General features: G+C 39.5%; 1 protein-coding gene across 3 annotated transcripts; it reads right to left on the bottom strand.

Annotated features, from left to right (window-relative positions):
* Positions 1 to 50970: 50970 nt before the first annotated feature.
* Positions 50971 to 105553, bottom strand: LOC108435653 (myocardial zonula adherens protein-like). Of its 3 annotated transcripts, XM_017711646.2 has the most exons (15): positions 105117 to 105553; positions 98902 to 98985; positions 84699 to 84791; positions 79816 to 79956; positions 77575 to 77667; positions 74815 to 74928; positions 72910 to 73062; positions 68187 to 68312; positions 67293 to 67421; positions 66317 to 66402; positions 66009 to 66120; positions 64692 to 64775; positions 62532 to 62638; positions 53219 to 53426; positions 50971 to 51718 (listed from the first exon to the last, which is right to left on the bottom strand). In XM_017711646.2, exons 1-15 carry the CDS (start codon positions 105177 to 105179, stop codon positions 51581 to 51583), a joined length of 1731 nt encoding a protein of 576 aa, XP_017567135.1. In that variant the 5' UTR covers positions 105180 to 105553; the 3' UTR covers positions 50971 to 51580. The 3 variants fall into 3 exon arrangements, with proteins under 3 accessions (XP_017567135.1, XP_017567134.1, XP_017567133.1); XM_017711645.1 differs by lacking the exons at positions 50971 to 51718; positions 53219 to 53426 and adding an exon at positions 60470 to 61874 and having other exon boundaries at positions 62532 to 62593; XM_017711644.2 differs by lacking the exons at positions 50971 to 51718; positions 53219 to 53426 and adding an exon at positions 60470 to 61874 and having other exon boundaries at positions 105117 to 105552.
* Between the last annotated feature and the right edge of the window lie 9467 nt (positions 105554 to 115020).

Genomic DNA, 115020 nt, shown 5'->3' with positions numbered 1-115020 from the left:
CTCGTTTAAATGGCGGGGTTCTAAATGAGATTGCGACATTAGAGCCTTGAATGAGCTCGTTTGTCTTCATCAAGATAAGCAGCGGGCTGAGATAACTCAGACAGGCCCAGTGTGGAGTGACAGGAGGCCTCCAGGCCCCCAGCGGCAGCACCTTTACACCGTCCCCCTCCAGAGGGAGACACTTACACCCCCAACCACCCAATCCAACAGCCACCACTCCACATAGACTGCAGAACCAGCTGAACAACAGCGTTAAACTAGATACGGAAAAACAGTGTTGTGTATTTCTGAAAGGGTAAGTGTACAGATGAAGGAAAAAAACATTAACATCTGTGAATTCTCTGTTCAGCAGAATGTTCTAACATCCATCAAACACTTAGACCACTAACCACCTCAGCCAGCAGCTCCAGGCACAGCACAGAAACAGCCAAACAACAGTTAATTTATGAACCCTAATGGCACACATAGTTGCTGTTGTTATGAAATACTACAAAATCTCCAAAAATATTTACAACATCTGTTTATTTAAGAAATTACACTTGAAATGTTAGTCTTCCAAGAGTGCTAATGGTCCATTAGTCCTGAAATGGAAAAAAAGAAAAAAAATTGTTTCTGAAATGTATTTATTTCAAGAAATAATGCACATAATCAGATAATTGCTTTTTTTTTTTCAAAAATAATGCTTGAAACAAAAATGCGTGAAACTTTCACTGGTTAAAATTACTTAAGATGAATTAACTTATTTGCAGACATTATAATATTTGTACTTTTGACTAGATTTCACTTATTTATCATATTTATCACTTTTTATTTTTCTCTCTCGTCATCCTCTGACCTACTGTAGCTATTATTTATCTCTAAATAATGAAAACCAAATTTTCTGTTAAAGAAAAAGCATCCTTCAGTTAAAATTCATCAAACACATTACACAACCAACCACCCTATCCAATGGCTACTACTCCACCACACTGTACAAGACAGCTGAACATCAATGTTAAACTAAGAACTCCAATGTTGCAAATCACTGCTGTCATAAGAAACCCTGCCTCTCCTAAATGGCAACTATATAGGACAAGGTAAAAGGGTAAAAGGGTCTCAACTCTCTTAAAGAAATAAATTACATCCAATAGGTTCAGTTTTCAAAATTTGTATTGGTCCAAGTCCGTGTGCCATGTAAAGTGCTTGTACTGGAAAACTGGAAAAACAATGATATGAAAAACTAGAGCAGTTTATCCTTGTGGACTTTTTTACATGAGAGATATGAAAATATAGTTTCTTTAACTCTTTGTCTCCTGATCTACAGTAGCTATTATTTATCTCTCAATCATGAAATCAGAGAATTCCCTGTTAAAGAGAGCATTCTAAACAGCTCATGAAGCTGTCAGCACATCACATGCTCGACTACTAACAGTTGCAAAGGTTCTGATCTGTTATCTCAGCCACAATTGCCATTGCGAACCGTAAATCATCACTAATAATCGGCTCATATCCGAGGACGCTTGTGTCTTCTCCTCGGGGCGTGACAAATTTCTGAGGCAAAATGAAAAAGAAAACACTTGAAGCAGACTGGGCCGAGGCCAACTCCTCCTCGACCTCTGCCCCCCTGGTTGGGAGTTAGCTAGTTTCCTCTTTCCTCTGACATCACTGGCTGAGGAACAATAACACGGCCCCAACTGCATGCCATTAGGGCTTTCTTACGGGCGCAAGGGAGAACTGGATGTGAAATCCCTGTCCAGCACAGACGCTCCGCAGCGTTCCCAGCTCAGAGCAGCTGCACAGCTGCCCTGCATGAGAGAAATAGAAACAGCAGTGGACACACACATCCCGGTCTGTTACTGAAAGAAGCGAAAACATTTCCGAAAGCAAGACTTTCCCAAACGCAGGGTATCTCGCTGTCCTGAACATGGAGTCATCCTACTGGCATGTTTTCAGAATGATGGTGCTTTGTCAGATATGAGCACCTGTTGTGCTTCTGATGTCATTAAAGTTATTGAGGAAGTAGATGTCTGGAGATTCATGTGATGACCCAAAGTCTCTTTGTTGGGGGGCGTCCGTGGAACTTTCCTGAATTACCCACAGCTGGAGCTCAACTGTAATAAGCAAGATGAGAGTAATAACACAAAAGGCTTACATTAGTCAATCCAAATCCTTTCATTTCTTTAAACAGACAGTCACCATATGCTTCCAGCTAACTACTGAAACACAGCCTGCTAGTTGCATGTGATTATTGATGCTTCTGTTTGTAAACAATCCCAACAAACTAGCCATGGGCTCACAAGCTGGACGAATTCAGCAGCAGCCATGGCAGGCCTGTTCATCGGCAAATGATGCGAGCGATTTAGGCTCTGGGTCACACACACTCAAAAGCTGGTGTCTACTTTAGCAAAACCCCCAGGGAGTCTGGTTTTGAAAAATTTAAGCAAATTGCCGTTTGAAATCAGCGCTTTTCTCCAAGCTCTCGCAAGCTCTCAGATGTTAATTTGTTGTTTTAGACTATTTTAGAAACACGAGCCAAACGCTACATGGCGCACACACATATGGATAAACGAGAGAGAGAGAGAGAGCGAGAGAGAGAGAAAAAAAAGCAGCACCTTGTGTGATTTTTTTAATGCAGTCCAGATGTGCGAGAGGCCCAGGGAAACAGGTGATGATAGCATTAGGCCAGGATTGCACACAGATGGAAAAGGGCTTGAACCTATTTCTGCATCACCGCTGGTGCCATAACTCTTTTTCTTTCCCCTCTCAATGACAAAAACGATTTCAAAGTGAATCAAGCTTGACCGGCTTGCCTTGTTGTACAAACTTGCTGGGCCGTGGGTTTTTTCTCTTGTCTTGAAACATCTGTCAAGCAAAACAAATCATTACGTTTTTATTTTTCCCCCACTTGTCCTAATGCTCTTACACACAACCTACAGGATAATGTCCTTGCATGATGTTTAATTCACAGGTAGGAGGTATGCCTTATATGTATATATATATATATATATATATATATAAAAAACACTGACATGACTGAGATTAGGACTGGGCAAGTTATCAAGTTTGTGATAAAAATAAATACATATGTATGTAGTAAGTCTGGGATTGTAAGGGGTTAAAACTAGTGAGGCAACAAAATTCAGCTTACAATAAATAAAAAACAGTGCCATGAAACACAGCACCCAACAACCAATCATTGGACATCCAAGACAATGAAATCCAATATTGTTCAGTAATAAATTGCACAGTGGCACTGTTATTTATCAGCATGGACTGGCGATTGAGAGAAAGGTCTTGTTCTCAACTGGTAATAAACTTGTAATAGAGAAATTCTTGGTTATTGTACCCTCTCTCTTTATAGTTAACAGTGATCACAAATCGCTTGTCTACTGTTCCCTGTAGAAAATGTGAGATGGGTCGTCACCTCCTTACAGCCAACAGTTGATCTGATGCCACTCAGACTGTTTGAACATGTCTACGCAGTCCGACACAGGAAAACAAAGGAAACAAACAATATTTATTTTCACTACCGATGAAACTATTAATAAATAGTTGGTCAAAACTTTCCACTTACTTTTTTTCAAAACCGAAAGAGCCGTTTTTGACTACTTACAGCTGAAAATTGCTAGTGGTTAAATTTTCAGTGCATGTGGACAGTTTCCATTTATGCCAGAAGGGGAGGAAAAGTCTTAGTGAAGATGACCAAAATTATGAAATATGCTTAAACGTACAATGAGCAAAATATCTTATCAGCTGATCACTCAGAGAGAGTTTCAGCAGTAAGTCTTGGGCAAGGCCTTACTCAGAAACCTGTGGCTCAGACAGTAACATCAACTTCATCATTTTTGCCTATAACTCATGAAAGTAGCAAATTTAGCTGTACTTAAAGACAAAAAGAACAGAAAAGATTAGCGTTCATAATCATATCCATAAATGTAGATCGTTTGTTCTGACAAAGAATTGCAAAGAATTGCTTATTCATGAAAAATCTAACCTAATGTTTTTACAACACTTATCAACAATAAAACTACAACTTATTATTGTTGCCTAATGTGTGCCTGTAGCTGATTGATCCATTGCCCTCTTGAGTTGAAGAGGGAGCAAGCTGAAAAACACACTGAAAAACAGTAATACATTGAATTTACATGATTCAAATATGTCAATGGGCTGCACATGACTAAAATATATTACATCAACACAATTGCTGGCTCTCAGTTTACTTCTTTTGGCAAGAATTGTATTGATGTAATATATTTTATTCATAGGCAAGCGACCGACATATTTTAATCATGTAAATTCAAAGCACCATTTGTTTCAGTGTGGGGAAAATACAGCATAAAAATGCTATTCTGATTTTACTTCATTCATACATAAACACAATTTCCAGATGAATAAAATATATTACATCCCTGCCAAAAGGAAACCAGTAAACCAAATGATAGAAATGTATTGTTGTAATATATATATTTAATTTGAAAATTAGGTATGTATTTAAATCAAGTGAATTCACTGCACTTCTTTTGTTAAGCGCACAAAAAAAATTCCAGGACAGGGGCACTCCAGGACCAGGGTTAGATCCCCTGTTCTATTTCAATTCCCCACCACATGGAAAGATCATAACTTTATATGAATGTGTTTATTCCAGCGAGGAAATCTCCATGTGTGCCTATGTACGTGGCATCCATTCCTGGGAGGATATCATTGCTGTGCTTTTTAATTATGGTGATTATACGTTCACCGAGGGAGATGAGTTCAGCTGGGAAAGGCCTGTGTCCTGCTTCCTGTCAGGTGAGGGGCATGCTGGGTAATGTCAGTGATAATCAGCTGCGACTAGGCGGCTGTCGAGGAGCCACTGCACGTGTCAGAAATCCATGCTCACGACAGACCGAGGACGGACACTGAGCAGAGCTTGACCACACAAATGAATACAGGCTTTACAAAGGACACGGGGGAATTCCAGAGTGTGAGTGTCATGGTGAGGAACATGAAGACACTTCACAAGTGCAACGTTGGCGTTCGGGTCCCATCTGGTAATGACACAATTGACTGCAGTGAGCACTGCTGATTTTAGACTGAATGAAAGATGAGGGAACATTCAAAACCATGGATTATTAAATAAGTGTAAGTGTAATTCATTACATAATCAAGCATATAATTAAACCTTAACATCCCTAGAGCCTGTGTGTGGGCACACAGTTCCTCATTCTTATAACTTGCATATTAACACAATAGTAGTTACCTAATAATTCATAGTGGTTACTAGACAATAAGTCTGAAGATTACCTGAATAAATACTGTTCCATTTAAGAGGTCAGTTATGTAATTCTGTAACATAATATAACAAAACATATAGCAAAACATCATCTAAGCCCTCTCAGTGTAGTACACAGGTGACAGAGAGTTTTACCCTAAGTGCTTCACTGAAAGCCAGTTCATTCCAGCACTACCCTACCTCGTCTCACCCCAGCGCTAAGCCTCTCTCCTCTCACACAGGCCGGGTTACGCGAGCCTCCCCCACCCCCTTAAAGCACCCCAAATGGGGCTGCTCCAGCTCTCTGTGGCAGAGCCATTTGGGAAGAGGATCGTTCAGTGTGATGGATGCATAAGAAAGCGACACATTGTCCCAGCAAGGTGCCGGCGAGCTCTGCGCTGATTTGGCCGCCCTTAAATCACAGCGTCGCAGTGTGAAATGATTCATTCGCGTTAGCAGACAGCCGTATCCCCGGCGACCGAGGGCTCCCTGCTCCAGATCTCACGCCCTCGCTTACATGTTTATGCAGCTGGATTGTTTTATTGGGCCAATTAAATTAAGTTGTGATAATTGAACGTAAGCACCAGAGCTTTGGAGGGCTACCAGCAGGGCCTTCCACCTGTCAGACTCCGCTACGGCCTGCAAAAACCACAGTGAGTTACTCAGGCTTACACCTGTGATGTTTTACCATTTCAGCTGGGTGATTAACTACAGTAAATGGAATCACATTAAAGAGAATGAGACAGCAGAAGCAAGCTTTTATCCTTTAACCCCTTGAATTGCACACTTATTATTCAGTTATTCCCCTTAAGCTTAAGCAAATATTATGGATTATTTGGTGACTTCTATGTAACTAATATGCAGGTTATGCAAGTGTGTGGTTCATTCAGCTTATTGTTAAAGGACACCGTGCTACTTTGTTTTCTATCACTATATTACAGAAGCTCCATGCTGCCTTTATTGTTGGGCAGAGTACCAAAAACAGCCTGTTTAATTCTAATGGATGAAGAGAAGCTGGAAAATGGTCAAATAAAAATGAATTATGATTGTTTTTATGACATAAAGCTAAACAAATGTGAATGGAAATGAAATAATGTCAATAAAAAATGTAGGAGATGGGCCCTGTGAAAGGTTAAGGGCAACAAACACCAGAAGCAAGCGCTCTTTTAAAGGATAGGCAGTGGATGGCTGTGGGGCAGCAGCTTGTTCTGCCGTGTGTTTCCGGTCTTTGAACAGATGCTAAATGGAAATCTATGGTAATAAGCTTTCAGAAAGCATCGGCTCATTTCCTGTGTGCGTCTCCTTGAGATTGCGTCCCGGCAGCCCCCGTGACTCAGCCCGTAGTCACGAGAAGGAGAACATGGCGTGTGTGTTTGGAGCTCCGTGGGCCACCTGACCTCCCACCGGAGCTCGCTCACACGCTCAGCTGCCTGAAAAACCCACTAATTGTGTCTTTAATCCCCCTATGACAGCAACTGGAGTCGTAATAGGTGTTTTTATAATCCCCACCCTGTGTCACAAAAGAAGCACATAAAGGATTTTGCCTTTGGGTCCACATTCAATTGAAAACATACTCAGTCATTATGTGATGGCACACACAGAAAGCACATCTGGGTGTATTACACATTTGTTCATGAATTTATGATGATGATTATGATTAAAATGTGTGCTATATTGTGGTGGCTTGATTATTAGTACTTGCAAGAAGTCTTCTCTACAACTGAATGCATATTCATGAACCTGTATAACACATCTTGCACTGTATGTGCAGAGTGTGCCACGTTTTAGTGGACTGAAAGCAGCTATAGAGTGCATTCTCTTGGCGTTCATGGTCATAGGGATCTTACCTTACATGTTCAGCCTGCACAGCTGAGCTCATTCTTGGCAAAGGCCTCAGATCTTGTCAGTGATTGGTGATATGGTGGGTTCTCCTGATGAAACTGTAGTAGAAGAAGATAACGATTTTGGCAGCACAGTCAGGAGCTGGTGGGGAGAGAGAAAGATTGCATCAGGTAACTTGTTACAAAAATATCTGTAGCTTGTCATTTTCATGATCTATTAATTATTTTTTGTCCCAATTTAGACAGACGGTTTCCAGTGTAGATCCAGTGAGAAACAGCTACATAGAAGGGAAAAACTGGACATTTCCTTTTCTGGTCCATGAGCTGTGCAGTTGGCCATTCTCATAAGAATCAGCATCAGAATTACTTTACTGGCCAACTACAATTGCATGTGAAATATTAAACACAGATACACAAATAAATATACAAACCCCAATTCCAATGAAGTTGGGACGTTGTGTAAAACATAAATAAAAACAGAATACGATGATTTGCAAATCCTTTTCAACCCATATTTAATTGAATACACTACAAAGACAAGATATTTAATGTTCCAACAGATAAACTTTATTGTGTTTTGCAAATATTCACTCATTCTGAAGTTGATGCCTGCAACACGTTCCAATGAAGTTGGGATAGGGGCACCAAAAAAACTGGGAAAATTGAGGAATGCTCAAGAAACTCCTGTTTGGAACATTCCACAGGTGAACAGGTTAATTGGAAACAGGTGAGTGTCATGATTGGGTATAAAGGGAGCATCCCTGAAAGGCTCAGTCGTTCACAAGCAAGGACGGGACGAGGTTCACCACTTTGTGAACAACTGCGTGAGCAAATAGTCCAACAGTTTAAGAACAACGTTTCTCAATGTGCAATTGCAAAAAATTTAGGGATTTCATCATCTACAGTCCATAATTTCATCAAAATCTCTGCAAGTAAGCGGCAAAGCAGAAAACCAACACTGAATGCCCGTGACCTTCGACCCCTTAGGCGGCACTGCATCAAAAACTGACATCATTCTGTAACGGATATTCCCACATGGGCTCAGGAACACTTCAGAAAAGTTCGTCGCTCCATCTACAAGTGCAGGTTAAAACTCTGCCATGCAAAGTGAAAGCCACATATCAACACCACCCAGAAACGCCGCCGGCTTCTCTGGGCCCGAGCTCATCTGAGATGGACTGACGCAAAGTGGAAAACTGTCCTGTGGTCTGATGAGTCCACATTTCAAAATGTTTTTGGAAATCATGGACGTCGTGTCCTCCGGGCCAAAGAGGAAAAGGACTGTCTGGATTGTTATCAGCGCAAAGTTCAAAAGCCAGCATCTCTGATGGTGTGGGGGTGTGTTAGTGCCCATGGCAGGGGCACATCTGTGAAGGCACCATTAATGCTGAAAGGTACATACAGGTTTTGGAGCAACATCTGCTGCCATCCAAGCAGCGTCTTTTTCAGGGACGTCCTGCTTATTTCAGCAAGACAATGCGAAGCCACATTCTGCACGTGTTACAACAGCGTGGCTTTGTAGTAAAAGAGTGCGGGTACTAGACTGGCCTGCCTGCAGTCCAGACCCGTCTCCCATTGAAAATGTGTGGCGCATTATGAAGCACAAAATACGACAATGGAGACCCCGGAATGTTGAACAACTGAAGTTGTACATCAAGCAAGAATGGGAAAGAATTCCACCTACAAAGCTTCAACAATCAGTGTCATCAGTTCCCAAACACTTATTGAGTGTTGTTAAAAGGAAAGGTGATGTAACACAGTGGTAAACACGCCCCTGTCCCAACTTCTTTGGAAAATGAGTGAATATTTGCAAAAAAACAATAAAGTTTATCCATTTGAACATTAAATATCTTGTCTTTGTAGTGTATTCAATTGAATATAGGTTGAAAAGGATTTGCAAATCATCGTGTTCTGTTTTTATTTATGTTTTACACAACGTCCCAACTTCATTGGATTTGGGGTTGTAGTACACAGCTACCAATGGTATAACAAAATATACATGCCTCTTTGCCCTAACAAAACCATGTATATACAATATAGTAACTTTAAAGGTGAATGCTCCATGGAGTTCCATGGTTTTGAATGGCAGCAACAATATGCAGTATATTTACATGCAAACTACTTGGCAATAGGCCAAAAATATACAGGCCTAAGTTTGAAAACCTTGCTCAAACTGCATGCTCCTCTAAATGGAACCAACTTAAATCATGGCATTTTCTGGAACTTTTGGCACACATCCTTTGAACACAGCAGCTTCCATGAACATTTTATGATTAATGGATCAATAGAAATGGTCCAATAGAAACTGAACCATTGCAATAACTCATTTATTTAACTTTCCTGAGGTTTGGTAAGTGGGGATAGACCAAAAAAAGTTTTAATCTAAAACTTTGAATACTTTTTACCTTATTTGATTTCCCAAACTGCACTTCATACAATTAAACATGTCTATTAAAAAGCTGGGTGAACAGAAGTGGAATTCAACAAACTCTTTACCAATGGTTTTGTGTTTGTCAGACTGGACTGAATTCCATTCTTTTACCAATAATTCCTGCTCTCTCAGTTCAGACAGCTTGGAGAAGTCTCTGCAGGATGTAAACCTTCTGTTATCCATCAAGACCGCAAAACACATGTCCATCACACTCACAAAGCAAAGAAAAAAGATAGATAAACCCTCTCATCCTATAACAAATTATACCTTGGACTGGAATCAAGCTGATTTCATATGAATCCACTGGCAAAAGGCATGTAGATTTTTATTACTAAACAGTTTATGTTTTCAGCACTTATAATTCACAGCTGTGCTCTCCTTAGTGCTCTGCTGAATGTTACAGCTGTGAAACAATAAAAAAAATGGAGGAAATTGGATTTGACAGTGTTTTTCATTCTTTCATCCCCAAAATAACATTACCCTTGATTTCCCATCTCTGACAAGTGATGAAAACGGACGAGGGCAAAAGCTAAGTTTACGATGGGGAGGGGGGATCTTCATTTGAAGAAAGGGGGCAAAGTGTAGAGATAGAGAAGAAAAACAAATGTTAAGGGGGGTTGATGGTCAGTGTGGTGAGAGTTGGAGTGGCCTTTCAATCTGAGGGATGACACCTCTGATCTTTCTCCTCGTTCAAAGACTCATACTCAGCCAGAGAAATGCTGTACTACTGAACACTCACACTTAGGGTTACTTCAGTGTAAGCACACACCCTCTCACACGGTCTGGCCACTGTAGGCCATTTGTTTTGTGAACTATGTGCTAAATGCTACGAGGTGATAAGCAATAGGGGGTGATACTACTCCTCTGAACAAGAAAACACACTTGCTGTAGATTTGCTTATCCTCCTTGAACTTCAGAAGTGACACCTAAGGCTTACAAGGACCCATATCCTGCTTTTTTCTTGTATTTCCCCCCCCAGCAAGTAGGTTTGTGTGTCAAAAACAGTCATTTGTTTCAACATGACCATTTTCTGCTTTTCTTTATGCCTTAGATCGAAATAGACTGTGTTCGTTCCCGTGCCTTTAGGACTGATTTTGGGGAACACAGAGTTGGCTGTCACTTGGGTTGGATGTTCCAGTGCTATGTACTGCTACACCAGACAGGAATATATGGAAACACTTAGGGCAAAATGTTAGGCTTTCGGGACAGAGGTCCCTCTTTACCTTGCCTCTAACTTCAAGAGATTTCATCTGTGATGGTTTTTTAGATCACAATGTAAAATTGTGGAGATGTTTTATTACTGAGAGGGACGTGAGCACACCTGAACCTGAAAATCAACCTATTCATTCAAAAGAGAGTAAAGAGGAGTGTTGTATCAGTGTTTTTTGTTTGTCCCCTATATGAAGGTCATTAGCATATATCCTCCATATCAGGAGTGCTATCGCAGGTCCTTCCTTCCTGCTGCTGTTAGACTGTACAAACAGCACTGCTCCCAGTAGAACCCTCCTCCACCCATTAGACGTCACACACTTACAGAAGATTGTGAATTCATCACCATTTCCTGTGTGCAATATAATCAATACTCCGTGTGTAATATTTTAAAAATATCTCTTTAGTGTAAAGATTTCTTGCTCTTCTATTTATAATGTTTATATTTTAACTCCTCACCATCCCATGTGTAACAAAAATCAGTACGTCATGCACAATACTCTATGCGAAATCGGGTAAAATATCCTTAAAGTGTAAATATCTTAGCTTTCATTTATTTATAATTATAATAGAATATATTGTTAATTTTTGTGATGGACAGAGTGTATAATTTGATCTTTTTTTTTACTTTTAGTATTATATATACTGTCTATGAAGTAACAAGTAACAAACTGTAAAAACTTTGTTAAGTAATTAACAAGGTTAATTAGTAATTAACAAGGTTAATTACTTGCTTGTTAATTCTCTTCTTGTTATTTCTTTTCTTTTCTTGAGTGCCTTGCTATCATTCTGCTGCTTTAACACTGAGAACTTCCCTGTTGTGAGACTAATAAAGGATTATCTTATCATATGTCCTTTAATATAATAATAGCAACACAGTTACATTACACTGTCACATTCAGAATGAGGATGGTCGTCACATGTGACACTGGACTCAACTTAGGGCAGTTTTAACACTGTTTTAACTGCTCTTAAATATAAGCTTTATGGATTCCTGTGAATTGTCCGATTTCTTAAATTTAGCCTTTTTCAATTGACAAGAACATGAATTTGATGTAATGATCTTGAAAAAAAAATCTAATTAATTGACAAATTAGATCTCAGTTTCTATTCCATCCATACATTTACACTCAGTCACATACATACAGTCATTCATTATAGGTTTAAGTCAAGATACAATGCATAGTGGTGTTGGTTGTCACAAATGCACAGCAAGAACATAAAACCCAATATCTCATCACACCAAATGACATAACTGCATAACATTACGCTTATTTTATGCAGGATATCCTGAGTTTTAATTCCATCTTGGTTTGGCTCATGTCAATTATTTGCTTTCTGAGAGCTCAAGAGTGAAAAGAGTGCAAGAGTGAAGTGTGACGACCACCCCTGTGTTCCCCTATGTAAATGAACTCTGTTCTGATTAGGTTGTCCTGTATTGTGCCTCATTCAGAAAGCAGTCTGAGCTGAAGCACTTCATATAATTTTGGCATGAATGGGAGGGGCTGAACTGGTGAAGGCTGAATAGGTGGCTTTATGCAAATGTGCAAATATTTAAAATGGGCTGATTTGCAGCGTAGTTTACATATAGGGACTGTAAGTGAATGCAAGCTTCAACAACCTTTATATCGAGCTCTTACTTTAAAAAGGGTGAGGATAATTCAATTTTCCATTATATGGGCCCTTCGAGAAGATTTAGCTAGCATACACTTCAGCCAACAAAACCAGGCATACAACTCCAGATCAAACATGTTGGACACAGAGCAGCCATATCTCTGGAAGAAAGAGGGGAGCCGGCACTCGGTTGTTTCTTCTCCAAACATTGCTTCATTATAAATCACGCAACTGTTTACTGCTCGGGAAATAAAATTCATAGTATGATCCCCCGAGAATGACAAGTCTAATTTAGTCTGATTTATTCATATGCTTTTTGTTTCACAGGACGTGACGCTGAAAATCTATCCTGAGAACATTTCATAAAGAAACATCAACATCTACTGATTTGTGGTTGCTCATGCTTCAATGAAGACGAGAACAAAATGCTGCGATATGGGGGGAAAAAACACACGTCTTCAAAACAACCGTGCGCATGAATTTATTTTTGATGGCTGGCCATTTGAGGAACATCACGTCCAAACTCAACCACGTGTCAAAGCCACTCTGCATGTAGCACGGTGGTTTCTTTGATTCGGCCTGATCCTGCAGTTGGGTGGATTCAGCGTAAGCAGCAACACCTCTGAAGAATAGCTGATGGGGAAAGCAAATGAAGTGAAGTGAAGGGATATCAGCCAATACGCTGAAGAGGCCTTTATAGTGATGACAAGTCCTTCATTTTAATGAGAATGGTCTGCTCTCTCCCTTGAGATAAGATTGAGGCAGCCACTGGTGTGACACTTCAAACTCTCTTTGGGTTGAAGTGGCAGATAAAAAGGACGTTAGCCTGCTTTGCTAATGCCTGCTTGGCGGGTACGTGTGAGACTGCATTCGGGGAAGATCTAGCATGGACGGACGCTCGATCTGGACAGTGCCAAAGCGTGGCTGCCATTGGGCTCTATGAGTGCCAAAGGCTTTTCTTTCTCCTCTCCTGAAAGTCTCCAGGAGACGGGTTTTTACACTGTCCACATGCATTACTCCGTGCACCGGCTGACGGCTGCCGCTGCTGTCACCCGCCGCTTCTTCCCCAGCATGCGGGCCACCCAGCTCGGACGAAGCCTCACGCATGTCATCCGTCTGTGTGGTCCTTGCAGAAAGAGAAACAGATAGACGGATAGGAAAGCCAGGGCCGGTGCCAACGGAGAAAGAGATGTTTCAAAACTTGACAGTGTCATTTCTGGGAAAGGAAGGAAGCGAGGGAAGGAGAGAGAGAGGGGGCGAAGAGAGAAAGAGAAAGAGGGGAGGGGGAGTTTAGAGAAAGCCCAGTAAAACAAGCAGGGGAAAAAAAGCCTTGTGAGTGTGGGACGCCAGCCATCTGATGAAAGCAGAGCTGGAAGGAAGGAGCTATGAGGTGTACATGTGGATGTGGATGCATGTGAAGCAAAACATAAAAAAGAAAGGGAAACAGTGAAGGAGAGAATGAGAAGAATCTGTGTTCCTCTGTAAAACAAGCATGCTTATGCTTAGCTGGAGCAAGACAAAGGAATGAAACCCAGCCGCTGTGGATTTAACCCACACGACAACAGTCTGACACTCTTTAAACACAACGGTGCTTAAACACTCCTGAAAAATGAGTTATTTCAGTCCACAGGGCATCCAACTGTTCTGAGCGATCATTAGGGGCTAGTTAGTGGTCTTTACTGTCTCAGTCTCATCTAAGACATGGGATTCTGTTTCACTATAAAAGCCCCCAAAACGGGCCCAGTAAACACAACAATTCTTTCGAAAAAAGAAAGAGAGAAAGAAAGAAAAAAGTGGTCTATGTAAATCTATCTGTTAAGAGTGGGGGGAAAAAAACACAACAGAATCCCTTCCTCTCTCTAATGGGGTTTATTTGTGGTTTGGTGGATTAAAAGGGCTGTTTCCGGCCCACATGTCGGAGACGCTGGTTGCCCCTGAAGGTGTGTTGTGTGAGTGAGTGGAGCATTGCGTTGCAGGCAGCTGGGAGAGATTAATAAAAAGGAGCAGGGCTCGTAAATGCTGCTGCCCTGCAGTGATTAATGCCTCAGCGGACAGCAGGATGGGGAGATAAGGAGTAAAAAGACAAACGCTCTCTTCCAGCCAGGGACACGTTGCACCCAGCCAGGCCCCAGCCCGTGCAAGCCAGCTGGGCCAAAGGGTCTCCTAGTATGGAAGAAACCGGAACATAGCAGGACACAGAAATGCTGGACCCTGTCCACACAACTCAGCTCAGCACTATCCAGCTAGTGATTTACTCTCGCAAGAAGAGTAATAAAAAATGGTAAAGCAGGACAAGCATGAACCACAGAAGCTAAAAGCACCATGTCATGCATGCACATGTTCCATTAACTCCTGCATTCAGCAAGCTGGGAGGATCTGGAACCAGTGATGAATACCCAGATGAAGCACATAGAATCCACTAAAAAACTTTAATACGCATGCAGGAGGAAAAGAATGAAGGGGGTGTAATTATAGTGTGACAGATGGAAGGTGTTTATACACAAATATTTAAAATGCGTCTTATACCAGAGAGGACAAATGATGAAGTTTATGGAGGGAAAACTGCTGTGTGGAGAGATTAAATAAAAAGACTAAACAGTCATCCTCATAGGGAGAAGAGTAATGAAGAGTAGACATGAAAGAGTGGACATAACACAGCTTAAAACCGGAAGCCAGTCTGAAGCTCAAGACTTTTAAACTTTGTGGCATGTGGTGCATATAACAAAACAAGTGCACCTGCAAAGTCACGTTAAAAAACATTTAGGCTAAAAATAAACACCCACATTTAGTTGATCAGCCAAGACATGTTTAGTGTCTGAAGTTTGCAGATGTTCTTTAGTTTAGCAAATAAAAGGCTAATGGAGCTACAAGGCTAATGTGGCTCACAAGTAATGAAATCTTATATACACTAATTATATAATGGAAAACCAAACTTTGCCCACTGTTCTTTAAAATAAGAGTTCGATGTTCCATGTAAACAGTGTTCATGATGTCGTGAAAACTTCTTGCACGCATCCGCATATTCTGTCTACAGTTGTTCAGCTCTGCCCCTTTACACTGAAGTTATAAGGAGTGTTTCAACCCACATCCCTTTTAGAATGAGACAATACAGAGCAGCCAATCAGAAGAGTTATTTTACATACATCAATGTTTAAAAGCACAGCAATAAAAATTAAAGTAAATGTTGGAAAATGGCTGTAAAAAAAATGTATTGATGTTTTTAGCATATAAAATTGAAAAAAAAAATCACAAAGGAAATGTATGACATGGGCCTTTTAACACTACAAACTGCATGCCTAAATAACCACAACAAATATATGGAAATTGATATTTCAATGTGACTGTTACAATGATTTAAGTGGTTGACTGGTTTAAGTATATTTATAGATACCAGAATTTCATACAGCGTCAAAAACCCTATAACATCACTGCTGTAGGATATCGGTAAGAAAAAAGTCAAGAAAAAGACCAGGGTGTGTTTAAATTGTGGGGAAAAACTGCTCAAACTATAAGTGTGAGATAATTTAGGCACACAGTTTGCACAATGCTAGCAATCGTTACTTATTAACCACATGAGCCTCGTGACTCCAGTGCAAAACTATGGAAGCAGACTTCAGACAGCAAACATGTTTTTGTGTGATTGATGTGTTTGAAATAAGGGGAAAACTGAGTGTTTCTGTCTGAACTTCCCCTTTAAAAATCAACTTAAAAGCGGCCCGTATTTATGCGTAATGCTTCACCCTCTGCGTCTTTTTCCTGCCATACCTTCATCTTTCTCCTCGCGCCTTTTTTGCCTCCCCTCGCTTTATGTCACTATACTTCATTCATCTCTCTCATCTGTGCATCACTCAGCTCCTTCTCTTCCTTCTCTCTCCACCTCGCTCCTCATTTGGGCCTGCAGTCAAAGATAACAATGAGATAAAGCTGCACTCAGGCATGCTTTAATTGGAGATATTTACCATAATAGCTGCACAAAGTACACCGGCAAGTTATCTTAAGGAGCCCGTGGAGAATTCAGCCAGCATGTGTGCTTCATTTGCCATCGTGCATTCTGCACCATTCAGCCAAGCAGGAATGATTAATGACTCATATTTTCTTGTTTTTTGCGTGTCATCGTTGTCAGATAATTGGAGGGTGTGGGGCGGGAGCTGGCATGGAGGATCGAACAGAAAGGGGAATGAGGGAAAGAAAGAATCTGGAGAAAGAGAGAGTGAAAGGAGAAAGAAGAGAAGTGAAGGCCGAAGAGGAGGCCAAGGGCTGCCAGCTCTCCACCACAGTTTCCTCTGCATGTAAATGCTGACTGTTTGACAGTTCAGCCCGGTAAAACTGCAACCACAGCAATGAACACAACAAAATGAGTCCAAGCCATTCTGTAACGCACCCAGCATCCAGGGCTGGGTTCACATTAAAGGTGGAAGTGGTGCACGTCTGTTTGGCTTGGTTTGTTTTTTGACTAAGGCTACATTCAAATCATTGTGTTAAAGCGACACAAATCCAAGGTTTCACTGACGGCTGCGTTCATATTAAAATGATCTTTTCAAATCTGACTTCATTCACCACAAATGAGTTTATGTAACACATAATTTGAAACAGACGAAATGTGTCTTTTCTTCGCCAAAGGTTACGCTCACATTAGTCACCCAAAGGCTACTACCACATGAAGTTTTTCTCCTGAAGGCTGTGTTCACATTAAAGGTTGAAATCAGTTTGTTTGCATTCACATTACAAGATGTTAAGAGCACAAATGGCACAAATTAGCACGTGTTTGCCTAAACTTGCATTCACTTTAGGGCATTATACATTCACATTACAGACTCAAATTGGCCACAAATCTGATTTATTTTATTTATTTACTTTGCACAAAGTTAAAAAAACCAACACAAATGGGATTTTTTTGGATTGTCTAAGGTTATTTTCACATTACAGGGTTACACAGGCACAAAAACTGATTTACTGCCATGTCATGTTGTTTTGGGGTTTTTTGTCCAATGTTATGTTCACATTATAGTGATGAAGTGACACAAAACAGTTTTTTCCTAAGGCTACTTTCACACTACAGCATTAACTATGCACAAATCATTTTGTAAATGTAACATACAACTGACTTTTAGTTTTTGAATACAAAAATGTTCACGTTTCAAGGTTAAAACAGCATGAAAACTGATTTACTGCTGTGGCTTAAATCTATGTTGTCTTTTTTTGGCTCAAAGTTATGTTCACATTATAGCGATAAAACGGCATAAATCTGCTTTTTTTCCCTTAAGGCTATTTTCACACTACAGTATTGAACTGGCATCATTTTGTAAATTTGACACACAACTGATTTTCGAGGTGAATACAAAAATCTTTTTTTTGTTCATTTGTAGTCCACAATGGGACACATATCCCATCCCTAATGACAAAGGGTTAGACTGGAACTCATTCACAAAACATGCACAAGCTAGACTTTATAGGGCTGTGGTATAATTCGCACAAATGATATATGGCTCATTTACAAACAGGCATGTGATCTGTCAAGGCAGAAAGACAGAAAATTGGAACAGAGCAGAAAAGCTCACTCAACTAAAAGTCAAGCTCAAAACTCGGACCCGAAAGAACGGACAGACCATCGCTGGAGAGTCTCTAGGAAATTCTCATATAAAGATGCAGACCATGCACTGACCATGGCAAAGAAAATACACCTGCAGTAGCTGGTGACAGCCACTCTGTAACGAAACCCACAACGAGAGCTTACTGCCGAATATCTGTCACTGCGTTTTGGCCGCAGACTCAAATAATCTAACTGAAACTCTTTCCAAGAGACAAAAAAAACCCCTGAAAATCTGTAATTTATTTAAACCAACTGACAAATACTAGGCAGTTCATTCAAAGATTATACGCAGAGTTTACTAAAGCTGTCACACAGTATTAGCGCGTAAAATGACACAGAATCTAAAGGTCGATTAGGAGGCGTAGACACTGTCTACAGCTTCAAAAGAAACACACATCAAAGTGGGCAGTATTTCCACATAACAAGAAGACTCGTATGGACTTTGACACATCAGGAACGAGTTCTTAAACAGATTTTTAAAAATGTCTCTTACATCAACTGTTTTTCCCCCGGGTCCCTCACATATAGATCTATGCTCAGAGTTTCTGATGATATCACAGGGGTACTCAGTGGTGGGGTTTAGGTTTTGGGGGGGGCGGGGGGGGTCCGTGCAAAAACAGCCTTTACTCTGCCTTACTACTCAAAAAAGGTTCTCTGATGAACCTCCTTGCAGTTCTTTACAGACTGTACTAAAAATAAAAGCGCTAAGTGGAGACAAAAAAGGGTTATTTTGAGCAATTCTGTATAAGAACCACTTTTGGCTCCCTAGCTTTCAGCGGATGACTGTTTAAAACACATCTTTGAACTCCAACACAAACAACAACAACAAAAAAGCCTCCTTATGCTCGCTGAGATTCCTGCTAAGCCTCTTTACAGTTCTTTAATTACTGTACTCAAAAATACAGGCACTAAGTCAAAAAGAAAGGTGGTTATTTTTAGCATTTTCCAGCAATTCTATCAAAACCACTTTTTTCCCCTAGATAACGTTAAAACTTAGCTAGTTAGCAGCGCTAAGGTTCATTAAAGAATGGTCCCACACAAAAATGTCGTTTACGGCACCTTTTCAAAAAATGTTCTCTGCTAATCATAACTCCTTAAAATAGTTACTGTTTCATGTTATGATTCAAATGAGTACCTTTAGCTTCAATTAAACTCAAACACAAAAAAAACCCCGAAGCTAAGCTAAGCTAAGCTAGCTGCTACAATATTTACCTTACCGTTAGCCAACTTGGTGAGCTAGCTCAGTAGTCTGCGAAGCTAGCCACCGTTAGCTCGCTAATTAGCTGGTTAGCGCCCTGATTTTCTGAGACGAACGGGCAGGAAAGGAATAACGTTCAATAGTTTTTATCTTAAAGCAAAACAACTATACGCTGGAAAGCCACTGTGTTATTTACTTTAACATTATCTAACCAACCGCGTTAGCTCATTGGCTAGCTAGCACGCGTTAGTTGGCTGTGCTAGCTGGTTAGCTCGCTACACAGCCTTTAGCCTTTAGCCTTTTCTATGACTGTGCTCAGCAGGGCAGCTTCACCCCCCACGGCTGCCTTGATCTTCTGACACGGTTAATTAGTTAGTGCACAATTTTATCAGTGGCCTTAACCACAGTCCATTACAGTTTACATGTACAAAGTACACAACACTGGAACTGTCTCCACTGTTTTATTTCATAGATGAAAACATTGGCTGTTTTAATGACATACTGACCACCCAACTGGAAATGTGTCTGATTTCCATGGGAATCTGGGGCCGGAGCCGCAAAAGTGTCTTAAGAAAGAAAATCTTCTTAAACTGGTTGGTAAATTGCTATAGTGTAGTGGGTAACATCTGCCTTTAACGCTGTAGGCTTGGGTTCAATCCCTGCCTGGACAAGCACCCTACACTACACCAATAATAGTCCTTGGGCAAGACTCCTAACTCCACCTTCACCTCCCTGTGCAAACGGATCAAACTCGAAGTCGCTCTGGATGAGAGCGTCAGCCAAATGTTGTAAACGTGTACATTTTCCTACCTTCATTTTTATTAGAAAAGTTATGAAAAACTGCTGTTCTTCAAATAAATTCTGAAGAATTCTCTTATTTTATTTTCTTAACTATTATCCTAAGCAAGAATAAGTGGTTTTCTTGAAAACATTAGGTTTTTAAATGTGATTTTAATCTTACGGCAGCCTCACACTGTCTTAGACTGAGAGAGTTGACGGGGTGACACCCTGCCTCTGCTGCTCCTGCCCATCCTCGCCTCTTGCTTTCCAACATTTCCCCCCAATTATCGTATTTTCCAAGGAGGATGTTTTTTCCTGTTGGCTGTGTGTTCCACCATCACCTCTAGTCCCTGTTTGCTTAAATGCTTGGATTGATGCATTTCCTCCATTTTGCTTCTCTAAGTGGATTAAATAATGGAAATAATAGTCAATACAAGCTAAAGATGTATCTCACTGCTTTTGGGATAAGCTGTAAACTGAATACATAGGAAAACAATGAAGGTTTTCTAAGGAAAATCTTAAGGAACGGATTAGCTTAAAAGAATATTTAAGAGGTTTTACATTTTTTTGAGAATTGCATTTAAGAACATTCTTAGAGCTTCTTAGTGTTTGTCATAAGAAAGCGTTCATAAATCTGGCCCCTAGTCACCTTATATTTACAACTGGACCATCAGACCCTATTCCCACTTATCAGTTCACTGGTCTGATTGGTTATTCATCTCAGCTGTTACTCAGGTAAAGGTGGAAGCGTGTTCATGTGCCTGTTATCTTCTGTGTTGTGGTTTAATGTATTTAGCTGCTATGATGACTTAATTTCTGACTTTATTTATCTATCTGTCTGTTCTTTCTACACACGTAGGCCCAATTTTTAAGGCTGAAAGGACAAACGGATGGACATACATCAGCCAATTGAATAGATTACATCTAGCCAAGGGATCAATAATAAGGGAATAAGGAAAGTATTTTTGGTTTGGCCTTCTGTTTGTGCCTATGTTCAGCCTATTCGACTTCAGGCTACCTATTTACTGTAGATGTTACTGAAGAGGTTATGAAACCAAGCATTATTTGATCTTACCTGACACTTCATGCAAAATAGCTGCTGAATTTGACATAAATGAGGTGTGTGCGAGTAAAGAGCCTTTTTAAAGTTTAAAGAACTGCTTTTCCTCTACAAAAGAACCTGCTGCATAATGTAAACCCAATTTTCCTCTCCCTGGAACCCTACACCCAAGCCCAGAACCATTTAGGGGCACTTTTAAAGGTACGTGAGGACTTGCTGGATTACTGTTTAACAGCACACTAACACACATTCATCTCATTAACACACATACACACAACACAAGCTCCCAAGACAGAAAGGTGTTAATTTCATTTCTCAATGTGCTTTTTGTTCCAGCCCAATCTCCTCAGTGTTTTCTGGTCTGAATGGGCACCTCCACTGGTCAGCACCGCGTGTTCATGCCTCAGCATCTGTGGGAGTCTGCGTGGGCAATTATGTGGATGGAAAATGCAGCACAATAACCAAAATTGAGCAATCCTTATGTTTGTAAAATGGCATCCACTACCACACCCAGGGGAGTCGAGAAACGAGGGGTGAGGTTAGTTAACAATGACATAGAGCATGATGTTGAAATGTTCTATATTAACAGTGCAGTTAATGAGAGAGAGAGAGAGAGAGGGGGGGGGGTCTAGCAGAAAAGGAGAGGACAAACTCCAGCCAACACGAAGGGCCAGTTTAAGGGGCTTTAGCGGTGACCATAACAAATGCTTTATAGCCCAGATGAAGTCCAAACTGCTCTGTTTTGGCTGCAAATCGATCAGTTTTTCTCTCACTCCGCCTGGTGACGTGCAGGAGTGGAAAAAGCTCAAAGAAATGATACTTAAGTGAGGGGTACTGTGTCAAAATAAAGATGCCAGAAACATTTCTATGTAGAAATGCCAGAGTCACTTTCGGTTCCCCAAAGAACCTTTCAATAGATATGTCCTCATCTGATATATGAGATGTACATTTTGTTCCTAGAACCGTACATCAGCCAAGAACAATTTAGGAACCTCTGTCTAAAGGAAAATAGGTTTTTGTCGTGGAAACAAATCTTCAAAAATCTTAAATTAAAGGTGCAAAAAATGGTTCTTTTGTGCAACCCCGTAGAAGAACCACATTTGATTTCCTAAATAACCTTTTAGTGAAAGTTTCTTTAAAGATCTGTTCTTTTAAATGAGATCTGAATGTTGCTGTTGTTGGAACAAAACTTTCTCCATTTTTGTCGTTTTTCAGTTTTTGGCATAATTTGAAAATACCTGTTGGCCTTTACATTGGGTGTAAATTTTATGATAAATGGACCAACAGAAATGGCCCAAAACGACTTGGCAACACATCTGGTTCCATTGACTTACATTAAAAGTAAAGTAGGGTTTTTCCTTCCCCTGTTAAGTTACCATTTTGGAGATACAAGGTTTTAAAAACCCAACCTCCACACAACAAGTGTTCTTTACTATTTAAAGGTAAAAGTACAGGTGAAAAAACCTGTTCAAAGAACCATTAAGGAACCTTATTTTTTATAGTGTCTATAACTATGACTGTCAAAAAGTGTTTCATTACTTAGAAATGTAACTGAATACAAATGCAAGCATTCTATATCAATAACACTTGATTCAAATACAAATCTTCCAAAACACTTTTAAAATAAAAGTGCAAATAGTGTTAAAAGTGTTCTTTGGATTGATGCCATACAAGAACCCCTTCCTATGGTTCTCTAACAAGATTTTAATATATGGTTCTATAAAGAACTGTAAAGTTCTATCAGTTTTTTCCCCCAATACATCCAAGCGACAAACTGTTTAGGAATCTTTATTTTTCAGAGTGTAAATTAAAAAGAGTATAAAGTGTAAATTTCCCTAAAAAAGTACTTTTATAGTATTCTCCAATATGGTAAAGATAAGAGAATACTAAGAGAATACCAGTGAAAAATTTGCACACTTCTAACTGAAAATTGGCGCTGTCAGAAAAAAAACAAGCTTCTCAGTTTTTGTCAGTTTTCTTATATATATATATATATATATATATATATACATATAAATACAAATCTTTTCAGGACTCACTTTCAGTTTTTTAAAGATATGGATATTTTTCCACACCTCCAAAGTTCAGTCTCAGAAATTGGTTACATTTTCAGCTTCTCATGATCCAAATTATCCCAAACACATTCATTGATGTTGAGGTCTGGACTTTGGGGTGGTCAGTCCATTGCTTGTCTCCTTTTCTCACTGAGGCTTCTTGACTGCTACACATCCTTTCAGACCCATAATGTTAGTTGCCTTTTCACAGTGGAAGGATGGACAGAAACACCTGCGGATGGTTTCATATCTGAAAAAAACTAAAACTTAAGTGCTGTTTATCTGATGGGGACAGTATTGGTGGTCTACCAAGTCTTGCAACTTGGTTGTTGGGAGTCCCATTTTGGCCTATGACTTTTGCACAGTACTGTACTTATACACACGCATTCCTAGCAGATTCCCCCATAACCTCAGAGTATGATATATGAGTGGACAGGGACTGCTCTTTAGCCGAATGATTAGACAAATTGCTCTTCTGTCCTCGTGTCCATGGCCTGCACAGTTAATCCAGAATATTCATCATCACTTCACTTCAACGCATTGAATCAAACACTCCAGCGCATACAGGCGAAATGGATCATCTAAATTAGAGCCAAGAAACTGCAGTAATGACTCAAGCGGTGATTAACAAAACATGTTTTTTTTTTTCAGCCCGCGAGTGTACCATACATCTGAGGAGCGCGGTTAAGTGGACAGATGTTTGAAGGATGCTAATTTGTGCTGATGAGATCTTTCTCGTGGCCTCATTTCCTGTCTCAAGCTCTCAGAGCTATTTATTTTAAATACATACATTGTTGTCTGCATGCTTTTCTCTCTCTCTCTCTCACTCTTTCTCTCTCCTACTTTCTTGAAAACTGACCACTGTCCACTATAGTCATAAGCAACACACGCCTGGACACCCCTCCTCACTCCCCAACCCCCCACCCCCCGAGGTCCCTCCATGGCCGAGGCCTATGCTTTCTGTACTGTAAATCCTGATGCAATGGCTTGCAGGTGTCAGCATTAAAGAGTACTCACACAGGACCTCCCTCCAGCCGGGCCACAGCTGGGCTCTCCTTCTGCCAGTTCCTGCGTTGCTATTTGTTTTGCTTTTTTCAGTCTCTCTCTGTCTTTCTCTCTCCAGCCCTGATTCCTCCAGTGCTCCTTCTGTCCATTTCTCACTGCCTGCCTTTCCATCTGCAGTACCAGAGCAGTAAATGGGGAAAACTATACTCTGCCCTCAGTTGACCATTTGCAAAATTATCAACATGCCTCTTGGCCAATGACACAGTGCAAAAAATGATATCTCAGCAAAACGTCTTAAACTTAGTCAATAGCCATGTTTACATGCAACCTAATAATCCATTGATAATCCGACTAATAGCTCAATGTGGACACTTCAATCAGAAAAGACTAGTCTGATGGAGGCCATTTGTAATACAGTTCCTATCTGATTGAAATAGGTGGGTAATCCTGTAAATAATCCATTAAACAGAAGAATTAATAACCATGTAAATGTCTGCATCTGACTTTATTCCTAATCAGAATGTTTCAGTATTACAGTATATCTAATATTTCCCATTGTGAGAATATTATAAGATTATTCTACACATTTCTAGACATTTCTCTTATATTAAGTAATTGTATGTAATAAAAGTGTCTTATTGGCAGATTTTTTGGCAAATAATGTAACTTTGAAAAATAATTCACATAATTATGCCCATTTCAAGAAGTGCTGCTTGAAATAAGTAACATCTGCTAATGGAATAAGACACTTTATTAAAATAAAATGAATTAAAACAAGTAAAAGCATATCTAGAAATCAGTTCTTTAATTGATAAAATCTAATATTCTCACAACTATCTCAAATGACATAATACATATGAAGAGTTTTGTTGCAAAACACATTATAGACAAATTTCAAGAATCTTATGATATACATTGTTGGGGTTGGGCTTTATACATAAAGAAATGACCTTATATTATGATTAACACCAATTTTGTTACAGAAATAAAACTGTGTTCCATTAAAGTCAGCTATAAATTGTATAGAAAAACTCCAAAGTTGTTACAAACCAATATACAGCATTTTGAAATGGACTAGGTTGATCAGTCGATCTGCCCAAAAAACTGTGTTGGACTCAGGCCTTCCAGGCCCAGAACTGAGCACATCCGATTTTCAAAATTCCTGCATAATTACATCACGGAGAAATAAACAAAGTCATTCAGAGTGGTTTGATGTGAAATGGTTAATTGTAGAGAAACTCCTGCTGAAACTTTTTTACAGTGGTGGTGATAGGAACCAGAGGTCAAAGTATCTTCAATGCAAATATAATAGCCATTATTTACAATCTAAAAGACCAGTGAACCAATGCGTGTCACAAGTTTTTGTATGTAGTGTTGATAATGGTAAAATCTGACCAATCTGAAAAAGAAAAAGACAAAAAACAACCATTAAAAACCCAAACCTTCTCAAAGCAATCATAAAACAATCTCAGACATCAAGCGTATTCGTAAGGAGCTTTTAGAGGCAATGAATGCTTCAGGCATCTGGTTTCTCTACCATGGAGCATTTCGCATCAGACAATCAGGCCCAATCCCATTTCACCCTTTGCCCTACCACTTAGCCCTTCCGTTTTGAACATGAACGCCCAGGGGGTAGGGTGTCCCGATATTTGTTGGGATAGAGGGAAAGGGCGAAGTGTTAGGGTTACATGGCCCTCCAAACGGAGGCTTTTCAGATGCTCACTCCAAATAGTGTTATGAAAAAAAGACAAATCGGCAAGATGGCTATGCAAGTGACTGAAATTTGAGTATTTTCTGGACGGTAACCATTATATTATCTTAGTGTAATGTCATTTCAGTGTATTATGGTCCTTTTCTTCATAACAAGCATAAAAAATCTCTAGTATTTTGCTGATGTCTCAATAGCTAGCTATCTAAATTTCCCGTTCCACCTCAAATGATGCAGCAGTTACATCCTGGCACCAGAAATGCTGCACAATTTAAGGTGGACCAGGGAAATTCAAACCAGAAGCTGGTGAAAAGCTGACTTCACCTTCAAGTCACTGAAGTATTGGGGGGGGGGGTTTAAAAAAATTGAGGGTAAAGCTGAACTTTACTCTCCTCTGCCATCACTGCAGAGTTGCCTACAAAGCAGTGCTAGCAGCCTGATAACGAAGTAATGTTCTTCTTTATTTGAGGGTCCCATTTCGTAGGGAGAATTTCAACCAATACCCTTTGTAACTCATGCTCCAATCGGGAAGATGACACTCGAAAACAAGGGGTAGGGGTATAAATAAGAAATGGGACTGGGCCTCAGAATGACTGTTTATATTTTATCAATGCGGTTATGAAGAATTTTTTTCTGATATGCAGAAATCTGAAAATTGTAAGCATGTCTAATTGCCTGTTACAGTGGTCATGCAATCGATTCAAGAGCAAGAAGATGACATGAGGATCACATCCTTCTGTTGACTACTACATTCCTTATGTTGAAGGTAGTAGTTAAAGGTTTGTAGAGATGAATCCCTTCAAAAACATGAGGCTGAGGGATCTGATGCTGCACAACAGAATACTATACACCATGACAAATAACTCAAATGCTAGAATGGCCCTTTACCCACCATTATCTTCACATGGCCTGCATCAAGCCAGCGCTGAGTCGATAATGGCCTGATGCCAGGCACACAGTGAATGATAAATCCCCACTGTCACTTTCACACACACTTGCAGAAACACCGATCATGAAAAAATCAGAATGTGATATGTATGTGTCCTCTGAGAACAGCCCTGGATGTGCAAAAGGCTCAGAGTTAAGCACTAACTAGGCCCAATCCATTTTCTAGTTCTATCACTCCCCAATCACAGAGGACGAACTTGGGTCTAAATCATCCTAAAACTGTCCAAAATGCTGTAATACCTGTTTACTCAGGCATAAAAGAGACTGTGATAAAGGGGGGTAGGGTGAAAGATGGGGTTGTGAGCTAGAGCAAGTCAGGGAAAAAAATGCAGCATTAAAGTGAAGTTAATCAAAGCAAATGTAAAATGTTCACAATGTTCCTCTTATCCCAAATGTAGTCAGTCACCCAAGGCTTGTTTGGTGTCTCAAATTTTGTTTTAATAGTAAAGATATGCCACAGAAAAGTGTTTTACCAGTGTTAAAGTCATTTAATATATTAATGAATAAAATTGAATAGCCTGTTCAGAACTGTGTGTGGGCATGTCTAAACATATAATGACTGACAGTGGCATCTCCTGGGTAACGTAAACAACCCAACACCAGTGGCAGTGGTGAGCATCACCATCAATAGGGCTAGAGATGGCAGGGGCAGCAGGCAGTTTCAGTGTGGTTCACCCCTGATTTTAAAGAACAAGAAACCCCCCACCCCATCCCCCGAAGAGAAATAGACCACTTTCCTCTTCTCGACTGGTTTCTGAATGGTGAGAAAAATGGTGTGCAAAACATAGCACAAGTTGTCTAATGGTCATTTTATAGATCTAAACACGTTTTGCAGCTAGTGACAATTCAGGATTTAACCTTATAATATTGAAACACTCAGCACTTTACCCATAACCTATAGCTAGCTAGCTAACTGCTGAGCAGCGCCAAAGTCCGCATAGGAAAGTCTGTCCACGACACCCATCTTTGCAACTCGCCCATGCTGTTATTACAAGTCCAGGCTACATCTTTTTGAATAGGGAGCAACCTTTAAAACCAAAAATAAAAGCCACATATCGAAAACATATTTAAAATCACTGATTAAATCTGAGAAAACGTGATTTTCAACTTGTTCTGGCTACTGTGCAGGTGCATATCTCCACAGCCAGGATGTCTTTTCCCGCTAGTGGCTGGATCAGCTAGCTGATTGGCTCGTTTATCAAAGGGCGGGTCTTTCCTCATAAACAGACTCCATGTTGAGCATTATGAGCTTCCCATTCATTTTCCAGCCTCTGACCAGTCTCTGACCAGCAGAGAAATTGTGTTCCTCGTTGTACATCACACTTGTAAAGTATAATTGCAGTGAAACACTGAGTGTGTTTATATGCACTTAATAATCCAATAACTGCAGAGAATCTGATTTAGTCAATAATCTGATCAATGCATTTACATGCACTTGATTGCCTACATGATTCAGGCACTAATCAGATTTCTGCTTTGCAGCCAGACAATTAACTCAAAGATTAAGACGTGACATAAATATAATTTCTCAAACTTCATGCTGTGGCTTTTTTTCACACTGCACAACTTTTCCTGAAAATATGAACATACATAATCTAGATGATGAAGAATTTTTAAATCCTTCATTTCATCAAGCATGCTGTCGGCTTCAGCAACGCCCCAAAGGTGTTTTGCTGCAAACTCGCAGCAACGCTGCTTGCTTATTACCAGTACCACAGTCTGTTTTTGCACAGGCGCAGAAAGAGAAAGAAATCAGAGTAAGAGATTTCATGCAGGGGCAGCATGGTGGCGTGGTGGGTAGCGCTGTCGCCTCACAGCAAGGAGGGCATGGGTTCGATTCCCCGGCTGGGTGATCAGGGTCCTCTCTGTGTGAAGTTTGCATGTTCTCCCCGTGTCTGCGTGGGTTTCCTCCGGGTTCTCCAGTTTCCTCCCACAGTCCAAAGACATGCAGTCAGGCCAATTGGACATGCTAAGTTGCCCCGGGTGTGAGTGACTGTCTGTGTCTGTCTGTCTGCCCTGCAATTGACTGGCGACCTGTCCAGGTTGTGTTCTGCCTTCCGCCCGATGACTGCTGGGATAGGCTCCAGCACCCCCTGACGGAGAGCGGCTTAGAAAATGGATGGATGGATGGATGGATGGAGATTTCATGCAAATTTCTAGACCTTAATCCAATCTAATAAATCGTTTACAAGACCATTCGAATACTCAGACAGATAGCTGAATATGATCTATTTAAACGCACTCAGTAAAAGCAGGGGTGGAGTTACAGGTCTCATTACAGGAGTCATACTACCAGGGGATAGGTTGATTTGTATATGCACACAGTCTATTTGAATGTACCGCAATCTACAAATAGTGGATTTTTTTAAAAAAACTGCATCACTTTTCCAGCCACCCGTGTAGGACATGGCTTATGTTGATAGCAGCCATCTCTGTCTGTCCAGAACTGGAACTAGCCCAGGTGTGTGTTCGGGTCTTGTTAGTGGGATTCAGCCATGGGTCTCTTTTTCCATAGTTTCCCATAACCTCACTATGGTAGGCTACTGTATGGTTTTCTGACATGGTTTACAAAGTCACTTTGTTAGTACATAGAGTCGGCCTCACTACAGTCCATGTTCAAAATATATGAAACTGGAACCTGGAGTCATTTCATGAATTTCATGAATAAAAACATTGGATATTTTAATTAAATACTGACCACCAACTGAAAATGTCCCCGGTTTTCTTTTCTGAAATCTGGTCACTGTATGCTGAGACAGAAGAGACAGACAGAGAAGACCCCATGCTGGGAGACTCTGAAGTGCCTCTTTTGAGCTTCTCTTTCGTCACATCAGCGAAAGAGAGAGAGAAGCTCTAAGTGAGCATGAGGGAAAAAAAAGAGACAAGCAGATCTGACAGGGGATTTTTAGGTGCATGACTCAAAAACAACAAGAGAAAATTTGTGTCTCATTTCCAGTGAAGTGACAATCAGCAGTCATTCCAGCTTTAATGGCATCAAAGGCTGTCAAAACACAGGCCCGTCAGATCACAGGAGCCGTGGGATGAAGTGGCCTCTGGGGAAGCAACTGAAGACATCATCATCAATGGAGACAACACCAAGGAAAGCAGCTATATGATGTTTAAAGAAATTATACAAAAAAAACGTCTATCATGGGGCATCAAAACTGTGATTCTACACTGTAGAAGAGTGTTTTTCAACTCTAGCTGCAGTTCCATGTTCTTGCTCGCTTAAGTGGCTCATATCCTACATTTTATTATGTCCATTATTTATTAATATTATTTATGTCCATTTATGATGTTTATATGGTTTTAGGTACCAATAACAATTGTAATTAATTTGTACAAGACCATCCCTTAGAATTAAAGAGGAAATAAGGAATAAGGTTGTTGTTACTGTGCCTTTAAAACTCATATATGTTAATGAGCTCTATTCTGATTGGCTGGCATCTTCTTATTCATTGTCATTGTGTCTGTCACGATTGGCCCCTCCAAGTCTCCTCATGTGTTTTTGTTTACCTTTTAGTCTTGTCATGTGCTTTTGTTTTGATCCCCAGTCCGGCCCCTTGTTTTGTGACTCCACCCCTGATTGGTCCCACCTGTTTTCCACCTGTCCCTCATTATCCTTGTTTTGTATTAAAGCCCTGTGTTTGCCCCTTGTGTTGGCTGGTCTTTGTTTGATGTTTAATGTGTTGGATGTTTTGCTTGTTCTGTTGAAAGTGTTTTGTTAAGTATTTGGATTTCTGTGTTCTTTGTCATGCCTGTCCCTCCTGCTCTTCGTATTGGCTACCTGAACCTGGACTGTATCGACTACGACCCTGGATTTGCCCCGAATAAATCTTTCTCTGCATATGCATTCGCCTCCTCAATGCTCCACGTTACAGAAAGACCAGCACTAGACTAAGGAAAACACAGGGCTTAAATCCAAAACAAGGATAACGAGGGACAGGTGGAAAACAGGTGGGAACAATCAGGGGCGGAGTCACAAAACAAGGGGCCCAGACTGGGGATCAAAACAAAAGCACATGACAAGACTAAAAGGTAAACAAAAGCACATGAGGAGACTGGGAGGGGCCAATCGTGACAGTGTCTCATTCAAAACGCAGTCCCAGCTGAAACATTTCTTATAACCTGACTGTGAATGGGCCAAGTCTATACTGCTGTAGACGGAATAATCAGATATAATAAATGACCTTGTTTTGTGACATCACAAAAGCAGTGAATTTAAAACAGACTGTTTGTTTCTATATATAGACTGTATGGAACAGGGCATAAATAGTACATTTTGAGAACATGAGGAAAATTCAGATTTTCAAAACACCTTGAAGTCGACACATCAGTTACACAGAACTGTGCAGGACTGTTTTAAAGACTGCAATTTTAAAGACAGATAAATATTGTAATTTTCAAGTGCAATATTGAGAGAATTCCACAAATCTGGCTTTATCATTTCTGCTGGTCCAATCATCATAAAATGTTCATCCGATGTAAAAAAGAGAGATGTAAAATCATTTTTGATGTGAGACTCTCAATATATAACCTTGAGGAGAAAAAGTCCAGCAATTTTTCAAAATTTCTACATAATTCCAACATTAAATCGTTGAGATGTAAACAAAGTCATTCATAGTGGTTTAATTTGAAAGGGATCATTATAGACCAGATATTCAGATATTCTTTATAGTGGTTGTGATAGGAACCAGGGGTCACAGTGTTAAACAAAATAAAGTTTCTTTGTGGACCATTTTGCCCTGGATGCACTTCTCCAGCCAGCATGTTTTTTTTTTTTTTTTAAATAGAGGACAAAATCTTAAAAGTCTAAAATATCAAGCAGCATATTAATAACCATTTCACTTTCTGAGAGCTTTTAGAGGCAAGACGTCTGGTTCCTATCACCACCACTGTGAAAAATTCTGATTCAAAGTTTTTCTAGAGCAGAGAATTTCACATGAGAGCACTCTGAATGACATTGTGCACATTGAAGGTATAGTTACTCTAATAGTGAGGGTTAACTTTTCAGCCAAGTTTGATAGACAGTGCTGTCTTATTACACTGTAAGTATGGGCTGATTATATTTGGCAAGAGGAAAAGAATGAGCAGGGCGGGCCTATAGGACGTGATCAGCAGATCTACACTGCGGATGGGTGGCCCCCAATGAAGTGTGAATTCAGCAGGACTTGAGGATGCTGTTGTGTAATTAAAGAGGCTACTAAGGGTCAGTCAATCTGGGTTGGGTGTGAAGGCACAAGTTAAGATGGAAAAAAAAAATCTAAAGTCATGCTGAAGATGTTCCTCATCCTGTCTCTTGCGCCCAGTGTTCATCAAAGCACAATTATCCCTGTGATGAAGGTCACATGATGACCTGTGATAAATGCAGGATTGTTTTCTCTTTTGGAGAAAAAATGCTGAAAGTTTTTAAGAGGTGAAGTTGATTAACGCAGCAGATGGCAGATGGCTGCAGTGACAGGGGCCAGACTGCTTAGGGGTCTCATTCTGAATGTGATGAGAACATAAGAAAAGAAGAAAGAAGGAAATGAAAAGTTGAAATTATGGAAAGCAGATGAGAGAGGACGAAAAGACTGGTTGTTAAAAGAGAGGAGAGGAGAAAAGAAGGGAGTAAAATTGGAGATGTTGGATAAAAAAGAGAAGATAGATGTGTGAGGAGTAAAGAAGGTGAATCGGGAGAAGTTAAAGAGAAGAAAGGAGAAATAAGGAGTGGCAGAGTAGAGGAAAATGAGGCTCAAGAGAGGAGAGGAGTGGCAAGGATGACTCAGGAGAGGAGAGGGAGACAGAGGATAAATAGACTGAGGAGAGGACAGAAGAGGAGAAGGAAACTGAGGAGAAGAGAAAAGGGGAGGAAATGGGAGATGGATAGAAAATAGAAGAGAAAAAGATTAGAAGGCTAATATAACAAGAGAAGATGCGAGAGGAGTGAAGGAGGCAACTCTGGAGACATACAATAGAAGAAATGAGAAACAAGGAGTGGCAGATTAGAGAAAAATATGACTCAAAAGATGAGACAAAAGTACGGGAGAGAAAAGAAGAACAGGAGATGAGTGAAAAAGGAGACTTAGTGAAGGAAAGGAGAGGAGGAGAAGAAGACTCAGGAGAGGAGAAGAAGTCTCAGTAGAAGAGAGAAGAGGAGAGGACAGAGAGAATGTCAGGAGAGATAGAAGGAGACATACACTATATTTCCAAAATTATTCACTCACCTATTCAAATCATTGAATTGAGGTGTTCCAATCACTTCCATGGCCACAGGTTTATAGAACCAAGCCACTAGGCCTGCAGACTGCTTCTACAAACATTAGTGAAAGAGTGGGTCACTCTCAGTAGCTCAGTGAATTCCAGCGTGGTACCATGATCCAGTCGTGAAGTCCAGTCGTGAAATTTCCTCACTACTAAATATTCCACAGTCAAGTGTCAGTGGTATTATAACAAAGTGGAAATGAATGGGAACGACAGCAACTCAGCCACGAAGTGGTCGGCCACGTAAAATGACAGCAGAGTCAACGGATGCTGAGGCACATAGTATGCAGAGGTCGCCAACTTTCTGCAGAGTCAATAGCTATAAACCTTCACGCTTCATGTGGCCTTCAGATTAGCTCAAGAACTGTGTGTGGAGAGCTTCATGGAATGGGTTTCCATGGCCGAGCAGCTGTATCCAAGCCTTACATCACCAAGTGCAATGCAAAGTGTCGAATGCAGTGGTGTAAAGCACCACTGGACTCTACAGCAGTGGAGATGTGCTCTCTGGAGTGAGGAATCACGCTTCTCCGTCTGGCAATCCGATGGATGAGTCTGGGTTTGGCGGTTGCCAGGAGAACGGTACTTGTCTGACTGCATTGTGCCAAGTCTAAAGTTTGGTGGAGGGGGCATAATGGTATGGAGTTGTTTTTCAGGAGTTGGGCTCGGCCCATTAGTTCCAGTGAAATGAACTCTTAATGCTTCAACAGACCAAGAGATTTTGGACAATTTCGTGCTCCCAACTTTGTGGGACGGCCACAGTTTGGGGACGGCCCCTTCCTGTTCCAACATGACTGCGCACCAGTGCACAAAACAAGGTCCATAAAGAAATGCATGAGCGAGTTTGGTGTGGACGAACTTGACTGGCCTACACAGTCCTGACCTCATCCCAATAGAACACCTTTGGGATGAATTAGAGCGGAGATTGTGAGCCAGGCCTTTTCGTCCAACATCAGTGTCTGACTACACAAATGCTCTTCTGGAAGAACGTTCAAACGTTCCCATAAACACACTCCTAAACCTTGTGGAAAGCCTTCCCAGAAGAGATGAAGCTGTTATAGCTGCAAAGGGTGGGTCAACATCATATTAAACCCTATAGATTAAGAATGGGATCTCACTCAAGCTCACATGCATGTGAAGGCAGACAAGCAAATACTTTTGGAAATATAGTGCAGGAGAGAAGAAGAGTGAGCAAGGCAACCGAGGAGAGGAACAAAGAAGGAGACTCAAGAGTGAAGAAGGAGAATGAGGAGTGGAGAGAAAGGAAAGAGACTTGTGAAAGCACAGACAGAAAAAGAGAGAAAAATAAAAAGACTGAAAAGAGGAGATGAGGAGAGATGAGAGAAGACTGAAGAGGGGAAGCCAGCATGCTCTCTTTCAGGTCCTCCCTCCTTCTGCTGCTCTGCTTTCTATTACTGTAAACCGTGGCACCTGTAACGGCAAGTATTACCATCCGCAGGCTATGAGCGATTGCCAAACTGTGATGCATTCTTCATTTGTCATGGTCCTGTGTGTAATTTTATTTTGTTTCACATTGGCATTGAACAGAAAAGCACAGGAAGGCAAACATCCCGTATAAATTTGGTTAAAAGGCTAGACAAACACCCCACCCTCTGAGTCACTGCTTGCCCCCCATAACAAGGACAGCATCAGCTTCGTCATATACTTTCCTCTTTTGTGCTTTCTATATACAGAAATGATACTCAATGGACAACTGATGTTCTCTGAGGAAAGCATAGAGAACAGTGTCTATACTGTATTAAAGCAATAGTTTAGTGAAAAATAAACTGTATACAATTATCCCCTCACCCTGTTGTATTTCTCCCTGTGAAATCTATTTATGATATGTCTTGTGTTATGTACCAAAAACAGTCATAATTCCTGAAAGGGTTAACTCTGCTCTAACTCTGCTCTAAGCAGACTTTGCAGCAAGCATAGCTACTGTCCTTGGCAGTTTGCACAAACAACTTGCTCCTCTTATCGGGACAACATTCTGTCCAGAACCATTTGTTCTCTTTCGTAGGTAAGATTGTCGTACACAGAGCAGAAGCCCCCCTCCTTTGGGCAGTTCCGGTGGTCCGTGAGTGTCAGCTTAGCATTTCATGACTGTTAGACAACTTATTTGGGTCCACCCTGTTTGCTTGTACGCAACAGGGCAGGACGTGTTTGTATAAAAGAAGGAGTGCCCTTCTTTCTTTGTGCAGAAGACTTAATAAACTCTTTGATTGATTACGAGAGTGGTTCTGTCTTTCTGCACCGAGCGCTCTTGCTGCGACTGAGACTTTCCACAGGACAGGTGATCCACTCTCTGGTTCCTCTTCATGAACGGACCGAAAACAGCCGGTTCTTGCAATTCCTTTTTTAACCTCTCTTTTCATTCCTTAGAATTAAACAGGCTGTTTTATTTACTGCACCTTTAAGACTGATGTGCTGTATGTAAATGGTCTGATTGGTTGTTCTATTTCTATATTATGCCTCATTATGAAAGAAGTTGATTTAAAACATTGATTCAAATTGAACTGATTCAAGACAAGCTAATTTTGATGTTTCCTGTATACACATTATGGACAAAAGTATTGGGACACACCTCCTAATCATTGAATTAAAGTGTCTCACGCAGTTCCATTGCCATAGGTGTGTAAAATCAAGCACTTAGTCATGCAGGTCTGCCTTTACAGAAACTTGCGAAAGAATGGGTCGTGCTAAAGAGCTCACTGAATTCGAGCATGGTACTGTTATAGGATGCCACCGTTTGCAACATTTCTTCCATCCTAGATATTCCACGATCAACTGTGAGTGGTATTATTGAAAAGGGGAAGCGTTTAGGAACCACAGCAACCCAGCCACTGTCAGGTCATGTAAAATTACAGAGCGGGTTGCTGAGTGCTGAGGAGCATAGAGCATAAAGACATCAACGCTCTGATGATCAATAGCTGAGTTCCAAACCTCCTCTGGCATCAACATCAGGACTCTAGGGCAGTGGAAACATATTCTGAGGAGTGATGAATCCTGCTTCTCTATCTGCCAGTCTGATGGATGAGTCTGAGTTTAGCGAATGCCAGGAGAACGTTACCTGCTGGACTGCACTGTGCCAACTGTTAAGTTTGGTGGAGGAGGGATAATGATATGGGGCTGTTTTTCAGAGGCTGGCCTAGAACCCTTAGTTCCAGTGAAGGGAAATCTTAATGCTTCAGCATAACAAGACATTTTGGACACCTGTATGCTTCCAACTTTGTGGGAATAGTTTGGGGAAGAATCTTTTCTTATCAAACACCTTTGGGATGAACTAGAGCGGAGTTTGTGAGCCAGGCCCTTCTCGTCCATTATCAGTGTCTGACCTCACAAATGCTCTTCTGGAAGAATGGTTAAACGTTCCCAAAAACACACTCCTAAACCTTGTGGAAAGCCTTCCCAGAAGAGAAGAAGCTGTTATAGCTGCAAAGGTGGGTCAACATCATATTAAACCCTATAGATTAAGAATGGGATCTCACTCAAGCTTCACATGCATGTGAAGGCAGACAAGCAAATACTTTTGGAAATATAGTGTAGGAGAGAAGAAGAGTGAACAAGGCGACCGAGGAGAGGGACACTCTCCAACATCTTGTAGAAAGCTTCCCAGAAGAGTAGAAGCTGTTCTTCCTGCACAGGGGGACCAACTCCTTATTAATGCCTATGGATTTAGAACGGGATGTCATAAAAGCTCCTCTGGGTGTAATGTATAGTTGTCCCAATACTTTTTTCCCCTGATATGGTGTGTGAACTGTATAGACTGGGGAGTAAATGGTAGGTTTTATCAGTGTTTCCAAACTGCTTTAGTTTTACATGATATGAGAGCCCTTTAAGGCATGTATCATTTTATTAGGAAAAATTAGAATGGCATCTCTGGAATAACTTCGGAAAGCCGACTCGGTTTTCTTTTAGAAAGTTAATTTCCCTGTCTGTGTTTTTCATTAAGGGAAGCACAGAAGCGCACGCTGACTTTAGCTAAATCCTCACAAACTGAAGGTCAAACGACGTCAAAAACACTGAAAAACAGACGACACGAAAGCAGCCCTAAAACTGCACAGTAGGTTAAAACTTGCACGAAAGGAATCAGGAGAAATGTAAATTAAGCACCATTAGCAAATTTTAATCTTGACAGCTTTCAACAGCTTTAGATCATTGCGGCTTGGACAGCGTCTCCCTCCTTCATTGGAAAAAGATGGGAGCTTGGGCTCAGAGGAGGGGAAAAAAAGCAGAAAGTCACTTCCTGTTTTTATAACAGAGGTTTGGCGACAACATTTATGTAAACAAACAAATGACGGGATGCACACACACACATACGTGCACCATGCTGTCTCCTTTGACACCCGACTGAAGATATCAACCACCCAGAGGCAGAAACGTGTTTGTTTTTATACCGTGTCAGGACATTGTGTTATTTGCCATTTGTACTGCATACAAGTGCCTTAATATTTTATAATAATGCATTGCATCTGTATTATATAAAACACTGTGGAAAACTCAGAGACCACTCTTCATTTAATTTCCACCCAAAAAATCCTTTTAATGTCAACTCACTCGTTTTCCAGAAGATCTTTCTGAGGAGATTAGATACAACATAATCCCTTTACATACAGAAGGGTACAGCCAAAAGAAAATCAGTGAAAAAAGCTAGAGTTTCCAAAACTGGTGTCCAAAATGAAAAACTACAGAGAAATTGGGACCACCAACAACCATGCAAGACCTGGTAGACCACCAAAACTGTCCCAATCAGATAAACAGCATCTTTGAGAGAGAAGAGAAAATCAAGCTGCTTCAGATCTGAAACATCCACAGGTGTTTCTGTCCATCGTTCCACTGTGAGAAGACAATTCAGCGCTATGGGTCTGAAAGGATGTGTAGCTGTCAAGAAGCCTCACTGAGAAAAGGAAGCAAAAAGTACCAATGGACCTGCCACCCCAGAGTCCAGATTTTGCTGTTCAATGCACTTTATAAACCTAGGAGTACTTTGTTGGTTGGTCCTGATTTTCTTATACAAATGCATGAAAACTACCGCATACATACAGCCAAGAACACCAGGGCCTCCAGCAGGGCCTCCAGCAGGGCCTCCAGTTTTGGCATTAAAACAACACTATAGCATATAAACAAGCTCTCCTTTCCATATCGAGGCCCCCTAATCACTCTGAGCTGCATTTTTACTGTACACTTTTACTGCTCAAGGCCTAAATAGTGACGCTTTACAGGCCTAGACTGTATTTATATGTTGCAAGCTAATTCTGAACACTTCCACATAGTTTTAACCCTTAAAAAACAGTTATCATTGACAGTTAACAAGTGTGGTATAATTTGACATTATTTATCACTCGTTGCTCATTGAAAAAAGCAGAGAAAATCTGTGACTCTAAACTTTCAAATATTTGTGTTTGTAAACAGAAGATACTTTATTATGGTTTGAATTAGATGAACAGTTGTGGACAGAAAATATGGAAACAGAAATCAAACCCATGGATACAGAATGTAAATCAAATATACATGTAAACAATTACATAACCATGCAAGTTATGTAATTATGTGATTGTGGCAAAATCATGTAAACTTCTAAGGGTTATTTATGGACAGCATCAAGCTTGAACAGATTGAATCTGACCTTCTGCATGTCCCTCAAACTGACGCCGGCTCCTCGCAAGTCCTCCTCTCTCACACCTGGAACACAGTAAAGTGAGCAGGCTGTAATGATATTTGACATTTCGGTGGTTGTATTTCATGACCCTTTAAATGAAGTTAGCACTCTCCATTTGTAATGGCTGGCACTATTCCCCGAGTAGCTGCTAATTCACACTCCTGGTGCTTGTCAGTTGGTGCATTCACTAATGAGGAAGCATGATTTCACTTGAATAGCACGAAAATAATTAAAACCAGCATTTACATTGTATTCGTCAAGCCTCACTCGGTGACAGCTTTGGACTGACCTCATGTACACACGCAGCAGGCTGAGCAGCCCATTGCCTGGAAGTGCCAATCGGAGCCTTGGAAACCGGAGCGGGTCCCTCTTGGGCGTGAGGCGGAGGGCTTTTCTAAAATTATGCATGGATCTTCTCTTTCTATTGTATGAACTATGGTCTAACCCACCTACTGGGGTGAACTTAAAGCGATAGTTTGGTCAAATTTCTAATTAACATGATTTACCCCTTAGCCAAATGTATTCGATTAGCCAAGACATGCTCGCTTCACTGGAGTTGATTTAATGCATCCTCTGCAGAAAAGACATTTTTGCACATTTTAATGCACAGTTAAAGTTTATTTCCTGTGTTTAGCACATTGGGGAAAACAAAACATAAAATATTGAAATGTGCAAAAGTTATGGCACATTTTGTCCATGTATGTACGAGTTTTTCCAGTGTATTAAAAATGCTATATTTATATTATCAGCAGAGGATGTGTTAACATATTTTTAATTACAAGCTCATTTCCAAAAAAAGTTGGGACAGGGTTAGGTTTACCACTATGTTTCATCACTTCTTTTAAAAACACTCTGTAAGCATTTGGGAACTGAGGGGACCATTTGATGTAGTTTTGAAAGTGAAATGTTTTCTCGTTCTTGTTTGATACAGGAGTTCAGCTGCTCAACAGTTCTGGATCTCCTTTGGTGTATTTTTCACTTCATAATATGTCAAATGTTATCATGAAATAATCAAGGCCTTCCCTGAAAAAGACGTCATCTGGATGGCAGCGTATGTTGCCAAAACATGTATATATCGTTCAGCAATAATGGTGCCTTCACAGATGTGCACTTCACCCATACAATGTGCACTTATACCCCCTAAACCATCATAAAAACTGGCTTTTGAACTGTGCACTGATAACAAGCTGAATGGTCTTCAGCCTGGAGGATAGCGTCCATGATTTCCAAAAAGAATTTTTGTTGGACCCTTTCCACTTCCCCTACATTTTAAGAGAACTTGGGCCCAGAGAAAGCAGCAGTGTTTCTGGATCTGTTTATATATGTTTTTTTCTTTGTATTTTAGAGTTTTAACTTGTATTTGTGGATTCAGTGATGAACACAGAGAGTGGTGTTTTTAGAAGTGTGTGTTTCTGAGCCCAGGCAGTGATTTCCACTAGAGAATCATGTCTATTTTTAATTTATTTTTAATTTTCTTTTAGAATTTAGAACCATTTGCCAACTGTGGAATTAGACCTCTGCATTTAACCCATCTATGCAATGAAACACCCACATGCATGCACACTAGTGAACACACACACTAGGGGGCAGTGAGCAAAGATCATGGCCAGTAAATAAAGTCTCTGAATCTTCTAGTGTTATTATATAGATGATGAAAAGCAAAAGTGCTATTTTGCTGACCTGTTGCCAATTAACCACAGCATTATTCAACTTTACCAGCCTTTTTCGGAATGTGTTATTGACATTAAATTTTTAAAAATGAGCATATATTTTCCAAAAAACAATCAAATTTATAAGTTTCAACATTTGATATAATATCTTTGTACTATTTTCAATTAAATACAGGGGTTAAACTGCTTGCACTTCATTGCATTTTGTTTTTATTTACATTTTTCACAGTGTTCCAACTTAATTTCCAACTTTCCATTGGAAATGGGGTTGTATGCCTGTAGTAAGGTAGGGGCCAAACCAGAACCCCTACCTCAGGTGGTACAGCCCCAGTTAGCTGATTGCAGCTAAATTGATAGAGATAGAGTAGGTGGGATGAAGCTGAAGTTAGCTCATGTTCCTCCTTAAATGATGTAGCAGGTACATTCAGGTGCCTGTACGGCAATAGTGTGTAACTGCTACAATATTTAAAGTGAAGAGAAGATGGGCAGCAGCAAACAAAGAGTTACCGAGAAGATGACAAACTAAAAGCACTTGAGGAGGATGAGGACATATCTGAGCAGGTAAGCAGTAAGAAATGCCGACCTTAACTTACCTGGTTACGTAAGTTGACTGTCATTCTTAAATCATATTTAAGAGAAAAGCTTTTGGCAGTTTGAATTTTATCACCACCACAGTTTTCTCAGTGAAACTTATAAATAATAAATAATAGTAAGAAATGGAAATGAAAATGATGTCACATGTCAGAAAAGGCTATTTTTACATGAAGGCAATACTGTGCATGTATGTGAAGCAGGAGAAATTCAGTTAGAGTTTAGGGTGAGCTGTAACTCCCAGTCTGGAAACAGGTCACACTCCAGTCCTGGGTAAATGTAATAATTTTGAATGATGCTAGATTACTTGTTAGATACATTAGCCTTGTAGCTCCAGTGCAAGAGCAAATAATCAGCCTTCAGACACCAGGCTTGTCTCTGAGGCAGAGGGGAAAGTCTGGTACGTCAGATGTTTTTAGTGAACTATCGCTTTAACTGCTTTTCTCCAAGAAAAAAGGACTCAAGTGATAGAAGGAGGTGGGGGATTGGACAGAAATGCATTGTTGTTGTTGCATTAATCTGGATACAAGAATGGGAATTTTCCTGCTTGTTATGGCCGTGCTGCTGGGCAAGCGGCTCCGCTTTCTCTCCCCCACTGCGCCCTGGCACCCTGGCACATTCCCGCCGAGATGGCTTCCTCACAGTGATGAGTTTTTGACAGGCCTCAGCGTTAACCGCCTAAGGCTGTGCCAGCCAAGACGCTGAGCGGTTAGAAAGATGGCAGCTTCTTGGCCACCGTCAGACTCCACAAATTTCTGCCCAATTTCTGCTTTCTTTCTCTCTACCCCACCCCTCCCTCTTCCTCTCCCTCTCCCTCTCTCTCCCTGTTTTCTTTAGTGTGAGGGGACAGAACAGCCGTCTCGTAATTGTAATACAAGTTTCTCATAGCAGTTGTTTGCTGAGGCCCAGATGTGGACTGTGGTTTGAAAACGGAGGATATCCCAGGATTAGGGAAAGCTGTAGATCTTGTCTGGAGAGGCTGAGTTTATCTGATGCAGTCTGCAGGTGCTTCTCTCCAACTATTCATTCTGTCATATAAAAAGGATAAATGCGGAAAACTATGCAAGAAAGTGACCACACCAAATAAACCCTACTTAAAAGAATACTCTAGCATTTTTTCAATCCAGTCTCCATCTGCTGCCTATATGACGTATGACCGATTAGCTTGGACAATAATTGTCACACATTTTTGTGTACTCACAGAAAAATGTGTGACTGTGTCTGTATATACAGAGATGGCTGTAAAGGTTTAGATTTTTAAAAAATAACAGATGTTAGCAAAGTCAGTCAGAGTGGTTTGATGTGAAACGCTCAATTCTAGAGAAACTTACAATCAGCATGGTTCACAATGGTGTTGATAGGAGCCAGATGTCTGAGGAGTTTATCTAAAAGCTCCCTCACAGAAAGTTATTACATGATATGGTTATGATTACAGCACGTGATTCCTGAGACATTATTTTATTACAGAGTTTTGGCTTAAAATGTGTTTTGATCCATTCACCATGAAGGGATGCATACAGGGTGTTGTGAGGCAAAATATGTAGCATCATTGATTGACTATATCTGTGCTGTAGTCATGGTGACCCTTGGTTCCTGTCACCGCCATTGTAATGAAATCTGAATCAGTAAGCTTCTCTACTATGTAATTTCACATCAAACCACTCTTAATGACTTTGTTTACATCTTAACCACTGGATTATACAGGAATTTTGAAAAATCAATGGAATCCCATTTTAATCTCTACCTGCTTTATATGCAATGTCCACAGGCAACAATTTATTAGAAAAAAAAAATTATTGACCTAAAACAGAAGGAACTGGACAGTTGAATTCTGCATCTGTCCATTGGATTCTAGGATGAATAAGCATCAACAGATTTTTCATTTCTTTTTGAAGTTTATGGAGGCATACTAAAACATCCATCAGCGGAACCTGATGGCTCAATATAGACACAGCAGGTAGAGACCACTGTGAAATCACTGGACTATTCCTTTAAAGTGGCCATTGTATATTTAGATAAAGAAAGTACAGTAAAGTCCATCCAACAGTGATGTTGACACAGCTACTAAACACTTTTATCTGAAAGACTTTCCTCAGACATGGAAACAGCTATTCCTCATTACACACTGAACTCACTCTCACACTCTCACTCTCTCTCGAAAATAGAGGTACTGCTGCCATCTGGTGATCAGTCGTATAAAGCAATCGTTCAGATATCTAAATTCTGTGCCCCTGGTTATCTTTTTTTGTGTGAAAAAAATAAAGAGTCTGCATATTGAAGAAAAAAAAATTATATATATATATATATATATATATATATATATAAATAATTTGAATTGATTAGTGATTTGTTGGCAGTTTCAATGATGACACTGCAGTAAGGAAACAAGGAAATGAGGGGTAGATCAAAGCTACCTCTCCCATTGGTTAGGCCTTCAGGAGCTAGATTTAAGGCCTAATACATCAAATTAACATTATTAGGAAGTTACAGAGGAATCAACAAATCACATTTTGATTTATAAAGGGTAGGATCGGTTTTGTGAGAGAAAAAAAATAAAGGTCACTTTATGCCTCCCGGAAGTCCCACATATGTTACTCACTGTGAATATGAGCAGCAGCCTGATCGATATGTTTCAGTCAGTAATGGAAAACTGCAGCAGCTCTATGCCAGGACTCTTTTTTGAAAGAGTCATTGTAAATACATCATTGCTGTCCGAACAAACCTTGTATCTTCATTTTGGTGTTCTCATTAATTTATTTTGGACTTAATCAGAGAATACCAGCTGCTCTTCACACTGACAGACAGACACACAGAAATGGTCCAAAATGGCATAAAATCTTGTTCATAACTTCCATTCAAGGTTTTTTTTTTCTCTTCTGCTATAAAATGACCTTTTGGAGATATGAGGTTTTGGTCAGACAGCAATATGATGTTGATGTCTGACAAAAGCATCTGATAAAACACAGAATGTCCTTTACAAGCTTCAAAGGGCTTCAAATGGCCGTTGGCTAAGGGCTAAGTCACAAGTAGCGTCCCATAGGAGCAGTAGCAGAAATTGGCAAGTGTTTTTGTCCATGTTTTGACATTTATGGCCTGCAGGCCTAGTGCTAAAATTCATGGTTTGTCACTGTATTATATGCATAATTTATTCTCCTACTGCTTCCTCTTACTGCAACAATCACAGCCCGATAAACTGAACCTTTTATGTGTATTCTTAGCCACAGAGTCCCAATTTTTAATGACGTGCTCCTAAAGGGATCCTTGTGAAGTATCGTGGAGTCTTTCAGTCTTTGCACGGTTTGTTATTGTTCAATTAAGTCCATTTTTACTATTTGCCATTTCTTTGAACTCGGCTTACTCAGTTAATCATTCAAATCATCAGTAGATTACTCAGTTATTAATATAATCAGTAGTGACAGCTCTGGTCTATAATTAGATAACACAAATCCTGCAGTTTTCCGATCAGAATGCGCTGGGAATTGCAAACGATTTCCTCTCTGCCATGCATTCATTTGAAAGTAAATAGATTTCATCACCCTTGAATGTTCACATGGACTTGATGAGGAAGCAGATGGGGAAGCTGCACAGCCACGCTAGTCATGTGTGTGTTCTGGAAGACATCAGGAATGACAAACATTGTTCCTCTTCACAGCAGCCTCAAATCACAATATCCTCCCTTTCCAAAATCACAAACGCAACCGTCGCACATAAGGCCATCTGATGACCAATCACAGAGCATCTCACTCCAAACTCTGACACAGTCTCTCCTCACCAGACTTAAAACTAATTCAAGCATTACATCACACGCAGTTAATAATCACGTCTGCTTATCTGCATCTGACAAAACCTCTAACAGACGTTAATTATAGAGCAAGAAAGAAACATGCATCATTTTTCAAACGTTTGGTGTTGACGTATATGTATACACCGATCAGGTATAACATTATGACCACCGCCTTGTTGCTACGCTCACTGTCCATTTCATCAGCTCCACTTTGTAGTTCTACAGTTACAGACTGTAGTCCATCTGTTTCTCTGCTACTTTGTTACCCCCTTTAACCCTGTTCTTCAGCGGTCAGGACTACATTAACACTGATGTGGTGGTGGGGTTGTAATCTGTACTGTGCTGGTATGGGCAGACCAGACACAGCAGTGCTGCTGGAGATTTCAAACACTGTCCACTCACTGTCCACTCTATTAGACACTCCTACCTTGTCGGTCCACCTTGTAGATGTAAAGTCGGAGACGACAGCTCATCTGCTGCTGCACAGTTTGTGTTGGTCATCCTCCAAGTCCTTCATCAGTGGTCACAGGACGCTTGATGTTTTTGGTTGGCGGACTATTCTCAGTGCAGCAGTGACACTGAGGTATTTAAAAACTCCAGCAGCACTGCTGTGTCTGATCCACTCAGACCAGCGCAACACATACCAACACACCACCATCACATCAGTGTTACTGCAGTGCTGAGAATGAGCCACCACCCAAATAGTACCTGCTCTGTGAGGGTGCATGGGGGTCCTGACCACTGAAGAACAGGGTAACAGAGAATCAGAGAAACAGATGGACTACAGTCTGTAACTGTAGAACTACAAAGTGCAGCTATACAGTAAGTGGAGCTGATAAAATGGACAATGAGTGTAGAAACAAGGTGGAGGTCATCATGTTATGCCTGATCGGTGTGTATATTTATACTGATGGTCATAAACCACTTGAAATATTGGGAAAAAACACTTTTTGTGCAGAGTTAATAATATTAAAATCTACACTGATTAGGTTACTAATGTACATAAAATTAAATATACATGACAAGTTAATAATAGTGCTGAACACAGTTAAGATGAAATGGCATAATAAAGATGTTGTATATGACAATAGGGGTTGAGCTGCACTGTAAGGCAAAACATACCTACCTAAAGAAAACATATTTTCAAATGTAATACTTTATCACAATTATCTACGCTGCATATGAAGATTCAGAAGACGTCCAGGTTCACTGGTTAGTTTGGATAGTAAATAAAAAGGCTATATTTGAGACCCCTGGTTCCTATCACCACCACTGTAACGACACTGGAGCCATTAAGCTCCTCTGTGATAAAGCATTTCACATCAAACCACTCTGAACGACTTGCATCCCAAGGCTGAAAAATACTGAAGTATCCCTTTTATCTGCGAATGCCAGTGTGTCCAGTTCCGAACTGTTTATTGCCCTTCGTGTACAAGAGCAGGTTTTGCAGAAAGAATCTTGGCACTTCAGCTTCTATAACATCTCCTTTCTGAAGTGAAACTCGGCCTGCTCTGAGGGCAGCTGAGATTTACCATGAAAGCAGATCCCCAGTGAGGCAGAAAAGAGAGAGACTCCCACATTCTGCAAGGAAACAGACACTGACACGTATACTTCACGAAGGAGACATAAATCAAAACACCAATAAAAGAAGGCAGGGAAACCTGGAGGATGTAATTCAATTGTGTCCAAGCGAAGAGACAAAGATGGTTTTAATTGGGTCGAGGAGAGACAGAGCGAAACTCAATCTGCAGGAAGCTGCTGAAACTTCCCAGCGCTGCATTATTTCACCTTCCTCTCAGATGCTTTGAAAACCAAGACGGACAAAAAAGTAAAACAGTGTGGACGAAAGCAAAATGACCTCAGACTCTGAAAGCTCGCAAAGGAAAGAACGCAGTTGTTCCCCTGGTAGTTTAAAAGGAGATGAATGCCAATGTATACATCATGCACGCTCCGCATAATGCCATCCTGGCAAGTCTTTAAAAAGACATTCCAAGAAATTATATACTATTGTTTTACTCCCATTCACTTCCCAGAGGTTATTCACAGCCCCAGAGGAGACGTGATTTCGGACGTGCTGTGTGGAGAAAATCACTAACAGACTCCACGAGCAGTTTATTAATCTGAGGCAATGGGTGTGGAGTTGGCTGCGAGCACAAACAACTGCCAAAAAAAACGAACAAGTTAAAGGGTCTGGCTTTGGAATTGGAACGCTCAGTTCCAAGCCAGTCGTATCGGCGCACATGAGTGACGATGAGAAACGACCAATCCGGACGGGTAATTGGTAACAGCCTCCGTGCTTCTCTGAGCAAGGTGGGCTTTAATTAACAACAGGGAAGAGAAGATCCTTTCTGGACAAGTCTGACATATTTATTATGAGACGTATTAGAGCTCTGGAGCTCGTCACACAAAACGTTAGAAACACAAACGTGCAGATGTCTGTGTTACACGACACGGGCAGCAATCAGCAGAGGTTATCGCAGAGCATCAGCCCAGACTGGAGCTGCCACTTACTTTCCCCTTCAATCACACTCCTCTCCCAGCCCCCAATAGAGTCACTTAAGGAATACTTCAGCGAAAATTTCAGTTTACACATTCCCCCTTACTCCGAATGTACTTGCAAAAGATGGTTCTTCAAGGGTTATTTAGTAAAGGCAATGGTTCTGTTTAGATATAGAACCAGTTCAAGCTTAAATGGTTCTTTGCATGGTGAAACGGATCTTCAGATTGATGAAGAATGTGTTGTCTTATATGGATCTATATAGAATCTTTTTGAAAGTGGTCAAAATAGCACCAAAAAGGGTTCTTCTATTGTGTAGCAGAAGCCTTTTTGGTTATATACATAGAACCATATACAACACATTCTCCAACAATCTGAAGAACCATTCCACCATGCAAAGAACCCTTTAAGCATGCAAATGATTTTTTAATTGTTCATGGTTCTATACAGAACCACTGTTTTTACTAAAGAACCCTTGAAGAATCATCATTTTAAGAGTCTATCATATATTTGTTTCAAACAGCACCAAAAAATCTAAGTAATGGCGAATATATTTGCTTTACGGAAGTCCGGAGGGGCCATGAGCTGTTGCTACGATGTCTTGGATTGTTAATTATCTTGTGATCTCAAGTTAACAACTTTGTTATCTTGATATCACAAGACAATTAACTCGTTATCTAAAGACACACACACACACACACACCTTCTAAGCCACTTCTCCCTCAGGGTCCGCGGGAGAGTGCTGGAGCCTATCCTAGCTGTCTATCTAAGGACAGCAATCCAGAAAATTAAAACTACCTCATGGCCTCTCCGGACTTCCATACTTGCTTCAATACTGACACCTTTATCTGTAAACATGGACAAAAGAACACACAAAATGTTGTGTTCAAAATGGCTACTGCAATAGCATGTACATTTGTCTGTTTATAGATAATAGTTTATGATACAGTGTAAAAAAAAATGCATAAGCAAGTCTATTTGAGATTATTTAACCACCATTCCAGGCAAATGTGAAGTGATTCATATAAACTATGATAATCAGCGCAGATATTAGCCAACACTACAGAGGCAAACGTCAGACGCTAAACGTCTTAGCTTATTGCCTACATTCAGGGGTAAATTATCTAAATTCGTTTCTAGGTTAGTCCATAGCTCCTACGAAAGAGAGAAGGTCCAAAATTTTAAAACTGCCCTCCAAAGCATCTTGAAATTTGAATTTTAGGACCCAAACAACATTTTACAGCCTTCAGAGACTCATTTCTATTTCTGAACAAGTACTTAAATACTTGTTCTCAAAATCAACCTTAAAATAATACTTATGTTCATGATAAACCATCATTTTAAATGTGTTTATTACTGCAGTTCAAAATACATCCAGTAGGATTGTATGAATTGCTTGCACGCTGTGTAGACCCGCACATGTGCCCACTTGTTCAAATACAGCTTTTATGTGTCACTTGTACGAGGCTATGAGTCACTTATCTAGACCTCAAGTGTTCATCATCATGGTTTTAATATTAGTCATTTTTGTTTACTCTTGTGGATTATTTTACTTTTCCCTATCTGCAGTAAAATAAAGCTCTGCTGATCGTTCAACACAGTTTTAACAATAAATGGTCTTAAATGCTGGAGTTAATGTATAAAAGCTAATTCACCCTTTAACCCTGAAGGATGGCACGCAGACTGCTGGTCACCACAGCAACACAGACAACAGTCTCACCTAGCTAGTGGCTAACAAAGCAGCAACGACAAAGATTTAAGAACAAGGATAATTTGGAGACGAATGGACTAACTTGCATTTATAATCACTCCAGCTGGTTTCCTGATGCGTTTAATCTGAAACAACACTAAAAATGCGTTTAATCTGTCAAACACTAAAAAGTCATGAAGCTGAAGTAAGTTTCCCTTTCACCAGCTTCTCAGCAGGCACCGTTCAAGCTATAACCAGAAAATTTAAAATGAGAGTCTGACTTCAGCCTTGTAAAAAAAAAAAAAAAAATCAAACATTGAGAGACATTTTCCAAGAAACTATTCCAATTTTTAAATAGTTTCCTGCCTTGAGAAGCGAGAAAAAACGCCTATAGCTGAGTTAAAGCTTAAAGCAGAGCAAAGTAAGACTGGATTTTTGTTTATAGTACATTTGTTACACTATACTAGCACATTAGCACATAATATAACATATTTACATTTACAGCGTTTGGCAGACACTCTTATCCTGAGCCACTTACAATTTGATCATTTTTTACACAGGTTGGCGAAGGTGGTGTTAGGAGTCTTGTCCAGGGACTCCTATTGATATAGTGTAGGGGGCCTACACAGGCGGGGATTGAACCCCAGTCTCCAGCGTAGAGGGCAGAGATGTTATCCACTACACTAACCAACCGACTGATATTTACAGCCAAGAAGGTAAAATGAACATAACATTTTGTTGATGGCTTGATTTTGGTGAAAGGACAAAATGGCCCTTCTTAACATTTGAAGTGCTGACCTCTGGCCTAGCAGTAAGTACCGCTAAGCTTACATATTTGTGATGATTCATGAAACTTGTCGTAGCTCAACGGTGTAGCAGCCTCTCATGACAAATTTTTGAACTGAACATTTTCTCATCATCTGCTAATTGAATAAAAAAAACTTTACTTCTCAGGCATCAATGCTCTTTTAGCTTCAACGGCCTCATTGAAAGGATGAAAAAAAGTTACTGAATAATAAATAGATAACCGAATATCAAAGGAATGAATGAATTCTCACATTTTCAAATTATTTGTGCTGGGCCTGCTTAACTTGGTCTTACTTCTGTTCTTGTTTGTAGATATCAGTACGTCTCGCAGTGCAAGAAGCCACTTAAAACAATCTAATAGAGATAACTTGGTGATTTAAACATGCAGTTCTGCACAAACTACCTGGCGGCTACAAGTTTCCATTATTTGTTAGCTACATTGGCCTCTTAGCTTCAGTGCGAAACTAAAGAAGCAAACTTCAGACAAACTTCAGACAAACTCCTTTCCCTGAGTCCTGATTAAGATTCCTGAATCCTCTTTAAAGGAATGCTCCTCTGACATTTACAGACAGTTTGGAGAGATTTAGTGCGAATGAAAGGAGGGGATTCTGCGGCTGCTGGCGTTTCTTATCTGCACGTTAAGAGCGGGAATTGCATTTGCCGTATGTCATGTCTGTCTGCTGCCGCTGCCATCCCATCATGCATTACCACACTGCGCGGTAACATGACCTAAATGCGGTCCAGATGTAATCCAGTAATTGGGCCAATTCTTTCAAGCTCCAGTATTTCACACTGCATATATTAATCACTGAAGGCATGTCACAGATTTCTGCACTGATAACATCACACGCTTCAAAGATGGCTGACTCACGGCTCTAATCAGACGAGGGGAGGGTTAACAAAACAATTCCGGAAAAAAAAACAGAACTGCTCTCAAGCTGTTGTTGCTCTCATGTGACATAACATTACGTGCTTCTACAGCAAGGTCGTGTTGTTTCAAACTGTTGGCAAAATGGACAGGTCAGATCACTTAAGAGGTCAATATTATTTATTTTGACTACATCCTCAAAAAGGTTTTACAAAAATACAAATTCGGTTTTTTTTGGGTTTTTTTTGCATGTTTTCATATCTCTGAAATGGAGACACAGCTCTCAGTCCCAGTCTACAGTGCTTTGATTGTAGATTCATGTGTAAAACCTGATGCAGCTCCTGAAGGGATTGATAATCTCCAGGTGAGATTAATTTGGGAGGTCTGAGCAGGGAAAACAAAATCAGTGCACAGCGCAGGACTGTGACTGGGAATTACCGAGTGTGTTTACATGTACTTAATCCGATAACCGCAGAAAATCTTTTTTTTCTTCTTTTTAAACATTTACCCACTTTACATCATCTAGAAGATGAAGAGTATTTAATTCCTTTGTTCCATGAAGCATTTAGTTGATTTCAGCTTCGCTCCAAAAGAGTTTTGCTGCCATCTCGTCGCTTATTTATGGTACAGCGGTCGGTTTAGTACATGCACAGAAAATCAGAGTAAGAGCTTACCTGTGCCGAGAAATCTGATTACTGAGCTAAAATCCAGCTTCTTTATCGGATTTCTTAATCAGATTTCTGGCCCGTACTCCAATCCGAACTGACCGTGCTGTTTACATGACAATTTGAATAATAAGATTATAACAGGATTATTAAGCGCATGTAAACACACTCACTCTTCTAGTAGTTTAGGTTAAGTATTTAAAGGAATATGTAAAGTATTAGGTGGACAGAATGAACCTCATTATAATTCAATTTAAGAAACACCTGACCAGAAGACACTATTAAAAGTAGTACATGCTATGCATTCAGGCCCAAATGAGCTCCTCTCCAGTTAGTTCCAGAGCTGACAGTCACCTTTACAGGCTGAGAGAGGTGACCAGAGCAGAACACCAGTCTGGAACCACAGCTATTCATGCAGGAAAGTGCCAAGACCATGAATCAGTCTTCGTCTGAGAGGGCTCCATCATCATGCACTTCTCTGTAGGCAGCCAGAGCACCACCCTCAGGATTATAGCTGCTCATACTGACAGTCAGACCCTCTGCCAGCTTCTGGGCAGCCAACTTCGCCTGCAACTCCTAAAACAGAGGGAAAAATATATGTAAACATTTTAGCATACCTCTAAAGTCTCTACCTAATAAACTTTGTCACAATAAAATGTCCCTACACAGTAAATACATGCTGAAAATTAGTTTGACAAGAAACTGCATGAATTTTGAGGAGATCAGGCACAATTTCATATGCAGCTCCATTTACCTGACAGTTTCATAAACAGTTTATGGGCTCTGGGTTATTCAACAGACCAACATTTGTTAAAGTGATAGTGTTATTATATAACCTAATATTAATTAGCGAATGACGTATCATCTAGTTTTGATATTTTAGTGTCGATGACAGTTAATAAAGGGCGATACAGAAGGAAAAAGCAACAAGGATAAATAAGGATAAATGAAAACAGTTACACTAAAATTAGTGTAAGGCTGTAGGCTTACATTTTAGATGGATGGCACTGGTGTTAAAACTTAACATTCCTGAACAGCCAAGAAAAATCAAGTTTTTCATGTTTGATGATGCCACTTTGAAACAACAAGCTAATGAGGAACTAACTGGTACAATAGTGGATGCTGATGAGGACCATTCATCACCTACATGGTGGTTGGCTAGTGTAGTGGTTAACACCTTTGCCTTCTACACTGTAGACTGGGGTTCAATCCTTGACCAGGGCAAGCACCCTACACTACACCAATAAGGGTCCTTGGGCAAGACTCCTAACACCACCCTGGCCTACCTGTGTAAAATGATCAAATTGGAAGTCGCTCTGGATAAGAGAGTCAGCCAAATGCCATAAATGTAAATGTACATGAGGCCTAATCCCATTTCACCTCTTACCCTTATCACTCAATTTTGCATCAGAGCCATCAGAGCTGCTGCACCATCTAAGGTGGAATGGGAAAATTCAAACAATAAGCTGGCGAATTGCTGACTTCAGCTTCATATCACCAAAGAATTAGGGGTGGGCGATAACAAATAGCTGTCACTCCCCTCTCTTCGAAGGCATATGATGCCCTACATTTAACTAAAGCACTTAGAACAGAGCAGTGAAACAGCTGTGCACATTTCTATTAACATCTTTATGGTTCAGTCTTGTCTATGCACATGTAAAATGCATCAAGGGCTGCAGGGCTGCAAGACTGCATTTTAACGGAGCGCAATTTTCAAATCCTAAGAGCTGCTTTTTAAATTTTAGTCTGCATTATAAACATGGTTGTCTTAACAAGACTTAATGAGTGGAGAAATCTAATCTAATAACATGGAGCTTGTGACCTGCCTGGAGACGAGTTAGACTGATTAGAAACAACCAAATAAGCTGTGTACATGTTAGTTCAGCGTGCCACACACAGCATTCAACCCTGTAACAGTGAGGTGCTGGTCTTCTTGGCAAAAAAAAATAGAAAATAATCACAATTTATATCATTTGCAATATTGGTCAGAAAAACCACATTTAGATATTTAAATCTATTAAAATCTCTATTTAAATCCCTGAATCGCTGAGCCCTACATCTATGGCTTTGCCCTACCTGCTGTTTTCTCGTCTGCTCTCGCTGGAGGGCGACTGACTCCTCCAGAGAGAGAAGCTGGGCTGGGTTGTGGTACAGTGGGGGAAGTTTGGCGGCAGTGATGTCATCCAGGTGCTTCCTGTCCCTCAATCTCCGAGCCTCAGAAGAGAGTGGAGTCGTGCTGCCAGAAGACTGACTAGGCGAGGAAGAGCCCGACTTCTCTGGCAGTCTGAGACAAACAAAACATACTGTAACAAATCTGAAAGTGAAAACATTCACACATATTACTCCACATATCTCTTACACCATGTTATTCTGCACATAATACTACACCTTGCTACACTTTATATTCACAGTACAATGTTATTACTGACATCTACATTTTTATTGTTAGTCACCTGCACTGTTTGGTGCCATTTCTTCATTTATTGCTACTTGCTATCTGGTGTACTTGTCTAGTATGTGAAATGCATACTTTGTGCAATATCTCCCTCCTTCATTTCCCCGTGCACCTGCATGACTGCTACTGTGCAAAAGCAACGCGGCATGCCCAGAAAAGCAGAACACATAAGTGCTGTTTTTTAAGCTACGTTCACATTACCAAGCTGAAGTGGCACAAATCAGATGATTTGCCCTAATGTGACTCAGATCTGGTGTTTTCAGGGATGTGTCGACACGGAAATCTGATCTTTTCAAATCCGACCTGAGCCTCTCTCATATGTGTTCCTAGATCGGATACGTGTCCGATCCATGGCCATGTGACCTTAACGTGATGCTCAGATTAGAACCCATGCATTATTCTTCCAGTGCACGTGCGCAACCACCTCACCTTTTCTCCTTCGTCTGGCTCTAATAATGAAGCTGGGAGCTGATCAGAGTTAATGATCTCGTTCTGCTCGTTAGTTTGTGCTGATGATGCATGTGATTCAGTCATGTGGCGTTGCTGAGTAGGATGTGTGCATGCGGGTCATTTCAGGATGCCGGTTCGTTCACATTAACAACAGATTTGAATCACTTAACTAAATAAGTGTGAACCAGCATGTCAGAGAGGTCGGATTTGAGCAACGAGGCTTGTGATGTGCAGTTTACAGCTTTCACAAGAGAAAACTGATGCTGGAGTTTGGACTTTGAACATGATTCAGAAATTAAACAGCTTTCAGCCATTCATGCTTAGGATGTCACCAGGGCTGTCATGATCATGAAATTATGTGTGATTTGAATAATTGCGATTAAGGAATTAATTACATGCAACTATTGAAGTACAAGCCTAAAGTGGCCGAATAAACAAGCCATCTTGCTCTTAGCTGTGTTCACTCAATCAAATGTCTACAGTTACGCAGCATCATGTATAACAAATATGTCAAACTAGGGCTGTTCCAGGTCAATATGCTGCAAATATTAGTGATTAATCTCATCTTACGCTTTGAATTCAGCTCAAGTCTGCTGTTATTTGACCCACAATGCCTGGATCCTGACACACGTGATGTACAGAGTCAGACAAAACTGCACTTTTTCTTGAGAGTGAATAATAAGAAATAAATAAATAAATAAATAAATAAATAGCTAACAAAAAAAAAAAAAAAACACAATTTGCTTGTGTTGCCCTATAAATATGTTAAAGCAGTTTTCATAAGTTCCATGATGTGTCTCAATGAATCCTCTCTTTTATTTGCATTTATTTATCTCAACCAAACACACCCACTCAACTTTCTGCCCACTGTGGCATAATATGATGGTGAAATCTAACGACTGGGGGAAATGATTGCGGTCAGCTTAAATAAATGAGATCATCTCAAATCATTATGAATAGGTGATTATGTAATAACTGTGACAAGCCTAGATAACACGACTTTTTCAAGGCAACTGTTCATGTGTGTGGTAAAAGGCCAATAAAGGGCTGCAAGTGTAAATGATTCAATGCCTGAACACTGGCAGTAGAGGATCAGCATGCGGAGTGTAAAAAAGCTCATGTGTATTATATAGAGGAATTTACTCACTGATTGGGCTTAAATCTGTTTTTTCGCAAACTGCTGTCCGATCTCTCCATGACTTCTATATAATGTGGCTTCTTCTGAGACTGTGTGGCTGAGAAGGGGTTTCTAGGAGGAGAGTTTTTAGCAACTGCTTTGACCGGCCCAGCCTTTCCCTCTGACAGAGTGACCTGTTCAAGCGCCTCCACAAGGTCAGTGTCTTTTGCGCCGTCTCCAGAGGAGGCCTCTATTGTCTCAGTGCTTTTATCTGTGAGGGACTCAGCATCCTGTTGAGCATCCATGCTGCTGTTAGTAGCCAACCTGCTTGATGGGTTTGAGTTTAAACGCTCTGGTGAGTCTCCATCCTTATTAACAGTTTTTCTCTCCAAAGCGTCACGGTCCACACGCCTGCGCTGGGCAAAAGCCTGCTGGTACCTGGCCTGAAATTCTGTTCCTATAGCAGACAAACTGGCTCGCTTCTTCTCCTCTTCTTCCAAATCTACAAGTGCCTGGCGTACTTTCTCCACAAAGTCAGAAATCTTCTTCCCCTTATCAGGCAGGCTTTGAATGAACCTCCTGCAGAGACAACACAGTCTTGAAAAGCAACACTTAAAATTTAAATAAAATAAGAGCAACAGGTATTTTGTGACATTTTTACTCAGGGCACTGTCAACATCTAATGAGTCCTGTCTATCGCTTAAAGAGAAGGTATTAGGAGGTAGTGGCTACACTATGTTAGATTATCTTCTTAAATTCCCAGGCTTATTACACCCCCCCCCACCACCCCCCTCAAAAAAGCTAACTACTGAAAGGAAAAGGAAAAAAAAACAGGCCAAGTCATCCATTTGTCCAGGGCTTCTGTTGCCCATTAACTGGCTACATCTCCTCTATACAGCATACACGATAGTCCACAAGACCAGGAGAAATCCAAATACCAGTCCAGTATATTTGCATGCTGCCTTATATGACATTTTCAGAGGAGCTCGTCACAACTTGAATTCAATTATGTCCATGAAAAAAAGCATTTGCTTTTTGGTGAGAAATGACCACGTTTTGTGTCTAGACGTCATTTCAGTTTTGTTAGTTTCAGGCTGTTGTTGACTAGAGTTTCTGCACAGATAACACGACAACTTCAACAGATATAAATCCACATTTCAAATATTCGTCCTATCTTTGTTCCCCATTTGTTTTGACTTTCTTTGTCTAACAACGTTGATTTTGTAGTCCTTTTGGTCACATGTCATGCTGACCACTTATTACTAACCACATTATGTCAAAAACTGAAAAATGACATTTAGAAAAAATTGCAAAATTTCCTTCTGGATCAATAAAGTATCTATCTATCTATCTATCACTCTATCTATCTAATCTATCTATCTATCTATCTATCACTCTATCTATCACTCTATCTATCACTCTAGATCTAGACTCTAGAGATACAAGGTTTTTTTTCAGACAGCAGTGCTGTATGTGCTTTTTTCACACTTATTTGCACTAAAATAGCTTGATGTAGTACATAAACACTGTTAGTGTTCACTTCTCGAACAACCTTATTTGAATTGTTTACGTGTTGAAGAACCAACTAATTTACATATTTCCACCTATTCAGCCTCCAGCAGTTTAGCTCCGCCCATTCATGCTGAAGCTAGAAGCAGTCAGAATCAGATGGACTGTTTTTTGAATGAGAGACTGGTTATTGAGTGACAAAAGGCATAAAAACAAAAATGGTCAAGTAAAAATGAATTATGATTCTTTTTGATAAACAAACGTTATGAGATAAATCTCGAGGAGGAAATATCAGATCTACGACCTACAGCATCCTGCAGGATGAAAGCCTGGATTCATTAAAACAATGTCCTGTTATAAGTTTGTGTTCATTTCAGAAATCGATATCAACACTGTACCCGCCAATACTGCGATAAAGATGACCAGTATCATCAGATCACGTCAACCTGCAGCCTTGTCAAGTTTACTAAAAATTTTCAATTTTTCAAGTTTTCAAGGCATTCCTTACATTCCTGTATGCAGAAAGAGGAAAAAGAGGTGCTCCCAGATTAAAGTACAGCACCCCCACGGTGACATGGTCTAATTAATATATGGAGGCCACAAACCAGAGATGGACGAAGTCCACAAATCATGTACTTGAGTTAAAGTAGAGACACCCAAGGTATTCTAGACCTCAACTTGAGTAAAAGTACTAAAGTATTTGCCTTCAAATGTACTTAAGTATCAAAAGTAAAAGTACTAAAAGAGTAATTGTGGCTTTAATGTCCTGTTATCATTTTTATAACCAGACTGGCTTCATGAACTCATTTCAGGTGAAAGTCCTCCAGCGTCTCTCTTGGTAAACCAGTCTTTTAATAGACCGTCATTAATTAGTGACGCTGACGTCTATTAAAATGATCATAAGCACAAAACACTGAAGGTAAACAGTTTCCATCAGGGAGAACCGAGTGGCTCTGAAATCACTTTTTACACACAAGCAAAGTTTCAGTTTCAGATTTATTTACAACTTAGTTCCAAGTTTAAGTTGAATAAAAACTGGCTTTAAACTCAGGATCACAGATGAGCTCCTTTACTATGTTGATCTGTAGGCGTCTGTTCATAAACATAAACCAGCCCAAACTAATTTACTATAAAATGAAAGTGTTTGTATGAATTCAGAAAAAAAATGGAAACAGGCCAGTCACGACTGCATATGTGGACATATTTCTATATTGTGATCTATTTACAGGTTAGGTTAGGTTTATAGGTTAGGTTAGTTCATCATTTATCGACGTATGTGCTCCCAAATTTTTACGCTGCTGCACTGATGTTGAACCGTGTGCTGCACTGGGTCGGTATGATGCTTTGTGGTGCTTCTGACATGTTTTTATACACTCAAAAACCAAAAGGAACCACAGATTCTCAAAATGTAGCGGAGTAAAAAGTCAGATATTAGACTTTGAAATGTTGTGGAGTGAAAGTAAAAAGTCACCGAAAATGGAAATACTTTAAGTAAAGTACAGATACATGAAAAAACTACTTAAGTACAGTAACTAATTACATTTACTTAGTTACTATCGACCACTGCCACAAACTAATACACTGAGACCATTAGTTACTATTGTACTTCTTGCACAGTCATTATTGCACAGCATCTCTCATCTCAGGTTATAGATAGTATTACAGACTGTAATTCTTGTTATATGTCTTATGTATTATTATTATTATTATTATATGTATTATTATTACTATTATGGTACAGTGTTGTGTATCTGCTACTGGCTGTTAAATTTCCTTCGGGATCAATTAGGCATCTATTCATCTATTGAGGCCACGATTAACTACATTAAGGCCACAGTTTAATGTATTTAATACACAATAATATTAATATACTTAAGTCACATTGTACTATACTGCAGTCACAAATTAATATAAGGCAATGAATTACTATGTTAATGCCCCAAATTATTATACTGAGACCACAAATAACTATATTAAGGCCACAATTTAATACACTGAGGTCACACTTTACTATACTCACTATGAATCACTATACTAAAGCCATTAGTTACTACACTGAGGCCACAATTAACTATATTGATGCCGCAATTTAATGTATTTTAGCCATAATTTAACATATAACTAGAGATCACGTTACTATATTGAGACCACGAATTATTACACTGAGGACAAGAGTAATATTAAGTATATTAAGTAATATTAAGTACACCAAGCCACAATTTAATATATTGAGGTCACATGTTACCGTATTGAGGCCACGAATTACTATACTGAGGCCACGAGATATGAGAAACTTGCCTCAATATATTAATGTGTGGGCTTATTAGAGTAACTCATGGCCACGTCTTATTTAAAAATACCGACCGTGTCACCTCAGGGGCTCCGAACTAAAGCGCTTACCTGTTGTGCAGTAGGTTCTCCTGCCTGGTCAGGATCTCCTGCAGCTCCTCTCTGCTCCTCCTGCCTACATCACCCACCAGGCCCTGGCGCTCCGTCCACCAGGAGGACATTTCTCTCTCTCTGCGGCTACAGGAGCGCAAACTGCGGCGGGTGAAACACTTTCACAGCGACTTTATTCATGTCGCAGCTCTGAAGTTCGCGGAATACCGCCTGGAACAGAGAAGAGCTCGGAGATAAACACCGCCGCGGCGCCGGCGACGGGACTCGGTGACAGATTCAAACCGCGCTGTGGCGTGTGCGATTAAAGAGAAGCATTTTCACAATAAAAGTCCCGCAACAAAATCATGACTCGCCTTCTCTCGCTGCGAGGACGCTTATATGTATATGTACGCATTTAAAACCGAGCTTACTTTGTACCGTGAGGATATAATTTTTCATATTTTATGCTGCTGTGTGCGCCACTGTTAAAAAACTTCGAGAATAAAGTCGTATTTTAAAATCGTGATATTTTGAGAAAAAAAGTCCTAACATTTAGAGGATAAAAGTCCTAACATTTCAAGAATAAAGTCCTAATATGTCGAGAATAAATCTTATTTTTTAGAATAAAATAGCAGTATTTCGAGAATATGGTAGAATTACGACATTAAACGGGATATTACCAGGAAAAATCTAATCAGTCCAAGATGAATCAGTCGTTCATTTTAATATCTTCTAGAATATTCTAGTTTTCATTCACTAAACATTATAGGAAAAATAAATAAACATGTAAAGCCCTAAAATATACAAGTTTTTTCTTGTCCTATAGAATATGTGGATATACTTTACTGTGTCACCTGTGTTTTGTTTGTTATTTTTTTTACCACATGTCACAATTGTTTGGCAAACTTACTACCAAACATTTAAAATAACTATTTTCAATAGCACTTATACGTGTACAATGATCTCATGGTGCTTGTCCTAATCAATTTCACAGCTGAAAATAATTAGCAGGAAACAAGAGCTATAAATAACTCTTGTTATCTTGTTCTGAGTGATAGTCAGAAGAGATCACATTTCAAGGCACATAACATGACAAAAAAGTGCTAGTATATTAAAATATTCACTTCTTGTCGACAGAATTCTCAAAATATTTAATCAAACTTATAAAAATACAATGGCGTGTTTGTAATATTCAAATTGTTTGTAATATTCAAATTGTTTGTAATATTCAAACAAGAACAAAAACAGCATAGAAAGTGATTGGAGGTAAATATATGTCCTTGCTGCTTTCAGAACTCTGATTTGTAAACTCTGCTCTTCTTCCTCAAGATGGGGCTGTAGTGCTTTTGTGGCTTTTCGTGTCTTCGTGAAGATTCTTGCCAGATGTTTTCAGTGACAGCAGGTCAGAAGCTCTCAGTGTTGTGCTGATACTCTCTTTATTATAGGACTACCCTCACAAATACACACTTACAGTGGCAACATCGAGAGAGTTAGTCTCTCTCGGTTTGCTTCTGGCAGTGAAAATGACTTGATGGCACACTTATATTAAAGAAGAATTCCAGCAATAAAAAAGACAGACATAAAAACAGTCATTCAGGGTGGTCTCATGTGAACATGGTGCACTGGAGAGACTTTTAACAGTGGCGCTGATAGGAACCAGGAATCACAATGTCTGCAACACAAATAAAGCCACTTTACATGTCTTCTGAGTTTTTATTTGTAACAGTGATGATGGAAAATAGTCATAAATGTTACTATTTTGCCATACATCACCCTGCATGTACCTGCCCACCATAAATGGCTTTAAAAATGACATGTTTTGGGCCAAAACCTTCTCAAAACATCTACACAACAATCTCTCAGGCACCAGGCAGTGTATTCAAAACCATTATATGTGATAACTTCAAATGTGGGAGCTTTTAGAGATATTAACACTTTGAACATCTGGTTCCTATCAATTCTGATTTGGTAAGTCTATCTAGAATGGCACATTTCACAGCAAACTACCAAATGACATTGTTTAGATCTTAATGATTCAATTAGGCAGAAATTCCCCTTTAATCCATCCTATATCCACCATCCACTGTGTTAGTGTTGTATTAGACCCAAAGAGTGAAGTCTCTTTTGTTTGACAGGGAAAATGTGATGCATGAAATGTGTACAATGTGAAAATCGCTACACAAAATTATATTTAAGAGCAAAAATGATTCAAAGCTAGCCAAAACATTAAAAAGGAAAAAACAAATAAAAATATAAAACTGTAAAATAAAGAGGGATTTCCATACCACATAACCATATCATATATTTTTGTAAACAAAGAGGGGAAAAGTGCATCAAACATGCTATTAAAATAAAATAAGTTATTCACAGATCAGGAGATAATTTATATGTTACAAAATGAACAGGAAAAAAATACAAATCGTTCATACTTTCTGATTCAGAGCGTTACATCATTCATTTCATGTACTTCACTTCAATCTACATTTATGTTAGCTGTAATCTCCATGAGCTTCATAAAAGGCGTGTAGATTCTTGATGGGCTTGATCTGGCTTGGTTACTGCCAGAGGATGACAGTCCTGAGTCTGAGGATGTTGGTGATGTTGCTTCATCATTCGGAGGTTGAACTGGATTGGAATATGTTGTGTTTTCCAAAGGACTCGTTGCAGTTTCCCGTGTGATTGACGAGAGCATGCTGCTGTACTGCAGAGGCGTGTACCGGAGTAAACTGTAGTTCAGCCTGCTCGGAGGTCTTGGTGCTGCTGGAGCTGACGGAGCTGACCTGGTCTGGACTGTAGTCTCATAGACCTGATTGTCAGGTCGGCTGTGAAGAAAAAGAGGCCGTGAAAGATTCCTGTGCAGCTGCTGAGTCACTACACACTTGACAATTGTTCTTCATGGGTTTTTTTAGTAAAGTAAGTGGTTCTATATAGAGCCATAAAAACTCATGATTAAAGGATTCTTTGCATCAAGAAAGGATTCTTAAGATGGAGAGCGTGCCGTAGATGGTTCTATGTCGCTGCTGTCGGAACAAAACCTCGTGTCTTCAAAAGTTAGAACTTTACAGGAGATGGAAAAAACATACTCTACTTTTAATGTAAGCCAATGGAACCAGATGCTTTTCCCAGTTATTTTGGACTGTTACTTTGGGTCTGTTCATCATGAAATGTACAAACACCGTAAAGGACAACAGGTACTTTCTAATTATGCCAAAAACTGTAAAACAGACAGCACACTTTTGCATATTTTAATGCACAATTACTGCTTTGCTGAATTTAAGTAATAAAATGTGTTCAACTCAAATAAATCGAAATTTTGCAGAGCAACACCACATTTGAGTGTGTTCTCTGTAGAAAACATACATTTTTTTCACCTAGAAAATCAACAAAACATGTTCAGACTTTTGCATACGTTTGTATGTGGGCGGAGGACGGACGGGTCAATTTCTAACGGGTGGAGAAGTTGATCCGACGTTAATTACCTTACGGACAAGTCGCAGCCAACTCCAATCTCTCTGGTGAGGGGTTTATTCACGGTTGCGTTCTGTACAGACATAAAATACTTCAGCTTGTCTTCTAACTCATTATTCTAGGAGAAGGAGCAGATCACAGCACAGAATCAGATCAGAGGACAGATTCCACACCATTAGAAAGACAAGCAGTCTCTACACTGAGAACCTGTTGCTTTGAATTTAACGGATTCATATGTGCACTTTGATTCCTCATGAATGAAATACATCACATCAACACATTCACCGCCTGTCATTCTCATTTGACTTTCAGCAATAGGTGTGTTGAAGTCATATTGAGATGAAACGGATGTATTGAAGCATTTGAATCAAAGCAAATGTCAAAGCAGCACTTCTTTTCAGTGTAAAAGCATATTCATGCCAAATGCATACTGTAGTTTTTTGCTGTGAAGTTGGTTTGGAGACATTAGCCCAGTCACTCTATGAAGAACAGGCTGGCAGTGAATTGGTGGTCACGTGTTTCAATACAGCAAAAACAGAACGCAGCAATACTTCAAGACATTTTCACGATAAACGATATGCATCATGATTTTTATTTTTATTCATTCTATCTATATTTTATATTTGCATAGAGTATTCATTTATGTGGACTTAATTTTGCATGCCTATTACTACTTGTTTTTATGTTGCACCTTCATGCCGAAGCAAATTCCTAGTCTGTGAATCCTGTTCATTGACAATGGCAATAAAACTTCTTCTGATTCTGATCTTTACTTTGATAAGTTGGAACAGACAACTTTGCAACATTAAAATGCTTAAAACCATTCTTTCTGAGCTCTTCTTCAAAATAGCTATTATTCTACTGAGCACCAGTTGCTAAGTGAAGACCTGGGCTGCGATCAGCCACAACAAAAACGTAGCAAAGCGTTTATTTAAACAGAAATAGTGATGTGAGGATCACTCTGTTAAGCAAGAGTTCCAACTATAGCAGCTAGAAGGCCATTCTTGTTCTGGATGGATGTAAATACGTGTTTTACACTTCAAAATACGACTTCTAATGTCTTCAACTGTTGTGTACACCAAGCTGCAGCGACCACATTTATAGAGAACTTTAATAGAATCCACTGTGTGCGGTGCGTTTTTAATACGACAGGTTCATATACACATCACCGCTGATTGGGTAACACCTTTGACACGCTTATCAAATGATAGAAAACATACCTCAAAGGCCGCTGCTCACCATTTTGCACTATTTTAATGATTCATAGCAAAATGGTGCACAATGTTTTGAGAATCGAATCGTTTTGAGTATGTTACTAAGTTTCTACAAAACCAGAAAATGGAGACATCAAATAACTTCTATAAGATAAAATTTAAGCTGCAGCCGATTTGGTCAGATTCTGAAGAAGAATGTGTCCACAGACATACAACACGTTTCAAACCTGTTGTCGCCCGTAAACAAGCTTTTGGATGGAGCGACTAAACAAATTGAAATCAGCTGGAAATGAGCACAATACAATTCAGTGACGATGATGTAATGTGGCATGCATTACATACAGACTGGGCCAAAACCACATTCAGCTTCACCTGACTAATATCAAAAAAGTTGAGCTGAACCTGATATTGCAACATGGAAATGGCATTGTTTTATGCTTCCGTAATGCAAACGGGTACCACTTACGGAACTGCCAATGTTTTTCCTTATATTGCAGGACTGTTGTAGTGACTGCCTGCAACTGAATGAAATCTGTAATAATGCACGGCATCTCCATCTGTGTTCCGCTTTTTAAATATTATTCACCCCTTCTTGGGATATTTTGGGAAATGAGACAAAATGTGACAAAAACAGGGATGAAACCCCTTGTTTGTGTTTAATTGACACTAAATGAATCCACTGCTCCTTTTGTCCAGCTACAGAGTGTTTGGCAAATGTTTCCAATTCCACCAAACTTCACAGTATGAAAACAACTATGATCTTTGCTTGGCATGCTTCTCTCAAAGTAAAGTGCTGTGAAATGACAGTAAAAGTACGTGAAATAAGCACACAGCTTATAGCAGCCAGAATGTTGGAATGTTGAATGATTCTCCATCCAGTCATTCTGTGCATGGTTTGATGATTCGGGGTGAGCGTCAGTCAAAATCACAACCTGCAAGCTTTCCCACTGCTTTTACCTCACACTCCACAATCGCTATCCTGTCTAGCAGCTCCGATATGTACATGTCCTTCTGAGCCACACTAGCTCTCAGTGTTTCCACCTGAGGAAAAGGAAGAAAAGATCGAAGCCACTGAACAAACGGGACGATAATCTGATTCAATAATGTAATGTATGGCAATTAGGAGAGTACACTGTAAAAAAAAGTGTTGTGGTCATTTTTTTCTGGTATTTCTACTGTCCACTGATAAAATGTGTGTGGTTTTGTACCAAAAACAGTCACAGTTCATTTTTACATGATTATTTGCCAACTTCTCTTCATCCTTTAGAATTAATCAGGCGGATATGTGCAAATGAGCTCTGTTCTGATTGGCTGCCATTCAAAAAGCAGTGCAGGCTGAAACACCCCTTATAACTTTAGTGTGCATGGGTGGGACTAAACAGCTGTAGGCTGAATAAGTGGATATGCACAATAGATATTATTTGGGTGGTCCATTCTCAGCACAGCAGTGACACTGACATGACAGTGTGTCTGGTGCTGATATGAGTGTATCAGGCACAGCCGTGCTGCTGGGCTTTTACTCAGGCCAGTGTCACTGCTAGATTGAGAACTGACCGCCACCCAAGAACATCCAAAAGGTGGAGTTACATTTCTAATAAAGTGGCCACTCAGTGTATAATACTAAAATTGTAAAATTATTTATTTGATCAACAAGTGTTTAATTGCTTAGAGAAACACTTGTATTAGAATAAATATAAATAACATTAATATATTAATTACTGATTTTATGTATGTCAATGTGATCATTTAACCATTGTCCTAATCAGTTTTTTTTTTTTTTTTTTTTTTTTTCTGTAAAGCTGCTTTGTGACAACCTTGTTGTAAAAAGCGCTATATAAATAAACTTGAATTGAATTGAATTGTCCTAATCAGTACTGCATTATGTTAAATCAAGAATCCTGGTGGAATTTAACACATTGATGTAACCCGGAAAAAAACCTTATTCTACACACCAAGGAAATATCAGCTACTTTTTAAAAAAAAAAAAAAATCTGGTTACGTTTTCTTGTATTTATGTTTGTTTGCATTCACTCTTAACATTATACAGTGTTTCTACAAGCACAAACACACTTATTATCCAAATAAATGATTTCAAATAATGTGCTTAGGTGCCTTAAACCTCTGCACAGTATTGTATATGCTGATTTTTTGGAAAATATCCTTTGGAATATATCAACAACGTATCATACTACATGCACGACACCCACTTGAATCATTGTTTTATATAAACTATAATGCACAACTGTTCTGGTAAGAGTGTTTATAAGGTCTCACCTCTTCTATCATACCCTTAACCTTCCTCTGCTGACAGAATACCATGTCATTAAGGTGCTTTATTCTCTCCTTCAGCTCCGATGCTTCTTTCTGTAAGACTAGCTGCTCAGTCCTGGAACACAACGCCTCAATCATCACGATGGTGATAAAACTGTCCTGTTATATTCACCACCAGCAATTCTCACAATGGATGCCACAAGAGATGAGCATGGTGCATTCAGATACTTTTATTTTGAAATAGTAACAACAGAATGATTCTAAGAAACCACAGAAGGCAGTGAAGAATCCAGTGAAGGCAGACCTCTTACCTTTTCTTAACACCTGAGTCTACCTCATCCAAAGTGCGCAAGCGCTTCTCACAGTCACAGAGTTTCTGAGTTAGCTGGCTCTTCTCCTGCAAAATAAAAGTCTTTTCTAGTCTAGCGAATGCAGGAAGGCAGTTCAAACCAGGGATGATAAACACTTAAGCAGTACATATGTGATACACCCTGAGACATCATCTCAAAAAAATATTTTTATCCATTTGACTGAATACTGGATGAGTTTTTGTGTGTTTTTTGTAGCCTGCAAATTGTAGCCTGCTAAGATAACTGTGTCGACAACAAATGGCAACAATAAATGTGATCACGTAAATTAAGAAAAGATACGTAAAGCATATATTTAAAATGAACTCCCCAAATAAACCCCACCCCACCATTTATTTCACTTTTAACTGAACATACTTTGTTTTTCTTAAGTTCTGAATTAATTTGATTGATTTATTTGTTTGTTTGTTTGTTTGTTTATTTTTAGCAGATTACAATTAAACAATCTTGACTATAGAAGCAACTACAGTGGTGACTTGCTTAATTTATTATACTTTTTTTTATTACAAATTTCGATAGTTGTAGTTACACAACCCTGGCTGCTGAGCATGCTAGAGTCTGGAATCATTTATTTAATTTATTATACTTTATTTTAAAGCACCTTCATTTTTACTCTTATTTTTAGTAGCTGATGTTGCAGTTAAACCGTCCTGACTGCTGAGGGTGCTATAAACCTGATTGTTCTATTTATTATTAATAACCATAGCAGTTGCTGTTACTCTGTGCTGACTGGAGACTGTAATTTTATTATTATTTGTATATTTTTTCTTAGCAGATGCAGTTAAGCAGTCCTGCATCACCCTCAGCACTCTCACTTCTTGCGTCCCTGCTATGTTCACTATAGCCCACATACAATGCTCTACTGCGAGGCCAGTCTTAGGCCTGCTGCTTTGCGGAGCCTTTATCTGTGTGAACTGACCTGAGCCATGCAGTCCAGCAGTCGCTCCAGTTCGCTGATCCTCTGATCCCTCTCAGCAATTTTCTCCTCTGCCAGCTTCACATTCCTCTCAGCCGCTTCCAGTCGCCTCATGTACTCCTCCAGCTGGGCCTTTGAGCGGTCAGAACAGACAGCATTCACATTTGCAACACATTCTACATATGTAATCGTCTTCTCCAAGCGGAGGACCGAAGTCCTCAGTTTCAGAATGACCTTCACTTTCAGTTTGAGGTTTTTGACACTCCCTCAAAAATGTATCAGATGTCTTCATTTTCTCAGATGATACCACTAGGAGGAGCAACTGTCACATATTTCTCAGTAGCAGACTGACATTTTCAGCTGTTACTACTCAAACATACATCAGACAATGGAGTTAACCCTGTCTTACCTAACATTTTATTAGTGATGCATTTAGTGACATGCTCACGTTGGTCACAGCAAAATAGATCAGCATGTGGAACTGGAGCTGCTGTGTTTTCTATCACTGTATAAAAGAAGCTGGCCTTATTGTTGGGTCCAATGTGATAGTTTCTGAGACAGCATCCACACACATTCAGAACGCGATTCATATCATTATGGAAATGCTTATGATTAATGTGTTTTATCAGAGAAACACTAAAGTGTGAAATATATTCCTATTCCTAAAAAAGCTAATTTTTACATATGAAAATAAATGCAAGCATTGATAAATTACAATGTTAAAAGAGAAGATTTAAAAAGCTGTTTTTACCCCAGCATTAAAGGCTTAAGAAGGATCTAAAAAGCATCTACACATTTATGATGTGATTAGAAATTAATTTTTTGAAAATATAGTTGTGTGGTTGTTTTGAGTTGAATACATAGGGACATTGTTCTTCAGTCAGTGTAAATGTGCACCTGCAGAGCTTCTATCTCCTGCCTGTGTTTCTTCTGCTGTTCCTGTAGCTGCTCTTCATACTGTTGCTGCAGTTTAGCACTGATCTCCTTCATCGCTTGCGCACTGGCCTCCTGAGATGACTCCACCTACACACACACACACACACACACACACACACACACACACACACACACACACACACACATCTCTGTCAAGGTCGGCAAGACCACTTCTATAAAACAGAGTTGAAACAATTACTCGTTTAAAACTGATTGCTCAAATCTTAAAAGTCGAATTTCCACTCTCAGTTCTCAGCTTACATTACACTCTAAAAATTCTAAAAAAACTCAGTATTCACTGGTCCTTATAGAGTTGCAGCATGTACTATAGCAGTGAGTGACATTTGTTTATTTGATGTCTGTTAATAACGCCTTTAGAGGGCGGCGGTGAGTGACGTTTGTTTATTTGATGTTTGTTAATAACACCTTTAGAGGGCGGCGGTGAGTGATGTTTGTTTATCTGATGTCTGTTAATAACACCTTTAGAGGGCGGCGGTGAGTGATGTTTGTTTATCTGATGTCTGTTAATAACACCTTTAGAGGGCGGCGGTGAGTGACGTTTGTTTATTTGATGTCTGTTAATAACACCTTTAGAGGGCGGCGGTGAGTGATGTTTGTTTATCTGATGTCTGTTAATAACACCTTTAGAGGGCGGCAGTGAGTGATGTTTGTTTATTTGATGTCTGTTAATAACACCTTTAGAGGGCGGCGGTGAGTGATGTTTGTTTATCTGATGTCTGTTAATAACACCTTTAGAGGGCGGCGGTGAGTGATGTTTGTTTATTTGATGTCTGTTAATAACACCTTTAGAGGGCGGCGGTGAGTGACGTTTGTTTATGTGATGTCTGTTAATAACACCTTTAGAGGGCGGCGGTGAGTGATGTTTGTTTATCTGATGTTTGTTAATAACACCTTTAGAGGGCGGCGGTGAGTGATGTTTGTTTATCTGATGTCTGTTAATAACACCTTTAGAGGGCGGCGGTGAGTGATGTTTGTTTATCTGATGTCTGTTAATAACACCTTTAGAGGGCGGCGGTGAGTGATGTTTGTTTATCTGATGTCTGTTAATAACACCTTTAGAGGGCGGCAGTGAGTGATGTTTGTTTATTTGATGTTTGTTAATAACACCTTTAGAGGGCGGCGGTGAGTGACGTTTGTTTCTCTGATGTCTGTTAATAACACCTTTAGAGGGCGGCGGTGAGTGATGTTTGTTTATCTGATGTCTGTTAATAACACCTTTAGAGGGCGGCGGTGAGTGATGTTTGTTTATCTGATGTCTGTTAATAACACCTTTAGAGGGCGGCGGTGAGTGATGTTTGTTTATTTGATGTTTGTTAATAACACCTTTAGAGGGCGGCGGTGAGTGACGTTTGTTTCTCTGATGTCTGTTAATAACACCTTTAGAGGGCGGCGGTGAGTGATGTTTGTTTATCTGATGTCTGTTAATAACACCTTTAGAGGGCGGCGGTGAGTGATGTTTGTTTATCTGATGTCTGTTAATAACACCTTTAGAGGGCGGCAGTGAGTGATGTTTGTTTATCTGATGTTTGTTAATAACACCTTTAGAGGGCGGCGGTGAGTGATGTTTGTTTATTTGATGTCTGTTAATAACACCTTTAGAGGGAGGCAGTGAGTGACGTTTGTTTATCTGATGTTTGTTAATAACACCTTTAGAGGGCGGCGGTGAGTGACGTTTGTTTATCTGATGTCTGTTAATAACACCTTTAGAGGGCGGCAGTGAGTGACGTTTGTTTCTCTGATGTCTGTTAATAACACCTTTAGAGGGCGGCAGTGAGTGACGTTTGTTTATCTGATGTCTGTTAATAACACCTTTAGAGGGCGGCAGTGAGTGACGTTTGTTTCTCTGATGTCTGTTAATAACACCTTTAGAGGGCGGCGGTGAGTGACGTTTGTTTATCTGATGTCTGTTAATAACACCTTTAGAGGGCGGCAGTGAGTGACGTTTGTTTCTCTGATGTCTGTTAATAACACCTTTAGAGGGCGGCGGTGAGTGATGTTTGTTTATCTGATGTCTGTTAATAACACCTTTAGAGGGCGGCAGTGAGTGATGTTTGTTTATCTGATGTTTGTTAATAACACCTTTAGAGGGCGGCGGTGAGTGATGTTTGTTTATTTGATGTCTGTTAATAACACCTTTAGAGGGCGGCGGTGAGTGACGTTTGTTTCTCTGATGTTTGTTAATAACACCTTTAGAGGGCGGCGGTGAGTGACGTTTGTTTCTCTGATGTCTGTTAATAACAACTTTAGAGGGCGGCGGTGAGTGACGTTTGTTTATTTGGTGTCTGTTAATAACGCCTTTAGAGGGTGGCAGTGAGTGACGTTTGTTTATTTGATGTTTGTTAATAACACCTTTAGAGGGCGGCAGTGAGTGACGTTTGTTTATTTGATGTTTGTTAATAACACCTTTAGAGGGCGGCGGTGAGTGACGTTTGTTTATTTGGTGTCTGTTAATAACGCCTTTAGAGGGCGGCAGTGAGTGACGTTTGTTTATTTGATGTTTGTTAATAACACCTTTAGAGGGCGGCGGTGAGTGACGTTTGTTTATTTGATGTTTGTTAATAACACCTTTAGAGGGCGGCGGTGAGTGACGTTTGTTTATTTGATGTTTGTTAATAACACCTTTAGAGGGCGGCGGTGAGTGACGTTTGTTTATTTGATGTCTGTTAATAACACCTTTAGAGGGCGGCAGTGAGTGACGTTTGTTTATTTGATGTTTGTTAATAACGCCTTTAGAGGGCGGCGGTGAGTGACGTTTGTTTATTTGATGTCTGTTAATAACACCTTTAGAGGGCGGCAGTGAGTGACGTTTGTTTATCTGATGTTTGTTAATAACGCCTTTAGAGGGCGGCAGTGAGTGATGTTTGTTTATTTGATGTCTGTTAATAACACCTTTAGAGGGCGGCGGTGAGTGACGTTTGTTTCTCTGATGTCTGTTAATAACACCTTTAGAGGGCGGCAGTGAGTGATGTTTGTTTATTTGATGTCTGTTAATAACGCCTTTAGAGGGCGGCGGTGAGTGACGTTTGTTTCTCTGATGTCTGTTAATAACACCTTTAGAGGGCGGCGGTGAGTGATGTTTGTTTCTCTGATGTCTGTTAATAACACCTTTAGAGGGCGGCGGTGAGTGATGTTTGTTTCTCTGATGTCTGTTAATAACACCTTTAGAGGGCGGCAGTGAGTGATGTTTGTTTATTTGATGTCTGTTAATAACGCCTTTAGAGGGCGGCGGTGAGTGACGTTTGTTTATTTGATGTTTGTTAATAACACCTTTAGAGGGCGGCAGTGAGTGACGTTTGTTTATTTGATGTTTGTTAATAACACCTTTAGAGGGCGGCGGTGAGTGACGTTTGTTTCTCTGATGTCTGTTAATAACACCTTTAGAGGGCGGCGGTGAGTGATGTTTGTTTATGTGATGTCTGTTAATAACACCTTTAGAGGGCGGCGGTGAGTGATGTTTGTTTATCTGATGTCTGTTAATAACACCTTTAGAGGGCGGCAGTGAGTGATGTTTGTTTCTCTGATGTCTGTTAATAACACCTTTAGAGGGCGGCGGTGAGTGATGTTTGTTTATTTGATGTCTGTTAATAACGCCTTTAGAGGGCGGCGGTGAGTGACGTTTGTTTATTTGATGTTTGTTAATAACACCTTTAGAGGGCGGCGGTGAGTGACGTTTGTTTATTTGATGTTTGTTAATAACACCTTTAGAGGGCGGCAGTGAGTGACGTTTGTTTATTTGATGTTTGTTAATAACACCTTTAGAGGGCGGCAGTGAGTGACGTTTGTTTATTTGATGTTTGTTAATAACACCTTTAGAGGGCGGCAGTGAGTGACGTTTGTTTATTTGATGTTTGTTAATAACACCTTTAGAGGGCGGCAGTGAGTGACGTTTGTTTATTTGATGTCTGTTAATAACACCTTTAGAGGGCGGCAGTGAGTGATGTTTGTTTATTTGATGTCTGTTAATAACGCCTTTAGAGGGCGGCGGTGAGTGACGTTTGTTTATTTGATGTTTGTTAATAACACCTTTAGAGGGCGGCAGTGAGTGACGTTTGTTTATTTGATGTCTGTTAATAACACCTTTAGAGGGCGGCAGTGAGTGATGTTTGTTTATTTGATGTTTGTTAATAACACCTTTAGAGGGCGGCAGTGAGTGATGTTTGTTTATTTGATGTTTGTTAATAACGCCTTTAGAGGGCGGCGGTGAGTGACGTTTGTTTATTTGATGTTTGTTAATAACACCTACAGAGGGCGGCAGTAAGTGATGTTTGTTTATTTGAGCTCAAGCTGTGTCTCTTGTCAGTTGGGAGCCAATTTGGCCACTTTAGGCTCGTACTTTAATAGCTGCACACAAAACAATAAAGACAATTAAACTTTTCATCACAATTATTTATAAGGCAATATATCAGTCGGCTGAATATCATGATCATGACAGGCCTGGGTGCAGGGACATTTGTTGGCTCCTCATGATGAAAATTGCTTTTTTCCCCTGCAACTGCAGCATTTATTAGCTAAAGTAAAAGAGGCCAAAGCTAATCTCTTGTTTTTTGGGGGTTAATTTTAGGGTTGGGTTAAATGGAGTGCAGCACTCCTACAGAAGAACAGGGAAACACCCCAGAATGTCAGGAATACAGAGTTGTGTGTATTTGTGTATTGAGCCGGACACCTGTAATTTTAGCGCCTGGTTTTCGGCCTGGGCAGCGGCCAGCTGCTTCTCACGTTCCCTCAGTCTCTCTTCAGTTTTCTCGAAGGAGCTACGCAGAGCCCTCATCTCCTCCCTGTTCCCCACACGACCATTACAGCTCTCCAACAGGGCTTTCTACAACACAGAAACAAAACACACACTCAGGATGGAGAAGAGACTTCTAAACTTAGCACTTTCAACTCTAGGCTTTATATTCAGTTATTAATCTTGATCGCTTAGGTGAAGACACTTGTTAAATGAAGTGTGCTTCTTTAGTAGATGACAAAGAATGGAAGCTGATGTACAAATGAATCATTTCAAGATATAAATAATCTCTAACAGACTTGCAAATCTGGTTTCTGACTCTGACACAAACTTATCTATAAAAATGACCACAAGTATGTTGCAAAGCTAAAAATATTCCACCCTGCTTCCTCAATTTTGCCTGTATGTTAGTCCATTTTTATAGATAACAGCAAGTCTATCTAAGATTACTGGACACCTCTACACAGTTTGAGGCCAATATGTGATGATGTAGGCATGCAGTTCGCACAGTGCTAACCTGGTGGCTATAAACTTCCATTGTCTGTTAGCTACATTAGCCTCGTAACACCAGAGCAAAAGCAGCAACCTTTAGACACCTAACATGTCTTGGCTCATCAACTACATCTGTGTGACCCAACTATCACTTTTAGGCTTCTTATGATGCCTATTTTTGTCCTTTGACAAGAAAACACACAAAATATGGCATTTTAATGCAAGGTTTAGGGCAGAGTTTATCATATTACAAATATATAAAATGTGCCATAACTTTTGCTTTTGTTTTGTCAAATATGTTAAATTCAAACTACCAGTAACTGTGCATTAAAATGCACAGGAGTTTGTTCACTGTAGGGGATGTGTTAACTTATATGAATAATAATAAAAAAATCAATAAAATGTCATTTGACCAGTTTGGTTGACTAAAGCCATAATATACTGGTCCCAGGGTACATTTAATCCTTGTGTGGTGTTGATGTGTTGTTTTTTAAATCAATACAGTCATAACAACTATGTAAAAATACCAGATGTTTAAAAAAAATCACAAGTGGACATTGTAGGGTTCTCCTTTAGCAGCTGTAGCCAGTCAGCAGCCTGTCCATGTTGTCCAGCCTTACACACGCACACACACACATTCACACACAGACACACACACACACGCACACACACACTAACAGCAGACCATGTAGGAGGAGAACAGAGTGAAGGACACAGCACCTCCACACTTTTATTATTATTATGGGGGGCGAACAGGGTGAAGACACTGAAAATGTATTATTTTATATGTTCTTTACAGACAATAAGAATCTGAGGTTGAAATAATAATAAATCGCATCATTTTTTTCTTTTGGTAAACATTGATAATGGGTCCCACAGTCCTGATCACCACACAAGGGTTAAACAGAAACGTGGTCCACCAAGGCAGAATATGCTCATCTATGGCTTTTGTGTGGCTGAAGTTAATTTCCTGCATAAAAACTAACCCACCAAACTGGTTAATCTTTCTCTCTGGCTACTCTCACTTTCCTCATTTGTGTCAACATTTAAAGTGATTATAAATCAAGCTGCTGTCAGCTATCACAAAGATGACTTATTTGGACCCCACCCACTTACAAACACAGTTCAGGTCCTTTTAAAACGTGATGGGCTACTTCACTTGTGCTTTCCTATCCTGCTGTTATAGATTACAAACAATCTGCTCAGTTAATCTGTTCAGGTCTGTATTCCTATTCACTGCTCACATTCCTACACATTCTTGTGTATTTATCTTACTGCCTGTCTCGTACTGTCTTGTGCTGCGGGTTCGTAATTATTGCTGGGTAGTATTTATTGGACCTGATGGTGTACCTGCAGGTCGATGTTGGCTGATATGAGAGAGCTGTTCATCTGATCAAAACTCTGCATGGCCTGTCTTCCTGTCTTCACCTCCGCCTCCAAATAACGCTTCTGAGAGTTCGCCATCTGTGCAGAAACAGAGTATTACATTAGAGAAGACTTGGCAGTTCAGTCAGCATTTCACTGGAGGAGTGTCCTAAAATAAATTATACCATGCATTGTGAAACGGGGGGGATGGCCGGTGCAAGGGCAGAATGATTGAGGACTGTATGAAATTCTCATACTTCCAGTGAAACATGCCTTGCAACTAGCCAGGTGCACTGTTAAAAAAGATGGATCTTGAAGGGTAAAGGAAAGAAAATGGCTCTAGGACCTAGGAACACTCAGAGAATGATCTGCGTGATAAGGGTTATATATATATAAAAATTAATAATGATTATATATATACAACCCCAATTCCAATGAAGTTGGTACGTTGTGTAAAACATAAATAAAAACAGAACACGATGATTTGCAAATCCTTTTCTACCTATATTCAATTGAATACACTACAAAGACAAGATGTTTAATGTTAACTTTATTGTTTTTTGCAAATCATTTTGAATTTTATGCCTGCAACACATTCCAAAGAAGTTTGGACAGGGGCGTGTTTACCACTGTGTTACATCACCTTTCCTTTTAACAACACTCAATAAGTGTTTGGGAACTGAGGACACTAACTGTTGAAGCTTTGTAGGTGGAATTCTTTCCCATTCTTGCTTGATGTACAACTTCAGTTGTTCAACAGTCCGGGGTCTCCATTGTCGTATTTTGTGCTTCATAACGCGCCACACATTTTCAATGGGAGGCAGGTCTGGACTGCAGGCAGGCCAGTCTAGTACCCGCACTCTTTTACTATGAAGCCACGCTGTTGTAACATGTGCAGAATGTGGCTTGGCATCGTCTTGATGAAATAAGCAGGACGTCCCTGAAAAAGACGTTGCTTGGGTGGCAGCAGATGTTGCTCCAAAATCTGTATGTACCTTTCAGCATTAATGGTGCCTTCATAGATGTGTATCGAAGGTCACGGGCATTCAATGTTGGTTTTCTGCCTTGCCGCTTACTTGCAGAGATTTCTCCAGATTCTCTGAATCTTTTGATGATATTATGGACTGTAGATGATGAAATCCCTAAATTCCTTGCAATTGCACGTTGAGAAACATTGTTCTTAAACTGTTGGACTATTTGCTCACGCAATTGTTCACATCCTTGCTTGTGAACAACTGAGCCTTTCAGGGATGCTCTCTTTATACCCAATCATGACACTCACCTGTTTCTAATTAACCTGTTCACCTGTGGAATGTTCCAAACAGGTGTTTCTTGAGCATTCCTCAACTTTTCCAGTCTTTTGTTGCCCCTATCCCAACTTCTTTGGAACATGTTGCAGGCATCAAATGCAAAATGAGTGAATATTTGCAAAAAACAATAAGGTTTATCTGTTTGAACATTAAATATCTTGTCTTTGTAGTGTATTCAATTGAATAGAGGTTGAAAAGGATTTGCAAATCATCATATTCTGTTTTTATTTATGCTTTACACAACGTCCCAACTTCATTGGAATTGGGGTGGGGTTGTATATATATATATATATATATATATATATATATATATATATATATATATATATATATATATATATATATATGCACACACACACACACATATATACACACACACACACACACCCACACACACACATATATATATATATATATATATATATATATATATATATATATATATATATATATGTGTGTGTGTGTGTGTGTGTGTGTGTGCATATATATATATATATTTATACACACATATAATCATTATTAATTAATATTCTATACATTTTGTTTATTCAAATATTAACACTTTTCTCAGCAAATAATCACAAACTACACAAATAAATAGATTTTGAAAATGTGTCTTGGGTGCCTAAGACTTTCACACAGTACTGTAATTCTACATAGGACCCAAAATGGTTCTTCTATTGTTATGAATTAGAAGGCTGTAACAATAGAAGAACCTTGTTGGTACTATATACAGCCCTTTTCAAAAAAGCTCTATACGGAACTATTTAAACACTCTACATCCATCCACCTGGAGAACCCTTTCACAATGCAAAGAAAGCACCTCCACACTGTTATTCGCTGTGGGTTCATGCCGTCACAACGCGTAATATAAATGTCGGGGATGAACATTTTGTTTACAGAAAATGAGCAAATGCCAGGAATCTGAGGCTGAAATAATAATAAACTGCATCATTTTTCTTTTGGTAAACATTGAAAATGGGTCCCACAGACCTGAACACCACACAAGGGTTAATCATGCAAAAGGCTCTTTAGTAAAGAAAATGGTTCTTAATAGAACCATGAACACTCAAAGAACCCTTGAAGAATCATCTTTTTTAAGTGAGTTGGTTTTGGTACACAGACCTGCAACACTTGAGAACACTCAAAGAACCCTTTGCATGATTAAAGGCTTCTTTGCATCGTGAAATTCATTAGGATTTAAAATCTCTCATCTTCATAGTTATGCAGTCTACAGCGAGTGACGGCAAAGAAACAAAATGCTGAAGTGCAGCAAAATGATAACCAATTAAAAATATGCTCCACGGTCCATGAGCATCAGTGCAGTTCCTGTTATTACATTCTTCTGGAAGCTGTGACGAAGCCTGTAATCACAGTTAGTAAATACAACATAAACACAGAATTAGGCTGTCTCTCTGAAAGAGGATGTCCTCACCCTTAATTCCTGGGAGAGTTTCTCCACGGATTGCTGCATTCCTCCAAACTGGCCATACATCCGCTCTCTGACCTTTTCTAAGGAGTCCCGCACCTGCAAGATAAACGTAACTTTACTTTTCCAGTTGAGTTATTTTACTTTTGTTTCCATTTTCCATGTTTGTATTAAAGCTTATTCTGGAAATTAAATGAACAGTATAACATAATTTACTTAAGTACGGTTACGGTAGTAAATACATTGTTCTTGCTGTGTATAACGCGAGTTGGTGTCACCAAAACCTCAATTTTTTTTTCCCTTTTATTATTTTGTTTTATTATTTGATAATGTCGGCTGCTCTTTACATTGTGTGAACATTTAACAATGATCGTACTAATAGAAATACTTTAAAAATATTTATAAATTCAATCACTTTCTATAAGCTTACATTAAAGTCAACAACTTCGTTTTCGCCAAATCTCAATCGGCTGTTTCTAAGACACGTTTTGTTGTGATGCTACATTGTTTATGTGTCACTGAGTGTGTTTACATGCACTTCATAATCCAATAACTGCAGAAAATCAGATTTTGTGAGTAATCCAATTAATGTGTGTGCATGTTCTTAGGTAATCAGATAATGGGGAAACTCTGGGTCTACATGAGTCAGACATTAATCAGATTTCTGCTTTGCCACCAACCAATAAGCTCACAGAAGACAATGTGACGCAAGTGAAACATAAAATTAAAACTTCATGCTGAGGCTTTTTAAAAATAATAAAAAAACATTCACCCACTTTACCTGAAAATATGAACATACAGTACTGGGTGAAAGTTTTAGGCACCCAAGACACATTTTCAAAATCTATTTATTTGTGTAGTTTGTGTTTATTTGCTTAGAAAAGTGTTAATATTTGAATAAACAAAATTCATAGAATATTAATTAATAATGATTATATATAATCAATAGTGATTTTCTGGATGTTAGTGTGTTTGTTTAACCATTTCCAAGCCTCTCCTCGAGGAAGCCCAGTATTATATGTAGTTAAAAAGCAGCTCCTGGTTTGACCAATCAGTGCTTCAGTAAATTGAGCTCATGATGTAATTGATGATATTAACGAGTCTCTGTGGCGGCTGTGAAGGTGTCAAGGAAAAATATGGACCCAAGAAATACTTGTTCCTTTTTATTGTTTTTCTGTTTATTTGAATTATGAATACAACTTTATTCTAATGTATATTGTGATAAACTCACTGCTGAGGTCAACTGTTTAAACATTTGCTTAGATGCCCAAAACTTTTGCACAGTACTGTACATCATCTAGAAGATGAAGAATATTTAAATCCTTCATTTAATCAAGCATGAGTTTGGTTTCAGCGTTGCTCCAAAAGTTTTGCTGCCATCTCATAACAACGCTGACTTATTTCAGGTACTGTTGTCTGTTTTCGCTCACGTGCAGCCTGAGAAATCCGAAAGAAATCCGAGAAAGAGTTTACATGCACTGAGAAATCTGATTACTGAGCTACAATCCAGCTCTCTTTATTAGATTTCTTAATCAGATTTCTAGACCTTGTTCCGATCTTAGAAATTGAAGTATGCCATTTACATGAGAATTTGAATAATCAGATAGCTGCAGAAATCTGATAATGATCAGATTACGTAGTGCATGTAAATGCACTCATTCTATTAAGATTTAAGTCTCTGAAGACGTAAGGGTGCAGTAGTATACTGCTGATAAACTAAATTGAGGCCTACAGTAGAGATGCGCATTATGTTGTTTGTTAAACATTATTGTGATTTTGACCTTTGCAATACTGATGTCTCAGGAGTCTGCAATATGTAAATGAACCCTTTGTCCAATCGCAATGTATTTTTACTGTGTACTGAGATTATCCTGACAAATCACAGCTCCAGATGAGTTTTTCTGTGGATGTTTTGAAGAATCAAGGTATTCATGTATCATTGTCAAAAACATGTATCTACAAAATAGTAACTTTACTGGAGAAAACAAAAACGTTCAGTATCAGTTAATATAACAAGTATTTATGCTAAGTCATTTTGGAAAAATTCTATTGGTCCACTGATATTTTTTTCTTGTTTTAATATTTTGCAAGGAATATCACAATCACAATATGTTGTAAGAGAACTGCAACATGATATTTTGTCCATATCGTGCAGTATAATGCATTTCTCATCTCTGATGTCTCTCTGTCATCACTATTCTCCCCCCATCATTTCCCCCCTCTCCCCCAGTCTGTGTGTCTACTCACCTCTTTGATGTACCTCATCTCATCTCTCAAATGACTGACTGGCCACTCGCGGGCCGTCACTTCCTGCTGCTGCTGCTCGCCCGTCCGCTGCACCACACCGTACACTCTGGGTCCAACACCATTGCTCACACCACAAGAGTGCTGAGGAAGACAACACGGGTCAGATTTCCATCTCTGTGTGAGTGTAGTAAAACCAGAGAGGTGCAGGGAGACCTACAGGACTAACTAAGCAGTCTTGCCTCTATAAAGGTTCACCACTGTAACTGAGCTCAAGATTAAGCTTAAAAAATTCTTAGATTTTCATACATCTTGTCATTGTCTGGGCAGAACCTTGTATGTCCATATTTATAGTATATATATATATGACAATATACATTAGAATAAAGTCATACTCATAATTCAAATAAACATAATAACAATAAAAAGTAACAAGAATTTCTTGGGTCCATATTTTTCCTTGACACCTTCACAGCCACCACAGAGACTCGTTAATATCATCAATTACATCATGAGCTCAATTTACTGAGCACTGATTGGTCAAACCAGGAGCTGCTTTTTAACTACATATAATACTGGACTTCCTCAAGGAGAGGCTTGGAAATGGTTAAACAAACACACTAACATACATAAAATCACTAATTATTATATATATATATATATATATATATATATATATATATATATATATATATATATATATATATATATAAATTTTGTTCATTCAAACACTTTTCTCAGCAAATGAACACAAACTACACAAATAAATAGTTTACAACCACACACCAAATTATCATTGCATATGGACATATCCTATATATATGTATCTGCTGTCGGACCAAAACCTCATATCTCCATTTTTAGCATTTTTAATTTTTTTACATAATATGAAAATCTGCTGCTCTTCACATTGTGTGTAAATTTCATGATTACTGGAGCAAAAGAAACTGCTGATTGACTTATAGGATACACACATGTATGACTCCATGTCCAGGTCAACGGTACAATAACAAGTATGTGTGTTTAAAGTATAGAACATCACCATTGTGTTTGTATATGGGTGTGAACACCTTCCATATTTAGGTGCTGCTGTAAATATGTTTCTGTCTTACTGACTGTGCATATGTGCATGGTCAGACTCTTTGTGCATGGCTGCTGAGTGTTCAGTTCTGGAGGTTGGGAAATGGACAGTGACAAAAAGTCCTGAGTGGCGGTGTTGTGTTTCTGCAGCCCAGCCTACAGTACAGAGGCTGTGCGGCATCAGGACTATATATACACACACTTTCCCTGAACATACAGTTACATTACGTTTAAGGGGCACATTGACTACTTTTCCTTGATTTTTATTTTTCCCCACTTACGACCTTAGCGCAGTTTTATATACCAAAAACAGCGCATTTAAAAAAGACGGCTATTCTAGGGCTCTTTACTAAAGCAAATAGTTCTATATAGAACCATGAACACTCAAAGAACATTTTGCATGATTAAAGGGTTCTTTGCATTATAAAGGGTTCTCCAGTTTGATGGAGTGTGTTTAAATATAGTTCTTTATATAGATTTTTTTTAAATGGGTTCTATATAGCACCAAAAAGTGTTCATCTATTGTTACAGCTTTCATATTCTAACAATAGAAGAACCCTTTTAGGTGCTATATAACCCTTTTTAAAAGGCTCTATACAGAAACATCTACAGCACATTCTCCATCAATCTGAACCATTTAAAGAGTCTTGCAAAGGGTTCTTTGAGTGTTCATGGCTTTATAATGAACCATTTTCTGTATTAAAGAACCCTTGGAGAACCATCTTTTTTAAGAGTGAGCTTTATCTGAAGCTTGTTACAGACAAAAACAATCATTTTCCCCTGAAGCATTTTTACAGTGATTTTTTCAGTAAAGAGCCCTGAGGTAGAACTGCCTCCACTCCAACTCATTCACAGTCAGTGATGTATCTAAGACTTCTATAAGGCCTGGAATAATGTTTTATGCTATCTAAAGTGGCCCCATGTGCTGGGAATCAAGATGTGATGAGTTGATTCCTCTGTCACTTTGAAGTTATGTTTGCCTAATTATATATGTCTATAATTATATTCCTAATTATGTGATTAATCAGACATGGCCTTCAGCCCCTGGAGTCCTACCTAAAAGAATAAGAGAGTTTGTTCGGATGTATCTACCTAGATACGATGGGGAAAAATACCTGATATGACAATTTTCCATTGAGTGGTCCACAAATTTAATCTTATATACTTCAAACCGAAAGTGGTACTGTAATACGTGTGGAGTTTATATACAACAAGCACATCTCTGTCATTTCGTCAATCAAGTCAGAACAAAACCTTGCATCTCAATTTTTGCCGTTTTTCACTTTATGGCATAAATTGAAATTGCCTGTTGCCCTTTATACTGGTAGTAAATTTCATGATGAATGGACCAGAAGAAATGACCCAAAAGTGCTTAGAAAAAAATCTGGTTCCATTGACTTACATTGACAGTAATGTATGTTTTTTCCTTCTGCTGTAAAATTAGCGAATTATAAAAGAACTAAAAATGACAGAAATATATGTATGTTTATGTCACAGAAACCATTATGGTTGAAGGCCCTGAGTGTTTGCCTCTGGAAATGGTCTATCCACTCAGTCCACTAGTCCTTCATACTTGCGCACAACAGAAGCCTGGACTACCAACCAGCAATGAACAGCAGGCGATAGAGCAGATTATATATATTTCTTATATATCTCAGTCTAGTGACGTTTAGAGCATGTAGAAGCAGAAACACTTGATTCTGAAATGACTACAAAGCTACATCATTGTTAAGCGAAGTTCACACTGGGCGTGACAGAAGAGAGACAGACATCAAGCCCAGCTGCAGTATGAGAAGGAAATGCACATTGGAGTCTATATAGTCAGCTTACAAAAGTAGAATGAATTTACCCGAGTAACTTTGCTGAGCTGAGACAAACATTTTGTAATATTTCCTACCAAGCACGGACACTTTACCTCAACTCTCGGGCGTCCAGGAAAAGTTCCAGTCTGTGTCTGATGTCGACTAAACTTTATGTCCTCTGCCTTGATGTGTTTTGAACACACACAGATGTTTTTCAGTACATATAGTCGTGTGTTTCATCACAGTTTGTATTATTAATAGCAGCCAATCGCTTCTCACAAGTCAGCAGACTGATTGACAGAGTGGGGTTACGCAGAAAAAGCAGCACTTTACAGGAGTAGCGCCACTATTTTGAATTCATATGGGGAAATGGACTGCTCTCCTTGCTTACTTTGGGCAGCTTAGTTGAAAATAAACTCACAGTATGGAGGCTGCATTTTAGCTCTCACTGTGATTTAACTGGATGCTTCAAAACTGTGAATATTACAGCCACCAAGAAAGCAATTAGTGATTGCACCACTGCAAAGTTTGCAACATTACTGGTATCCAATTTATATACTTCTTCTTTTTCCTGCCTTATTTTTGTCCACTAATTCATCCTGCAGTTTTCAAAGTATTGACACTGTTCCAACTCCGGAATGTTTGGTCTGATCGGGAATGGTGTGCCTGTATACAGCTTTTTGATCCAACGTATGGTTTTTGTACAGATTTTGATTAAATTCAGATTTTTTTCCATGGGAACGAATAGGGTAAAAAGTCCATCGACTGTACCTCTTCTTGACCGAAGTACTCAGTTTTGCATAATCTATCTCAGGGCAGGTCCTCAAGCACGAATTCCGTGTTGTTCTGACCCGCACTCACCCGTTTGTCTTTTTTTTTTTTTATGTCTCTTAATTTTTCCCCTTAAACAAGCCATGTATTTTGTTTGACTTACAGCCACCCAACTGCATGCATTCACTCAGGGCAGGTTCCCAAGTTCTAATCCACCATCATTCCTCTATGTGTGTTTCCATAGACTCCCATTCATTTTTCACAACATATAGCGACTGTTTGGCAACCCCTCAACAACCACTCAGTTCACAACCCTCATGCCATAGCAACTGCCTAGAAACATCTTAGCAACTGCCTAGCAACAGGCTTCTGCTTCAAATGCACTATTCTAGCTAAAATAATGGATTCTTATACAGTAATCAGAAAACACACACACACACACACACACACACACACACACACATTTTCTAAGCCGCGTCTCCCCCAGGGTTGCGGGGGGTGCTGGAGCCTATCCCAGCAGTCATTGGACAGAAGGCAGGATACACATAGACAGGTGTAATCAGAAAACGCTTCAGATAAAAAAAAGTTCATTTCATGGCATAAAAAGTGTCGCCAGGATGAATTTAGAGCAGTATCTATCCAACCGCTGGACAAATATGGGAAAACAAGAACATGACCAAAAGCACATTTTACTTGTACAGGTTTAACTGGATGAAACAAAAACCATGTTGCATTTTACCCAATACCTCATACTCACCTGTCTAGGTAAACTGACTGTAAATTGATGTGCTTCTAAGGTATTTTTACTTTTCTAAGTATTTTCAAATGATAATATATTCACTTCTTCTCAAGTATGTTTGTAAATAAAGTAATCTACGTTTCCCGCTGTTACATTTTTAGTCTCTTAGTTCCCAGTTTGTTTATTTTGCTATTCAAACTTTGGAGCATTTTATTTTCGACACCAAATCAGCCAATTAATCATCCTAAACATGTCTAGTGTGTCATGCCTGTGTATTTAGTTTTGCACTTGAGCCAACAAGTAATGAAAGCTTATGACCACCAATTACCATTGTGCAAACTGCTGGGCTCAAACTGTGGCAAGTAAAATACATATTTGAGTAGGATACTTGTGTGTCTCTGTGACCAAATAGATCTTAAAACAGCCGGAGCAGCGACTGCACTCAATTCTTCATGTGTTAACACGACTGTGTTTGGCATTAAACGTGGTCATACCTTGTCCTCTATAGGTGATTCTCTGCCTGGTGGTCTCTCTCTCTGCATCACCCCATTCTTCTTCATCCAGGAGCCATTCACCATCTTCTCCTCCTGCAACACATGGTCGTGAAAGTTAGACCACTTATGTGTACAAATCAGATGTACTATATAAAGCCTGTTTTTAGGCACAAATTGGGTGCATTCTTCCAAAAAGTGTGTGTGCTTATGTTTACAAGCCTAAACAAAAGGCTGAAAAAATGTGACTGAGAAAACTCTCATACATGCACAACTGAAAGAGAATCATACAAAACCCCATTCAAATTGTGGGCAATTATTTATTTCATTCAATTCACAATGGCCAGTTTTGCACACATTTTCTCAGCCTCTTCACAGAATGTAAAAGTCATTGGGAGACCAGAGGAAGTTAACACATCCTCTACAGGGAACAAACTTGGCAAATATTGCATTGTCTACACATTTTAGTGCACAATTTATATTAACTTGCTGAGTTCAACATATTGGGAAAAAAATCTAATATAAAATGTGCCATAACTTTTGCACAGGCCAAATTTTATGTTAAAATTTTTATGTTTAAAATCTTCAGCTTAATACATTAAATTCATTAAATAAACAATAACTGTGCATTCAAATGTGCAGACGTTCTTTTCTGCAAATGAACTCCATTCACTACCACTGCTAACCCTTCGTCACTAAACTGAGCATTTTTCTTTTGCTCTGTCTTTGTGCTGATGGTGGCACTGTGGCTCAGAAGTGTTCACTGTTAGTGGTCCTATGTAATTACCAGCAGCCTCAGTTGCATTCAGAACACATCAAGCGCATTTTACACTGCGCCTGTTCATGTAAATAAATCTAGCTGAGTAGAATCAGTACCATTACTGACAATCAGCCAGTCACGAGGTGTGCTGGTGTGTGCAAGCAAACTTGGAAAATATGGTAAATATTAATTCAACATACTGGAAAAAAAATGTACTAAAAATGTGCCATATCTTTTGCACAGGCAAAATGTTATGTTTCATTTTCCCCCTTAATATGTTAAATTCAGCAAATAAACGGTAACTGTACATTCAAATGCGCAGAAGTGTGTCCCCCAGTTTGTGTAGGATGTGTTAATCTACTCTCACTCAGAAATCAACAATATGTTATTTAACCAGTGGTGCCCAACGTTTGTATACAACTGCATTTACCAACAAAATTAGACAAAAATAACACAGATGTCCCCACATAGTGACTCCGATGGCATTAGCTTTCCTTTGTTTTGCAAATTCTGTTGCGGAAAAGCACTTCATTCACCAATACTGCGAACTCTTCATCACTCAACTGAGTGATTTCTCTTTTGCCCTTTCTTTGTGCTGATGGTGACCCTGTGCCTCATAAGTGTTCACTATTGGCAGTTTACCAGCAGCCTCAGTAAGGTGAACATCAATTTCAGATGCATTCTGAATGCATAAAGCGCCTTTACACCGCGGCTTTTCATGTAAATAAGTCTAGCTGAGTAGAATCAGTATCATTGCTGACAGTTAGCCAGTCACCGGGTGTGCTGGTGTGTGTAAGCATGACTTTGCAAAACAAATACCAAAAAACTAAAAATGCTGCACAACTGGTGCTATTGCCCATCACTGGTTTTGCCCTCTCTGTCTCATTATGATCGATGAGTCAAAGACAGTAATGATTAATGACTGAAAGTGTGGGATCCAGACAGGCGTGTGCTCATGACTTTATCATGTTGTTTTTCCTCCAGTTCTGCTACATGAACAGCATGAGAGCAGAACTAATCAAATCCAGCTGTTCTCACACGTTCAGGAAGTGGTATTCCCCTTTCGGCTCAGCACATACTTTGTATCAGCTGTAATCGAGTTCACCTAACAGCCGCACCCTTTTCTGTAGTACTTCCAACACAATGTAGAATCAAGTCAATATAGAGAGTAAAGCGCCACGTTCCTTACAGCCTCAATCATTACATAACACCTGTGCACTCTTAAAGGGCCCATACTGTACATTTTTTGTGTTTTATTTTATGACCTTGTGGTCCACTTGCAGCACTTGTGCGGCTTTAGCTACCATAATTCATCAATACTTTAATATATTCCAACCTCTGTTCATCCTTTAGAATGAAACCAACTATAAATATCATAAATGCTTTAGAGAAATCAAAGAAATTATTATTATTATTATTATTATTATTATTATTATGCAGGCTAGTTTTGTTGCTATTCCTTTATAAAGGTGTTCTGATCTAAAATTAGGTTTTAATCTGTTATTATTATGAATGCATTATGCAATTTTCTCTAGTGCCTCTTCAGTTTGACAAAATTCATGATTTTATATAGTTTTTATGTTGTTTTCATTCATCAATTAATATAATTCACCAACTTTTAATTGTGAAAGTTGGCACAAAGCTTGACCAATGTTGATAATTTACAGACGAATTAACTTATTTGCATTTGTAATCCCTCCAGCTGGTTTCCTGATATGTAATCTGCAACAAATTTTCCCATTCCACCTTAAATGTCGCAGCAGTTACATTCTCCCGCCTCAGGCACCACTTAAGGTGGAATGGGGAAATTAGAAGAAGAAGCTGGTGAATGAGAAGCGACTTCAGCCTCGTCAAAAATTGAATGTTGAGAAACATTTTACAAAAAAGTAATCTACTTTTGAGGAAACGTTTCCTGCTGGAGATGCGAGTAAAGCAGCTATAGATGAGCTAAAGGTTAAAGCAGAGGAAAGTAGGTTTGCGCTTTCATATTTACAGCCAAGGTGGTTTGATTTTTGATGAAAGGATAAATGGCTCTTCTTAATATTTGGGTTACTGACTCATAGTATAGGGGGTGAATGATACATTTTAAAACTTTGATCTTCCCATGATATCGGCCCTATAAAAATACATTTTTCTAAAGAGTTCTTGGCTTGAACATGCAGGTCTGGGGAAAAATCTTTGAGTGGCTTAGAACACTATGTAGAAATTCTTGAACCTTTAAAAATAATCAAATGGAATGTGCGAATCAGAAGGTTTGCAGCACTCTCAGCATTCCTAGATGTGAATAGAGAGCTTCTAAAGATACTCTCCAGGTTAAATGTTTGTACAATGAGCTTCCGCCAGAAACCACTACTTAGCTCTTGAAGCAATAAGATAGAGATAAGAGAACAATGACAGCAGTGTTTTTTTTGCTCCTCTGCTCTGGACACCATGGTTCTCTGAAGATTAGCCACTGGGAGCAGGTGGACAAGAAACTAATATGAATGGCTCAGTCCAGGTGGAGGACTTCTGAATGGAGAGGCACCAGTCCATCAGAGTGAATCCAAACATTCTGAGCTTCAAAGAGTCAACCAGAACATCACAGCCATTTCCAACAAAATGGTCTTTTTCTTCTTTTGGTGATTTGGTGAAACTTGAGTAGAGCTTTTCATACATGCTCATCTTTAGATGTTTGATCTTTGGAGCCTTTCTGACGTGCCGGATGTAACTTCAGACAGGAAGATAAGATAAAACAAACAAACAAAAACCTTAATCACCACAGCACAGCCATTACTATTGAACATCCAGACCAAGAGTAGCCTTAAAGGGAAATCCCACCAGTTTTTCAAAATATCTGCATGATTAAGTGGTTAGAAAGTAAATGAAGTAATTCAGAGTGGTTTGACGTTTAACACACCGACATTAAAAGTGGTGATGATGGCAACCAGGCATCTGAATCTTTCTAAAAGTCATCTCATGGACAATTAAATGACATGAAAAGGTTATGAATGGACAAAGAAATGACATGAAATGGTTATGAATTCATTGCCTAATATGTCAGACAGTGTTTTATGATAGTTTCAAAATAAGCTTTAGACTTGGGCTGTTGTATTTTACCATTACCAACATACATATAAAAACTCAGAAGACACATATAGGTTCACTGGTGGATTTAGATATTAAATATATTGAAAATATTTGCATTTCAGACATCATGATGCCTGGTTCCTATCCCCACTACTGTAAAGAAAACGTGGATAAGTTTCTCTAGAACGGAGCATTTCACTTCGAACCACTCTGAATGACTATGTTGAATTATGCAGGAATTCTGAAAATTGGTGGAATTCCCCTTTAAGTCTAGACTATAGATTAAATTACAATTAGAGTTTAGTCCAGTAGGGATATTCTTTGTTCAAGAAATTTGCTGATTGTGTTTTTATCCAACATTGTGATACAATAAACACCAAAAAACTATTCATTTACTGCTTTATCTAAGCAAATAATGAGGCTCTTTAAGTGTTTACATCCTTCTTGGGTCAACAAATACAGAATACCCCTAAACAAAGACATTCAGAGCGTTTGAGTGAAGTGTACTATTCTAGGGAACTTTACCGAGTCAGATTTCTTTACAGTGGTGCCGATAGGAACTGGGGGTCACAATGTCTACATGCACAAACCATATCCAACGATCCGAGTTCACTTACCCATTTTATTTACCATCCAAAACCACCTACATTGCCTTATAACAGCTTACATGTACCACAACACATGTACTTTAGCCTAAAACCTTTTCCCAAAATGATCATAAAACAATATTTTAGGCACCAGGCAGCATATTCATTAGCATTCCAGGCACAAACCTTTAAAGGCATTCAACTTTTAAGGCGTCTGGTTCCTATCACCACCACTGGAACAATCCTGACCTAGTTTATCTAGAACAAACGATTTCACATCAAACCACGTGTCTACGTGTTACTCACTGCAGTCTCTATCAATTCATACGCAGCAGGCGCTGTTCATATAAGCAGGCCATTCACTCTGTCCTGAGACCATTAAAGCAATACGTTTAGCGTTTTTCAGCCTAATCTCCATCAATCTTCTGCACCTGTGGCTTTACCATGGACAATCATTTTCAGTCTTTAGAAAAGAACGGAAAACCTGCTGACTCAAAACATGTGATCTTATAATAGAAGCCAGCAGGCAGGTGCTGAAACTGCCCATAGGCTTCTATTGTAGGTGTGTTTTGAGTCAACAGGTCGGGTTCTTTTACAAAATTCAGAGAAACACGCCAAAATTACCATCCGTGGTAAACAACTCATACTGTAGGTGCAACTCATCTAGATTAGATGAGAAAAACACTGCAGTATTCGTTTAATGCAGTTTCTCTTAGGATGTGTGAGGGTTTCCTGGAAAAGATTGGTTCCAGATCCGTCTGAAAGAAGAGCTTTTGGTTGGAGTGGTGCAGCTGTAACGTGGCCCGTCCAGGCTCAGTCTCCCACAGGGGATTGGGTTACCCCACACACCCTTTTTAATTTTGTGGTGGATCACTATCAATTTGTTATTGTTATGCTAGTAACTGAATATTTCAAGTGTAAGGTGGCTCTTTAAGGTGACTCCTCCTGCTGCTCCTCAGCTATCTTGTCTTGCCTGTTTTCTTGCCCTCCCTATATTTTTTCGTCACTGACTCTTTTGTCTTCATCCTTGCTGTGGTTTCACTCTGGTGGTGCGTCATTGATAATTGTAGACTACATATGCTCAAAAACACTGTTTTGTTTGTGTTCCCTTTTGGACTGCTGGGTAAATCTCACTTAAGACAGCTACAGCCGCACCAGCGTGCCCGTGTAGAATGAACTGCAGCTTATTCTATGCAATGCTTACCAGTTTCAGGGGAAAACAATCTTGAAATGAGGCTTAATGATTAAGTATGCTATCAAAAATTTGGAATCATTTGCCATATGAATATTCTTTGCCATTATGCAGTAAAGTGAAAATGTCAGAGACAAAGTTCATTTATTTTCCAGTGTCAGAAAAAAACACGTAATATATAATTACATTTAAATAACAATTAAATTTCACATTTTCAATATTTAATGTGTTCAGCCTTTTCTGCTCATCATAAACCAAGATGTCCCAAGATGAAAGATTTAAGTGCTGTTTATCTGAAGGGGACAGATTTGGTGGTCTACCAAGTCTTGCATGTTTGTTAGGAGTCCCATTTTACCCATTTTCCTTTGACTTTGCCCTTCCTTATGCAAGTGGATTGTCTTGTATCTAAAAAACTCCAAAACATCTGAAAAATGAATCACTTTAAGAATCAAGGAAGCATGGTCTCTGACTTTTGCACAGTACTGTATATGCACTAATAACTTATACAATGTACATTCGGAAATGATTTGAAACCTGTGGAGCTCCACAGGCATGTAAGAATCATTTCATACATTTATATGCAAAAGAATCGGTTTCATATAATTGAAAACATTGATTTCAAACTTTTAAACAGGGCACTTAACACTGATGTCACACTTCAGAGAATTCAGGAAGAGATGTCTGCACGAATTCCACTCGCAGCTCTTTACAAATAGAGCAGAACTGAGCAGTTTCTTCCTCAGGGATTTTCATGCTTCATGCAGCTCTTTACTCACAGGCTTAAGAAAGCTACAGATCTGAGTTAATGAAGTCTACATCCAACCTAAGACTGCACAACATGAACAAAATAACTAGCACTGCAATTATATTGCTACATACATTACAACACACTACTGAATCAATAATGCTACATGCTTAAACACTGACCCACATCGTTTTGACCAAAATAACTGACATTTGTTGAATCACATATCAGTGCTTTGTCAAAACACCCACAGAAACTCATCTGGAACTGAGATTGGTGTGGATGATTACAGCACACACAGTAAAATAAACATTGTGAGAGGTAAAAGATGTCCTTGGTATATTGTAGTTTTCTGTGATAGTGTTGCAAAGGCCAATATCAAAATAATGATTTACATATGATATACATTGCGTATCCCTAATCCAACCACATCAGCATCTCTGGGTTAGAGCAGTAGTGGAGTAGACAAAAATACATTGTCATGTAGGCCTGCGAAACTGTGGGTAGGCCAACCAGGTAGGTACAATTTCAAACACATTACGCTCCGCAAATTCATGACATCAAGCTACCGCCTATTCCTAACAGCAGCATGGTCATCACTCCGCTTACTCTAATGCTTCCCCTAATCTGATTATAAAAAACAATAGCAATCAACCAAAATGCTGGATTCACATAAACTCAACCATCACTGCAACATCCTTCACTATAAAGCACATATCCACTCACCACAGGCACAACTTTTGCTCAATGAAGACAACATAACTAAGTTAAAATCAAAAAGCTGAGATGCACAAAACACAGCAGACTTAAAAATCTAAACATAACCATCTTTGGCTAAAGCATACTGCCACAGGGAGTATAATAAAAAAAACTATGATCTATTAATGTCTTACCTTTGATGACTCGAATCATTAAAACTAAAATTTGATTTTGCACAGCCCATATCATCTTTTGTGGTAAAATAACTAGCATTGCAAGCAAATTTAAAGAAAACTGACAATAATTGGACAGGATTATAATTTCATATGGTCTTGGACCAATTTCCAGGCTGAATTTTTGTTTTTCACCAAACTCATCTGATAAATTCAGTCCCATCCAGACACAAATCTGTGATTTTGGTGGACTTTCTAGGCAAAGGTCACATTGCACTGGAAAAATATGGTTTTGACAACTGCCACTCACCACATTTAGTCTACTAGTGTGCAGTGGATGCTTTGGGAGACCTGCAACTACGGCTGGGCAAAATGACAATATTTATCATTATTGTGATAAATGAAGTCAAGATATGTCACAATGTTCTTTCTCGGCATATTGTGTAGTAGAATATATGAAATGTTGAATACAAACCACTGTATTCATGCTTTTTGATAGTTTTAAGGTGGCACTACTTTGTCTGTTCTAACTTGTCAGATGTCAGAAAAATAGAAACATTGTGACATTGTGTATTGTAGAAACTCCTTGAAGCATTGTGATATTACGTTTTTGCCATAGGATAAACTAAACTAAACTAAAGTCTTTCACAGAAGTGAGATGTCACAGGCTAATTATAGGGGGCAGCTATGCCAACAGGTATGTATTAAGCATTTTATTTTCACATATAGCTACAAAATATCATCAAAGCATTACTTTATGACCAATATCATCAACTTGATCAAACAAAGAGTGTGATCATATGACCACGTGTGACTCAAGGATCCAAGTTCACAGAAATTACAGTCCAAAAACTCACCCATAGTCATTTTATTGCTGTCTGTACATCTCTTCCTGAGTTTTATAAATAAGGAGATGTGATGTATTTTTTTAATAGATATTCCCTTGATAACCTAATCCAACCCAAATAGGGCTTATGTTTTTTTTGTTTTGTTTTTGCTTTGGGTAGGTAGAAGATTAACATCTACTCTGGATAGAATCTCACAGGTACATCTTTTGACCGCAACCGGAGCTTCAATTCAAACACTGGCATGCTGATAATGAACAAAAGGCTTGAGGCAAAAGAGGATAGCAACGGTTGCTAAGTATTGACTGGAGGGCTGAGAAAATAAACTGGAGCTTAGCAGAGAACATAATGATTTGATTGGCCTTAATGCAATGACAAGATTCTCAAAAACAAGTCAAATTTCATTATCTTAAAAACTGTAGCTTAATAAATCTTCTGTTCCTATTTGATTGTGTAGTTTATGCCGTGGACAGTGAGCAGCTCATTATAGCTTCCTGGCTTTTCTTCATGAATGTGCTACTCACATCAGCCTCAGGCTATTTTCACAAGGAAATTTTTGTGTACATTAAAAAATGCACAGACATGCACTGCTGATTTGTTTAAGGTATGTTTGTAGGCATTTATCATGTGATCACTGTGCGAAACAAGAAACTCAAATACTGATGATTCCTTGTAGAAGGAAGCAAAAAGCTTTGAGTTGTTCTTAGAAATCTTTTTAGATGGTTTGACTGTGAGCTGATAGCAGCATTTGTTTCTTCTCCATCTTGCACATCATCAGTGTGACTGAAAACCCAGACAGTTTCCTACTGGCTGACACATGGTTACATCAGCGTAGCGTCGAAAGTTCAGCTTCAGGGATACTTTTTAATGGACGGTGGAATGTAATTTTTACATAATACCACGTGGTGTCCATCAACACATTCATCTCACTGACATAAACAGCAAGCGGCATATTTTTGACATATACCAATTTGTCTTTGTGGACAAGGCCTCATTCAATAGCTGCTACCCTGCTGTAGAGCATGCCGTCTGTCCGTACAGTCTGCTGACCTCTTTCCCTGAAGCATCCGCCCAGTGAAACACGCATACTGTCCCATAATAAGCACTGCCTATCAGAACCATGGCACAAACACTAAGCGACTATCAGCTGAACTTTGATGGCAGAGAGGTGTGGAGTGGGTTTGGCGAATACTTGTCAGGCCAAGGTACAGAGAGGACAGCTCACACTCTCTCACTCTCACTCTCTCTCTCTCACACACACACACACACACACACACACACAAACAAATGTGTGTATTGCTGTGTTGGTGGGGTGTTTCCATGTATGAATGATTATAAATGTTGCTGCGTTAATCTAGCCCTGCAAACCAGACTCTTCTGCCTGTCATCGGAGAATCTGATGCATTTTGTCCCTTAATATGGCCAGAAACTGCCTGGTATGAAAGGACAGGGCAGTTTTGACTGACATTCAAAGTGCCCAACTTGAGACTGTGGTTGTAGTGTGACCTGTAGGCGTCAGATGACTTTCAGAACAGGGCTACAAGAAAAACAGACCCTCATGAAACAGAGCAATATGGTTTAGAGAACAGATATCTTGTTAAAGAAAGCTCTTGAATAACTTTTTTAAAGAAGCAATGCAACTTCACAACCTCTTTTTTCATCCAGTCCAAAAGGCTCTGTCATGGCAGAGACATTATAAATGAGGAGACTGGTCACTGGTTTAAATATGAATAGGAAAGCTCGCAATGCTCAACAAGGTGTCTGCATGTAGCTCCACCCTTCAAGAAAAAGAGTCCATCAGTTCGGAGGTTACGCTGTGAGCAGAGAAGAACCGATGGTATTGTAGAATAAGCAAGGCAAGCTTGTGTAGAACAATTAAGTAGATCTGCTCAAGCAGTCAGAACAACCTAAAAATTAAATTTTTTTGTCCGTTATTGTGTCAAATACTACAAACTATTTATGAGGTTTGGTAAGATTGTACTGGTGATCTCAAATGGTAATTAGTCTGTTACTTTTGAGCATTTTGGTGTCTCCCTATTCAAAGAGACAGAAGCCTGGTCTTGAAATAATTGCCTGGTGGCGTTACAAAGATGCCTGTTGGCTTAAAAGACTTTCCTATAAGGACTTTTGGTCATGGTGCGCAGAGCGGGCAACGTCTCAATTTGTTTCAATTCATTTGTTTCAATCAGAACAAAATGGAAATCTCAACAGTTGTAGCCAGCTTAACATACAATAGATATCAGACTTTAAGTGTGCGGAGACGTCTTCTTGATGTTGCTAACAATGAATGGATGGCAGCAGCCAGATAGCATAGATAGAGACTATGATGCCATCACACAATGGAGTTATGGAATAAGTAAACTTTACGGGGACCATGCCTGAAACCCCCCTCTTCCAGTCTAACGCCCTATAAATCCTCATCTCCATCTTCTGTTTTCTGTGACAAAGCAATTTCCACCACCACCCCAACTCCTCTCTGCTCCTCAGTCCCATCACCGTCCAAAAGACGAGGCATTCTAGCTCTAAGCAGAAGCCACCCAGCCCAAGTTCTCAAACCTCTGTCCTCCTCTTCAGCCAGTCTCCCCTCATACTACCACCATAAGTAAACAGTACAAACTCACAAAATACTAATTAGCACGCATTTGTTTTCATTCGCTGTTAGCAGCATTAGCATTTTCAACTGAACACCAACAAATATCGTGCACTGTGAAAAATGAGAGGTCAGCTGATTTAGTAACTGATTACACGGCTTTTCTTGAATTGAGTCAACTTGAGGACGGCAGAGTTCACACAACTCAAAGGTCTTATTTGAGTCAAAAATTCTCCAAGCTGTTTTTAGATCTGCATCTCGGTTAGATAAACTGCCACCCACACTTCAAAGTCAAAACAACAAATATTTTCTCCAGTGTATTAAACATTTGTAGACAAAAATCTGAGTTTCTTCATGTGTTCCTGAGTGGTGCAGCAGACTGAGCCGTCTACCCAACAGGAGGTTGTGAGTTTGAGCCCCAGCGATGCCATAGCCATCCATGAGTGTGTACTCAATGTCTCGCAGGATGGTGTGATGGAGAGATTCTTGGCTGGTGAGGAAGTTGAGTATTAAAAAAACAAGATGCAGAACTAAAAGCACTGAGAACTTTTGACTCAACTAAGAAATTTGAGTTGTGTGTCCTCAAGTTGAGTCAACTGAAGAAAAGCCATGTAATCAGTTACTGTATCATTTTGAGTTGAGCTGACTTCTCATTTTTTACAGTGTGCCATCATTTTCATAATGTTAATTAGTGGCAGTTTGCTTTTATTCTTTGTTAGTCACATAATCATTATTAACTAAATATTACTAATTAGCATGATGTAATTTAGTGGCTATTTGACATCAGCATTATCGACTGAATCAATAACCTCAGGAACCAAAAGTATATCTCTGGTTTCTTTTTTGCATTTTCAACAGTTTTGGGGGGAAATGCTTTGTTCGTCATAGTTGGTAATGTTCCCAGAACATCAAGATGTTTCCTTCATCTTGGGGACATCTGCTCCACACAATGCACTCAATATTTGTTGAGCCACATAAATGGACATGGCTGTCCACTGTGTTATAATCACTATCTCTCCTTTTAAGGTGCCATGCCACGTCCTTTCAAGCACACAGACTCATGTGTCACAGACTGATCTGTAAACAAGCTCACAAAATGGTTCTACCACCTTAGTTAAACAGCCAGCTCAGGTCTGAGTGCCAAATAACTGCACTATTAAAAAGATGGTTCTTCAAGGGAAAATGGTTCTATATAGAACCAGGAACACCTCAAGAACCCTTTGCACGATTAAAGGGTTCTTTGTATCTTGAAATGGTTCTTCAGGTTGATGGAACATGTGCTGTAGACGCTTTTATACATGAAACTTGTTTCTGTATAGCACCATAAAATGTTCTTCCATTGTTATGATATCAACCTTGTTATGATGAATGGACCCTTTTTGGCACTATATAGAACCCTTTTCAAAAAGGGTTCTATACAGAACCATATATCAATCTTTAAGAGTGTACGTGAGGAAATCAGGCGAGAACACATGGAAAAAAAGTACTGACCAAAATTTAGAATCATTTGGCCAGCTGTGGAATGAGACCCCCTCATTTAACCCATCAGTGCAGTGAAACACCCACATACATGCACACTAGCAAACACACACACTAGGGGGCAGTGAGCGGGTGGGCAGCCCTTTCCAATAGAAATTAGGGGTTAGGTGCCCTGCTCAAGGGCACTTCAGTCATGGACTGTCAGCTGAGGGGATTGAACTGACAACCTTTCAGTCACAGGGCTGGTTCCCTAACCTCCAGCCCACAACTGCCCCAGTCAGAGACAGCCCCTCATTTATGTGATTAATGGTCATTAAGTACTATGTAATATTAAGTAATATGTTTTTTGAAAACATATTTAACAACAACTAACACAGAAGCCCCAAGAATTAAATACTACCTCAAAATCTTCAGAATTTAGTGCGTCTCCTCTTTACTTTCATTACAAATTCAATTCTTTGACTAGCTTTCAGTTTTTCAAAGAAATCTGCAAGGATGTTTTTTCCCTCCAAAGTTCAGTCTTAGATGTTGGTTGCACTTTATGCTTTTAGTGATTCAAGTAATCCCAAACACATTCAGTGATGTTGAGGTCTGGACACTGGGGTGGTCAGTCCATCGTTCTGAGAACACCAGCAAATTTTCAAATGTTCTTCTTCTTTTTCTTTTTTCAATGAGGGCTTCTTGACAGCCACACATCCATTCAGACTCATAGCGTTGAGTTGTCTTCTCTCAGTGGAAGAATGGACAGAAACACCTTTTTCAGGTCTGAAGGAAGAGTAGAGCTTGATTTTCTCCTCTCTCTTTATCGAAGATGAAGAGTGCCGTTGATGTGATGGGGACTTTTTTGGCCATGTCTTCTAGTTCAGTTTTGGATTCCTTTTGTTTCCTCAGAAATGTCTCCTAAATGAATAACTACGTATTGGCCTTAATACTTCTAATCAAGTAGTGATTAGTTTATCACCTTATTTAGTCCACTCTTCATTAGTCTTATTTCATTAAGCCTAACGCTGCCCCGAAACAAACGTTAGCCTGCAAAATATGTGGCCAGTGGTTACTTGAACATGGCAGCTGTGTCCCCTCTGTGTGTTTGTCTGTCAGTATGGGGTCATGGTCCATGCTGCTTATGTAAGTAAGTCAGTGACAAAAGAGTTCAGCCAGATTGCTTCATCATTTTCTGACTTTAAAGAAATTTGACTGAACAAATTTTTCAACATGCTAATTAGACAGTGATGTATACAAGCTAGGCACCACTAATTAGCATGACCCTATTTGCATAATAGCAATCTGTGGCTCATCACTTCTCATTAATAGAAATGTGAGCTTCTTAAAGTGAGCTATTCCTTGAAAGTAATATACACAGAATACGCCATTCAGACAACAGTCCTTCAGTGTGTTTGTGTAAACCACACCCATAATTGCAAAGGTAAGACACTAAATCTCTGTGGCTACGTCATTCTTTTTGGATTCGCAGGCACTTGAGTACACATGGGTCTGCTGCACTGTATCATATGATTTCTTTAACTGAGACACTGAGAAACGTTTCTCTTATTGACAACAGTTGTGCAAAATGAAGCAAAAAGTAAAGGAATCATGGAAAATCAAATAAAACATTTAAATAAAACATTTGGTGTAGTATGTAAACAGTGCTAAAGCTCCCAGATGTGCCATGTGAATTCATTGTTTTTGTGATTTCATGAAAACCAATGCTTTTATATTCACCCATTCAGCCCAGAGCAGCATAGTTTATTGTTGTTTTTTTTATTTTTGATATAGTATACTTCATTTGGCCAGCCTTAGGGCTGTTATTGTCAAGTTAATTTTTACTGTTTGGCCTGTTTCTAAAACTGTGATTACTCAATTAATAGTCTAGTCGATACTGATACTGACAACCCGCACAGAGTCAATGCAGATGAACTGAATGCGAAACTGTAATCTAATCACACAGAACAGGATTCATCAGTGCAGTGCATGGGAATTTTGTTATGTTATGATCTAAGTGAAGGAGGAATGTGATGGTGTTTTAGCTGTGCAGACTGTAGCAAAGGATCAAAAACAGAACAAGACACCTACGGAGCGTGGCGTGCTCTTCACTGGGTCTTTCTGGCCAGTAGGGTCCTCAGGACGCAGAGTCAGCCTGAGCCGCCTGATTTCCCTCTGAAACATAAGCACACGAAACAAAGGCAAAAAATCAGAGAGGATAATGAATCAGAAACAAACGAAGGCAAATTCATTCTGTAGGCCAGTTTAAACATCTGTTAATTGCTTCCGTTGTTGGTTAAACGTCTTTATACGTGTACATTCTTCATGTTGAGATGAGAGTCTTTCTCTCATTTCTTGCTTTTCTGCTATCTTAACCATAATTGTTAAAGTGCTCAGGAATGAACAACCTCGAGCGTAGATAACATTTACTCAGTTTAGCTCAATTCAGAGTGATTTGCAAAGATTTTGATCTAAATCTTTGACGTTCCAGTGAATCCACAGCCTCATTATGGTCTGGAGCATTTTAGCAACAAACCACCTTGGAATTCCATATTCATAAGAACAACACTTTCCTAGAAGCTCCATGAGTTCACTATCTTGGCAGTGTCCATTCTGTCATCAGTGGATTTAGTAATGATAGTGAATATTTTACTGCGTTTAGAACACCCATTGGTTTATTTCAGCAGTCACTATTGAAGAATACTGACAACACAATCGAAAACCACAAAACGTCTTACATAAGAGTTTCACAATAAGCAACAAGCCATTTTGTAAAAGCAATAAGACCTCAAAACTTGAGGTCATACATTACTGTGATTGTACACTGAGTAAGGGTTTTTTCTTGATTTTACTAAACCTCCCCCAACTGTGGTAAATCGCTGTAATGAGCAGCACTGAGTGGCTTAAAGCTTTAATAAAATGGCAACAAAATACAACACAATAAAACACAGTGCTGACCACCCTTTATTTCATTTCCAGCCAAAACTGCCATTGAGTACATTCATTTTCATGAGATATTTCAGAGCAGATTAGATAAATCTGAAAAGATGTGTAGCATCAGGAAAAGAATGCAAGTTAAAAAGAAGAAGAACATGTGCAAATCAAACAAAAGGGCTGCTGGTCAATGACATGACCACCCCGAGAGTCCAGACCACAACATCACTGAATGTGATTATTTACTTAGATTGTGAGAAGCAGCATAAACAACCAACTTATAAGACTGAACTTTGGGGGTGTAAAAAATATCCCTGCTGATTTCTTTAAAAAACTAAGATCGAGTCTGTTGAAAAGAATGGAAGCTGTTCTAAGAGAGGACGCACTAAATAAACACTGAAAAAAATCAGATATATTTACTTATTGAGGCTGTTAAATATGTTTTCTGCTTTTTTTTCCTGGTGCTAAAAGTTTATTACTTGTACTCAATGGCCATTTTGGCTGGAAATGAAATAAATAAAGGATGAGGGCTAAATTTGCACAGTGCTGTACAACAGCTTTGAATGATTCAGCCAATAAGATTTTAGAACTGGAGCTTTATAATATAAAATCAAATAGTTTATTAAGAAAAGCTGCACATTTTAAAAACAGAACAGGTTTAGCCCCAGGTTATCTGAAAATGAGAAAGTGAGTGAAGACTCGGGTATTTGGAGTCGGGCCATTGTTTACATGTTTCAGATGCCCAGTGAAACAGGAAGTTGGGGAAGCATGAGCAATGAGGAAGCCTGAGCTTTGATAAAAGAAGACACAACAAGCCTAATTATCATACCAGCTTTACAGCACCGAGCTGTGCTTTTTAGATAAATCACTCTGTTGAGTCTGACACTCATTTAAGGTGCAAAATGTTATTGGGGAAAGTCAAATGCAATAGGCTGACTCCCTTTAGACTGTTATGTTTCATCTTACTGAACATACAAATTCCATATATTATGCAAATATAGTGGGGTTTCATGTGCATAGTAGGCTTACTGTAGTGAATATGATTTACAAACAACATGAGTTTTTTCCAGGCACAGGACAAACAAATGGTCCTTATCAGTGTCCTTCAGGCTAGGACTATTTTACATACAACTTTACAAAGTACAGCCACTTCTTGGCAAGGGAAGCGCAGTGTACTGGAAGACACAGGGATGTAACACACAGCAATGCATCTTGGCTTTCAGGATCGATTTTAATAACTTTACAGTCAAAGAAAAAGACGAGTTTCCAAAATTGGGCCTGGGTTCCATTCCCCAGCCCTGTGACGGGCTGGCAACCTGTCCAGGGTGTTTCCGCTCAATAGGCGCTGGGATACGCTCCAGCTCCTGGCGCAACCCAGGGGATAAAGCGGTTAAGATGATGAATTAATGAATGAATGAATGTTGAGAGCAGGAACCACAACCAAGACTAAAGGAGCCGAGGAGCTCTCTTGTGAAATTTATGTCTTGTTGAAGTATTTGATTTGGCTGGTTGAGCTGTAGACATACACTGTGTGATTTTAGAAAGCCTGTTCTTTGATGACTCACACTGTAACTTTGAACAGACCATCATGTACAGACAAAGCCTGCGATCTACATACCCATGCTGTATGAAAATGCTTCATCCAAATTATATGAAATGTAGCCTCTACAGGCAGCTGTATTCTAATTCCACTCAGTCAAACTTTCAAAGGAAAAGTCAACTTTTTTGCCTCTGTTCTGCTACCCGACATGTCTCCAACTCTATTAGGTAGCAGTTGGGGTTGTGTTCAAAACGGGCTAAAATGACACTGCCAAGGCAGAATGTTTACAATGACCAGCAACGCAGTGTCTGACCTCCACAGAGTCAGTAACATTCCTCTTTGGCAGTGGACCCCCATTCACTGCCAGCTTGAGTTATTTGTTCATTAATGTGGCAGTGTACGCTCCACTTACGTTCCACAGTATCAATATAGGTGAATCAGGTGTAGGTGAATTTTAATAAGAGTACAAGTATGAGTAAATGACCACAGCATCAGGCCAGCACCAATACCAGCATCAGTATTGATGCGTCCCTAAAAATAACAAAACGTAACTGACTTGTGGCGAAATTTCAGATTTCACGATACACTGAATGATTTACTAAAGAATCATAAAGCATAATTGTTATCTTTATACATTTATGTACAGTGTAGTCATAAAAAGCTGTTGTCCATCGTCTTTTGGATGACTTTTATGAGGCCAAACTGAGGCTGTGTGCAGATTAGCCACAAGAAGAGCTTTCAGTGGCAGCTGACTGAGGCTGGACTCAATTCAATGCCAGGCGCTGATAAAATAAACATGACATGGCTCTGGCCCTTACACAGGCAGCTCTTATTACACCCCCTTCATGCTAAAGATATCCCTGAGCTTGCGTAGGGACGCTGAGGATGATTAGCTGTGATGGGCATAGGCTATTAAAACGTAGCTCACAGCACAAGTGATGGACAAGGTGGCCAGAGCGGTGAGAAAAGAGCCTTTAGGAAGACAAAAAGGGGGGGAAATGGCCAAACTGATGGACAAGTCGACGAATAAACCCCATCGTTCACAGGTCGGGACAGCGTTGGGCCTGGGAGGAGACTGAATGAGTGGGAGAGGGGGAGCTGGCTGCTGTTTACATGTTTTAAATGCCTTGGTGAAACCAGAAAATAGGGAAGAATGAGCAGTGAGCAAAGTTAACCTTTGACAAAAAACATCAGGGCTAATTAGCACAGCACACTTTTATAGCACTGAATTGTGGCCTTAATTCAACTACTTAAACTTTTTAATTTCTCATTCATAACTACATTTTAGTTTTACAGTAGTTGGTGAATCATTTGCAGTAGTTACTGAAAAATGAGCCTTAAGAATAATAACAGGAACAATAAGCCTAATTTTAACCTCCTCAATCCTAAAGGCCAATATGTGGGCAAATCTTTCCATTGCCCACTCACATGACTACAAAATTTGCATATCTGTTTCACAGCAGTTGCCAAATAATTTGGGTAATTCCATGAAAGCAGTGCTATTTTTATCCATGCTATTACATTTACCAATATGTATGCAAAATAAAGGTAAAATACATTTTAAACACAAGTTTTTTTGTTTATGCTTTACATATTAAATATTTCTTACTGTGAATGTTTACAAACACATGGTCACTTTACCTTAACTTCTACGTAAATGTCCCATTTTACAGATTGCACAGTCACTTTACAATATACTTTACATTTTACATGTTACATTATTGTATGTGTGTGTTTGTCTTTCACCGTCTTGCTTAAATTGCACTAAATGTTGATGTCCTAGTATATTTAATGTGCACCGTCTATGCAAAAGGTCTGGAGAACATCATTTTATTTCCACTGTGTGCTGTAACTGTATGTAATGAGAAATGACAAAGTTCAACTTCAACTTCAAGTGTCCTTCACAACAACTTATGTTTATGTTTCAAACACCTTAAAACATTATGAACACCTGTATACAGACTTTTAAAAAACATGTGTCCTTTCCAGCCCACTATAACTCCACTTTACCTAAGAATCTAATCATTACAATACTTCAGAAATCTTATCACTTTTGTTTTATTTGTGTTTGAATCTATTTAACATCTCATACTTGAAACACTCGTTTTCATGAGTCATCCATTACAGGTTATTAAAACGTACATTTTAGTACTGTGCCTTAACATTACTCAACCCTGTTACCTGAAAACATTCACCCTTATGAGATGCCTACACGAAATCTGTGAAATATTCCAGAAATTTGTTTCATACAAATTTCTTGAAGACTATGGAAGGAAGAAAAGCACATTTCTCAACATGTTTCTTCATTCCCAGTGTTTTTTGTTGTACTGACTGGCAGTCACCTAGATAATTAAAAATCGAGAATAAATTCTATTGTATACCAATTTAATATCATCAGAATGTCCTTAGTGTCCTCATGCCATCAGCATGGATGCTGGTTAACCACAATTTGTGTATTTGCGCAACACTGTTATTCCTTTAATCCACTGTCATCAGAGAAACCATGAGATACTGTTCCTGAGATGGGTAATTTTTTAAAGTAGTAAATAAAATTAATTAATTAATTAATTAATTAAAATCAAATCAAATAAAGTCGAAATATTAAGAATTACAAGGCCTCAATGGCATCTTAATTGTGGAATCTCCCATTTAAATTTGTTATTATAGTAATGTTACGCCTAAAAGGCCATTCCTAAAACTAGCATTTAATATTTTGTCATGTTATGTAATTCTCTATAGTGCAGAACTGTCCCACTCAGGCTCATCAGGTTGACAGACTTTACAATTTTTTTATTCTTTACAAGTTTTTGTTCTTCAGTGTTTTCTCACTACAATACCCAGCATGCATTAGGCAAATATATCCACAACCATGGGGGTTAGGGCTGAACAATTTGAGCAGACTAATATTGTGATTGCGAATTAAATTGCATTCATTGTCATGATGTTTTAGTTGTCTTGAGGTTTGAACATAGCAAGTTAACGCACCAGATCGCTAGTCAATTGTGTATTTATGTACACAGTGCATGGACTGTTTCTGATTGGTCAAGCTCATCTATAGGTGGTTCACAGACTCTGTGTTATTAGGTTAAATTTTCCCACTTAAAACTAAAACAGTTAATAATGTAGACGATAAAAAGATGATTAATATTTCGTGCCTACTGCAGTAAAACATCTACTGATGATGTAGAGGCTCACATATACAGATAGTCGTAATGACTTCCTTCTGCATTAGCCAGGTAGCAGAAAAAATGAAATCATTAAAAAAGGTTTTCTCCCACCTTCAAAATACATTTTTAGGAGAGAAAATCTCACTTTAGAGACTGTTTTGGGGAAAAAAGTGAAAAAACACAGTCTGTCCTAGAGTATTCAAACCAAAGTGCTTCAAAAGCTCCTCCTACCTTCAAGATACATCATCAGAGGAGGGTTTTCCTAGTCTTTAAACTAGAAACTCTCACTTTAGAGGCAGATGCAGCACTAAAAGTTGAGGAGGCATGTTTCCAACGTGATTTTTTTTTTTCATTTTAGCCAGCATGCCCTTTAAATATATAATGTTAATATTAATAACTGCACTATAAACCAGCAATGTGAGTGCTCAACAAATCATGCATGTTTATATCCATCTCTCAAACTGTAACTCAAGCTCTAACATTTGTATTGCAAATAAAGCACCCTGAATTGAACTGAACTGAAATGAAAAGAATACCACTGACTAGAAAATTACAGCCTACGTGCATTTGTGTACAACCACAATCCCACCAGGGGTCCAGTGAAAAACATCCTGTCCATTGTCTTCTGGATGACTTTTAGAGACAGAACTGAGTGTCCCTCTTACCTCACTCCTCTGATCCGGAGAGGTCGTGGTGGTGACCGATCCAGCTGGGCCGTTTCTCAGCATGTCTCCCCCTTACTGTCCTTATCAGTCCAAACCAGATACTCACAAACACACTCGGTGCTCCCACTTGCTGAATGAGTGAGAGAGAGGAAGAGCAAAGAAAGAAAAAAAGTTCCCCTGCAAGCAACAGGCCTGTGTTAGAATTCCTTCCTCCGGATGGAGGCTGAGCGAGACAGACAAAAAAGAGATAAAGAGAGAGAGAGAGAGAGAGAGAGAGACAGGTATTCCATGCATAGAGCTGAGGGAAAAGCAATACTGCACCGTTTCGACAAGTCCAGAGTGACAGAGTTGCACACGCCCACAGACAGGCTCCTCCTGAGAGAGAGAGAGAGAGAGAGAGAGAGAGAGAGAGAGAGAGAGAGAGAGAGAGAGAGAGAGCTATGTGTTCCTGGCCTCTGGCTTGACCTGCCTGGCTACATTTCTCAGTCGCCTCCTTCTCTGCCTGTGGCTCCCGGGACTTTCACTGCTGCGGCTGCTGTTCGGGTGGAGCTCATCACTAACACACCCAGGAAAGAGGGAGGGAGAGCGAGAGACACTACACCTGTACTGGTGCATAAAGCTGAGTGCTATGGCGGAGACAGATAGTCTTTCACTTCTGTTATTGTGGATGTTTATCCCCACTTAATCGCCACATTTGAAGATGTTTACATATAAACTTGATTTATTTGGTTTGAAAAAAGGGTGTTTGTACATCATATCCAGATTTAATCAAATATACCATAATGGCTTTGAGCTTGATGATACATTTGAAACTAGTAAATGTAATGCAACACTTGATACTTGACACGTCTGTGTGCACATATGGACGTACATGCGAATACTGAGAGCATATAAACCTGTTCCCATTGGAAATCTTGTGTTCTAACATGATCCGGAATTCTATGAAAATTGCTATAACTGTCGAGAATGTTACCAGACCAAGATCACACATATAAATGATATTTAATAAACTGTGTGATTTTGTTGACTCACTACAGATAATTCATTGTGCACATGTTGGCTGGTTAATTATTAACTAAATCATCAAACAGACTGAGCTGCGGAGCTGGGAAATTATTAACCAGAGTTTTTACTGTTTTCAACACTCTGGGAAATCTCTATGCTGTTTGTAAATCCTAAACATGTAAGAGAAATCCAAATATGTTTTTGCGTTGCTATCGAAGTTTTACCCTCAGAGTGCCAGCAACCATAACTGTTAGTATCAAACTGCAGAGCTGCAGAACCGCAACTTCAGTCTACAGTCTTTCTTCTTTATTTTAATTAAGATTGACCCTTATTAGTGAAACACCACATACACACTAGGGGGCAATGAGCACACCTGCCCGGAGCGGTGGGCAGCCCAATCCACAGCGCCCAGGGAGCAGTTGGGGGTTAGGTGTCTTGCTCAAGGACACCTCAATCATGTGCTGTTGGCTCTGGGAAACGAACTGGCGACCTTCTGGTCACGAGGCTAACCTCGTGACCAGAAGGCCCCTAACCTCCAGCCCATGACTGCCCTAGCCAGCCCATCACCATTTATACAGTAACGGTAGGATACATTAAAGCTCAACATTCACATATCAAACTGAGTTTATTTTGTGAAACATCAACAGAGGGGAAAAAAGAAAAGACAAAACAAAAGAAGCTGAAAGAAAAAAAACAAAATAAAAACGAATATAATTTGGGATTTAAATAAAACTGAGAAGCTTTAAGAGAGCAATGCTTTGCTGCTGGTGTAAATTCACGAGTGCAAATATATAATTACGTAGATTGAAGGTCACACGTGAAGGGATTTGGCAAATTTCATCCTATGTATATAAAATGTAGATATTATATGATCGTGTTTACTATAAAATGCTCATTAGGGTAAAAGAGTCATCAAAAAGAAATAAAACATAGTGGCTTTTAAGAGGAATCCTTTACCAATCATACTTTTAAAGAGATTAGTCCACAAAGTGTAAGAAAACACACATGAGAAAAATGTTCAAAAGATTCTGTAGCCCCTTCGCAAGAACATGCGTCATTTACACGGAAAAATTGACGTAAAGTACTATTAACAGGGTAGCATCTCTTTATAAAGCAGCTCAGGTAATAATAATAATAATACATTTTATTTATAATAAAATGTTACACTTGAAACAACTCTCAAAGTGCTACAAAGTAAAATCACCAGGATAAAACAGCATAAAACCAAACAAGTTCATTAAGAATCATAAGTTCTGCTAAAAAGAAATGTTTTTAATCCTTTTAAAAACTCTCAATTGTCTGTGGTGCCCTCAAATGGTCAGTGAAGGCGTTTCATAAATGAGGTGCGGCAAAGCAAAAAGCCCGATCATCCATGGTGCTGAGCTTAGTCCTGGGAACGAGAAGGCGATTTGAGATTGTAGAGCGGAGAAATCATGATGAGGTTTGTGGAGTGAGAAGTTGTTTCAGGTACGGAGGAGCATTTCCATGGATGTACTGGTAAGAGAGTTGGGAGACCTTGCATTCAAGCCTAACAGAGACGAGAAGCCAGTGGAGAGAGTGAAGGATAGGTGTGATGTGTTCATGTTTCCGTACTCTCATCAGGATCCGAGCAGCACTGTTCTGAATGTACTGAAGCTTTTGAAAACTCTTGTTAGGAATCCCAATGAAAAGTGCATTGCAGTATTCCGGTCTGGAGGAAACAAATGCGTGAACCAACTTTTCAGCATCTGAAGCAGTGAGTGTAGGGCGAAGCTTGGCAATATTTCTGAGATGATGAAAGGAAATCTTGCAAAGATGTTTGATATGGGCTTCAAAAGTGAGCTAAGGGGTCGAGTTTTATGCCTAGATTGGTAACTGTTGTTGAAAAGGGCGTGGTGTGAACAGATAGTGTAATATTAGTTATGGGAGAGGCTTGAATCTGATATGGGGTGCCGATCAACATCACCTCAGTTTTTGTACTGTTCAGTTGAAGAAAATTGTGTTTCATCCACATGTTTATCTCTTCCAGACAGGTAGTGAGGATTGACAATGGTGATTATGATGCTGATGATGATGATGGAGCAGTAGCATCAGAGGAATTTGTGTCAATCTTCATGTAAAGTTGTATGTCATTGGCATAGCAGTTAAATGAAACTCCATAACGGCTAATAACCTGGCCAAGGGGGAGCATATACAAATTGAAGAGGATTGGCCCAAGGACTGACATTTGGAGGACCCCACAGGTCACTGCATATGATTGAGACCTTGCAGTTCCAATGGAAATGTATTCAGTTCTGCCGGTGAGATAAGATTGAAACCAGGCGAAAGCAGTGTCTGTGAGTCCAATGGTATGGAACAACCAGTCAAGGAGCGTACCATGGTCAATTGTGTCAAAAGCAGACAACAAATCAAGGAGGATGAGCAAAGATGGTGAGCCAGCATCAGCTGTCATCAGAAGGTCATTAGTGACTGTAACCAGAGCCATTCTGTACTGTGAGCAACGCGGAAACCAGACTGAAATTTTTCAAAGTAGTTGTTGTGTTTAAGCTGATCCTGAAGGTGAGATCAAGTCAAGGTCTATTTATATAGTACTTTTTACAACTGATGTTATCGAAAAGCAGCTTTTCAGAAAAATCCGGGTTCAAGCCGGAGCAAGAAGAAGAACCCTCAAGAGGAAACAAGATTCAAGAAGGGAAATGGTTCAATAACAAAAGAACAATATAAACAGAGAACAAGGTTGACATTAGTATAAACTATTAAAATACAGAAAAAGGCAAAAAGCTCTTTCATTTTGTTCAAACTGACCACAGTCTTCAGCCCCCACACTTTCAGACCTGCACTTTCAGCTCCTGCGCCTTTGTTTTGGAATTGCAGACGTACTTTCAGCTCACATGAGTGCGGGATTAAACAGTGGATTGAACTACCACATTACTCTTATTAGATGAGTATTATCTTATTAGAGGGTAACTCTTTATTTAGATTGTCCACTATAGACGGTTTGTGGATTGTCAGTATATCTCTAAGTGACATTCAACTAAATACTTATTACTTGCAACTGAACATGCAGTTGAGTCTGAATGGTTGAATTAAATCTCTCTCCAACCCTAAACCCTAAACATCAATGCAAAAACAACATGTACTCCTAAACCGATTTAAGGGATTAACAGTGAAGCCATTTGTTTTTACTGCAACATTTTGGATCTATCAGCACTAAAGTATGTTTTGTGGCTGTAGGCTACTGTTAAATAAGCACAGGTGTAATCGTAATCCTGCCATGGAATTAATCATGATCACATGCGCTGAATCACAAAATGTTGCCTACACTCTATTCCAAAATAGCACAATATTTCCTGCAACGCACTATGTAGGGAGCCATTTGAAATCCAGCCGTAATACTTTAGGGTTCTTCACATATAATAACACAAAGTATGAGAGCTACTTAGCATCTTGACCACTATGTATCATCACATCCAGATCTGAGAGTGTAGGTCTGATACCCTGAAAGTGTGGCTGGGCATTTCAACAAACACATGGTTGCAAAACACCAGAGGGCCCCTGCAAGCAAGCAATAGGAGCTAAAAGGCTAAAAGCAAAACAATCATGTCTCTAATCATCTGTACAGGGTCTTACTTACTTAAAAAAGGATGTACCTGTGCTTGAAAGTTTTGCTTAAAAGTTGCTGTTTCCAGCCACTTTAAGTGGAACAGTTTTCATGTTCCACACTCCATGGTCTCAGTAGGGATAAATGTTCATTCACTGGAGCTGTGGTTGTGGAAAATGTCTATAGAAGTGCTATGGTGCTGTGTTGGCTTTAAATGTGTGTTGGAGTGCAAACTACATTGTTATAGGAACAGGTACAAGTATACACCAGCGCCATCTTACAGAGGCTATATTTGTTCAGTTTTCAGGCTTGATCAGGGTTTCAAAGGCCAAGCAGCTGATTGTAAGTCTTATATCACCAAGCACAATGCCAAGAGTCGGATGGAGCGGTGTAAAGCATGCTACCACTGGACTCTGGAGCAGTGGAAACGCATTCTGTGGAATGATGAATCACACTTCTCTATCTGACAGCCTGATGGACGGGTCTGGGTTTGGCAAATACCAGGAGAACGTTACCTGCCTGACTGCACTGTGCCAACTGTTAAGTTTGGTGGAGGAGGGATAATGATATGGGACTGTTTTTTGAGGTTTCAGCCTAGAACGCTTAGTTCCAGTGAACCTTCTTGGTTCCAGCATAGCTGAGTCCCAGTGCACAAGCCAAGGTCCATAAAGGTATGGCTGAGTGAGTTTGGTGTGGAAGAACTTGACCGGTCCACACAGAGCCCTGACCTCAACCCCATCAAACACCTTTGGGATAAGCTAGAACAGAGATTGTGAGCCGGACTCCCTCGTCCAACATCAGTGTCTAACCTCACAAATGCCTATGCTGGATGAATAAATGATGGCAAAAATTCCCAGAGACACACTCCAAAATCTTGTAGAAAGCTTCCCAGAAGAGTGGAATGGGATACCACAAAAATAGGGATAATTTGTGGGTGTCCCAATACTTTTGTCCATTTAGTGTATTTTCTGTTTCAGGCTACAGACAATTCAGTTTTCTTCCAATTTACCTTCCACCGGACCCGAAATGCTTAGTAGACTAGAGAGTTTCATTTTTTTAAACAAAACAAAACAGTTAACCTTTCCAGCAGCACAGTTCACCGCAAGGCTATGCTATCATTTTACTAAAAATGAACTGATGTGGTCAGTACCATTTTCACTGGGATCCCAGTTTGTAGATAAAGACTCCTTCTAGCACTCAAAACACCGCTGTGATGGGTGATGATGAGCTTTCCCTTCATTCTCATGTAAATGCAATGGAGGAAATCTTTGATTGGAACTAAGGTTAATGCAGGTGTTTTGTGGGACCTGAAACCTCCTTTCTGATTGGCTACGACATCACTGATCATTTGCATACATTTGAGTTGGCCTGATTATCATGATACAGGCTATGACTAATCAGAGTGGAGGGACGTGTTTATTGTTTATTGCTTTTCCTTGTTACTGAGCTGTAGTAACTCTGCTTGTGAACAGAAATGACGCACTGTAAACAAATGAATCCTTAAATTACAGTGAATATTTACAAACAGAAATCCTCAGCTCTCTGTGGTCTCTCTCTTTTGAGGAAAGGGATATAAGAGTGGTGTCTGCAGCCCTACAAAGACAACCAAATTAAATCTCCTACAAATTTCATTACAAAGCCTCTGCCTGTAAATCTCTTTCAGCTGCACTGAGTGTCTTTAAAGGGCCCATATCCTACATTTTTACCTTTTCTTACAATATATTTATATGTAATCAAGTTCGATTCTGATTGGCTGTCCTGTATTGTGGCTCATTTAAAGTCACTTAGAGCTGAAATGCTTCTCATAGGTTTTTCATGACATCACTAATACAAATAACTTAGGATAGGTTGTCTTGTATTGCTACTATATATATATATATATATATATACACACTCACATACATACACACATACATATACACACACACATACACACTGCGAGCAGGCATAACATTATGTGTGTTGTGCTGGTACGAGTGGATCAGTGTCCACTCACTGTCCACTCTATTAGACACTCCTACTTTGTCCACATTGTAGATGTAAAGTCAGAGACGACAGCTCATCTGCTGCCGCAGTTTGTGTTGGTCATCTTCTAGTCCTTCATCAGTGGTCACAGGACGCTGCCCACAGGACGCTGTTGGCTAGATATTTTTGTTTGGTGGACTCAGTCCAGCAGTGACACTGAGGTATTTAAAAACTCCAGCAGCATTGTGTGTCTGATCCACTCAGAACAGCACAACACACACTACCACACCACCACTTCATCAGTGTTACTGCAGCGCAGAGAATGATCCACCACCCAAACAGTACCTGCTCTGTGAGGGTCCATGGGGGTCCTGACCACTGAAGAACAGGGTAAAAGGGGGATAACAAAGTATCAGAGAAACAGATGGACTACAGTCTGTAACTGTAGAACTACAAAGTGCAGCTATACAGTAAGTGGAGCTGATAAAATGGACAATAAGCATGGAAACAAGGAGGTGGTCATAATGTTATGCCTGATCGGTGTGTATACACACACACACAGACACACACACACACACACACACACACACACACACACACACACACACGCACACACACACACACACACACACTGTGGCCACTGTGCAGGTATCTGCTTGCTTACCTCAATCAAATCCTGACTTACAGCTGAAGTGTTTACCGTTGTTGCCACCCTATTGTTTTAGCTCTGGGAGTTTTACGCTGTTGACTCCACTCATCTGGTCATACTGGAAGAGCCAGATTCCCAGAAGAGGAGCTCAGAGTGTAGAGCTGAGGAATATGTAGCAAAACACAGTGTGTTTTTATCACCTTCCTCACTATCATCTTCATCAGAGTTTCAGACAGAAGGGTATCACTTCCTCAGAACAACAAGACTATAGTGGGAAGTTTACTGCCTTCAGGTCATTCCTGGGGTCAACAACAAATTCATCTCAATCATTAATTCATTTAAACTAGTTGGCAAACATACATATATACCTTACATAACAGTTTCATAATAGTAACAAAATGATTCATAATGATTCATAATGGTTTATAGTAGCCTAAGTACTGAGTAATGGTTCTGAGTCATAAGGCTGCAGTTATAGGCGTTCAATGCTACATACAGAGAAGAGAGACAGAAAAAAAATCATCATTTAAAAATTATCATCAGAGATCCTCAGTAGAGTTTAATAACAAGCAGCTTCCGGTAAGGAGCAGCCTGAAGGCCCTGTACACTTTCAGAACTCACTGATGATAATCAGCTTTCTCTTTCTCTCTTTCTCTCTCTGTCTTTCTCCCTTCCCATCCTCTCTACCTTTCTGTCTCTCTTTATATCTCTCTCGCTTTCTCTCATCTTTGTTCTCTTGCTCTCTTGCTCTCTCACTCTCTCGTGCCTCAGGTTTTTAATTCTTACTCTGTGCCTGTTTCTTTCTTTCTATTTCTTTATTCTCGCACTTTCTCTCTCTCCCTCTTGTTTCTTTTTCTTTTCTCTCACTCTCTATTATTTATTTATTTCCCTTTTTCTTTCTCACTCTAATTTGTGCTTTCACGCATATTAATTTCATTCTTTTCTTATGAGCTGTGAAGCAAAAGAAGTAAAAAGTGAATGAAGCTCAGTATGTCAGTCGAGCCCGTCTAAGAGTGAATATTTGCTCTGAACTGTTTCTACAGCTACTCAGACTTTATGTAAGGTAGGACTGCAGCTGCCTTTCAGTGTGTTTATCTCTCTCTTGCCCTTGCCTTGTCTCATCATATGACTTTGAGTGACTTTCCAAGTTGATAAAGAAAACTCTGCACCTGCTCCCCACAGCTACCGCTTTATGTTTCAATTCAGGAGACACAGTGCTCTGTGTTCAGTGTGAACGCTGCAGAATTCAGACACTGAATGTACAGTATTTATGCTGGGACGTGTAAAATAAGCTGAAGGCTTTGAACAGACCAAGTGGACAGACCAAGTGAATGAAGCCGAAGTATAGTAGGTGAAGATAAATGACTGTGTGTAATTTATCTCCTACATGGACACAGATGTCTGATCTGAAATATAAAGCAAGTTAGTGATGCCCGTATGTGCTCTGTGAGGGCGAGTGAGGGACGTGCTGGAAGTGTTTGGCTGCTGTTTATTCTCCTCTGCTTCTGTGCTGAAATACTGCTGATTCCTGTTCCAGGGACTGAGCTGTATTTCCGCTGCCTCTGAGCCTCAGGCTAATACAGCAAGAGCAGCAGTGTGAGAGCTTCACTTATCAGCTTCTCAGAACCACAGACTCCATCAGATAGATAGATAGATAGATAGATAGATAGATAGATAGATAGATAGATAGATAGATAGATAGATAGATAGATAGATAGATAGATAGATAGATAGATAGATAGAGAACATATTACATGCATCAAATATCGAATGCTGATCAAATTTACTCATTAACAATAATAACAATATCATACTTATTACAGTTATGTCAATAAATCTATTGAGGGGGCAGGGGGGTGGCGAGGGGGGTGGCAAGCCCATCCAAGTAAGAAAGTGAAAGAAACAATAAAAAAAGAGAGGAAGAGAGAGGAAGATACAGCAGGTGAAATAAGTATTGAACATGTCACCAATTTTCTAAGTAAATATATTTCTAAAGGTGCTATTGACATGAAATTCTTACCAGATATCGGGAACAACCCATCCAATCCACACATGCAAAGAAATCAAACCATAGATGTCCATAAATGAAGTTCTGTGTAATAATGAGAAATGACACAGGGAAAAAGTATTGAACACATGAAGAAAGAGAGGTGCAAAAAGCCATGGAAAGTCACGACACCAGCTGAAACCTGTCAGTAATTAGAAAGCAATCCTGCCACTTAGTGCAAATTAATATCAGCTGGTTCAACTGACGGCTTATAAAAAGCTGTCTCATTACCAAGGTGCCACACAAGAAACATCTTATGAGGGGTAAAACCTGTGAGCTCTCTCAAGACCTTTGCAACCTTATTGTTGCAAAACATACTGACGGCATTGGTTACAGAAGAATTTCTGAACTACTGAAGGTTCTAGTGAGCACTGTTGGGGCCATAATCCGGAAGTGGAAAGAACATCATTTCACCATAAACCAGCCACGACCAGGTGCTCCCCGCAAGATTTCAGACAGAGGAGTGAGAAGAATTATCAGAAGAGTTGTCCAAGAGTCAAGGGCCACTTGTAGAGAGCTACAGAAAGACCTGGAATCAGCAGGTACAATTGTTTCAAAGAAAACAATAAGTAATGCACTCAGCCATGCTCCCCGGGCAAGACTCCACTGCTGAAGAAAAAGCATGTTGAAGAGCGTTTAAAGTTTGCTCAACAACATT

This window comes from Pygocentrus nattereri, chromosome 25, assembly GCF_015220715.1.
Source record: "Pygocentrus nattereri isolate fPygNat1 chromosome 25, fPygNat1.pri, whole genome shotgun sequence".
In the NCBI taxonomy this organism is placed as follows: domain Eukaryota; kingdom Metazoa; phylum Chordata; class Actinopteri; order Characiformes; family Serrasalmidae; genus Pygocentrus; species Pygocentrus nattereri.
Note: the sequence above shows the minus strand (reverse complement) of the source record. Positions and strands in the feature narration are given on the sequence as shown.

What these genes read in the sequence shown, in the direction of transcription:
- LOC108435653 (XM_017711644.2), bottom strand. Translation starts at nt 105,179, where the DNA reads ATGCTGAGAAACGGCCCAGCTGGATCGGTCACCACCACGACCTCTCCG. An exon ending in CTCCGGATCAGAGGAGTGAG is followed by an intron (nt 98,986 to 105,116) that starts GTAAGAGGGACA and finishes CTTATGTTTCAG; the next exon opens with AGGGAAATCAGGCGGCTCAG. An exon ending in GACTCAGGTGTTAAGAAAAG is followed by an intron (nt 66,121 to 66,316) that starts GTAAGAGGTCTG and finishes GTTGTGTTCCAG; the next exon opens with GACTGAGCAGCTAGTCTTAC.